This window comes from Lycorma delicatula, chromosome 4 (assembly GCF_047948215.1).
Source record: "Lycorma delicatula isolate Av1 chromosome 4, ASM4794821v1, whole genome shotgun sequence".
NCBI lineage: Eukaryota > Metazoa > Arthropoda > Insecta > Hemiptera > Fulgoridae > Lycorma > Lycorma delicatula.
The window spans coordinates 141,224,745-141,332,272 of record NC_134458.1 but is presented as its reverse complement, the minus strand read 5'-3'; the positions used below and the strand labels follow the sequence as shown (position 1 = coordinate 141,332,272).

The 107,528-nt window shown below is 31.9% G+C and overlaps 2 protein-coding genes across 2 annotated transcripts; one reads left to right on the top strand and one right to left on the bottom strand.

Annotated features, from left to right (window-relative positions):
• Positions 1–19,159: 19,159 nt before the first annotated feature.
• LOC142322947 (UDP-glycosyltransferase UGT5-like) lies at positions 19,160–64,405 on the top strand. The gene is made up of 7 exons (XM_075362040.1): positions 19,160–19,289; positions 21,474–21,650; positions 29,075–29,265; positions 29,965–30,424; positions 43,909–44,137; positions 49,046–49,265; positions 64,045–64,405. The coding sequence occupies exons 1-7, from the start codon at positions 19,287–19,289 to the stop codon at positions 64,301–64,303; spliced, it is 1,539 nt and encodes a 512-aa protein (XP_075218155.1). The 5' UTR covers positions 19,160–19,286; the 3' UTR covers positions 64,304–64,405.
• A 9,698-nt stretch (positions 64,406–74,103) lies between these two features.
• On the bottom strand, positions 74,104–74,694 carry LOC142322727 (uncharacterized). The gene has a single exon (XM_075361803.1). The coding sequence runs from the start codon at positions 74,692–74,694 to the stop codon at positions 74,104–74,106; it is 591 nt and encodes a 196-aa protein (XP_075217918.1).
• Between the last annotated feature and the right edge of the window lie 32,834 nt (positions 74,695–107,528).

Below are 107,528 nucleotides of genomic sequence, written 5' to 3'. Positions count from 1 at the left end.
TTGCTGCTGAATGCTAGCTATATGTCACCAAAATCTTCAGTATGTTTTAACCGAATGTAAAAAGGTTTAAATCTTATCAAATGTCAGACAGAGAATTTCTCGTATGTACTTAATTGTGTTTAATCAGAATTAATTATGGGATTGCTATCTATTCTTTGGAATGGAAAATTATACTAAGACCGCTTGATGTAATCCACAACATGAGATTAGATAGTTTTGTGCTGAAAGGTAATATGGTAAATTTAATTATCTTTTTTTGTATTTATTTTTAGAATTACAAAAAATTTTACATGTATATTTGTAAAACTGTTAATGTATACATTTCTTAGAACGATAATTAACTTGAAACTAATAAATTTTTACCCACTAACCTCTTTTGGATTGAAAAAAGTTAATTTAGATGTGTGTTTGTCGCATTGCGCCTTATAGCTTAATACAATGTTGAAAGAGCGATTATGTATAAGCATAATAAATTAATTTAATATGACATTTTTATTTCATTTATTTTGTTGAACTCATAAATTAAATATATCAATTTCTTAAAATTGTTGTTAAGATGATAGTTATTATTATCTTTTCTGTTAAGATCACTATAGTTTTTATGTTTTGTACTACTTACCTTTCTTAGTTTCATTCTTTTATCTCTTGCTGATGCATTTCAGAAGCACTATTGTCAAAACTTATTGTACTCCAGTACAAATAATTTTAAGAATAAGGTTAATCAATAAGTTTAACATAGAATCTCAATTTCTTACTTAAATAATTTACATGGTTGACCATTTAACATGCTAATTTTGTAATTTCTTTTAATATTACATTTAGAGAATAGATTGCAAGAAGCTGAATAAATTGTTAGAGTATATAAGTAAGAAGGCTGAACTCTTGTTACCAGAAGAAAGGATAAATATTTGATTTAAAAAATAATTGTATGCTGTACTTCTTGTGAGATGATTGTGTTTTTATTTTTTTACTAAGAATCACCTTCAAGATAATTATCTTGGTAAAAGAAATAATAATGCAATTAGCATTATTTATTCAAAACAAGTCATTAACTATAATTAATATAGAATGAGAGAAAACATCCCTGGGTAAAAAATAATTAATCTTAATCATTTGACACTTAGATCAAGAATTTTGTTCTCTATCAAGCAAATAGCTATTGCATAATTTTAATGGGGTATCTACTAATAATTGAGTTTACAGTACTTGTTGGTCAGCATTCCACCTAATTTATTTTGTCAGTTATGTGGACGCTCCCTATTCTCTTCTTTTTTTCAAGATTTTTTTGTCAATTATAAACTTACTTTTTTGCTCATTATAAACTTATATAACCTTAATAAACCTCGATTTATTAAATTATTTAATGTTAATTAGATGAGGTTATCAAGCCAAGCGAGGGTTAGATTATGTTGACCACCAGGCTCCGTGGCGTGAGTGGTAGCGTCTCGGCCTTTCATCCGGAGGTCCCGGGTTCGAGTCCTGGTCAGGTACGGCATTTTTACACACGCGACAAATCATTCATCTCATCATCTGAAGTAATACCTAACGGTGGTCCCGGAGGTTAAAAAAAAAAAAAAAAAAAAAAAAATTTTTTTGACCACACATCTCAGAAATGGTCGACCAGAAACTGTACAAGACTACACTTAAATTTACATTAACACATATTATCTTCATTCATTCTCTGAAGTAATAACTTACGGTGGTTCCGTAGGCTAAACAGAAAAAGAAAGAATGTTATGTTGATAACCCACCAGGTTGGCCTAGTGAAACCCACCGGGTTGGTCTAGTGGTGAACGCGTCTTCTCAAATCAGCTGATTTGGAAGTCGAGAGTTCCAGCGTTCAAGTCCTAGTAAAGCCCAGCAATTTTACACGGACTTGAATACTAGATCGTGGATACCGGTGTTCTTTGGTGGTTGGGTTTCAATTAACCACACAACTCAGGTATGGTTGAACTGAGAATGTACAAGACTACACTTCATGCACACTCATACATATCATCCTCTGAAGTATTATCTAAACGGTAGTTACCGGAGGCTAAACAGAAAAATAAGGAAAAAAAGAAAAAAGAAAGGTTAGCCTAGTGGTGAACTCGTCACCGCAAATCAGCTGATTTCGAAGTCGAGAGTTCTAAGGTTCAAATTCTAGTAAGTTACTTTTATACAAATTTGAATGCAGGGTGGCCGATAAGTCACCGCACCACTAAATTTAACGAAAAATATGAGTTAGAATATGTGTTTAGAACATCGGTTGGCAACAGTTTTTTACATCACACACTCTGAGTAAAAGGCAGTTGTGCTAAAATGGTTGACACAAGTATTTACAGCATCAAGGAGCGGTTAGTAACAACTGTATGGGTTCATGAACGACAACATATGAATCAAACAATGAAGCTAATTTGTTATATTTTCGGCAACGCTTTAATAAGCCGCTACCACGATAAGCAACAATGTTGGCTTGGGAAAAACGTGCGTTTGAATTAGGCAGTATTAAAGATAGGCTGCAGAAACAAAAACGAAAGTTAACGCGGTTAGAAACATGTCGCGTTGCATCCTGCCGGGCTTTATTAGAAAAATTCCCCCCCTGCAGTGCAATGTGGAAAGTTGCTTTTTACTGAAGAATGTGCAATCTATCGCAGTTCATGTGCCAGAAATGTGTTATTTTGGGTGGATTTTTTTGACGAGCCAGTGAATGCATAAAGGCATGGTCAATACTACAGGTTCAAGAGAAGGATCTCATGGAACAAGGAACGAGTATGGTTGTAGCAGGATGAAGCAGCTGCACATTTTGCTCTATCAGTCCGCGCGTTTCTGAATGAAAAATTTCCAGGACGTTGGATTGGTCATACTCTAACTCCGTTATCACGGCCATCACGATGTCCTGATCTCAACATACCAGGCAATTCATTATGGGCTAATTATGCACACGTATCTGCACGTTGCTACACCATAAATGAAGAGTTGCGTGACGCTGTAAGGGACGCCTTCCGTAATGTAACACCAGAAGTGCTCCGTCGCATGTCGCAGAGGACGAGGCGACGTATAGAATTGTGCGTGTAACACGAGGGCGAACACACAGACCCACTGGACTATTAAAATTCATACTATGTATCAAGTGAGTAAATAAAATAATTCATTATTTTATTACATATTTGATTTATAACTCATTAGACATTTTTAGTTCTAACTTTAGGGGGTACGGTATTTCCCGGCCACTCTGTGCTAGATCGTGGGTACTGGTCTTCTTTGATGATTGGGTTACAATTAACCACACATCTTAGGAATGGTCGACCTGAACTCTACAAGACTACACTTCATTTGCATTCGTACACATCACCTTATGAAGTAATACTTTGGTGGTTCCGGAGGCTAAACAAAAAAAGTGAGGTTATGTTAACATACAAGTTCAGTACACAGAATCGTTAGGTTTCTTCCATTATGTTATATGCCGCGTCTGTTTGGAAGGATGCAGTTGGTATACAGAGGAACCGAGTCAAACTAGAGAGAATTCATCGAAGACCCTTGTTAGGTGTGGTGGCGCATATCGGACGGCTTCTTTTGACGCTGTATGTGTATTGGCCGGGACTCCTCCCATAGACCTTTTGGTTCTAGAACGTGCCCGTAAATATGAAGGCGGTGACAGTGCTGAAAGTAGAAATGAAACACTAAGAGTGTGGCAAGACAGATGGAACTTGGGTGTCAAGGCTGGATGAACGAGGAGATTAATTCCCGATTTAAGAATATGGTATAATAGAAGGTTTGGTGAGACGAGTTTTTACCTGACGCAGATGTTATCTGGTCACGGTAATTTTGAAGTGTATTTGTATGGAATTGGGAGGAGAGAGTCGCCTGACTGTATGTATTGTGCTGAACGGGACTCGGTTGAGCACACCCTCTTAAAGTGTGAGGAGTGGATTGAACAACGTATTCGGGCTGGTATTGCAAATCTGGAGCCGGAGGATATAGTTCCGTATATGCTGAAGTCGCAGAGTAACTGGAGGAAAGTGGAGGAATACTCGAGGGAGGTGCTTCGATGCAAAGATACAGAAGGCAGAAGAAGAGCTAAAACCCTCTTCTTAGTAGGGTTGGTGGACAGCCCCAATCGGGAGAGCCGGCATGCCGAGGTTGCCGATTCCGATGATCGATTAAGGACTCCAAGGGAGACTAGGTTAGGGGATACAAACGAAAAGACCCGATACCGGTGGGGGGAATCCAGTAATAGTACCCCCATTAGAGTGGCCAATAAATAAAGAATTAAAAGATCCAACTGGGGTGCAGACCTACCATGCAGGTAGCTGGGGAAGCCCCTTAGAGTAAAGGACACTCCCCTGGGCTGAGTTTTCCTTAACTGTATGTCCGGCCCGGGGATGTGGGGGGGATCAAAAAAAAAGAATCGTTAGGTTATGAACATAACCTAATGCTCGTTAATGTCTTCTAACTGACATTAAAATATACAAAATTGTATACAGTACTTGGAGGGAATAATAAAATATATTAGGTGGGACGCTAACCAACAAGTACTAAATTCACTTAATTTGTTTTATGGAACAATGTCGAATGGTTTTCAGAGGTTATTGATGACTGGTAAAAGATTCATTATTATTTGAAGGGTCCACCACTTTAATTAATTATCGTTATAAATGACATCTGACATAGTACAAATTGTTAATAAAATTATAATAATGATGTTAAACTGCTGGGGAAGAGTTATCTCTTGCCTTGAATTTTTTACCCTTTAAAACAATGTAGATAAGATGGCCATTTGATAATATAATACCTCTGAATTTTGATAAGACAGTTGATATGATCTATACCAAAAAGATGCTATCAGTTAGATTTTTATACAGAATTGCTAGCCACAAAATAAGTCGTGTGGAAAAAATTTGTGACTAAAGAGTTTCCATTCTAATTTTTTGTTTTGACAACAATTAGGCAATACATCTAATGCTTAAAGGAAACATAGGCTGCTTTTACAGAAAACTCGGTACTTTCAGCTAGTCACTTTTACAAAATCACTGTTAGGCCATTACTAGAATATTATTCGGTGATTTGAAGTTATAATAGAGGATGTATTTAATTGAAAACTGAAGCTATACTAAACACATCATCTAAAATTTACGGCAGCGATGCATTACTACTTTCCTACATTTGTGTGTAGGAGAATGTTATCAAGCTGGCATCGACCTTGGAATCAAGAAGTATACATGATGTAATGTTTGTTTATAAGGCAATTAATTCATGAATATTTCTATAATTGGTTTTCTTTAAGAGTTTGTTAATTTTTCATTTAGTTCTCCCTTGGTACATTTCTCACATATTATTTCCAACTGACCTTTGTTATCGCTGTGGATTTTGGTGAAAAGATAATTCAATTTCTAATTTTTCAGCTGTATTTCTTTACATACAAGTAAGTATGTGAACACCTAAATAAAGGTATTTCCTACTTCCATATTTAGATATTAGGTATATTTGTGATGGCTGGGATGACTATAAAGAGTGGGAGAAAGCCAGCCAATAAATAAATAAATAAAAAATATTGTAAAAATTTTCATTATCTATGAATTACCTCAAGAATAAAATCTTTTGTATATAACTCAATTGGAATCAAAATTAGTTAGAGTAAAATAAAAAGTCCAAATCAAAAAAAGTTTTAACAGCCTAACTTAAATTATTTCTCTACGATTTTTAAAAGCATTTAAAATGCCTGTATTCTATTAGTTTATACTTTTCAAATTTTAATTTTTTAATCATATTTATATAATATTTTGACATTTTAAATTATACATAACATAATGAACATGATAATATCGCAATATATTAGTTGGTTATATTATGATCATCATTGATCACATTAAGTATAATATTTTTATTAAATGAACAGTGGTGCCAAATTAAAAATGATTTAAGTATTGTTACTTATTAATTGCAGGAATATTATAAAAATGACATCTGACCATAATTGTTTCTTGTTCACAGCAGAATTAATGGAGCAAGAAAGTTAACTGAAAAAGTTGTTGGTACGTTAACATTTTAATTAGCAGGTTCCATATGTTCAAAATCCTATTCCTTACAATGTTTCTGTATCTGTCTGTTAAGGCATCTTATATCATGAATAACTGGTTCAGAATGACACCAATGAATGATTATACCACCTAAGAGAGACCTTAACGTAAGAGATCTTTCAATAAGGAGAATGTTGTTAATGGTACATATGTAGTTCTGGATCTTGGAAACAAGAGATAAATATCACAATAGAATCTTTAATTGTATCATGGGTGGTGGAAGGTAATCATTTGTCAAGGTATGTAAGAGAAGAACAGATAACATTCTGTATTTTCTGTTTTACATTATTGTTCCACAGGCATTCACATGCCCTACATTGTTATGAAATAGTAAACATATGATAGTCAGATCATCTAGTGCTCAAACATTTAGAATAAATCAATAAAACTAATGAAAGAAGAAACACACCAAATCTTTATCACACAATTCAACTGTATTAAAAAAGAACACACATTTTGTACCTGTTTATTTGTGTTAGGAGCTGGAGGGTGTCGAAGAAGCTACTAAAGTGAATTAACAGAAGTGCTTTCTAATCCCTCCTGCTAAACAAATCATCTAGTTGTAATACAACACAATTTTTATGTTCATTTACTGTGGGTAACTACACTAACTTACTAAATTAGTAACTTTTGGATGATTCTAAGCAGATATATATTTTTAAACACGTTTGTATTTTATTTAACGCTACAGTTATATGAATTCTTTCAGATTCATTTGATAAAATTTTTTCTTTGATATTTAACAATTAAAATAAAAGCAATAAAATCTGCTCTACAGGATGGATACCTGGTGTCTAAAAAAGGGCAAATATAAGGGTTGGAGATAGGAATATACCAGTATTATGATGGTTGTACAAATGCAAAGAATAATTCCTGAAAGAAGGCAGCAGCCCTTTCAGTCAACTAACTGACCATTGATGTTGCCTAAATAAACTTACTTCAGGATATAAATTTGCACAGCTCTAAGCAGTAGAAAACTATACATTATTTTAGTCAGGAAAGAATCAAAGCCGAAGCCTACAATGATAATTCTGCTTTATATGCCAACCTCTTCTGCAGAAGATGAGGCAATAGAAATAAGTGCTTGATCTAATTAAATATGTATAAAGCAATGGTAATTTGATAGAAGTAAGACTGGAATGTTTTAGTAGGAAAAGTACAAGAAGAGAAAATGCTTGGAAAGTATGACTAGATCAGAGAAATAAATGAGGAACTGGACTTTCAAAATTTTGTATTAAAATAAGTGAGTGTTTGTGAATAGCCGTTTTAAAAATCATAAAGAAGAAACACTTTTGAAACCAAGAGGTATAGCAAGAGTCAGGCAGAGATTTTAAAATTAAATTATGTGGATTGTAAAGTGTACGCAAGAGTTAATATTGATCCTGACCATAATCTAGTTATAAGATAATGTATGCTGCAATTTATGATAATAAAGAAAAAGTGACCGTAAGTAGTGGGATACAAACTTACTGAAAGAGAATAATGTAAAGTGAAAATTCAAACAAGTTGTGCATACAGGACTAAATACAAATTTAGATTTAACTGAAAATTAATTGATTTATTAAAAAAAAGAAGAAAAAAATTAGAAATGTAACATTTCAACAATGTAATATAGGTAGAAATGTAACAACTTGTAGAAAACCATGGATAATAAAAGATACAGAATATTATAAAAGTGGAGAAAGTATAAAAATTCTTAAGATGGAGGTAGGAAACTGTATCAGCTATTTAGAAATAAAATAACTAATAAAATGAACATAACAAAAAAGAAAAACTGGTTGATGTTGAGATGTACTAAAGGAGAGAATGTATGATTATTATGAAGGCACCTTGTAGGAAAATGAAAGAAAACTTGGAGAAGATTTTTTGAAACATTCACAAATACTCATGGCCTACAAAACCACAGAGAAAAGTAAATATAATAAAGAATATAAAATCAAAGTCAAGCACACAATCCTTAGATAAAAGGGAGAGGTATGAGAAGTAACATAACCACATTTCAAGAGAAACCGTTAACAGGTGTTCATGATCATGTTTGGAGTTTCCGTAAATATCAGTCTCACTATAGAAGGCTCTAATAACACTACTGTGTGTGTTTAGAAGGTAAAATAAAGATAACAATTTTTTTTAAGTGCTTGGAGTTTGCTGCAGGAAAACTTCCAGCTGTGTCAGACGATAAAATACAAAAAAACTCTTTTAAAAAAAGGGTATAATAATATAGTAATATACTTGTAGTTTCTAGTTTCCTTTTTCTGACGTGTATAAGATCTATGATTTTTTCATGTGAAAATAGAAAATGGCTCAGAAAAAGAAAATAATCCGTCAAAAAAAGAGAGAATTTCATCTGTGATATACAGATTCAGTTAAATAAAAATTTTTTGGGTATTGTGACTTAATAACAACAGGATGCTTCAATTCAAGTAATTTCTTTTGATTAACAGCAAACCTTGCCAACACCTAAACTTACATATTCACTAACTTTTTATTTGTACAAATTGTAGAATCCATAAATATGCTTTCTTACTTTGATGAGCGATGTGCCTTTAAAATTATTAAATGGATTGCTTTCAAATTAATAGATCATTTCTAAAGTTCTCTGGAAACTAATTAGCAGCACTTTCAATACTTTCAGTCTTTGGTCTGAAAGGAAGTACTGTTTCAATAGTGCTTAAAAAAAAAAAAATTTTAAGTAAAATGTATACTATTATATTTAATCACATCCACAGAATAATACACAATATTCATGTATCATAAGTTTTATGAATGGCAGAAATAATAAAAAATGAGTTAATAGTGAGTGCTAATAAAATGAGTGCTAAACATACATGTAATGGAATGAAATAATCTATTTGAAACACTGAACAATATAAAGCAGAAGATAATATATCACTACTTTTAAGTAAATGTTGTACTTATAATCAAAATAGTAGAAGTATTTTATTCCAAAGATTCATTCTTTCAGTGAAAAATAAAACTTTACCATTGTCAAATTTTGAATCAATAACCAAGTAACTATTCATTATTGTTTGTCATTGTTTTGGAGATCCATCAGGTGTTGGGTTTATTAAAAGAAAAGAAAAATATTTCTTTAGCCAATTTAAAATAAAAATTAAGTGAAGTATAAAGAAAAAGTATCAACAGAATTGCAACTAAATCCTACCTATAGTAGAATAGAAGCAACTCGCCCTTTCATCCAGATGGTACTGGTTTTGAACCGGTTGTAGGGCTTGGTATTTTTCATACGCTACAAATTTCTTCATTATATTAGCATATTGGAACTGCATATTACATCATGTTCAGCCTCCAGGAATCTTAAAACGTCAACTGCATGTTAGTTGAATCAGGACATAACCAACTACATCCTTCACTTTTTACACTTCATCATTGTATTTTTGAGTGATTGCATATTAATACTGATTAATAGTAATTACAGCTCAACAACAAATGGGAAAAGGAGACATTATTAAAACTTAGTGGCACTGTAAAATAACTGGTTTTAGTTTGTTGACATTTCCTGGAAACGGAGTAACAAACACTGTCTTTAACATAACCCTATACAGAGAAACCTACTGGAGTTGAATCAGGCGATTGTGATGGTCAGGAAATTGTTCCACTACATCCAATCCAAGTCAACACTTTGCTATTGAGATAAGTGACAACTGCATGATGATAATGCGGTGGAGTGCTATCTTGTTGGAAAATGAATTCTGTTCCCATATCCTGTTGTAATTGTGGCAGAAGATAATGTTCAAGCATGTCCAGGTATGATATGCCAGTTACAATTGATTGTAAAAAAGAAAAGACCATAAATTTTATGACAGCTTACAGCACAAAAAATATTTACATTAGGAGTCCCATACATATTAGATTGTGTGACATGGATTCCGCTCACCTCGTATTTGAACATTATGTCGATTCACTTTACTACTGGTATGGAAGGTTGCTTCATCACTGAACACCATTTTATTAAGAAAATTATCTTCAATCTCAGTTTTGTTTAACACAAAACTAAGTTTGTTTTTCTTTATCACCTTCACTCGGAGCTGTATCGGTTATAATTTGTAGGGTTAAATGAAAGTCGATATGCAATACCCTCCATACTACAACCCTAGGAACATTCAATTTGAAGCTGGCATGTCCAGTTGATTTACCTGGACTATGAATGAATGTCTGCTGCACTTGTTTGATTGCTGCTTCAGAAACTGAAGGTCTTCCCTGACCTGGCGTCCTTTGTGATTCACAACTTGTTTCAAAGAAATGATTGTACCATGCAATAACAGACTTTCTTTGAGGTGAGTGCTGGCGATATCTAGTCATGAATTTCTCCAAATGGTGATTTACAATTTGAATGAACTGCTTTGGATTAATGAAACCATAAACAACACTGAGCATGCTCTGCACCAGTATAAGACTCCATGACTGATGGAATTACTCATTCGCGTATGTCACCTAGTGAGAACGTCTGGAATTGATGGTGTTAAGTGGGAATGAAGCTTGAAGATATACTGTATTTAGTGATGTATCAAACAATTATTTATTTACTTTTCTCATTATTAAAGGTTTCTTTTGTGTAACTAATTTTGAAATACCTATATATAAATATGAGTGATTTTTTTATTTCTCATTTCATGGATTAATAATTTTAAAATTATACATATGTAAAGTGACTCGTTTCTTTTAAAAAGAAGTTAAGTCTTTTTTTATATCTAACAATTGGATTTAAAAAAGAATGGACAATGTTTATGAATACATTAAAATAAAACTGAAAATTTATGTAACAAATAATATATAGATGTTAAATACCTTTTAACTTTGGCACCTGTAGGTCAAAAAAGTAGATTAAAGCTGTAAAACTAACGATTGAGTTCAGTTACTGGTAATCAGCATGTAGCAAGAAAACTTTTCCATAATGAGTTCTAAAATCTCCCAAATTATTCACAGACACATCAGAAACAATTAATTACATTCATTCTAACATTCTTCCTTCCCCTATGCAAATCAGCTGAAAGACTTATCCTATAACATCTTCTTTACTTCATTCCTTCACTCTGCAAGGTAACAATTTTTAACTTTAATTGTATCTTTCACTAACCAAAAGTTACTTCTTGAGTCATTCCACGTGTAATAGAAACATCAGGTTTATAAGAAGATTAGAGTATTCTTTAATGTTCAAATATTCAAGTGCAGATCAGTTTAAAAACAATTCCTTACATGCTAATAAAGTTTATGTTACATTTTAATTAATTATTTTAATATTTAACATACCCTGAGAGTAATATTATTTGTAAATGAAAACATTTTATGATCATCCAGCATAGATATTAAAGAAATTCCGAAATGATTTAGAGACATCTTAAGATATATGAAAAACATCAGAAAAGCTTACACTTTTTATTCTAGCCAGCATTTTGATTCTGACAAATAATTCGGTGTAAAAACAAGTACAAAAAGAAAACATTTAAATTCAGAAATATGTGTCAGCCAGAGAAAAATGAAAAAAATAAAATTTTTTGATGACTACCTAATTTCAAAACTGAAGGATAATTCCAAAATAGTAAAAATTGAACTGCATAAAAATTATTTAAAAAACAGTAATAATAAATGAATGCTCTAAATAGAATTAATTATTTAAACGTGTTTATTTTGCAATGGAAGAGGCATACGATAAGTTACTTAGTAAGAATTAACTAAAACAATTTAAAAAATTTTCTATATAATTTCCAGTTACCTAGAAGTATTATTAATATCCAAGCAATATCACAGTCATAATCATATGAAGAAACACTCGGTTAAATTCTTCAAAATATATTTTAAAAAAATAAACTTACCAATTGTTTGATTAATTATTTGATCTCTCATCTGGCTGTGATGTTCATTGTAACTTAAAAGTAAACTGGTTTACCATTAACTTAGTAACTAGCTGCAGGGCGAGTTTCCCTGGTGGGCCTAGCCAGGGCAACCCGACGGAGGGCTTTAGGATTATTAGGTGTCCAAAATTGATTACCTCTTGTGTAAATTTTAATTCTAGAAATTGAGACTAACGAATCGGGTTTATCCGCTAGTGATTAGTACAATATAGTGCCTGCTTTTTGGTTATAGTTGATTTTTTTATGAGGAAAAACAATCACGTAAATAAAAAATATCTAAAAAATTGTTTAAAACACCACTCTTAAATTAAATGTACCAAAAGGTAAAAAATAATTTTATGATGGTATCTCAGGATGGATTTGACTAGAAGCTTTGAAGGTGATATGTAAGATTAAATGAAAGTCATAGTTCAAATTAAAAATTGGATGATTTTGCCAATTGTTTCTTATGCGTATTTGCACCCCACTGTTTAAGCAATTCATCACGCGTAAGAAAAATTTGGGAAAAACATCAAATTTTTAATTTGAAGCTATGACTTTCACATAATATCACATATCACCATCAAAGTTTGTTGTCAAATCCATTCTGAGATGCCGTCCTGAAATTATTTTTTACCTTTTGGTGCTTTTAATCTAAGAGCGGTGTTTTAAAAGTTTTTTTATATATATTTTTTACTTTTTAGTCTTCATAAGTTTATACTTTACAGTTGCACTAGCGCACAGGTTTGAACATATTTAGCGAAAGATCGGATCAGTACGTTTTACGGTGGGTGAGTGCAATCAAAACATAGGGTTAAAGATTTAATTTCCGGATAACCAAGATCCGGTTGATTAAGAATGTACCTGATGCGTTAAACAGTTAGCGCTCGACCTGATGATACGAATGCTGTTTGAATCGTGAAAAATCAGACGAGCGGTTGCCGAGATATTATGGTGACCCCCACCCAATTTTCAAACGGCGCCCCGGGGGCACTTAAAAATATTATCATCCGACGGGTAACACTGGAAGCGGATAGGATACCGTCTCGGGGGTTGAAAAAATTTTTCAGCGCGTTAAGACCGACCATTTTCGAGATATCTGCAATTGTTTCAGATTATATTGCAGGTGTTTCAGATTACATCACACACAACCATTTGCTTTTAGTTTTTATCAAATATATAACAATTAACATTACTCTTTATTTGCTACCCATAAACGCATAAAAATATTAAAGGTAAAGAAGTAAGTTAGAAGTAAGTTTCAGACAGAAATGTTTGTAAAATAGTTCATAAGGTTGTCTTAAAAGATTTTTTTATGGTACTATCTACATGCAACAATTAGATGAAGTGTAAATACATGTTTAATTGATGCAAAGCGAGAAGTTCTGTATTCACTATTCAATTTTAATGATTTTTAAATCATTTTATTTCATATTTATAACAATTTAAAAAAGAAACAGTTTAATATACTTGCAACTCCTAAAAACGAGTTAAAAAACCTAAACTGAATAAACTCGACTTTACTAAAATAGAATTAAATATTTATTTGTTAAGAACCAGAATTTCAAAAGGTAAAGGAAATAAGAAAGTATCAAAAGCAGACTTTTGCCAGCAAGCAGTTTCTTTGCAAAATAAGAGGGCTAGTATCAAATGTTAATTTTGGAGTAGGAAAGAAATTTTTGAATTTTTATCTTGATCAGGATTGGAATTTTTCATACATTTCAGATTCATCTTTCATTTTTAACTGCAGGTGGGAGACATCCTATAGTAACTTAAAGATATAAATGTTTGGTTGTATGTCAAATAGTATCACTTAACAAAATTTAGAAAGCTCAGTTGAGTAAGGTAGGTAAGTGGATTGTGACTGGCTTCTTGCTACCTATGGTGTCCTGTCATGGTACTCTATCTCCTTCATTGTTCTATTACCAGTGTTAACAATACATCAGAAACCCCATATAGAACCACTGTACATTATATAAATTTTTTTAAACTTTGACGAGTAATAAATTATAAAAGAGGAAGTAACAAGATAACCAGAAAAATACAAGTGATGTTTTTGAAAAGTGATTTAAGACAGAAAGTTGAAAAAAAGTAGATGAAATTGGGCTGAAGAAATTTGAACTAAAATGATTTTGATCAACTGATGAAATGAGCTGATTGTGAAAAAAATGACATGATGATTGAGATGACATGAAAAAGAATAATTTTATGCCCTTAACATAAGTTATTTTGACTTTAATTAATTTGGTGGAAAAGGACTAGTGAGGATAACTTAAACCTTAACTTACTTTTAGGTCATCACACACAGACCAATTAACCAGGGAGTAAATTTGGTGAACATAAGGAGAGGTCGATGTCAGACAAAATACCAGTTGATGACGACATAAATGTGTATGATGCATCATTCAGCAGACAGAGGTCCAAGTCCTGCCTCACTCTGTTTGTGATATTCCTTGAGGGAAACAGATTACTGAGCCCCATGATATATATAGTGGGCATTAAAGTTCCCTACCATTAACAATGGATACAGAATCTAGACGAGGAGGTTTTGTATATCTAGTGCATTAACTTGGAGTTCAGTGAGAGATATAGATTCCAGATCTGAATTTGAAAGGGACAGAGATTTTTATGGAAACTGCAGGGATGAAGGTAGTTAGTGGTATCCTTGTAGCTAACACCCTGTTATGCATGAAGATAGCAATCCCACCACTTTCTCTACTGTCTACGAAACAGTCGTATCTCTCAGATAAATAGACTCAGAGTGTAACTGTATTTTGCTGGAGGAGCTGTGTTTCTTGGAAACACATTATTAAAGGTTTTTGTGTGTGCATGAATACTTATATATCATATGAATACTGAATAATATCTTCAATGCGGGAAAGGAGATCTCAAACGTTCCACTGAATAATGTTCATAAATTCCTTATCAGATACTATGCAGTTTTTCTTTTTTTGATTTTATAATCTTTAGTAAGTTCTTTGCTTCTTTGTACACGTCTGCCACCATATCCTTATTGAGACCTAGAGATGGTGGTGGGGATTTAAAAAAAGCCTGGGAAGGACGGAGATGCCGTACCAGGCGATGATGTTTTAACAGATACCTTCACAGGGAACTTGGTAGTTTGCTGCATAATTGGTGTAGCAAGAACCTTATGTGGAGGTGTACTGACTGAAGTGGTTTTAGGTAAACCACTATCGATCTTTCTAGCAGAAGTATCTTCTTGCCAGTGCTTAATGCTGTAACTGCAGCCGTGAGGGTCTTCACTTGGTGTGATAAAGCTTCTATCAATTTGGTTAGTTCTTTACAAGATCTGTATTCATTCTCTTTTTGTATATTAAAAGTGGGAGCCTGAACAAAATTTACACCAGGTTGTACAGGATTCCTCGTGCTGAGGGATTTTTCCGTATTCCCGACGAGCTACAGAAAAGGGAATTTTCTGTTCAATACAGATTTTCAATATAGCTTTCTCTTCTTTGTAAATGGGGCATTCTTGAGACCTTGCAGAGTGTGGACCTTTACAATTTGCACCTTTTTTTATATCAGCGCATGTGATGTCATCCTGTCCTATATAGTCGCAACGTACAAACCTGTTCCTTTGTGCAACCATCTTTGTTGTGACAAAACCCTGATACTGGAAGCAGTATCTGGGGTTAGGTATATAAGGTCATAGATGGATAGAAAGGTAACCTACCTTTATTCTATCAGGGACAGTCGGACTTGAAAAAGTTAGAACTAACGAAAATGTCAGTACATCAACATCATCTTCCTTTCTCATAATTCTCTGCACTGTCATGACTGACTGTGGTGACAACTATTCTGTTATTTCAGGTAACTCTACATCAGCTAAGTCATGGCAAAAGATCGTCACTTGCTGAGATCATCACTTCAGCGTCTTATGGGGTTCCACTACCATTCCATCCTTCCCTATATACTTAAGGATTAGCAATTTCTGACACTGTTCTTCATTAAAATTGTTGTTATTATGATAATAATTACTATTATATTTTCTGCTAAGATCACTATAGTTTCTATGTTGAAAGTTTCATCTTCAGTTTCTATGTTTCATTCTTTTATCAAGTGATAAAACAATGAAGCTAAGAAAGGTAAGCGTACACAACATAGAACTGTTCTTCATTGTTCGCTTCAGTAAGCACGGCACCACTTCTTAGCTTTTTAATAGATTTTGGAGAATTGCAAGCTGTTATGACACTTATTTATCAGGAAGGGAGAAACTTTACCAAACAATTTATCTTCCTCGCTGTATCTCACCACAAAAAACCTTACACAGGAAAATTTCTCCCTTTCTGAAACATTTTTGTTTCCTCACCATTAGCTAAATCTTTGGCTGACAAAGTCAGTCAAAGTCTATTATAACTACTGGGTTTGTTGGTTTTTCAAGAGGACCAATAACCACTGAAGGATATTTTTTTTTAATTCACCTGCACTTATGGTTACTTACATATCCCATTGCATTCAAGTGATATTAGCCAGTCATGGCTCGCTTCGCTCACCCATCTAGACCAGAGGGTTCTGCCCCTTGGATGCCACTGTGTTCATTAAACTCATCTTGTGAGAATAATAATGATAAATAAAAATTAAAGCCTGATCAATTTATAAAAAATATCAGTGTATTGTAATTTCTTCAGAGCAACAGTTTTATCAGTACAGGACCCGAAACATTAAGTGATCTAAGTATGCGGGTTTCGAAACATTCGGCCACCATCTTAAAAATGTTAGTTATAACTGATTACCCGTCATTTTATGTGTAAAAATGTATTTTGCCCGGTTCTTAGCGTTACTCAACAAACACCACTGACCGTACTTCCTTCTCATTTTTCTTTAATTACTTTTACTCTATACTTTCTAGTCAAGTAATCGGAAGCAGGTGCAGCCAGTTGCATCGCACATAAATAACAGTGGCTGTTTTGGTTGAGCCAGTGCGCCGTATACGATTTCACCAATTAAAATTCTGAAATTTAAAAAAAACCCAAAAATGGTTTTTATATATTTATCTGAAGAGTATTTGCAGGCCCCAATATAGTGAATATCTCATTTAATACAGTCAGAAATGGAAGAAATTTGAAATCATTGTTCAAATTTTTTTACCTTTCTTCAGGTATTTCAAGGTCAATTTAGAAGAATCTAGAAAGTGGTTTTTAAATATTTACATGGAAATTACACACACCAAAAATCAAGTTGATCATATCCACATCAAATCAAGTTCTCGTATCTCAATTAAAACGTGATCAGACAATTCTGATAAGGGTATCATCCTGTATCAAAAGGAAACTGAATGATAATCATGCAAGGTAAAGGCAAGATGAGATTCATAAGCAATGCTCTGCTGATATGAAAAAGTAGCACATCAAGTGGGGATTATCACATGAACTCTGAAAATTTTATGAAATGGATGGAAAACAAACTCTGTCCAAAATCTACCCCTGCGATCGGTTATAGTGCTGGATAATGCTGCATACCATAATTATCAATACAATAAGACACCTACCACAAATCTAAGAAATTGGAAATGGTATCTTGGTTACTGGAGAAGCAATTACTGTTTCATCCTAAAATGCTTTTATTGGAACTTTACAAACTAGCTATGCTGCGCAAACCAAGGCATAAGACATATATTTTGATCTCCTTCTGGAAACTCATGATCACACAACCATTTGTCTACCACCATCCCAACTGGATCTAGACCCCATAAAAATGACATGGGCAAACATAAAAGGATATGTGGCCCAAAGAAACATAATTTTCAAGTTAAATGCTGCGATTATGCTATGTGATGAAAGAATTTCTAATATAATACAGAAAGACTGGTCACTGACTTGTGAGGATGTAAAAAGATTAGATTATGAATATTTGGGTAAAGAACATTTTAGTTGATTATGTTGAAGAAGTATTTATTGTTAATTTACGAGAAAGCAGTGATGAATGCAGTGATTATTCATCTACAAGCGAAGACAATTTTGGTGACAAAGATTTAGTAACACCATCAGAGTAACAGTTTCTCCATTACGGTAAGTCAAAATAAATATTTTTATGCTATTAGCATTTATTTGTAGTTAAACTAAGATAAGTGAAATAAAAACAAGAACAAAAATAAAATACATATAAATTTATAATAATAATAAATTTATATGTTATCATGCATAATAACATATAAAAAATTGGAAATAAAACGAAATAAATATGAACAGGCGATGCATGTTTTTTGCATGACTATTACACTAGACACAGCAGTTGACAAGGGATATACTTCAGCTCACGCATTGTAGCTATGTGTGCTGGCATGTTTGAAGCTTAATAACTTTTGACTACTGTAATTATTCAGTATAGTATAATTTACTGGGGTCGTCATATATTATATGGAAACTGAACCTGCACTCAAGCAATTAAACTGTTAGATAAAAACAGTAATTAAGACTAGATTATTTTTGCTCATTTAATCTTTGTTAAAATATTTTTATGATGACTACAAGAATTAAAAACACAGGAAAAATTTAATGGTATTGGTAATTTAGTACAGTAGCCTTACCTTCATTTCCATTTCCTCATACAATAATTATAATGGCTACCTCATTACAGGTTTGCCTACTGAGATGCTTAATTTCCATATTTTAAAATTTCTCTCATATTATTGTATCCTGTGTAATTAAACTTATGTATATTTTTAATTATAATTCTACAACAAACTATAAATCCAGTTTATTGAGATACAAGATACAAATGGAGTCAAAATTTTATCGAGCTAATTAGTCATTAGTTCATTTGTTCAATTGATATTATAAAAAATTATTCTGTAGTTATTTTTAGAAACTATAAGGAAGATATTTGTTACTCCTGAACTTATGAATTATAATTATAGTATTTGTTTCAATCATCAACTTCAATTTTTTATGTAGTGTCCTTCAACTACATTTTTTAAAGGTTAATTTAGGAAATTATGACTTAATTTTATAGTATGAGTACCATCTCAAATTATAATAAGCATACTTTGAAATATAATTATATCCTACCATTTCTACGTATTTTTAAAAATCTATTTATCTATTTTTTATTGAGGTAAATATTATTTATTAAAATACATTAAATGAGTTTTTATTTAATGATGATGTTCTAAATAATGGTGTATAGCAGTTATTATATGTCTGTACATGTTATTATTTTATTTTTAATGATGTAATACTTTGTAAAATTTTCTGACTTTCTGCATATTATAATTTAGTTATGGTTTGTTGTATTCATAAACTTCACAAAAGCTGATGTACATTCATTGTTTTAATACAAAACAAATAGTTCATTTATATCTTTAAGTTATGTCTTTTTAATATTTATTCTCTGTATTAGTGCTATATTATTTATTTTTGTAATAATGGTATGTATTTTAATTAATTTATTACAATTTTTTTTTTATAGAATGTATGTATTGAATGTGTGTATATGTGTGTAAGTATGTGCAAACACATGTGTGTAGGTGTTTTATTTTTATCCATTCTTGTCTTCTTTGGTTCAGTTAATGAATCAAAGTGTAATGAAACTTTAAAACAATAATGTTAAAGAATATTTTACCAAATTTAATATTTAGTAGTAATAAAATATGGTTGCAAAAAGTTTGGAAGAATTATATGCAATTAAAAATGTTTTTTCATTATGTCTCTGAGGTATGGAATAACATTTCACAAAAATTGTTAAGGTTGTTTTGGAAAACATTATGGCACACAATGCAAGAAACTGGAAACACCAGGTCTATTTATTGAAATGAAAAACAAGTATTTCATTTTACAAATTTAAGAAACATGTCAACTTTTATATGGGACTGAAAACATGCCTTATAATCAAAGATTCTCATTCATAGAATGGGTAAGAGAAGGTGATATGCTGGTTACAAAAGTATATCCGAAAAAAAATTGTCAGTTACATTCAAAATAAAGCACTATATATTGTTGAAAAATTGTAAGGAAGAGTGTGAGTTTTGTACAGGAAATGATTTAATGTTGAGGGAAGAAGATGAATTTAATATTAATGAAATATTTCATTGGCAGGAAAAGGAAGTTGGACTAAGTTAAAAGTATTGTGATAAGTTCATCAACTTGCGATAGAAAAAACTCTTTAATACAAAAGAAATTAACTTGGTCTTCTTAAAAAATTGTTTGATTAATTACAAAGAAAAAGTAATGAAAAGCAAAACATTATCAAATCAGTGGGTAATGTTTTAAGTAAAGAAATGATAAATTATGAGAAAGATTTTTTTTTGTTACGATGTTTGTGTTCTTATATTTTTAGTTTTATGTGTATTTTGTTAACAATACATACTTAATATAATACATATTTTTGTTGATATATTGTTTACATTTTTTAAGTTTTCATGTACAAAAGAATACTTCTATTTTGAGTTCTGCATTTGACAAAAATCATGTAACACACCAATTTCCTTTGACATTAACATAAATATAATTATAATATTATTGTATATTTTCTGTTATTTTAAGCATAATTAGTAAAATTTGCATTTTTAAAAATGTGTTACAAGTATGTTACATTAATTCATTTATTGACCATGGATTCCCAGTGTGATGAATTATGGAGATTTGCTTATTTTCTAGGAAAAAAAAGGATTAGACATTTATTGCAAAATTGTTAGCTTACTATCTCACAAGTGTTATCTAAGCTTTCTATAGCAGCTAATATTATTAGTGAGGATCATCAAACCAGTTTTTACATAGATACATAATTTGTACATGAATTTTTTTTATAAATTTGTACTCAAAATTTCACTGAAACTACAAGAAAACATCATAAAAATGATGAACCAAAAATTAATTTAATAAGAAAGAACTTATCTTTTCTAATTTATGAAAGAATGATAAATTAACTAAACTGGTTGTGTGTGGGCATCAGAGTTAGTTTTGTGAGAAGAAATGCTGTTATTACTTTGCCAACCTCTGGGGAAGAGTAATGATATCATCTCAGCCAGAATGTCCTGAGTTCAAATCCTGGTCAGGCATGATGTTTTTCATGTACTAAGAAATTTCCATTCCATACTCCATGCTCCCATCATCCACAAGTCTATGCGGTGAATTAATGATCTTAAATAAAAAATTTAGAAAAATGTTTGTAATCAATGTATAGAGAACACAACAGAATCTCTTAAAGGGCTGAATGACAATTATTGTAATGGGGTAGTCTTTATGTTAGTGAAGAAGACCCTACCCTCCTTCAAACTAGTAGGAGATTTTCTACCCTCTATACTTTCTTTAGTATGACTGGTAGAGAAAGTGTTATTTTTAAAAATTGCTGTGCCATTTTTAAGATACATCTTAAGGTATGTTAGGTATAATGAAGATGGTTATAGTACTGTATATAAAAGAAAGATTTATTTCTTCTGTTAGTTCTGTCAGAAAAACATGTTCTGCAACATGATTATATCCTCTACCCTTTTACAAATTTCAGAAGTTCTTTTATTAACATTAAATTTAGTCTAGCTTAATATAAAGTAGTTGAAAACATACCTAAACATAGTACATTATTAACTAATTAATCTGAAACATTCTATTTTCAGAATTCAATAAGAGAAATTTTTGTTTTAATAATTACAATAATGTATTGCAGTGCAGCCAACATATTGTGTATTTTTCCAACACCATCATATAGTCACCAAAAACCATTGTTGACACTTAGTACCGCATTAGCAAAAAAAGGACATAATCTTACTGTTATAACACCAAATCCAAGTAAGGTAATTTATTTTGATGTGAGAATGAATGTATATGCAGGATGTGTCTGACAATAATGAATCATGACTTGCAAGGTAATCTCCTGTTATGATCTATGACAGGGGTGGCCAACAAGTCGATCGCAAGGGCAATTTTGGTCGATTGTCGATTGCTTGCAATTTTGGGGTGGAATTCCGTGTACTATGGACTTTGAAGCGATTGTAAAAGACAAAACTTTCTAGGAATAGTTTAATCCATTCTGGGAATTTGCCAAGTTCATAAATTCCTAGAATTCTGACAGCCTAACACTGTGATCTCCGCCCATCCAGCACAATACATCTTGACTTATGTGTTACACTTGTCACTGGACGCAACGCGTGAACGCAACAGTTACGACTCCACTCATCCAAGAACACAGTCAGTTAGCTTGAATATTTGGTAGTGTCAAACGGTAGCTTCTTTTCTTTTATAATAACAGTATTATTATTAATCAATATTATTTATCCTCGGTGACTACGTTGCGTTTCAATTTTTCTTCTATTTAAAAAGTACCTTTTCTTTGTTTTAAATTAAGTTGCTTTTCTTACCAATCTATTTACTTGATAAGTGAGCATTCTCGGAACAGATCTCTAAACTGCGGTCATTACACTGAGAGTATTACAAATACGAGTATATTAGGAATAACAATAATTCTATTTAAATTAAGAAGTCAGTATTATAAACCGTAATAAATATATTGTAACTTTAACATACTTCTTGTAAATTTGAATATATCTATATTAGATTTTAATATACTTGTATTGCTGTCCCCGATCGTAATATGCAGTATTGTTATTATTTCTCTCAATGTAACGGAGATAATTGCCGCAGTTCATGAGTTTTTGAATTTTCTAGGAAAATATTTAATTCAATATCTATTCTTTAAATTGTCATATTTCTTTGCATTCTAGTACACCCATGGACATGAATAGTAAACCAAAAAAATCGAAAACTTATCACTTCAATGAAGAATGGGAACTCGATTACTTTTTTACAATGGTGAATGATAAATGTTGTTTAATATGCCTTTCCTCGGTAGCCATTGCTAAAAAGGGCAATCTGGACAGACATTTTTTAGCTTTACATAACAAGTATCAAACAGATTATCAACCAAATTCTGAACTGAGAAAACATAAAGTTAGGGATCTTAAAACTCAATTAACATATCAACAAAGCGTTTTTAAAAAGCCAAGGTTGAAGTCACAAGCAGTAACTACTGCATCATTCAAAGTAAGCTATCTCTTAGCAAAAAAATGTAAGCCATTTTCCGACGGTGAATTTGTGAAGGTAATTGTTTTGGAAATGTCAGATTTACTTTTTAACGATTTTAAGAACAAGAGTGAAATTGTTTCTGCATTTCAAGATCTACAGTTCAGACAGTACAAGATCTAAACACAGTGATGCGACGAATTGAAAGGATGAGTGGGAATGTAAAAGAGCAGTTATATAATGATATTAATAGATGTTCTTGTTTTCCCTTTAGTGTGATGAGTCGACAGATATAAGTGATACAGCACAATTACTTGTTTTCGTTTGTATGGTTTTTAAGGATTTTACATCTAAAGAAGAATTGTTGGGTATGATTTCTTTGAAGGAAAGGACTAGAGATGTAGACATATTCAAAGCCTTTAAAACCTTGCTCAATGATTTGAAAGTACCACTTTTTAAATTAGTCTCAATAACAACGGATGGCGTAGCTGCAATGATAGGTTGCAAAAATGAAATGGTTGCAGGATTTATAGTATAGCCCTATGTCAAAATGAAGATGAATTCACAGCCTTATTGATCTATCACTGCATAATTCACCAGCAAGTGTTAGCTAGCAAGAGACTAAACACAAAAGAGGTAATGGACATGCATTTAAAATCGTTAATTCAATTCGGGGAAGTTCCCTCAAACGGCGTCTCTTCCAACTGCAGCTCGATGAAGGCTAACCTAAATTATTACTACATACCGATGTCAGATGGCTAAGCAGAGGTACATTTCTGCAGCGATTTCGTGATTTATTGTCTGAAATTATAGATTTTCTTCACGAACAAGATGGAAACGGTGAAAATTTAAATGATGAAACATATGGATCAAAGGGTATTAGAAAATGAAATTATAATTTTACAAACTGACTTAATCTTACAAGCCAGAAAATTTGAAGTAGATTTTTGGAAATATGTCAACCGAAGTATCCCAGTATCACCAAATGTAGAGAATATATCTATTCTTGTTTCGGATCTACATACCTATGCGAATCGGCATTTTCATACTTGAAGCTAACGAAGACTAAACAACGTTCTGTCCTGACTGTTCCCACACTGAAGGCTCACTATTATTATCTTTGTCAGGATATACACCTAATTATGATTCCTTGGTTAGAGACATGCAAACTCAGTCTTCCCATTAATGTTAAGGCAACAAAGTAAATTCTAAATCTGTCTTTATCTGTAGCTACTTTGAATTAATAATTATCCATGTTCTCTTAATTCCCCTGGACGTGAGTTTTTTGGCCCTTTAAATAATTATTGTTGTTCTTTTTTACGCAGTTAGATAAGCCGTATATCTATATTTCAGTACAAGGTTTACTCAGCGAGCTATTGATAGATCAGCAAAAAGTAAGTCATATTATTCTTTCATTATAAATTTTCCTGGCCCAAAAAAACGTGAAAGTGAAATATTGAAATCAAATTATCAGCCATACTGTGCATTTTTAATAACTTTTTCACATTTACGAACAAATAGTACAATTTACACATTGCAGTTGACAAAAAAATTAAATTGAATTTTAAGTTAGTAAAAATCTATCTTGATAAAGTGTCGGAAAATCGAATTTTTTATGTACCGCATGTACGGAATGCTGCTATCAAAAGTTGGGTCTGGAAATTTATTTTCTTCATGAACCTACATCTCGAAAACTTAATAAGTGATTTAAAAAATAATATATTTTACTTATCTACCCATACCTCGCTGGAATGCACCTTATACTGAAACATAGTATGCATTTCACACCCCTTTTTCCCCCTTACACTACGCCTAAGTAGTTTGACAACAAGTTGATCGCGACACACTTTTAAGATAAAAAGTCGATCTTATATACAGAAAAGTTGGCCACCCCTGATCTATGAGATCCACTGTTATGTTTTGATAACAACAAAATGTTTATTCATTTATTTATTAACTGCAAGAAAAGTAAAGTCTTCTTTAGAGATAAAATTAAGAGGTTATTAAAAGATATTCACAATATTTAATATTTTTGCTAGGATTATCATAATAGTTGATTTGAATGTTATTTTCTGCCCTTCCTAGCGTTGTCACTCTAGTATTCTTGGTTGATGTAGCAATAATAAAAAAACACCTATTCTGTTCTACTTAGGGTGGGAAAGACAAAGCCGAAGAAGCCATGACATTAGTGATTGGGAGAAGCTTATTATCACTATTTATTTGATGATCTCAACTTGGGAAGATTCAGTGTTAAAAATAGTTTAGAAAGTGGAGGTACTCTGAAATGTGTCAACTACAAATGTTAGTGTCAATGAAACAGCAGAAAATAACACACAAATCAATTATTAAAAAATAATTGTTTAAAATTCTTTAAATAAGTTTTTATACATAATTTAAAGTTGGATTTGTATTTACATTATTCACAGTGGTAACATTTAACATGTTTTTTTGTTACAAAAAAATTATACTTCTTAAACAATAATTATTTGTATTGAATCCTTTTATTGACATGTTACAGTATTATTATCCTTCCATTTAGAAGGAATATGGATGGTTTTTCCTATAGCCCAGCCTCAACCATAAGAAATCACTCAATGCAGTAGAAATACTTTCTCCATTATTGCAATTTATAACCACAATATTTTTCATAATTAAACTGTCATATTTATTATCAGTTTTTTAATTTTTATTCTTTGCCAACGCCTCTTCTTCTGCAATCCCTGCAAAGTCCTAACCATTGCAACCTTTTATCTTATATATATACTGGGTGAGTGAAATATAAGTTACAACCCCCTCTAACTTTTTTTATAATTGAGATTACTGGATGCAGTTTGTGCGTACTTTCTTGTACCAAGAGGCTATTTCAATGAATGTTTGTTTTACTCTTTTTGGATTTTTGGGGAGTGTGGGGTTAGTGTAACTCAAAAATTTCAAATGGAACCAATGATCATTTGATATTTTAAAGAGCTCGATCAGATGAGAAAAATTATACAATTAAAACTAAATTCTGATCGTACAATCCAAAATGGAGACTAACAGTGTCTTTGTTTCAGATAGTTAGAACTATAGTTGTATGCTTCCCTTTAGTTTTTCTTGTATTTGAGGTATCCCGATTTTCTCTTTGGAAATCTTCTCCAATAAAAGAGGCTAACTCAGTAAGCCCCAATTTAGAATATTTGGCCATCAGAGGGTGCGGGGGCAGGGGCAGCTCAAAAATTTTAAATGAAATATATGGTTATATGATAGATTGTTTTAAAGGTCTTTGTGAGACAAGCAAAATGGTATCAAAAAATTAAATTCTGACTATTTAAACCAAAAATACCCGCAACTATCATTATGTTAATTAAAAATTGAAAAATAAATAAATTAAAAATAAAAATCACATACTTTTTGGCTTTTTTCTAGAAATTATTAAATATCAAAATGGTTTCTTGATAAAGCTGCCAACATTTCTTCAAAGCAGTCGCTCAATGTGGCCCATTCTGTTCAACGCATAGTTCAGCTTGGCAAACCCTTGATGCTATTATGACTAATAGCATCATTATTATTTCTAATAGTAAGTTCCGCTTCTATTATACGATGTCTCAATTCTTCTAGTGTGCCAATACAAGTGGAATAAACTAATGATTTCATCCAACCCTAAAGGAAAAAGTTCGTTGGTGTGAGATTGGGAGATTGAGGTGGCCATTTTATTGTTCCATTTTGACCAATCCATTGCTTACTAAATATGTTATTTAAATAATTCATCACATCAAGACAGTAATGAGCAGGTGCGCCATCATTGAAAAACCAAAATATGCACTCTTTCTACAAGTGGAATATCTTCCAAGAGTTCCATCAGATTTGTTTGCAAAAAATGCAAGTACCACTCTCCACTGAGTCTTGGCGATAAGAAAAAAGGACCTATGAGATTATCACCAAGTAAACCACATCACACATTGAGTGAAAAAGTACATTGGAAATGACTTGTAGCAGTCTGATTGGGATATTCTTCTGCCCAAGTGAGTGTTTTGAAAATTTACAATGATATTTCTTGTGAAACAGGGTTCATCAGTAATTAGAATATTACTTAAGAAATCTGGATGGTGTTCATGTTTTCTAATTAACCATCGTAGAATTTCATCCGTTTATCAAAATAAGGTGGTAATAACTACTGTACACGTATTGTATTGAATGGGTATAATTGTTGTTCTTGTATGTTTGCCACACACTTGATTGCGAAACATGACATCAGTGGGACAGCCTTCTGGTGCTTGGAGTGGTAGATAATTGCACCGGATTCAATATTGCTTCTTCATTGTTGGCATTTCTCACAAAACTTTTACAACCAGCATCAAATCATTGTTAAATACACACACAAACACACACACAGCGATAGAGAGAAGGGGGAGAGGGAGAGAGAGAGACAGACAGACAGACACAAGTATACATACACATACAGACACATAAACAGTGGGGGAGGGAGAAACAAATTTATGATTCACATTGTATTATTTGCGTTTTCCGCTGTAAAAACATATCCTCCTGAATAATAAAGAATACATTATGAAGCCAGTAGCAGTATATATATTTAAGAAGAATGATTCTGGGCTTCAAGAATCATACATTTGAAAATAAAAAATTTGACTCCAAGTCATACATTTTTGTGCATTACCATTAACACAACATATTTAGCCATCAGGGTATGTCAACTAACTTGATACTGTATGAGGTTTTCTTAAAAAATACATGTTATAATGTAATTTATTGTATCTAAACAGTAATTTTAGGTAATGTGATGAATGCTTACTAATGTATATTTTCCATAATATGCATTATTTTGAAAGCAAACAACCATAAACTGAGAACAAGTTTAATTTTACAGTATCATTTCAAGCATAGGAGAATTTTAAGCCATTTAATAAATCAAGCTTGGTCACAAATAACTATGTAATTTTTTTAGCATTTCATATTTATGTACTGTATACTTAGTTCTTGATTCTGTTTAGATTGTTTTTATTTAATTTTCGCTTCTCCTTACAAAATTATTGCAAAGAAATCTTTTTCACTTAGAAGTACTGTTTATTTCAATTTGTTGTAACTGGTTAATGTTTATTGGTTTCATTCATCTTACCATTTATTGTTGTTGGGCCATAATTAGTTTTGTATATTCACATAAGTTTGCTGTTATAAATCAACAAACTTTCTATGTGTTAAAATCAATTAATGCATGATTTTTAAAAAAATGAATCTAACATATATTGTAACTGCTTATTTACTCAAAGATATTTTTAATACATAGCCAACATTAATTTTGAACTAAATATAAATACAAACACATTTTAACAAAAAGATTTTTCAAAACTTAATCGAAACACCGCACCGTAGCATTAATTTTGATAACCCACATCTTAGCATTCCCAATGGCAGTCTCTGATTAAGCTTAGTAGAGTGAAAAAACTTGCTTAGATAGAGGAATAACTTATATGTAACATAAAGAGCATTATTGTTGATTTAAATAAATATTTTTTTTAATCCTTTTGGTAACATATAAACTTTAATTTTTCATTTTTTACAGCCAGGCTTTCTTTATTCTTGCTACTTGCATATTTTGATTGAAAATTTATTACTATTTAAAAAGAACTTTCTTAGTGGTTTTAATTATTATTAAAGAAAAAAGTTTTACTGCAGTTAATACAATATAGAAGATGCAAAGAATTATTTTATGTAAAAAATAAAATTTCTAAATTATTTCATGTATGTTTATTTTTTAGAATTATTTGTTTATTTGAAAGTAAACTACATGTAATTCAATAAACAGAAAAATAAAAAGCTAGAAAAGGAAAAATGTTTATAATTACAAGTACTATATTAATTATAATAAAATGTAAGAATTTACAAACAAATTAAAAATAGATGTTGATTATTACAAAAGTTGTTATTGTTTTATGGAGTTGAAATTGAATTTTAATTTATTTTTCATATAAATGAGAACACTCAGGTTTAACTTTTGTTACTTAGTCTCAACAGCTAACTAGATCAGAACATAATTTTACATTCAAAATGGAACACATTCTATATTGATAGATTACATTTTATTCAATTAAGTTTGTGTTAAATATTCCATTAATTAAAAAATGGTATTAAATTTTAAACTATAATGCATGTAACTAAATTTAATTTTATTAATATTATTCATTGGGTTTTTGATATCTTTAAGGAGCCAATAATAAATCATCGTGAAGTTGATGTAAGTTTTTTGTATATTGAATGGAAAAAAGTTGCAGAAGTAAAGAAAATTTCATTACAAGGTCGTATTAGTCCTAAACAAATAACTGGTGATTTGTATAATTTTTTAAATTTTATAACTTCTCTTTTGTTTGGTTCTCCAAAAATTACTGAATTAATAAGGTGTGTATAATATAATTATTAAATAAATATTAAAAAAATAGTAATTAATAATTAGCTTAACATTAGTATTTTATTTTTTAATTGATACTAGATTTGGATTGTAATCTTGAAAAAACAAATTTTATTCAGTAAGTTCAGATAAACAACTGTTAATTTATTACTGTCTTTTATTGATTTAACAACTCATCTATTTTTGACATAATCCCCAGCTACAATCCTACACTGCTGACATTCCTGTACTAGTTTTGGCAACTGTATTACCATAAAGCAGAAGCATTCCATTTCTGAGTAAATTACATTTTTTTTCAGCATGGAGATTTTATTTTATTTGCAAGGGTACTTCTGTAATACTACCTACTGATAATTTACAATCCAATCAGTAAAATTAGAGAAAATTTCCAAAAGGGAACTAAAACAAAATTCTAATTTTTACATGTTAGAAAGTAGTATTTTTGTAACACTATATACATCATAATTGGCCACAGTTGTAAACTCTAGCTGATGATGCGGGGATTTCATTATGAAATTCTTACAAACTAGAAAATGTCAATAATAACAAAAATATTGTTTACATTAGTTGATTAATTTGATCCACTTTTCCAATTTATAACCGTAGACTATAATTAAAAGTAATCAATTGCTTTGTATAAATGTTTTTCTTTTCTTTTTTTTTAATGTAATTTTGTTTTCTTTTTTCAGAGAATTAAATAATACAAAATATGATTTAATACTGTATGAATCATTTTATTATTCAAGTCTATTAGGGTTTGCTGACATCACTGGTAATCCACCAATTATAGGTTTAACAACCTTGAATTCATTAATGATCAGTGATTCACCTCAAGGAAATCCAGTGTTACCTTCGTACATACCATTTCCATTTTTACCATACAGAGATAAAATGACATTTTGGGAACGCTCCTATAATTTATATTTAACCATTTATTGTCATTATATTTTAGAATATAATTTAAAACCAATGCATGAAAATCATATACAACATTTTGGAAATATTAAGCATACAGCTGAAGAACTGGAATATAGCAAGAGCTTGTTAATTGTTAGCTCAGATTTAGCAATTGGTTATCCAAAACCGGTACAACCAAATACAATTTATGTTGGACCAATGCATATCACAAAATCGGAGTCATTACCCCAAGTAAGTAGTAAATAAATAAAAATTATTATTTTTAATAATATCTGTACGTAGGGTTTATGTGTAATTTAGAATTTACTGTGTGGTAGTGGTTGCAGAGGTTGATAGGTTGTAGTAATATTATCTTAATTGGCAAGTTGTGGGTGCTGTTATCATTTGGAAAATCTCCAGACTATCAATGAATTTCATTGATCAATACGTACTTCTAATACCATGTCAAGATATACTGAGTGAGGAATGCTTAGTGACTTTCAGCATGTTATGCATCAAATAAAGTGTTTAAAGTGTCATCCTTCTGCTATATAAATTTGTGAAAGAGTTTAATAACTGAATTACATCCAATAAAGTTTAGCCTTAGATTAAAGAAAGCCGTTAAAGAGTCGCATTACTTTCCTGACTTCACTGAGAAAGTTGTGGTTACCAAGGGCTTTTTCCTTCATGACATAATTTTCCTACTTAAGCAGAAAATTAAGAGGAATTTTATGTAGGTATGCAAGTAAAGAATTATCTAAAAAAGAGTTGATATTTAGGAGCTCTTTTCATGTTGTGGAGTCTTCATAATGAGTTTGGCCATAAAAAATAAAAATAATGAATTATATTCTTATTAAATGAATATTTATGGCTTTCAAGCCTAAAACTCGAATGTTTTTCATATAAAATACATTATAATCTGATATATAAAGTCTTGACATTACTAAAGAGTACTAGATGTAATCCCCAGTTATTTAGTACTTAGTCAATTTCATAATCTAATAAGCATATACTGACTAAAATGAGAGTAGTAATTCTAAGGTATAAATTTATTGGTCACCTTTACCACATCGTAATCTTTAACAAGCTTACTTGACTTTTATATTATATTTTCAATGTAATCTGAGTCATTATTCAACCAAGTTCTTGCCTGGAAGGGCAATACCCTTTTTTTAGTGTTGCAGTAGAAGGTTCTGTTTATGCATCATGCAATGTTATCTGAACTAATTTCTAAATGTATGAGATAATTTTAAATCAAACCTTACCTAAAAACCTTATCCTAAAAAAAATTTGATGACCTGGAACTACTGGTGTTATAAAAATTTATGGAAAAAAATGGAAATCAATATTTTGTTGATTTTAAAAGAATTGAAAAAGTGTCATATTTACAGTTATTTTTATTTTACAGTTACATTTTAGTTATATTTTTGCATAAGTGAATATACTTTTGTTTATCTAAAGCTTTCCAATTAATTTTCTAGAATTTTCTTGTGAAAATACTTTAAATATTAGAAGTACATGAGATTTTGTATCATTGCTTATATTAATTTAATATTAAGCAATACAATGAAAATTGAAAAATGTTTTGGACAGTCTACAAAGATGAGATTTTTTTTTAAATCTTCCCCATTTAATTTATCTGGAATATATTTATAACAGGAATACCTCATGAATTTCCTCTTCAGAATAAAATAATCATTATAATGAGTGAATTTGTTGAATTACTGTTTGAATAATAAAAGAAAAAAAGTACAAGTTGTCAAACTAAGAAATTTCTCCTTCTTTTGAAGTCTGTCAAAAATGTTTTAATTTATTTTTAAAAAGTCATATTTTCAGGTTATTTTTTCTTGAAGAGCCCATAAACAAACACATCAAATATATACTATATATAAATATATGTATATACTATTACTTGATATCATTGTTAAATATTTATTTTGTTTACATATATTACCATCTGCAGTATAATATCATCTCTTGGTGCTCCCTCAAAAAATCAGAACAAATTTTCAAGATATAAATGTAGGCTGTCAGATTACTGTTTGGCCCTTATAAGTATTTTATAAGTAATTTTTTAATTATTTTGATTTATAAATCTTCCAATGTTTGGGTACATTGAAATGTTCAGGTTTGAGCAATTTAAAGAGTTTGAACTGCATTAACAGATGAAAAAATACAATCACACATATTCCTATGATCAATTTTAATATTTAGGCTAGACATGAAGTTGAGAAATAGAGTATAAATCATTATCTTTATTGAGAGGAAAAGATAGAAACTTATCTCATAAATTAAAAAATAGAAAAAAATTAAAATTATTAAAAACATTCCTATTACTAAACAAATTGTTTTTTTGTTTTTTTTAATTAAAATAGAATTTCTGATTCTAAAACTATCCTAGCTGATTAGTGAAAGGTATATCTGACTTACTTAAATTACTTTAAATTAAAGTAATGATGATATGATATGATGTGAATCGCAGAATATAATTTTTAACTCAAAAAAATAATTTTGTCTTTTAAATATATACATTTTTTTGAATAGGTCATTTTAATTAACTTTCATTTAGATTACTCATTTTTGCACATAAATTGGAGGGGTGAAAAAAGACACTGGTAAAGAAATTGATGTTAGTGTTGGCACTTCGTTTTTTTAATCGTTCTTCTCTGTAAAGACAACATAAGTTTTGTTAAATAAACATGAGTTTCTAACAATAAAAAAGTAATAATATTAAACTGATATTTATTAATAGCTAATAAAACATTTATTTCTTTTATTTTGAAATCACCAAGATTTGAACAAAATAGTACAATTAATTATCTATTTTAATTGAATTAATTCGAAAATTAAATCTAAATAAAGGACTGAGGTAAATTATTTTAATCATATGATTAAATTTCTAACAAGAAAAAAAAAATTGAAAAAAAAATTAGTAAACTGGGTTAGGGTGAAGTTTATTCTGGTTAAATAGTATTAGTATTCTGTATTTCAAACGCCTGTACCTTGCTACAAAATTAATATCGACTACTATTCTTTCGTTCGTCAATTGACGCATGCTCATAAAGAAATTAGTCCTAATAATGATGTCATTCCATATAACATTAAAGCATCTGTTCAATTAGGAGATGCCGGAATTTACCGATTGTACGCGGAAAATTGCGATTACTCCCAGTTCGTAATTGAGACGGACAGGAACGTACTTGTTTACCAGTTTCTTTGTGTTAAATTAATGAATTTGAATGCTACATAACACGTTCAGGAAATATCAGCTTTGTAAAAGGTAATACTTACGTATTCCACTGATTTATATAATATTAATAATATATAATTGTTTTGTTTATAATTACCATAAATAATAGTATTTTTCATAAAATTGTAACTTCAACAGTAAGCAATACATATATAAATGTGTTTTCAAGCCTTATACTTTTCTTGTAATATGGTACAAATGGATCGAATCTGATGTATTTTTTATCTTGTAACGTTATTTTCCCTTAGTAAAGTTGCAATTTTTTCCAGATAACTTATGTGAAAGATTTTTTAACGAAAAACTAGATGTGTCTGTATAAACGATTTGAAGTAATTTTTAATTAATCTTTTTTGCCGTTATTACTGTTTAGTGCTAACATAGTTGACTACAATAATATCGTTTATGATACATAGCCTGATATTATTCTGATAAAATATATTCCATGAAAATTCAAGAAAATTTGATACGAAACTTAATATTAAAAAAATAACTAATATTCCCGCATTCCGAAATTTATTTAGGTTACGCATATTAACAAATATTTTATATCATATCTACTGTATTCTATTTCATATTTACATCAAGACGGAAGTTTCTCCTTTCTTGCAATTTGTGTGAACGAAGGTTTACATACGAGTAACATTTTTATTGTTAGTCTTTCCATCATTTTTAATAAACATAAAAAAGACATGTTTAAACAAAACATTAATAGTACGTAAAAAAACTATTATTATTTTTTCTTCAAATTTTGACTTTCTGGAGTCGGCAACAAATTAAATAGCTATTAACCACTTACTAAGTTTTAATTAATATAAAGACATTTCAAAAAGGATTTAAAAAAGTCTATTTTAAATTGTTTAGGTTACTTATTTTCTTTATTTAATTTTATTTTATATAAATTCATTTTTTTTAAATTTAAAATATGGGTAGGCCTATAAAACACGCTGCTAAAATGGAAAAAATTATTGACAAGAAATTTGAGTGATGATTATTATAATAATATAATATTAGTGTAAATAATAATAATAATACTATTATAATAAATATAATATAATATAATATATAATAATTATAATATTATTATTATCATAAAAGTTTTAGATTTATTTTCTGGAATTTTCGTAGAAAAATTACTCTAAATAGTATCAAGACACATATCATTAAGGTGATAATACAGTACAGTACTAAGCAGCGACGAGGAAGTTTGTTTAATAATCACCGAACGAAATTCTTTCGTATGATAAGAGGTTCTGAAATAAAAAAAAAACAGTTGTAATTCAACTTCTTTTTTGGTCGATTTAGATGATTCTTTATAATTTTGAAAAGCCTTCATTATGGGCTTTCGTTATAAGTGTTTTTCAGATAAGTTAAAGATTTTTAAATGTAATAATATCGTGTGCAAATTAAAAGATAATTTTTATTAATTTTTTTTTTATCATTGTTTCTTAATACTGGATTGTTATAAGTAAGTAATACGCTGGAATATTATTCTTAATCTCAAATTATTTCCCCTAAAATTCAAGAAAATTATTTCGAAAACTTACGGTTAAAAATATTAAAAATTCTCACATTTCGATTGGTCTTAGTTTATGCGTTCTAGTAGTTACGTATTAAATAAAGATTAAAATAAGAAAAATAAAAAAAATTAATTTTGACTTTTTGAAGAGTGCATCAGTTTAAAGGTTATTACGTTTGTCTTTGATACCGATTAGAATCTAGATTTAAAGAATTAAAAATATCTGATGTGAACACCACACGACTTCCTTGTACGCCTATTAAATTATATACACATTTTTTTCTGCACTTCATTTAAACTTATTCCATCTGAAAGTGAGATACGATCCTCCAATTCTTTAATAAAATGGGCAGTTATACAATTGCATTGTGGTTGTCATCACATTGCATCAAATTTTTTTGTGGTGTCCGTACCAGAATTTTATATTAATTTATATATTAATTTTGTTTCACGTCGCTCAAGTAGTTACGTGGTGTGAGAACGTGTCTGATCCGTAACCATATACACATCGGTTCGAATCCGACTTGATGTACGTATATTTTTTTAAACATTTGTTTTAAATATATTGATTTATTAATAATTATTAACCTCTGTATAATAATTATAATAACTGTAACCTCTGTAAACTTTGAATTAAAATGGAAAGTATCGGATAACATATGAATTAGTTTTCAACAATAAATTTGAACTTATTTACTGAAAACTGTTTCGGAAGGTAATTTAAAATTATTGCCGAAAAAAAATTAAAATCAATTTGATAAAAATTTAATTAGTAATGTATATTTATTAAACTAAATGATTTTTTTTAATTAGCACATTTTTAATTAAAAACAAAGAAAAAGTCACGACATCATGGGCAATTAAATTTCGAATATTTTTTAACAATACTTAAAAAAATTATTTTCCTGCGTAATGTAGTGAAATCTGTTTACTACGTCGTGCGAGTTGAAGTGGATGTAGATATTAAGATGTATAAAATGGTGATTTAAAAATATTACTTAGTACTCGTGAAAACATAATTTAAATAACGGAAACTTATACAGATAAAAAGTAAAGGTAGTTAGGCATACATTTGGAAAAAGAAGAGGTAAACTTTAAATACAGATAGATGATACTTGGAAGGGAGTCGGTAGTATAATTATGCAACAAAACACCACAGTTCAAAAACCAGCCTGAATTTACGAAATTAAGTTGAGTTGTAAACAAATAGAAAAATTCCGGTTTTCAGATTTCAACGGAAATATCCATTTCGACCATCCCTGAATCCATTTAGACTAGTTTCGGCGTCTGAACGTACGTACGTAGGTAAGTATAACTAAAAAACGATTAGCCGTAGAATGTTGAAATTTTGAATTTAGGACTGTTTTAATAGCTAATTGTGCACCTCCTCTTTTGATTGCAATCGACTGTACCAAAAAGCCAAAAGTCCAAAAAATTGGATTTTTGACTTTTTCTTAACTGCAGTAATAAGCCCTCATCGAGAACTTTTTAACGATGTGTCATAAGTGGCACTTATTTTCATTGGTTCAAGAGTTATAGCCAAATAAAAATTATTTTAAATGAAATATTTGGTCTTACAAGGGGAAGACACATTGGTTCGAATCTAACTTTCCTTTTTTTTAATTTAAATATATTGATTTATTAATAATTATTAACTTCCGATTGTAAAAAAAGTTTTACAATAAATAATTCAATAATAACAATAATAAAAAAAAAATTGAAAGAAATCAGAAATAAAATTTTATGTTCTTTTCATTTTAATTCAAAAATGTTTACAGAGGTTAATAATTATTAATAAATCAATATATTTAAAACAAAAAGTTAAAAAAACATATTTGTATGTGAAGTCGGATTCGAACCGATGTGTACATGGTTACGGATCCGACACGTTCTCACTTACACCACGTAACTACTTGAGCATTGATAAATATTTATACGAAACTACATTGAATTACGAATACAAAATCGTAATACAGAGCGTTCAGAAAGTTGCTGTGCACTGGAATTATGGAAGTGTAATGATGACATTTTCGTAATTATTACTTTGTGTTTTTATTTCATTTTTTATAGAAACCGATATTACAATAACTGGAATAGTTTATAAAAGGTGTTGAAAATTTATAAAATGCAGTACAACACTGCACACGTTTCAATTTGTTTTCAAACACTTTAATCAGCTGAACTGGAATGTCTCGTACGTATGCTGTTATTGCAGTTTTTAGTTTGCCAATCATGCGTGGTCTGATGCGATACAGTGCTTGTTCGTGCCCCCCCCCCTCTTAGAAATAATCTAGGGAAGTCAGATCGGGCGACGTGTAGGCCACAAATCCCTCGAAATGATTCGTTCACGAAAGGCATTTCATAAAAAAGTCACCGTTAATTAGCTATGTGCGCTGTGGCGCCATCTTGTTGGAACCAACCGTGATCGATTTCCATTTCTGTTAACCAACTAATGAAGTTTGTTCAAACAACACAATAACGATCACTATTAACTGTATTTTCAAAAAAAAAACTGGATCCACATGCGCATTCTACTCACACTGACCCAGATTCCGATTTTCATTTCGTGTAAAGATTGTTCGTGTAATGCATGGGGGTTAGTTGTCGACCACAGTTATGTATTTTTTGAATTAATACATCCTCTCAGATGAATTCACGCTTCAACTGCAAAAATCATAATGTCGAGGATACCATCGGAGGTTTGATCAATAAAAAGTTTAAACCGTTGACAATAATTTAGCCTTTTGGCATGATCTGTATGTAGGTTTCAGTTCCTGAACACACATACTTTGTAGGAGAAAAGTTTCAGTTCTTTCCTTACAGTTTTTGTGTGTGGTAGCAAATTCGATATCTTGCGTTATGCTAACTTAGGCGTTGACTTTGATGGACTTTCGGCCATAGCATCGAAATATCAAGCAAATTCTGCTCGTTTAGTTTAGATGGTCTTCCACTTCGATCAGCGTCTTCAACAGAGCCTATTGCCCGAAATCTTTCGATAACAGTTCGAGCCGCATTGCGGTGAGGAAAAGGAGTATTTGGAAACTTTTCAGAAAACTTGTGCTTCACTAAATCAGTATACTTGTCACCTTCCCGAAAGACGTGTTCAACGAGAAAAATGCGTTCCTCTACCGAAAGAACCAGTACATTTCTGGCAGTTATTGATTCCTTTAAATGAAACTACACGAAACGAAGCACATTCAATCGCTACTCAACAACTGACGTCTTGGTTTATTACTGAACAACTCTCAACGAACCCATAGGGCAACCAACCTAACGCCGAAAGAACAGAATGCACCACGTAATTCTAAAGCATACTGCCAACGACTTTCCAAACTCAATGTATAACTTTTAATGGATACCATCTTACTTTATATTATGGATAAACAAAATTTGGCAAAACATTAATTTATCTGCAAAACCAAGCGTATATAATTAATATTTAAACCTTACTTAAAATCTAGCAGGGTATTTATTATATTTTCCTTCTGTAAAATAAAACTAATAAATATATGGATAAGTATAGTCGGAATGTTGGATTTAAACTAAACTTTAGTTTATTTACTAACTATACAAACAGTTTGCTGGACAGTAATAAATTAATTTAAATTTAGAAGTGTTTTAAAAAGTATGAAATTTAAAAATATAACAGTTTAATAAAAAAAATAAACTTTTTTTTGACCCAATCTCTTTAGTGGTGTTTGAATAAGATTAAACGTTATTAGAAATTATCTTAGCTGCCTAAGGGGGAATTAAATTATATAAAAGAATTTATCTACTCTTTGAATAACATTTTGAGATACGGAATTCATAAGATTCGTATATCCCTCCTTGATCAGCAAGAAAAAAAAAAGGCCAATAAACTTACATAAATAAATCTTTCCAAAATTTTTCAGTGCTAAATTTTTTTTTCTGTTGAAGGGATTATGAAAAACGTCAAGATCTTCAAATCCTTACATGTAAAATTTAACCCGATGAGCAAGCTTTCCCGTATAATGGTATAATGTGTAGCTAGCTATATAGTAAACTAAACAGGTGGGAAAGTAAAAATCGAAACACTGAAAAAGTGAAAAGATCGTTACAGTACATGAATATAAACAACAATCTTATTTTCTCGCTTGACGTCGTCGTATATATTTAGTTTTTACAACTGTAACCAATAGCTTGTCATAAAGTAGAGCGGAAGCTCATTTGAGTAACTATTTATTGAAATTCTATAAACATAACTAAACAGAAGTTCCTTGTTTTGATATCACTGAAAAAAAGACGTCAGATGTCTTTAAAAAACCTTTTGTAAATTAATGTGTGTAAGCAATAGAAACTTTTCACACACACACACACACACACACACACACACACACACACACACACACACACACACACACACTTTCAAAAGAAAAGGATGAAATTTATTAATTAAAATGAGTTAACTGTACAACTTAAAAAAAATTGTTTTTAAAGAAAAACCAAACAATTACATTTTACATCACTGAAGATAAAAGTAATAACATTCTTGTGAACTTTGGAAATTATCATTTCTTTTGAAAGTGTAGTACATACATCTGTTACATGAACTATAGTGATCAAATTCAAACTTATTCCAATAATAATTTTACAAATAGATATACAAAGTTCAATTCTCTGGAATACCTAGAGCAATGTAAAAGCTTCAGTGCCGAAGGTAATATTACATAAATGAGTCTTAAGTATAGACTAATTTTAAATATAATTAATCTAAAGTTTGTCACAATGAGTTTAGTTCATATTACTAATCATTACATATAAGGTGTGGCTCGATTCACAACAGTAGTACAAAACCTTGATCATATTGTAAATTTTGAACACTATTTTAATTTTATTTGTTCTATGTTAATTTTATTCATTCTGATTTAGAAAACAAAACACTAGTGTCCTGAATACTTTCTTCCTTTTTCTGTTTAGCCTCTGGAACCACTGTAGTGTATTACTTCAGAGGATGACATGTATAATTGTAAACGAAGTGTAGTCTTGTACAGTCTTAGGTCGACCATTCCTGAGATGTGGGGTTAATTGAAACCTGACCACCAAAGAACACCGGTATCCATGATCTTGTATTCAAATCTGTATAATAGTAACTGCCTTTATTAGGATTTGAACCCTGCTCTCTACTTTGAAATCAGCTTATTTGTGATGACAAGTTAACCACTTGGGTTAGTGTCCTGAATACTGGAACCCATTTATTCACCTTATTTAATGAAGATATTTTCAAGTTATACACTTTATATTATTGCCTGACATGTTATAAATTTTAGGTCCTAAATAGACAAATGATTTTCAAAACTATTCTTTAAATACAGCCAGGATTTGCATATTTTCTGCATCCATACTTCTTGCATTATACACATTATTTATTTTATGATCTTTATAACTATTGAAAAATACTCTTTAATATTTTGTATATGTATAGATTCTTTATGGGTAAAGTATTCACTTTTTTGAAAACCTCAGGAGATTGAAACTGCTTTTGAAATCCATAATTCTAATTATTCTTTTTGTGTTATATCCATTCTTGTTAAGTGAAATTTATAAGTGCCTGCCCAACATTCAATTCCAAATTCAAGTCTAGATTTAGTAAGTGCATTACATACACAAACCAACCATTTTTGATCGCAATAATGTTATAACTTATAAAATTTATATGAGTACAATAATAATTCTTTCCATAATTTCAATATGTGTGGCTTCCAACTAAACTCAGAATTTATAAGTAGTCCTGAATATTTAGTGGAATTAGTTTTCCTTATACATTCACATACACAAATAGTTAAACGAGTGTTTATAATACTTTACAGAGAAGGTTGCTTCCGCCCTATCCAGGAAATTAACGAAATTAGATTTACTTTTGGTAAGAACTAATTTATTATTGCATAACTGACTGATAATAATAAGATATTCTTCCATCTTTATTTTTATATCTTTCCACTTATTGCAGCTATATTCTATGGCAGTATCACCTACAAAGAAGAGACATTTCCCTCTGATATTTTCATTACATAAGTCATTAATGAATGTTAAAAACAGAACAATGAAGAGGACAGTGACCTGTGGAATGCCACATGATACTACAGTCCAATCACTTAAATTGTCATCCATTCTGACACATTATAGACGATTTAACAGATAAGATCTAAACCAGGTTAATGTGACACTAATTCCTGCTCTCTCCATTTCAGCTAGGAGAATTTTGTGATTAACTGTATCAAATGGTTTTTGTGTCTAAAAGAAAAACTGAGTGATTTTTTGCCTATATTTATGCTGTTGTATACGTCTTTAAATAGTTCAGTTAGTATGACTTCAGTACTTTTATTCTTTATGATTCCAAATTGATTCTTACTAAAAAAAATTGCTTTTAGAGAGAAAATTGATTAATATTTCTTTCATAACTTATTCTATTATTTCGGATAGGACAGGGACCAAAGATATTGGTTGGTAGCTTTCCACCTCTCTTGAATCACTTTTTTAAAAGCTGGGGTGACTAATAGACTTTTGAGCACTTGCGGGACAATACTAGTTTTAAAGTTTTAGTGATAGATTTCAATATATGTATAATATTTTTAACACCTTTATTTATAGAATTCGATGGATGTATTATCATGTCCCCTTGATTTTTTTTTATTTGTCAAGGATTGAATAATCCTTTCAATCTCCTCTTTAATGGTCGGAGATATAAAAAAAGATCCACAGACCGGTTTTATCCTATCACCAACTATATAGTAATGACTTACATTGCTGTAAGTTTTAGATATTAATTTACCTGGTATTCCTGCAAAATATTCACTAAATACATTGATTGGCTGTTTTTGCTTTATCTGTAATTTCCCCTCTGTCCTTGTTAAAGTTCATTGAATTTGCTGTTTTTTGTCTTTGCCTATAATATTGTTTATGGCTTTCAGTGTGCCTTTAATATTATCTCTGTTTGCATCCAAAATGTTCTTATAATAACCATTAATTCAATGACTTATTGTGGTATTAAGGTTCACAGTTAATTTACTATAGTGATAAATTACTGATACATTTCTAATCTGATGATGTTTATTAAATTTCAACTAGCGTAAATCGCACGAAAATCATCTCATATCGATATGAAACTACGATATAATACTTTTGGTTTTATAAAAAAAATCTAGAGGGGAAATTACTACATGTAAATTGCATTCTGATTTTAAGTAGACCCCAGATATAATTGTCACTAATCTCATTACATTATTCGCCATCTAAAAGATAAGGTTAAACTATCTTGCAACGATCAAGCAATCACCATTTCATATAACATTTTTTTTGTTGACAAAATTAAACATTACAATTTTTCCCATCGGAATAATAAGTACGAGTAGATGTGTTGAACGTCTATAATTGGCTTGAAGAAGATAAAGCCCAACAGCAATTAACTCTTCCATATTCTATTTTATTCTGACACTTTATAAGAACTGCCAATGGATGATAATGGAATTAATTTTTTTTTCCGTGTGAAAAAGTGCATTGTTTGACCAGGACTCGAACCCAGAACCTTCAAATGAAAGGCAGATATGTTACTGCCTGCCATGGAGATCAGCTCATATAAAATAAACTAATTAATTTGTTATCTACCAATATTTCTGTTAAAAATTTGTTTTTAATTTACATTAAGAATTTTCATGTATTGATACAACTATTGAAACTTTTATGTAATCAATCAGTAAGGTACAATAAAGTTCTTGTTATCAGTGGAGATGATAATATAACTGATTTTGAGGAGAATATTAATAAAATTTATTACTGTTCATTATTTATTGATGATTTTTAACTTTTAGAAAGTGTTTATGTTAAGGATGTATTTGCATTATCAATATGTGGAAAAAGCAAACAAGGTGGCTATTTCAGAGATTGAATATAAAATTAAACTAAAATAATTTTTTTGTTTATGTTATTTGATTAACATACATGGAAAGGTATGAAATAACAAAATTTCTTTCATTTTATAAACATAAACAATCGACAGACTGAAAAAGAAATGTTAGAGGACATATGCTTAAACTATGTTTAATATTATTTGATTACTTGGATAAGTTAATATTCATGAAGTTTAGTCGAATGTAATGTTATATCTTGTTTATATAAAAGAGAATTTTTTAATACAGAATAAAAGAGAATATTTTTTAAGAGAGACAAGTTAATATATTAGACTAAAAAAAAAAAAAAAACACGTAAATTATTTTTTTTTTTTAATTCACCCTGAGCAAGGGTAATTGGCAAGATTATATTCTCCGTCAATTGGGGCAGTTCTAACGAATACTTCATGTAATGAAGTAACAAATCAGATTCCTGTTAAATTGTTTTTTATATCTAGTGTTAATGGATAAAGTCAAGTCATTTTAACAATAAGAGAATTCTATTGATTAAGCAAAAGTAAATGACAAACCTCATTTTTTTGTCAAGATGGACGGCCAACTGGTAATAACTTCAAGTAAAGGATTAGTTGAAAAAAATACATATATTATTGATACCTTTTTTTAGATATTTTATATTAACTTGCTTGTTAATCTCACTTAATTAGTTTTAAACAGTTTGGCATTTTGGATTAGAAGGAATAGTGTACAATATCGGTCATTTTGGTTGTTCAAATCATCATGTGGCTAGTGTCACCCCCACAATTAACATAAATTATGTGATCCTGTCATTATAAATCATAATAGTATAATTATAATATCCTGGAGTTGAAAGTTAGATTTATATGCCTTCTTCTTGGTTTATCTGGATAAAAGTTTATCATCATAATGACTATATTTATAATAATAAATAATAGTAATATTAATTAATGTAATAATAATTATAATATATAATAATAATAATTATGTAGTAGTAATAATAATAATTAATAATTTTCATATTAATAATTAATGTACTCAATAAGTAATTAGTTTATTCAATAATATTAGGTTCTGTACATTTTTACAGGATCTTCTGAAATGGATGGATAATGCTGAAGATGGAATTATATATTTTAGTCTCGGTAGCAATATGAAAGGTACTTCAGTGCCTGAAGAGAAACGAGCAGCATTTATAGAAGCATTTAAAAAATTTCCGAAGATAAGGGTGTTATGGAAGTGGGAGGCAGACATCGATTTACCTGGTAGACCTAATAATGTTCTTGCAAGAAAATGGTTACCGCAGCAATCAATTTTAGGTTTGTGATAAATTTTTCTTCCCTTTAATTCGCCATATACTTTTATCATATAGTACAGGGTTATTAAACTTTATATTGGTCAGTGAAACCTTCTAACATAGCATATTGAACTGCTCCGGAATCTACATCTAAGTTGTATGAAATCAATGTTTTTATTTCACAAGTTAATAAACTTAGCACTTGTGTAACACCGCATCAAATTCATTTTTGATGCATATAACCCATAGTAACATAATTGATTAATTAACGTATGTTGTTTATAAAAAATAATGGACAAACATAACAAATTAGAAACTATTTTCTTGGTAAAAATATTTACATTATACTGCAATAACACATATCAAAGCTCCTAATTTTTTATTGTAAGGATAAGGTAATAGAACAATAAATGTACTAGCATCGATTTGTGCTAGTATAATAATAAATTGTTATTAGCTTTAACAAATGATATTTAGTTTACAATATTTTCATTTTTATGGTTATGTACATATATATATTTTTTTAATATGGGGCCTAACTTGTTGTTTCTTTGCAATGTAACTACTCAACACCGTAACAGAGCAAAAATTCTGCTTATAATACAAAAAAAAATGTTTTCATAAAGAAATGATACTTTTTCTGGGAAGAATGTCTGTTTATTTTTAAAATTATTAACCATAAGTGCTTTAATTTATCTATTAGGACACTGTTTAAGTGATTATGATTTTAGAAGTTCAAGAATTTTGTTTTTCAGGTGATAAAATTTATCAAAATGTGTGGTTGAGTTGTTGACATCAGAAGCAAACAGATGTTTTATGATGCTGAACAACTCTGGTTTAAATATAATTTGAAGTATAGTTAATTTAACGATACAGTGATCCTGGTTAGGCATTGCATCTTTCCATATGCTACCAATTTCCACTGGGCTAATGACCGTAGTTGATGACCACTTTCATAGAAAAAAAATTAACGAGGGTGAAAATATTTATGTTTCTTGTGTATTGATAGATAGAATTCAATTAATTCTACTTTGTGCAGTTGACTTTGAGCTGGATGTAACTAATTACCAGGCTGGAATTAGGTGACAACTGGTTATTATTTAGTTAAAAATATAACTATTGAAAAATTAGTATCAAGGAGGAATCTCATAAATAAAATTTACAAATTGCAGGATTTAATAATTATAAAGATTTTATTAAATATATTTTTATGGAATGTAGAGTTTCATTGCAATTAAATGTGGAATGCTGGAAAGCCAAAGAATCTTTGAAAGAGTCTTTTGAAATATAGTAGTATGAAATAATGGTGATAATTAGATGGTTTGATAAAGTTCCAAATGAGTAGTAAGACAAATTGGTAAACAAAGAAGTTTAAGGCAGAATATAAAACAAGTAAATTATTAAACTCCAGGCAAAATTTTAGAAGATAGAAATAATAAATTTGTCTATAGAAGAAAGCGCAGTGGTTAAAAATAATACAAAATGCAAAAATTAAAATATGGAAATTATATGATGGCAGGTTCTGGGCAAAGAAATTCTTTATTTAATTATTTTCCCAAGTAACTGGCTGTCATCCAATTACAGTTTTGTACGAGGTTACAGATTAAGATGAGATTTGTCGTATTTATAGAATGCCAAGCAAGACCAGGATTCAAACTCAGATCCATATGAAGGAAAGATAAAAATGCCACTACCCTGCCACAAATTTAGCAGGATGGGCAATCTTCAAATTAAAGTTTAAAATAGAATAGAAACTAAATAAAAATTAAATCAACTTATCAATTTTGTAAAAAAATTGAATCAACTTGCACATCAATCAAAATGATGTGCATCAAATTAAATAAATCTTTTCTAATAAAAAATAAACCAATTTTTATGAATAAAATTTCATATCAACTATACAAGTTGTCTGAAACTTGTACAGTATTACAATAATGTTTACAGTTCAGTGCAAATTAATTCAAATGCAATTGAAGGATAAAGGGGAAAAGAGGGTAATGTTCATTTTTGATGCAATTTTAAATAATAACATAATTCCAATGTAGTTTTTTTTTTCATTAGCTTACATATGAAAGCAATAATGGGAAAAATCATCCAATAATTTTTATATGGCCTATCACTTTTGATACTGACAGAAAACAGAGATTGTTCTAATGGTTGCATGAAAAAGGGGGATTGTTCAATTTATTTTGATGGCTGCTGTTTGAAATGAGGGTTATGTAGCATTCTGTTTTCAGTTTTTTTTTTTTAACTTATGGTATGAATATAGTATTTCTAATAAAGTAACAATGTGCAGTTTATTAAGTAATCAATTTACAACTGGAATCATTAAAAAATAGCTACAAACAATGCTAAAAATAAACATTCTCGAGGTAATTTAAGCAAAGGAAAAAATCTCAATATCTCAATACATTGGCTGCAGTAATTTTTGAATGTATGTCATTTTCATGCATTACAAGTCCCCTTTGTCTGGTATTCAAGTTTTAACTGTGTGTTACAGGACAACCACATTTTGTAAGCTTTTGCCTTAAATGGTATCTCTCAGTCAATGATAGAACTATTTGTTACTCAGCAGTCTTATGATCTGTACAAATGTCTGTCTTGTTTATACTTCAAACCATATCAATCCTGTGTGTTCGTCATTGCAGCAAAGTGATAAACGTTTTTGTACAAACTACCTAGGCCTTCACACAGAAGAGAAGTCAAAGGAGAATAAGATGACTCACTGTAAATGCTTTTACAAGACATATCCAACCAGTACCACAAACATCTTAAAATAGAATAAAATGAAGATTCCTCCTTTGTCCCTCTACCCACAAGTTGTTATTTCTTAATACAATATCATTTTAATAAAATAGATTTTATACCTTTGCAAATTATTAATATAAAGATGCTAATTTGTCCATTATTCTTAATTAGTTCACTTAACAACAGTTTGCCATAGACTCAACAAGTCTGATACATAGTTTTTTTTATTCCTTCATCACAAAACAATGACTGTGTTACTGGTTTAATAAGAGCAGTTTTTGTGATGCAGTTTTTTTAAAAACTGCTTTTTTAAAAAAGCACTTATTTTAAGCACTTTTTTAAAAAAATTGCTCATAAATGTTGTATTAGATTATTATCACAGTTGTTGCATGGATTTTTTCAGGCCCATTAGTAGTATGGCACACTTTTTCAGCAGGGTACCATGCAATTAAATCATCTTTGAAAACTCCATTTCCTGGTAGAACTACTTTTAAAGTTTTATAAAAATCTTCACATGCAAAATCCAAATACATTCATAATTTTTTCATCTACTATATACTGCCACTAATGACTTATAACTGTTATCCTATAACTGTTTTTTTTATTGGATTCTACAAATAGTATGCATTTATAGGACCTAACCACAAAAACATTTTTATTTAAATTATTGGTGGATTTGATCTGATAATATTCATTCATTTGATTTTGTTTTTTCACAAATCAAACTCCATCCTTCAACAAAAAATTGTGCTCAATTGCAAAACTTTTCAAATCTTCTTTAACAAGGTTTGTATACTTCATTCTATGTAAGCCTTTCTTACATATTATTTTCAATAAAAGCTACTTTATTGGCTGGCTGACAATCTGTAAGCAGTAATTCAGCTGTAAGCAGTTTGTATCACATAACTCTTATATATACATTTATTTCTTGAATATACTACTCATGTGTTTGACAAGAAAGATGAGATAACAGGTGAAAGAAATTCAAAACTTTTCCAAGAACCAAATCTGATATCAGATCTAGAAGCCTCTTAGTTGGTATAGTAATGATCAGTATCCTAACCTCTACACAACTGTCTGAAAGTTATGTAGTATTACACAAAACACTCTTTAAGTTATGTAAATTTAGTAAATGTTGTTTTACGTCATACCAAATGTAAGTAGAAAAGACAATGTTCTATGCAAGCCTACTAAGAGAGAAATTTTTAACACTCATATTTGTTTTACAACTCATTTTCCAGTTTAGGGTGAATTTGAGACTGCCATCCTTTTACCCTGATCTGAACTGATACTTATTTTATTGATAGAAGTAAAAGGTTGATTACCTGAAAGGAATACAATGGAAGTGACAGTAGAGTGAAGATTAATATTGTCTGAAGAACAGTGGTGTAAAAGCTTGTAATCGTAGGTATTAAAAGAAAATAAGGATATTAAATATGTATTCAAAGAACACATTTTGGATATTTAAATGATAAATGTATGATACACAAAAAAAAAATTAGCATGAAATTTTCTTAATTATACACTTATTTCAATACTGGTAATATTGCCATCAATGATATTTAACCAAATTATTAATCTGAATATGAGCAATTAATCAATTTTCAACTAAAAATTAACCTGAAGTAAAAAACGAAAGTATTATAAGTTAAAATGAATAAGTAAAGCACATACATTAAGATTCATCGCAGATTAATCTTTTAGAGTGAACTTTAAATCACTCAAATTCTATGAAATGCCAAACTTTTGTGTTTTTTTGAAAATATAGCAACTCCATGAATGAGCAGGAAATGCTTACTTATGGCATGTTTAGGGTATGTATAGTTGTATCCTGCAAAAAATGAATATTGATTGACTGATTTATATAATATTCTAGAAGTCTCCAGAAATCCTACACATCTCCTGATTTGGGATCTGTAGGTTAGTTGTGCACTTTTTTTTACCTGTAGCTTGTTACATTCATGTTTTGCTACTCCAGAATATGTCAGTATTAAAATATAATTTGTTCAGTAGGGGTCTAACTTTCTACTATTTGTAGTCTGAAACCATCTGCACCTAAGGAAAGTCAATCCACACCACTTTTAACAAACATGGTTATTAAATACAGTAATTTAAAATATTTATTATTCTCATGATATTTTTGGACTTTCTTACAGTTTTGTTTGCTTGTTTTTTGTTGCAGCCCATCCTAAACTGCAGTTATTTATAAGTCAAGTTGGTCTTCAGAGTTTCCAAGAGGCAACATATTATGGTGTTCCAATACTTGGAATTCCAATGTTTGCTGATCAAGATTTCAATGCTAGAAAAGTAGTAGAAACTGGTGCTGGTCTTAGTTTAGAATTTAATGACATTACATATGAACATGTTTATGAAAAATTAAAAGAACTTCTCACAAATTCAAGGTTTGTATATATATTTTATTTTACAAGTAATTTTCTTTTCATATTGCTTCTTTTTTGTACAAGAAGATTGTAGAGGTTTTAACCAATTATCACAGATTTTTTTTTTTTTAATTTGAAATAAATGAGATTTATAGAATCATAAATAATAAAGATAGATTTTCATAATGTAGGTTTGTTTGTCTGTGACAGATTACTTCCATCAATCTTTTTTTAATAAATAAATTATTTATTCAAATAGGTGAATACATTATAGTGATCACATCAGGAACGTTCCAGCATTTGGTTTTAGTAGTTATTTATGAAAAATACAGGAAATCTTGTTCAGAATACCATTACAAATTAGCATTAATAAATAAAAAATAAAGTGGTTTTAACTCATATGAATTAAATAATTTATTTTATATTGGAGCCAATATGAAAAGACAATATAAGAGAATAGGTAAAATACAATTATAATTTTGAAAAAGTTAACTGAAACATACTTCAGTGCAAGTGTAATTACAAATTAAATGAAAGAACAGGAAAAATATCAGTTTTATTTGGTAAGTATAATTTAAAAATTCATAGAGTTAGTTGCAAGTATAATTTTACAACGGAAAGTACATTATATTAATAATTTTATACAGATTGGTCAAAAGTTCTTTTTAATGCTTACTTAGGTAATCCATTCAAAATGGGAACAGAAACATAATTCTGTACAGTACATTAAGTCCTTGGGATGTTTAAAAACTTTCAGAGTCCTGTATGAATCCTGGGTTTAGCAAAAAATACAGGGATATTCTGAAATATCAGATAATTTAAAGTTACTTGAATATCCTGAAATAAACAGAGACCCAATGAAAACTTAAATTCTTCTAAGATAACTGGAATTTCCAAGAGACAGCCTCTAAATTCAAGGGAATTTTTTAATAAATTCCTAACAAATTTTTTAATCTTTTATATAAAACAATAAAAAGAATAAGATTAACCTTTAATAATATACTACAGTGCTTAGGCAGTTTATAGACCTATACTTTATATCAGTTTAAATAAGTCGCTAAACCTACGAACCTCCTAGGTTCGTAACATTTTTCAAATGTTTAGGTTTTCTTTTTCTTAGTTGAATGGGTATATAATTTAAAATTAAAAAAAAAGAAATTTAAATTTTCAATTGCAACTCAATTGTCAGACTGATATTATTGAAGAAGCGATTCTAATCATTTCTGCTGAACCCAGTCTATTGAAGGCAGTTATCGCCATAGTTTTACATTGAGTCAGTTTAATTTTTGTTTTATATGAAATTATATTTCTTTTTCTGGTTTTATGGTGGATATAAAATTCCACCAGTCAATAACAACCTATCAAACATACCAATCTTATGTTCATATTTCATCATAGTTTCCATTTGAAGGTTGTTTTATAGAGTCTATGTGTCTTAGCCTAAGAATGTATCAGGGTTATCCTGATAATAAATGTGATGATATCATCAGGATGTTCTGGGGACTGTGAATACCACCAGATTCCTAAAATGTCCATGGGATAAGCTAAACATAACCTGTAAGTATATTTCGGGAATATCATCAGAACAAGATATTTTTATATTATAAGGATATCTTCATAATTCCATAGGAAATGTCAGAAAACATTTCAAGATATTATGAACATCCTGCTAGGGTATCCATTAATCAGTCACCTGATAAGGCCATTTTTCAAAGACCAAAATATTGAGTTGTTAATGAAAAAAACTAATTCTGGGCTGGTTTTCTAGAAATGGATATAATATTTTTTATTAAAAAAAAAAACAAAAAACAAATAACTACATTTTTATTAAAGGTAGAATATTCATTAAAAACATTTTTAATGTGGAAATTTGACCACTGTTGCTTTATAAAATATTGGTTAATACATTTTAAATTTTCTTGTACTGCCTTTGAATCCCTAGTCACATTTTTAAAAATTTCCTCAAGAAACAATAATATATTTTAGATGAAAATATATAAGGAATAATAAATATGTAGTAATTATGATCATTTTAATCATTTACAGTTTCAAAGTAAAATATAGGAAAATGTTTACTCGTGTAAATAAAATAAATTTGTTCATCCTAAGAGCGGAATGGAATGGAATGGAATGCAAAGTTGGCGGGAGTTTATAGATTCTCCCTACGGATCGCAGAACCTGGACAGTGTCCCTTGCTGCTGGATGATTCTATCGGGCGTGTTTTTAAAGGTTTATTTTAGGTGACGGGTCTAATTTTTCAGTTTTTGTCTTATTTAATATTTTGTGTTTTTAAGGACGGATTCAATTGCATTCCAATCCGTTGTTAAACCAGCGTTATCAAACCCATTTTATGAGCCGACCGCGGAAGGCTAGGCTTATGAAACCTGTCCTCCCGACGTAATTCCCCTTCAGACCGTCCACTGAAGTCCTTTCAGTGCTAACGCTTCATAGGCTAGCAGGAATACGCCACAACGAGGCACTAACTGTATGGAGGAAGCAATGCGCCCCCTTCTCCGGAGGAGTCGCAATTGCTGATTTCAGTTAATTTAAATGTAAGTTTTAAAAGGAGAGGTTGAGTAGAAGCTCTTCATCCACTTCTGTGATGGCTACCTTTCGGGACGCATCTCTGCTCGGCTCTTTTCCGGACTCCTGTCCGTGATGTTGGGTCGAGTAGAGGGTCTTCCTTCTTCTTCATCTTCTTCCTCTTCTTCTTCCGATGACCTCTTCATTCTTCTTTGGCCTACACCTTCCGAGAATTGGCAGTAACCGAAGTTACATACCATTAACTTTAGTGTTCCCGTGGTCCCGAAGGGCTGAACGGGGGAAAGTGCAGGTTTCTTCTCTCTTCCATGCTGTCAGTGGCTGCTGGGCAGGTGACTGCTGGGCTCGTTCCCTCATTCCCCTTTCTTGAAAGGAAAGGGAATAGGGAACTTACAAATTTAGTGATACCTATTCGCGATCGCGGTTTTGGGCGGCGATCGCCTTTTCAGAAGAAGTAAATAGAAGTTCTTTACGCTACATAATATTAATCTCCAGACACACGTGTGTCCTGGTAGGGTTTGGGGGACCGCGTGGCCGCAGTGAAGAAACCATGTTTGTTTGTTGTGGTGGCTGCTGTGAGTATCTGTTAACAAAAGAAACAGAACACACACACACGAAAAAAAAATAAAAAAAAGGAATTTACATTTTCTTTCTATTTTGGGATGACGGGATTAAAGGAAGGGCGTTTCCCTCTCTATTTCGGCGAGTGCTTAGCCAAAGACCAAGACGGCACGACGAGTCGCTCCACACCCATGCCTCTCACGTTTCTTTTTTCAAGCAAGAGAAACAAAACACACACACACGGAAAAAAAAATGGCGTTTTTGCTCTTACCCTCAATATTGTTGTGGCAGAGTTCCACGTTTGCAGAGGGGAAGTTGTGTCTGAAAAAAAAAACACAACTTACCGCATTTTGTTCTGAGTGAGCGAGTTGATAACTCGCTGACTTGTACAGTTTACACTTGAAAACCATTCACTCGCGACCCCGGAAACGTTTATTGACGCGTTTTTCCGTTTGTGGCTCATGCGATATGGAGGCCCCTAAGCCTGGTTTGTCGATTCTCGGCTCCCGCACCGCACCATCACGGTGGTTCGTCCAGTACGGCGTGAGGCCCATCCTGAGCCATTGATCAATTAACTGGCAACAAAAATACATTTACTGACACTAATTCTTCATATGGTTAACGAGAGTAAAACTATTGAAAAGTAGAATAAGACAGATTTATTATTATTAAAGTAGAATTAAAATAGTTACAATCCATCCACTGAATGATTTTTCATTGCTGATGTAAAATTTTCTAAAGTTCACATCATTGTAATCATAACCCATCGGGTTGGTCTGGTGGTAAAACACATCGTCATAAATCAGCTGATTACAAAGTCAAGAGTTCTCAGGTTCAAATCCTAATAAAGGTAGTTGTTTTTATTGGGATTTGAATTCTAGATTATGGATACAGGTGTTCTTTGGTGGTTGGATTTCAACTAACCACATGTCTTGGGTATGATTGGCCTGAATTTGACTAGACTAATTCTCATTCACACATCACAAACAAGGAACACAGCTGCCTATGGGCCCCGAATCCAGAAAGCTGCATGTAACATGTGGAGACTTCCAGAATATTCGTAAGAAAATAAAATAAATGTAATTATTATCAGTTACTGATGCAGTGGTATTTTCTCTAAAACAGGTAACAATGAATATATCTAATTCTGTTTACTATTTAAGGAGTAAATGTCCATAGTATTACTACTGAGAACATTCTGGGTTTGTTTATTAGTTATAGATCTTGCATAATTTGTCTCAATCATTATCAATTATTATAATATTTCTATTTCTATAATTATGTATGTTCGCATTATTGATTGCGACGTCACCGTAGCGGATGTCAGAAAATGTGCAGCTGAAGAAAGACACATGGCTCAAAAGATAAAACTAGACTATTCCACTGTATTTCTGTTCGAAATGACAGGTATTACTTTTTATGAGTGGGAGTTGAACATTTCACATACAGCGGTGGTGGACTGGAATAACGTTTTACGAGAGACGTGCACGGCGAAGTTACTTAGGAATCCAACTAAAATTGGTAGTCCTAATATGAATTTGAAATAGATGAATCGCTTTTTAAAAAAAGGAAATATAACCGCGGGCGACAACACTTCAGTCAATGGGTTTTCGGTGGCGTATGTCACAAAACATTTTTACAAATTAATAACATTTTTCTGTTAGTTTTTGTTCTCTTTTGTTTTTAATAATAAAAGTTGACTTTTATATTTTTCTTAAGATTTTAATACATAATTTTTGTCAGAAATAAATTCTCCACAAGTTTTGATAATAAAATTTACGCATTTATCAATCATTTAATAAAGTTATTGTTCTTCAAAACTAAAAAAAAAAAAAACGTGTTGTTTGTCACCAAATTTTTCTGTTTTACGTTGAATATCATACAAACTACAAGAATTACAGGTCTGGGACTTGTTTTAATATATTTTTCAGGTCAAAAATTATAAGAAACGATCAAGTTTACCCCTTATATAAAGCCTTAAAAATTTTAGTATTACCTCATTTCATCGGGGAACTGAAATTCGGGAGAAATATTTCGTTATGCAACTCGATAACAAAGCGTTTTCTGATACACGGTTATGCAAACTTTTTTCCTTATTTCAAGTTCTATATTCAGTTTCCAAATTATTTCCCGTTTCTCCTTTTTTTTTTTTTTTTTTTTTATATTCCCACCTACTCCTCTGGAACGGATCTACAATCAAGTTTGACTCGCGCCAGAGGAGTGTCCTTTACTCTAGCTCGCCTCCCCGCCCGCCGGCTGTATGTCCGGCACGGCAGGTCAGTTCACCGGTTAGCTCTTTTATTTCGTAGGTGGAAATTCCACCTACGACAAGCCGTCATCAGCGAGCGGTTTCTTCTTGACAAGCTTCCTCATCTTTCTTCTTTATAACTGCGGTTATAAACGACGAAATCACATTAAAGTTATCCTCGTTAAGTAGCATTTTATCCACCACATTCTCCGTAGATAATGGCCCTATACGTCTTACACAGGATTGCCTGCTTTCAGTCCAACGGTTACATTCAAATACTACATGTTCAGGGGAATCATATGCCCCACAGTAAGGACAGTTGTTGTTATCTACCCTTAGTCTTGCACATAAATAGGACCTGAACGACCCATGCCCTGTAAAAAATTGCATTATCCAGTAATTTATGTCCCCGAACTTCCTTTCTATCCATGATCGGATCAAAGGTATCAAACGATGTGTCCATCGTTCCGTGTTGGCTACATCCCAACGATGTTGCCAATTACGCAGCATCTCTTCATATGCTTCTTTAGAAGGTTGTCCACATGCTATACTCACTCGCATCTCCGCCAGTTGTTTAAGCGGAGGAACTCCTGCAAATACGAGTACTGCCTCGGTGGAGACTGAAGAATATGCGCATATCACTCTTAAGCCCATGCGCCGTTGAATTCCTTCTAGGGCTCTTCTGTTCTTGTCGGCACGCAGAGCTCTTTCCCAGACTTGTATACCGTAAAGTAAGATGGAATTAACTACGTGAGCGTAAATCTTACGCTTCGCAGTTCTGGATCCTGTCATATTACCGAGTAATCTGCTAAGATTTTTGACCGTGCATTCAGCTCGTTTTCGTATTTCATTCACGTGTGCCGTAAAACTCCTCCTCTTGTCACGCCAGATCCCTAAATATTTGGCTGAAGTCTGTTGCTGGACAAGATTACCCCCTACTCGAATTAGGATGTCAGATATTCTCCTACGACCTGTTATGACTACGTATTTTGTTTTACCATGCGAAAGTTTTAAGCCTTTAGTGGACATCTAGACTTCTGCCATTCGTATTGCTACGTTTGCCTTCTCAGATACCTCTACTTCTGTTTTTCCAGTAACAACCAAGGCCAGGTCGTCAGCAAAAGCCACTGGGAAAACACCCAGAGGATAACTCAGCCCGAGAATTCCGTCATAGACCAGATTCCAAAGGAGTGGCCCCAAGACAGAGCCTTGAGGCACTCCACACGTCACTTTGAAGCGGAAGCAGGATCTACCCTGGTGACAAACAACAAACCTATCCTGCAGGTAATTCTGGATAATTCTTCTTAGGTATCCAGGAATATCCTTATCTCTCAACGCTTGTAGGATTGCATCCCATTTCAGCGAATTAAAAGCATTGCTCACATCAAGTAATATCACAATTGGTATCTTCCTGGTGCGCCAAGTACCCGATGCCGCTTCGTCCACCAGACGCATAACTGTCTTAAAAGCACCCACCGTAGAACGCCCCTTACGGAAACCAAATTGTGCGTTAGAAAGGCCACCATGTTCTTCAATCGCATTTTTCACCCGCAATTCCAACAATCTCTCTAGGAGTTTGCAGATGTTATTGATCATGCGTATAGGTCTATATGCTACTTGTAAGTCATCGGTCCCCGGTTTCTTGATAAGGGCCAACCTGGACTCTTTCCATTGCATTGGAATAAAACCATCTCTCAGGATCTTATTCATGATATTAAGAAGCTCTGCAGGCATCCTCTCTGCCAATATTCTGATTATCTCGGCTGGAATGCCATCTGGCCCGAGTCCCTTATGTAGCTTCAGTCTTTTCACCACCATTAATAGCTCACTAGCGTCAAGAAGTTCAAAGTTATTATCCACAATCTCTTCCCGAATAGGATCCGCTTGCTGAGGAAATAATTCCTTAACAACACGATGGATCTTATCGTCTGTTAAGGCAGGTAATCTCTTCCCTAACTTGTTGGTAACAATTTTAAAACCCCTGCCCCATGGATCAGCATCTATATCTTGACACAGTCGCTTCCAGCAACTGGCTTTAGCCCTTTTAATTGATGCATTATATGCATTCCTTGCTTCCACGTATACCTCACGCGCAGCATCCCTTAATCTAGCATTCTGCCTACCCGATCTTTGGTAGGCTCTTCTTGCTTTCCATGCTGCCTTCCGTAGTTGTTCCAAATCAGGCGACCACCAGTAAGCATGTTGCTGCCTCCGGGGATAAACTAAGACCCCCGCTTTTCCGCATTCCTCTTGAACTTGTTCCACAAAGTCTTCGGGGGACATATCGCCAGCAAGTCTTAGGATTATTCTGTCCCTAAACCGTAAGCATCCTTTTTTGGAGACGATCAGCCTTCCCGACATTACACGAATTTCCCTGGATCGGGACTCAAATGCTACAAATAGATGGTCCGATAAACTCTCTTTATTAATAATCCTCCAATCAAAGAAGTCGTTAATATCAGTACTCGTTGTAAAGGCTAAATCTATTGCCGAACACGACATTCGTCTACGGAACGTCATATCTTCACCGTTTATACACGTCAGCCCTAGTGTATTGACATACTCACTCAGGTGACGCCCTCTTAGACTGTTTACAGTTCCCGCAAATTCGGGACTTTTGGCGTTAAAGTCTCCAGCGATTAAGACTTTACGACCTCTATGCCTCATAACCTCTCCTGCAAGATTTTCTAAGAATACTACAAAATTATCTATTCCCGCATTTGGAGAATTGTAGCAAGAAAATACCACGATTTCACCGAGGTCGGCCCATATAAAACCGTCACTGCTGCCACTGCTAATTATAGGGATCCCAGACACCGGAAAACCAATAGCTGTTGTCGTTGTCGTATCCACTAGCCATCCTGTTCCAGAAGTAAGATCATAAGGAGGTTCCGACACAAAAATGACGTCTGAGCGCTCCGTCAAAGCGGTGTCCCACGATAAAGCTAATGACTGTCGGCTCCTATTGCAATTGATTTGTAGAAATCTTAATTTGCAACAGTACACCGACCGGTCCTGTGGCCCTCCTTACCACATAGCATGCACGTTGTCAGGTCTTTACATTGTGCTCTGTGATGACCCGCTTTTCCACACCCGAAGCACAGTTGCGAACGGTCCACACCCTTGCAGGTCGCAGAGACGTGGCCGAAAGACCAACATCTAAAACATCTTTCTTCCGGTTCTCTTATGTACGCTCCACAATGAACCCAGCCGATGCGAACCCGTCTTTCCGTTAATTTTTTTGCGGCCCGGAAGTTCGTGATTACGGTGACGTTTTTAGTTTCACCGTAAGCTTGTCTTATTGACGATAATTTAAAGTCTTCGTCCTCACCGAGTACTCGCGATAACGCAGTGGTTATTTCTTCTTCTGTTGTATCCATGGCTATGTCCTTAACATGTACCACCGTCCGCCTGCTTTCACGTGACCTGAGATCAATTTTAAGATCAGCCGCCTTGGTTTTCAATAACGTTTTCAGCTCGGCAGCTTTCTTTGAACCTTGGACCCGAATATATAAATCATCATTTACACCTTTCTTTAGTGACAAAATATCACCCACTTCTTCTTGTGACACCGAAGACTTGACAGTCCGTAATAAATCCGCGTAGGATCTTCCCTGCGCTTTAACAATAACAGTACCGCTATCAGTTACCGCGGGTGTAGTTCTTAAGACCTGTTTTACTTCTTGATGTCCTTCTCCTGGTCGGACATAAATCTTAATGTTTCCCTCCTGTTGACGAAGCAAGTACAATATAATCTTGCGTAAGCTTGTCCCGAATTTGCCTCCAGGAAGAACGAAAGTCGGCACTGCAGAACTACTTACAACTCTTTTCAAGGCAGCTAATATCGTCTTGAGTAATGGCTCCTCATGCTACGATGAGTCATAAAATATTGTATATCGCGTAAATTGAATCGTAGAAGCATCACTACACATTATAGTAGAGATATCTTGCTTTATTTCACCTGGTTTCGCTTGGTACCTCCAAGATTCTTGAACGCTTTTATTTTTCACAATGTCATGAAAATGACACGTGTCACCCTCCTGTGGATATTCCTCTAGTTGTACAAGATGCTGCAATAAATCAATAGGCCATTTCCTATGTAGGAGGCGTATCAGATCATCGTCCGATGTTATATCCGCCATTATGTCCACTACTTGACTTTGGTGTGACAATTCAGTCTGAGTCGGAATCTCATTACATTGCTTCGGATGTGAGAGCTCATAAAGAGCCCTCACCGAGGTTCCTAAGTCTTTAGCTAATTCAAGAATCTTAAAAGCGCATTCTTTAATTTCTTTCTTAGTATTAGTGCTTTCATGCACTAATTTCACTAAATTTCCAACTTCTTTCATCAACTGATCAAAGTCTGTGCCCTCGATAGAATCACTATCTGTGCTAGCTTCAATCTCCTCTAGTTTACGTTTTTGAGGCTTATCACCAGGGGCCTCCCTTCTCTTGTCTCTTTGTGGAAGTGGGACCGTCCGTACACTAGGTGTAGTCTGCGGAGACACGCTCTCCAATTGGCTCACAGACTGTTCCTGCTGCGATACCTTTTCTCCTTTTTTCTTTAATTAATTCCTTATCCCTTTTCTCCTTAATTACGCTGTATATCACACAGTCTGGATCTCTTATGGTACGATTAACACAAATTACTTTGCCACAATAATGTAACTTTTTGTTATTGTCCAGAAGCAAAATGAAGCAAAATAAAATATCTTTTTTGTTCCAATTATTTTTCAGTTATCTGTATTGGCCAGTAGATTCTTCTTTTTCTCGACCCAAACCTTTTTTTCATAAAAGATATCTTGTATTTTATTCTCTATTAGAATTTAGGTGAGTAAGTTCTTTCTACCAATGTTCATAAAATTGGTGAACATTAACCATAAGTTGTTGGTGAATATTTTAATTTAATCTTCGCAAAACTGCCACATTTTGTTGAGTATATTAACAAATATATGCAGGGGTTCCGGGTTCGAATCCCAGTCAGGCGTGGCATTTTGCATACACTACAAATTCCATTTCCATATTCCCATATACAAGTTTTTCTTAAAGCTTCTGCGGTGAATTAATTCATCAAGCTAAGAAAGAAAAAAAAATCCAAGTATCATCCATAAGTGACATTATATTTACATGAAAAAATCTATACAGTATTTCCTAGTGTGCTCATCAACAACAGATTTAAAAAAGTAGTTTATTATTGATACATTTGGGAGACTTGTAGAAACTGTTTTTATTTCGGGTGACACACTGGTAATGTAGAAAAAGTTATATGTATTACATTAAACAAAACTTATATTGTAACCTGTATTATAAGTGATAAAAAAAATTATACAGCAACAACCACGTATTAATGTCGGTCACTTACAGTATTGCTTCAGTGATTCTCTGCCTGAACCACTACTGGACAAAGAGATCAAACTGAGCAGACTTAAACCAGTTAGTAATTCTAAATATCTCATCAGTACACACAGCTATTGGTTCAGAGTTAAAATAAAAAATAAACTGTTTGTGAAAAATAGTCATGCTTAAATGATAACATAAAGTGTTACCATTTTTTTATTATTATTGTTTTGCAAGCCCTACTTACAAAGTTTGGTTTGCATTCTTTTTTGTCTATCTCATTAAACTTTTTATGTAAATTTACATAAAAATTATTTATCAGTAATTGATACATGCAGTAGTGTTTTGCTGGATGTGATTTTCAGGTTAAAATAACCCTTCTAATGGTTTGCCAAAAAAAAAAACATCATTGTTTGGAGCTCTTAATATAGTGTTACTTATATCTTTTCGTTGAGTAAATGTTGTTTGGTAGTCTAGGATACCTAACGTCAGTTTTAACCAATAAGAGCTGTGACTTTCTGGTTATATCTACCAATCAGGGTATTTTTGTTTTTAGTATTTGATCATTGTTTTTTAGCATTAATCCACTGTTAAGTTTTAATAATTAGTGGTTCAACCAGTTATCCATCTTTTAAAGCATTCTTGGGATTTGAGTTAAGCTTTTAACAGAATATGAGACAGTTCTTCAATAATGAAAAATCACAGATGTCTATTCATCTAGCTACAGAGTGCCAAATAAAAGCTGTCCCAGGAAATAAACATTTTAAAATGAAAAGGAAAAATGAATATTAAATTACTTACATATATATTGATTCTCGATTACAGTTCTTTTGTAAAAAAAATAAATGTTTACAATCTGGCATGTAGTTTTAAACTCTCTGTTCAAAGTGCAATTTCCAAATGGCTGCCCGAACTTTCACCACTAAATCGACTGGGTGAGCCTTTCCCAATACGGTGGTAGCCTCGTAGGAGGTTATTTTAAAAACACCAGTGCATATAATTAAGGCTCTGCGCTGGGCACTCCTTAATTTTGAACAAGTGCTCTATTCATATCCAACCTATGCGCCGAAACGGGCGCTGCGTAAGAGGTCATGTTTTCGAAGACACCTCAGTACACATGTACATTTGACGGCCAGACAACCCATAGTCCTTCCTAAGTTTTCCTAAGTTTTCGCAATCTTCCTAAGTTTTTGCATCACTGAGACGGCGTCCGCCGCTACTTGCCTAATGTGGTTGCTAAACAGCAACTTCTCATCAAACAAAACACCTAGGTTCTTATGAACTCTTACTCGGCTGATTACACAGCCTTTATACTTAATGTGTGGGTTTCGACTGTACGATAATTTGTCTGCACCCTTGAGAAGCATAAAGTTCGTCTTGGACACAGAAATCTTTAAATTTTGAATGCACATCCAGCCCTCCGCGGTTGACAAGGCCGCTTGTGCTCGATCTTCAAGCTGTGTTCGTGAATTGCTACGAACTAAAAGGAGACAGTCATCGGCGCAAGACTGGGCCGTGACCCCTTCTGGAAATATCAATCCCAGAAACCCGTCAAATACCAGGTTCCACAGCAGGGGACCGAGAAGGGAACCCTGCGGCCTTCCCCTGGTAACGGAGTTTTCCACAGCTAGGTGCGTATCTTTAAACAGAGCCGTACGATTGGACAAATAGTCACGCACTACGGCCTGCAGGGCTACGGGAACATTGCGACGTTCCAACTCATAGAGGACAGAACTCCAACACACGGAAGGAGATGCTTCCTCTATGTCTATAAAAATTGACAATATTTACAGTCGGCGCTTTCCATCTCGGCAAGAGCATTTAAGATGCAATCTTCGGTGCCAGCCTCTTTCGTGAAGCCATACTGGCCTCGATTTAGAAAGAAGTTCAAATCGATGCTTTCCCAGAGCCGTTCCACAATCAGCCTTTCAAGCAACTTGTCGATAACCGGAAAGATGCTGATGGCTCGATAATTGTCAACCTCACTAGGAGAGCCTGCCAAGCGGCTCTCTTATGACAGGCAGCAGATGGTAGAATATATCCGGGTCAAGTTGGTCAATCCCCGGTGCCTTTTCAGTGCCATTCGAGAAACCGCTTGGTCTATATCTACGGGATCTACAGCCCGTACGCCAGGGAAGGGCGTAGCCACCGCCCTAACGCTGACTTCTGCTTCACCCTCCGGAGTCTGTCACAAACGGCTACTGAGCCTCGAATCAGTTTAACGACCAGTGTCCTAACTAGCTCCTAGAGCTAATCTAATTGCGTGAGTTAACTAAGTATGGTGCCACACACCACTTGCTTCGTGTCCCACCGCTCACTTGTCATATATTCTTAAATGGGTAGGCGCACGCCATCAATTACCAAAATATATATGACAGTCATTAAATTAAATTTATTATGTCAATACAGGAATTCGTTGCCACGCCTAGGTCGCTGAATGCCAGCAAGTACCTGTCCACCAATATTAAAGCGCTTGGAGCTTTAATTGGCTGATGGCCAGCCATAACTCTCGGGTAGCTTCCCACAGCAGTGAGGTAGGAATCTTTCCCTTAAAATAAACTACTGATGCCGGTTGAACAAAGCAACGGTATCAAGGAACACCCACACGGTCCGACAATGCGGCTCACGCCACATTGACTCGCCGCTTTTGAGTGGCCAATTTTCCCCTTAACCTCTAAGTTCCAGGGTGGCCTGAGTTCTGGCCTCCTCAACAGCTGGATAGTCGAACATCATATGTTCGTTCGACTGGACCTCCCCGCAGACGCACAGCTCATCAGCTGTCAGACGGAACCGAAACAAATATTGGTTCAAGTTCTCGTGATTGGAGAGCACCTGGGCACCCGTTGCCCTTAAAAACGAAGGAGAGGCATACCATCCCCCGAAGTCCTGTATAAATCTATACAAGGAACTTCCCTTAGTCGTGGTGTACCTTTCTTGCAGCCCTGCATCCATCGCGAGACGGTAAAGCCTCCTCCCCAGGCGGGAGATGGGCAACTGAACGAAATTTAGAACCGGTGCATTGTGATCTCCGTTCCGCTCCTCACAGGCCCGACTCGTAACCGCATCCCAAATACCTCGGTCTCCCTGCCTCTTCGCAACTTCCACATGGCCACCGGAACTTTCACCACTAAATTGATTGGGAGAGCTTTTCCCAATAAGGTGGTAGCCTCGTAGGAGGTTGTTTTAAAACACTATTGCATACTATTAATGCTCTGCGCTGGGCACTTCTTAAATTCTGAATAAATGTTCTATTTTGTCCAACCTATGCTTCCAAACGGACGCAGCATAAGAGGCCATACTTTCGAAGACACCTCGGTACACCATGTACAAATGACGGCCCGGCAGCCCGTAATCCTTTCGAGCAATCTTCCTAAGCTTGTGCATTACAGAGACGGCACCCGCCGCCATTTGCCTAATGTGGTTGCTAAACAGCAACTTCTCATCAAACAAAACATCCTGTAATCTCTAGTCGTATGTTGTCTTTCAACTCTTCCAATGCCTGTGGGTTGTTCTTATAGAGTATAACTTTCAGGTAGGCCCAGAGGTAAAAATCGCAAGGCGATAAGTCTGGAGATCGAGTTGGCAACAAGTCTTTACTGGTTGTTCTATTGTTCATGAAATCTTGGTGGATTCGAGTGCCAATCGGTAATGTGGCAAGTCGCTCCGTCTTGTTGGAAGTATCTAAAAGAAAGTTCATGTGGATTCAAGTTATGCGTAAATTCTTTGTGCAGTCATAAATAGACGTCAGTAGTAACAGTCTTCTTAAAAAATATTGGTCCGATGTTACGGCTTCCAGAAATTGCACATTTAACACAAATTTTTAAATCATAGAGTGGTTTCTGATGTGTTTCATTTTGGTTTTGTGTAGCCCAATGCCTTGTATTCTGAGACTTAATGTAACCACCCTTCAACTAATATGCAAGCGCGACAAACATACCGTCTTCTGACACAGTATGTGTCATAAGATACTGTGTCAGACAACTGAGACCAGTTATATGTGGCCCACCCGGTAGCCAGCAGATCAAGGTGAAAAATTCGGAAGATTATAAAAAATTAATTCTAAAATTAGCTTTCTTTATATAGAGATGATGTAATTGTATCTATTTTTTTCAGTTATAAAGAAAAAATGGCATGTTTATCAAATTTAATGAAGGATAGACAAAATTCTCCACTTGATACCGCAGTCTGGTGGGTGGAATATGTACTAAGACATAATGGCGCTCCTCATCTGAGACCTGCATCGCTTGATTTAACATTTTATGAATACTACATGCTGGATATTCTAATTGTTGGTTTAATTTTTGTAATTATTTCATTATATATAATATATTTTATTCATAACAGATTCTTTACATACATTAATTTTAAATAAATATAGAATTAAATAAAGTAAGATTATTTTGTGTATTTAGCATATTGGTAAGTAATTTTATCAGATCTTGGTATATTTTATGTTTTTATCCTATAATAATGTTGTTTAAAATAAAAATAGAAAGTATTCAGTGTGCGTTTCAAAATCACAGTGGAGTAGTTGCTAAATGTTGTTTACTTAATGTTTATTCCTAGTTTTTGTGAGTATTTAGTTATATTAATAAATATCTTATGTGTAATCACTATAGAAAATGTTGTGTTAAGAGTCTTTGATTTCGAGCATTATTGAAATGTGTAAATAATTTTATTATTGTAAGGACTGCTGAACTATTCATAGTTTGGTTGGATATTTTCACACACCACACATTTCTGAGAGCAGATTCATTTTCCGTGAAAAATCTTGAGCCTGTTCTCTGAGAGATGGCTCTTTCATTTCTTTAGAAAAAAACACTTCGTTAAAGCATATTTTAGAGCCAGTCAATGAAGAACTACTGATTAGCAATGTCCTAGTACCGTCCTATATTAATATACCCTGATCATTCAAAGAATTGTTGTCAAAGTGGATAAACACTTTCCGGAAAAACGTTAAGATTTTATTTGGATGAGGTAATCTGTCTTAGCTTGTAGTCCATCTGGACACATCATCACTACATTCCCATTTATTTTCACTATCTATCCTTAATATCGTCATGCTAGGATATTTTATGGGTTTGGTTAGATACCAACTGGACTTAAGGAAGTAGGGATCAATTGTTGGTAATTGAATGGCTTGGTAGGAGGGTCTGCTGTGGATGTTTGGAACACTGTTTTACATTCTGTGGTTAAAGTTTTTGTTGTCTAACATATTTGCTAATTTAATTTCTTCTAATAATTCTTGATCTAAAATAAGTCCTGGCTGTAAGTTCTCATGGAAGATGATAAATTGAAAACTCTATAAGCTGATAGAGAGTAGCCAGATCAAGAGAGGCGGAAAACGTATAGGTGCGGTCTACGAGACTACACACGGTGGAAGGTATTTAATATAAATCAATAAATCAGTTTATGAGAAACACATTTATAATCGCGGAAACGAGCAGTAGGGGATGTAATTCCGACTTAGGCTTATTAGTTTGGGCTTCTTTTTATGGAAGGTCACATACGAATATTACGCTACTTTATTACGAGACTTAAATAAGGCCTGTATGTTATGATTCATTTTGATTAATATTTTGTCGACCTACAATTTCCGAATCGTCTACATAAAAAGATTAAATAAAATTAATATAATAGTCACGACCATATGTAGTAGCAAATGCGTACTCTGTGCAGTCTAGCCACATTATCTGTATTTATTACATAAGAATTCTATTACTGAAACTCAAATCTCGCATATCTAAGTCGTATGGCGATGTTAAATTTATTATTTTGCACAATTTCGGGATCATTAACCTGGGAAAATTAAACTATTAAACCTAATTTTTCTACAGAAAAATATTTTTAAATTTATTATCTACAAAACAATTTTTTTATACCTTAATGTGATGATGGTCTTAACTATTTTTCTTGGAACCGGCCCAAAACTTAATTTTATAATCATTCATATGATATTTATTTTTAAAAATCGATTTATTAAACTGAGATAAATTCATATTATTCGAAAGATTGTACATATTTTGTAGAATTTCTAAACTTAATACTACATTTTCAGAATCTACTTTCAAATTTAGATTATAACAAAGGCTAAATTTATATAAATCTCCCTATTTGTAATAGTAAATTTTCATCTAGAATTCTCCACTGCAAGGAAAGGAGATTTACGGTTTGAATTTAATAAACTAAATAAAATAATTAATTACTTAAAAAATTAGAACGGTATTTATCATCAAACAATTATTTTATATTACTAAAACATACTAAGGTACAAAACTGAAAGTATTCAAGCAATCCTAACGTTAGGTAAAATATTTGCAGATTTGTTTTAAATCTTTTATACCATACAGATCTATTATACTAGATCGTGATACCGGTGTTCTACCGGTGTTCATTGGGTTTCAACTAACCACACATCTCACGAGTGTTCGACCTGAGACTGCACAAGACCACACTTCATTTACATTCATATATTTGTATCATCCTCTAAGTAATACCTTACGGTGGTTCCGGAGGCTAAACAGAAAAAGGAGAAAGAGAAAAAAAAACAGAGATCTATTTAAAAACATTTTTTTTTTAATATGGTAATTTGTCATTGAAAATTATAAGCCGATTATTATTTTGATCAGCAATACAAAAAATTAATAATAATCTGTAATGAAAACTGTACTAATTATCTACAAAACCGATAGGAAGCGTGCTAAACTTAACCGATTAAAACTAACATTAGTTAAATAGAGTCACGATAGATGGCAGTTATGTAGTTGGTATTACAAAGTAATCTGTTGCCTACTACAAATTTGTTTGGAGGTTATATACTTAATAGTATTCTAAATACAGTTATTACTATGTGCATTAATCTAGGCTAATACACCTAAATTAATCTAGGTAACTAAATAATTTACAGGTGGCCTCGTCCCCCTCTTGACGAATTGGGTCCTGTTGATGAATTGTTTTGTACTTGTCTGTTATAGCCTCGCTAGTATAAAAACACAATTTATTATACTATGGACAAAAAACAATTGTTGGAAAACAAAAATAAATTTAAACAAAATAATACATAAATATTGAAAGAAAAAACACAACTTATATGAACATTACCTATGTAAGCTCCAGTAATGTCACCAACCAAACAAAATGTTAATTCATAAACCGTTATTACAAAATTACTATTTGAACACATTAAATTTATATGTCCTTATTAAAAAAAAAAAAAAAAAAAAAATTGAAGAAACAAAACTCAATAAAAGTATGAATCAGGTTCGTAATTACTTTGAAAACTTTTCATCTCTAATGGGAGAGAACATAAATAAATTACACAATTATTTAAAAAAAAGTAATAAAATAGAAAACTTAACAAATAATAATAAAAAAAGAATAACAGTCGACATTGTAAGTAATTAGACTTGATCTACGACTACTTCAATATTTAGATTTAATTTACTAAGCATTTGGCACCGTTGGTATTAATACAATTGTATAAATTAAATTTCCACTTACCAACAATTTAAAAAGTGTAAATCCTAGTACTTTCGGAGCTGTTACTCCATCTTCAGGGATTTTCAGGGATGTTAATTTAAATTCAAATCAATAATCGTTTTAAAAATTAAACCGTTATGTTTACGAGGGTTATTTTTTTTCAAGGTCCGATCGGTCGCGAAATAAAAACCCGCGCAAAAATTGGATGAATCTTTGCGCATATGTGTTGCGCAGCGTTTTTAGTATGGCCTTCAATCACGTCGCGTCACTTCGTTTAGTTCTGAACACGCAGCTAGCACGTAAACATGTCTACAACAATAGCATCTCCCGCCAAGTGTGAAGTGCGTGCGGTAATTCGATTTCTTCAGGTTGAGGGGTGTAATGCAGTTGAAATTCATTGACGAATAAGTAATGTGTACGGTGAAACTTCAATGAGTGACAGCAAAGTACGACAATGGTGCAGGAACTTTAAAGCAGGGCGTGCAGATGTTCATGATGCAGGCGGTCAGGGAAGGAAGCGAGTGTCAACCGATGATCTCGTTGAGCGAGTGGATGAGGCAATTCGAGAAAATCGTCGGTTCACAATTTCTGTATTGAGTGATTCGTTTCCTGAAATTTCAAGGTCAGCTCTCTACACCATTGTGAGTGAGAGACTTCAGTACCGCAAACTGTGTGCGAGATAGGTTCCCAAGATGCTATCCGAACATCACAAAACAATGAGAATGGACGCCTCCCCAACGTTTCTCCGGCGCTACCACAATGAAAGAGAAGATTTTTTGAACAAAATTGTCACAGGGGACGAGACATGGGTCCATTTCGAAACCGAAGAAACAAAAGAACAATCCAAACAGTCGATGCATTCTCATTCTCCCAGTAAACAAAAGAAGTTCAAGCGAACCTTCTCAACAGAAAGTGTATGGTTACTGTGTTCTGGGACCTGAATGGAGTTCTCTTGGTGGAATATATGGAACATTGTACGACCATCACTGGAGTCTCATACTGCGTAACTCTTCAACGTCTACGAAGGGCAATTCAGAATAAGCGGAGAGGAATGTTGTCATCAGGCATTGTCTTTCTCCATGACAATGCTTGACCGCACACTGCAGCAGTAACAAAGAAGCTCCTGCAGCGTTTTCATTGGGAACTGTTTGATCACCCACCATACAACCCGGACTTGGCTCCATCCGATTTTCACCTCTTTGCTCACATGAAACGCTGGCTAGGAGGACAACATTTTGGCACAGACATCGCGCTGCAGACCAGCGTAGAAACATTGCTGAAAACACAGGCGGCTCCGTTCTATGATGAGGGTATTGGAAAGTTGATACCACGCTACGACAAATGTCTAAATCGGAGTGGCGACTATGTAGAGAAATAGCATAACTATGTAAATACTTGTTAAAAAAAATATATATTTTCACTGTGGTTTTAATTTCGTGACCGATCGGACCTTGAAAAAAAATAACCCTTGTACAATAGTCGGTCGTCAAGAATAAAATTAATTCGTACGTCAATAAGACAGTAACGTCATGTTTGTAAGATTATTGATTACTAACTGACGTGACCTTTAATAATCACACTAAAGTATACGATTTTTACAGACTATTCGAAGAAAAGAACGGTATTACTTTCGTCGCTTGATGGGAGTGAGGGATGAAAATGAATCTTCTTTACGGTTTGGGGTATGAGGAATGCGAAAATAACATTCGTTTAAATTGGTGTTACCTTATATATTTTATAGAACTATGTTTTAACATTTTGTAGATCAAAAACAGATTAGTAACTTAATATGATAAATTTTTCGTCAGTGGCAGATATCGTTGAGTTCTAATAATATTGTTCATTCTATTAGTTTTCTTAGTGTAAAATGAGATTTTTCTTGTTATATAATAACTGTTTAATTAGTTGATATCTTTTTGTTTACTTTTAATTAGCTTTTTTATTTTATTTCTCTTTTTTTATTTTATTTCATTAATGAAATTTTCCCAACTGAAAAACATAAAAAAATATGAAGGAAAAAACTAATGTTCTTTCTTTTTTTTTAACCTCCGGGACCACCGTTAGATATTGCTTCAGAGGATGAAATGAATGATTTGTAGCGTGTGTGAAAATGCCATGCCTGACAGGGATTCGAACCCGGGACTTCCGGATGAAAGGCCGAGACGTACCACTCGCGCCACGGAGGCCGGCACAAAACTACTGTTACTATAATTTTTTGTTACTTGACTCTGATTTACGCTTTTGTGAGGCACAAAAAAACTTTAAGCGTAGGGTTTGTTAGCGGCCTAATCACAAATCTCTTCTTATGATCCTCATCCAATTTGGACTTTTATGAATCAAACAATTATCAGCATTTTTTTCTTCTAATAATAACTTTTTAATTATTCCGGTCAGAAGTGTTTATAAAGAAAAAGAGTGGTAAACTTATTTTATATGCTTATATGCTTTTGCTAGCTTTATATACTTATTTTGATAAACTCTGTTCGAAAGTATTGTAATTAAAAACAATTAATACGACGATAAAAAAAAAAAATAATTTAAACAACGACGTAGATAAATTGACATTTATAAATAAAAATTTGATTAAATAATTCGTGTCAGCGCAGAAAATGTACTGAACTTTCAGAAGCGACGCATAATAATAATGAATCATGTTGTAACGTTCAGTTTACGATGCAGCACCTAAAAAGGCTATTTTTAAAATGGTTGTTACTGACTTTTTCTTCTGAGAAGGAGGTTTTAATTTGTTATAGTATCTTTTGAATGAGATGTACAGTGTAGATTTAATTCTTCAGTCAAAGAGAAAAATGGGAGTTATAATTTTGTGCATGACTGTACATTGATTTCTTATTTTTCCGCTTTACAGAACCACTAGCAAAGACGGCGACTCGTGTACAGATAGCCTTCTTTATTTTGCTATTTGCTAAATTTGAATCTGTAGTTACAGTTCAACGTGAGTTCTTTAGACAGTTTAATTGCGATCCTCCAAGTGACAATAACATTCATCGATGGTATAATCGATTTTTAACGATTGGATGTCTGTATAAAGGAAAGAGTTCGGGATGACCAAAGGCGTTTGAAGAAAGTGTTGAACGTGTCAAGAAGTCTTTTCCGCATAGTCCTAAAAAATATGTTAGGACGATCAGCCGGGAACTAGCGTTTCCGGTAATGATAGTGTGGAATGTTTTAAGAAAAGTTTTACATATCCGTCCATTCCGTTTATAGCTGTTATGGGCTCTGAAGCTTACTGTCTACGCTGTGCGTGCCGAATTCGCATTTGTAATGTTGCAGCATGAAGCAATTACGATTTTCTTGACCGTTTTAATTTTAGTGATGAATCAACATTTCATCTCAGAGAAATATTTAACATATATAACGTCCACATCTGAAGGTTAGAAAATCCGGGGATTTTCTAAACTCCAGAGAGTTGACTGGGGTCAACTCTTTCAGTGCGAAAGGGGCTCCATAAAATTAAATGTTTTTTACGAAATATTCCAACAGCAAGTTTACGGGCCGTTTTTTTTTTCACTGAAGCAAACAGGAGTTGATTGTTTAATATTGCTTATTTGGCTGTGCTCTTTCGTCAACTGCAAAATGGTCCAGTGAATTTTATTTTTCAACAAGATGGTTCTCCTCCTGCTAGCATAACTCTGTAAGGGATCGATTGAATGGCGTTTTCCCCAACCGCTGGATTAATCGCATGGACCCGATGACAGAACTTGTTTGTGGTGGACTCTAAGGTCACCCGATCCGATCCAATGTGATCTTTTTCCTTTAAGGTTTTATAAAGGATCGTGGGATCCGCTACCTAGTGATCTATCCAGTTTAAGGCAGCTGTCGCTTCCATTAATCCAGACATGTTGGTTAAAATATGGGACAAAGTCTCCTATCGGTTGGATGTGTGCCGAGTGACGAAAGATACTCACGTTGAACGCTTGCAGGCAAAACGCAAGTAGCAGTTAATCTTTCATGATTCATAACTGTAAGTCAAGAGATATTAAATAGCTTTAAAAACCCGTTGTTCTTCTTTTTATACCTATACATTTTTTTTTCCTCTACTCCCCTGGACCAGACCGACTTGATGGTATTACGCTACCCAGGGGAGTGTCCGTTACTCTAATTAGCCCTCCCCACCTACCGGCATGGCAGGTCGGGCTAACCGGTGGCTCTTTTGAGGTTTCTTTCATTTTTGTCCTTTATGGCACCACACCATACCTCAATGCCGTGGTGTGGCCCATGGATCTTTTGTTATTTTTTATTCCTACCAAACACACCCAAGGAGTCCTCAGCAGATCATTGAAACCAGCACACCTCAGCATGCTGGCTCTCACTGCTGAGGCTGTCCACCCCACCTAACAAACTAGTACCCCATATTTCTTTCGTCTATGCTCTTTTGCTTTAAAACTGTTCTTATGTAATCGGCAACCTTTTTCCATTTTACCTCACTGTCAAGCATATAATGAACTGTTTCCTTCTGCGTTTTCCCTCTATTACCTGCATACTGCCTTAACTCCTGCCATTTGTGGCACCTCAAAATGGTATGCTCAACATCATCTTGTTCTACACAGTACATACACATAGGCTGATCTCTTTTGGCAATTTTATGAAGATATGCATTGAAACAACCATGCCCTGTTAAAATTGTGTAACATAATAATCCATTTCACCGTGATGCCTACTTGTCCATATTAATATGTCAGGTATTAATAATCTAGCCCAATTAGCTACCCCTGCATCCAGTCATCTTTGCTGCCATAAGTTATATATCTCTTCTTTTACTTCATTATCTGTTTTGCCTAAATATTTCTCAACTCTGTATTTAGCGATAAGATCTATAGGGAAAACCCCAGAAAGGACACAGAGGGCCTCATAAGAAACCATTCTGTAGGCCGATACAACTCCTAAGAGTACCACTCTGTGTATCTTCTTCATTCTATCTCTATTCCTTCCAATATTGAATGCTGACCACCATGCCAGAACGGCATACAACATTGCAGAAGTCACTGTCGATGCAAGAAGTCTTCTCTTCGAAGCCCTTGGTGCTCTCTTCTTTGACATTAACGCATTCAAATTTCTCATCATTCTTTCTGCACTATCACATATTTTTAAAACATGTTCTGTAAAACGACAGTTCTTCTGCAATGTGACTCCCAAATATTTTCGCATCTGTACTTCCTCTATTCTGTGACCATCGATGTGTATATCAACCGATTCCAGTACCCTACGTCCGGTGAACTTGACATATTTACACTTATTCACAGATAATTGTAACCCTCTTGTAAGCAACCATCTAGCTACTATTTCTAGTGACAGGTTTGTCTTATCTTTAACTTCTTCCATTGTTTTAGCTTGTACGAGCACAGCTAAATCATCAGCATAAGCAAATAAGCTGTACCCCTTCTGGATACCTTAAACTAAGTATGCCATCAAAGACCAGGACCCATAGTAATGGGCCCAGAACTGAACCTTGCGGCACACCGCCCGACATATTGAAGTCTACTTCATCTTCTTGTGTACTAATCTTACACCTTCTTTCATTGAGATATTCCTCAATTTGTCTCCGCAGGTATGAGCTGATTCTCTTCTCTTCCATGGCCATATTTATGTGTCTCCATGCTATTGTGCTGAATGCATTCTTCACATCAAGTGATACCATTAATGGAATCTGTCTAGTTCGCCAAGTACCTCTTCTAGACTCCTCGGCCCAATTAATCACCTTACTGATGACCTGAACGGTGGATCTCCCCTTCCAGAAGCCATATTGATTTGGGCTTATGCCTATGCCTTCCTCAACCTCGCTGACTATGCGGCCAGCCAGCATCTTTTCTACAAGCTTTCCCGTTGTGTTCAGGAGGCTCAATGGTCTATATGTCATATTTCCTCTTTCATCTGTGCTCTTCAGTAATAACACAACTCTCACCTCCTTCCAACACTCCGGGAAAGTCTTGTTTACTAGTCCATGACTGACCACCTCTAGCATCTGCCATGGAGCTTGATTGATAAGTTTCTTGATAATTGCCGCTGGGATATAATCCGGTCCAGGACTTTTCTTTATAGCTAACATACGTCCAGCGCATAAGAGCTCACTCATTGCAAAACGTCTGCTCTCACATTCAGTGTGTCTTCTCTCATCGGGCGTGAAATGCGGGAATAGGCTGGGGATTATCCTTTCTGTTTCTTCCTTTGTAATTACAGGGAGACACCTACCGAACCTTTTGGTAATTATTCAGTAAGCCATGCCCCAGGGATCTTTATCGAGTTCTTCACATAGCCTTGCCCAATGGTCTCTCTTTTCTTTTCTTATTGTTCTATTTAGTATTCTTCTTGCCTCTATGTATCTCATGTTGGCCTCTTCATATCTCAGTCCGCCTGCTATTCTGAGCCTCTGCTTAATTCGTCTTTTATTTTGCAGAATCTGCCGATTTCTCCAGTCCACCAATACACCATTCGTTTTCTAACTCCATTGTGCATCTCCCTATCCATCTCTTGTTTTATTATATTAGCAAGGGTTTCTGGCGTGAGTTGTTCAGTAGCCGCTAATCTGATGGCAAACTTGCCTGTAATAGCCTCTATCTGTTCTGCAATGAATCAAGGAACAGTTTCTCCATCATAACTATTAAAACTAATGTCTTTCAGTGTAACCATTGTTGCGTAATGATCACTGGCTATATCCTGTTGTATCACTTGCCAGCTCTACTCCTGTCTTCTCCATCTGTCATCCAGGATAGTGAGATCTAAGACTGAGGTATGACCTCTAGTCTCGAATGTTGGAGTGTCATTATTTATACATTGACATCCTACTGTCTCCATTAATTCCATCAACATTTCTCCTCTCCTATTGGTACTGCGGCCCCCGGCTGCCACCAGCCTACTATTGAAGTCACCTAGCATTATGATCTTTTTGTCTGTGTTAGTAATCACATTTTGAATTACATCAAGTGTCCTATCAAATTCTACATTATCTACATTCCATGATATATAAACTCCAACGATTGTTGCTGACAGTGTTTCTGCAGCCACAACACCTTTACCTCTAAAAATAAGTTTCCAAGCATTCTTATGACTGACATCTTTAATTGCCACATTTTCTACAGTGTCAGTATGCCATCCTGTTCTTGCTGCCTCATAAATATTTGGCTCAGTTGCAATTAAAATATCAACATTTTTTTCCACTATCAGCCTAGACACAAGATCGTGCGACAGCCTACTCCTGTTTACATAAGCCTGTAGCACTCTAAGCATCCTGGTGTTTTCCACATTGCCATGCCCCAGTCCTATGTTCATTACTATCACATTTGAGACATTTTTTGGGCTCCTGACAATTAGCTATTGTGTGTCCTCTACCCCCACAGTTAAAGCACAGGTCGCTTCTATCAGGGCCTTTACATTCGTGGCGTCTGTGCCCAGTTCCCCAGCACCTGTAGCATTTCTCAGTGTCTTCTCTTATGAATGCTCTACAGTTAACCCAGCCTATTCTTATTCGCTGCTCTACTATTTTGCTCGCCGCCCTGTATGATGTGACAATAGTCACATTTTTAGTTTCAGCAAATCCTGGTCTAATTGAGGAGATTTTCACATCCTCCGCTTCACCAATCCTCATATTTAATGCGGCTAGGATCTCTTCTTCCGTAGTATCACTTTCTACATCTCTTATATGTACTATCGTTCTTCTTCCACCTCTTGTTCTGAGATCGACTTTTAAATTCGCTACCTTATCTTTGAGGATATTTGAGAATTCTGTTGCCCGTTCTGGTCCTTGTATCCTTACTAAGACTTCTTCATTTCTCCCTTTTTTTACTGATATAACATCCTTAGTATCATCTCTATTTACTGCTGTTTTCATTGCCCCCAAAAGTTCAGCATAGGTCTTACCCTCTGATTTTACCACTATGGTTCTACTATTCTCCACAGGCCTTCTCCACAGGGGTGGCCTTCATAATGCACGGTTGTTCTGGTTGAAGCTACATCGGTGTGTAACATCAAGACTTTAGTGGTTTCCTCATTACTTCTGTTCACATAAGACACTATCTTCTTCATGTAATTACCTACATAGTTATTAGGCCCTATGTAGGACAGATTAGTGGTATTGTTCATAATTCTCCTCAAAGCTTTCAGAATTATCATCATTGTATTCTTTACCTTCATGTTTGAGTCATAAAAAATTTTATACTTATTTCTTTTAACCTCTGTATGTTCACTCAGTATCGTTTGCTCATCCCTTAGTATGTCACCTGCCTTATATTTTAATCTACCAGATTCATCATCACTATTTCCACGAATTTTACTGATATCACTCAAACTACAAGTATCGCCCACTTCAGTGGGGAGCTCTGTAACCAAACTCAATTTAGACCTCAATGCATTCTGCCATCTCCTATTTAACATCCCTATTAATTCTTCATCAGATAATTCCTTATTAGGTATTTGCTCCTCGTAATCATCTCCAACCAGAAAATCTGTTTGTGTTGCCTGCGTTATCTGAACTGCTGGCGAAGTAGGCATCTCAGTCAGAGCTATATAGCTTACGCTCAGCTATATAATAGCTTATCTATATAAGGTACTAATAGTCTCTATAATAATAGTCTGTTATCAAATAGATAACCAACTGCTTCTCGTTATCACTAAAATTAAAATTAATGTATTTCTAAAAGTGTTAAATGTAACCAACGTAGATAACAGTCAACAATATTTAAATGATATGCTATCTGTTATCAGCTGGAGATAACCGATTAATCACGTACAGCGAAGAGACGCTCCACTATAATCCTTATTGCCTGTGACAATAAGGTTGAAACGACAAAAATCACAATAAAAAATCCGTCCGTTAACCAAAAATCGTAAAAATTTCAAAACACATCAAGTAAACACCCACCTAACAATACCTATTGTCCGTCTCCAAGAAAAAGCCGGAAAAACCAGTCCAAAAATATTATAATCGCGGAGCAGCACAACAACACGTCCGTACGGTACGAGTACACTTACTCAACTTTATACCTATACATTAGTTATAAGGAAGTTAACACGATAGATTTTTAGAATCTATTTTTGCACCTTTCACACGAACGTTAAGTATACTTAGGTTTTAAAAAAAAAGAGTTTTTGAAGACAGATTGTGTTATATGAGTAACATAAATATAAATGGAGAGTAAAACACGACACCCTTAATTTTTTACCATTACTATAATGTAAATTATTAAGCTTCAGAATCCAAAGATATAACTATAGTAATAATAATAAATATTAATATAGGGTATTTACGAATAGTGCAGTTTGTGATGCGTTTGTTTTAATATTATACGGGTTTTGCTATTATAAGGGGCAACATCGCTTTGTAATATGAAGTGACCGAAATCAGTGTTCGACGAGGTTGTAAGATTTACAGAAGTTTCTATTCCTATGGCCGGTGCAGTCGAGCAACTACTACGATTTTTTCGTTACCACCCATCCATTATTATAGTGCTAAATTTTTCAAAGGTTAATGATTTTTTAATTCTAATTAACTATATTACAGTTCTACGTACTCTATGCAATATTACTGAGAATCTGTTTTTCTTCTTCCATTAATATATTTCTAGCATCAAAAATAATATCCTTAATCTTTTTAAAAATTAGAGAACTTACAAAATTTTCGAATACTTCAACAATTCCAGCTTATTATTTCCAATAACATTAGAATTATAAGTGGAGCACGTTTCTCATTGATGGAAAATATTTTTTTTTTGAAATACCGATTCGAATACCGTTTCTCTTTTGACTAAACAATAAAATAATATTTTATAATTTATTCTGTTAACAAAAAAAAAAAAATAATTGTTAAATTTTGACTCGGGTTCTTGTGGTTTATTAGAAAATAATAGAATCATATTATGTTATACTATATTATAACAGATGACCAAAAAGAACCCACCGGGTTGTTTTAGTGATGAACGCGCCTTCCCAAATCAGCTGATTTGGAAGTCGAGAGTTCCAGCGTCAAGTCCTAGTAAAGGCAGTTACTTTTATACGGATTTGAATACTAGATCGTGGATACCGGTGTTCTTTGGTGGTTGAGTTTCAATTAACCACACATCTCAGGAATGATCGAACTGAGACTGTACAAGACTACACTTCATTTACACATATATGAATGATGATGATATATATATATATATATATTTTCATTATCCTCTGAAGAAATATCTGAACGGTAATTCCCGGAGGCTAAACAGAAAAAGAAAAAATGTGACTAAAAACGGTATCGGCATTTTGTTTGACTATTTACTGCGAAATGCGGCAACAGTGGCAGTCGTGGTGGGGGTCGAATTATAAAGCGGTGTTGCGGGCAGCGTATAGCAGTGTATATTGCGTGCGAGAGAGATAGACTAATAGGATAGGTGGAATAGTTAGTCATTCTTTTACGAAATCTTCTCGTGTGGTTCCGTATACTTACGGAATACATACATAGTATGCCATAGTATGTCAGAGTTGTTCAGGATAGTTAATAGCGCGGTAAGCCAACCGTCAGCCTAAGTGCACAGCAATATGCCGCCCTCTAAACAATGAATTGTAGTTGAAATGGAGCCATTTACCGGAGAGTAACGCGCTTTTTGCGTACGGGCAATTTACCGAAACAATAATTCTCTCATGACAGCACGCCGTCAGTGTCACGCGTATTACCAGTTGCGAGACATTAGCTTATCACCTTGCCCTGATGTTATTAGAAAATAAATCCGAATGTTTGAAGCTACTGGTTCTAGAATGGTTCTTCCACTGCACAGCCCCAATGTGGTCGTATCGGCTACTATCTCTTCTAATGGCATCATCGGACTGAGGATCAAAATGAACGAGCACGTACCTTTAATACTCAGCGATATTGTACAATGTTGCGAGATTTTCATGCGCCATCTCTACAACAGTTTCAAGGCTTTAATTTAGAAACTTGGGATCAGCAAGATGGTGCCAAATGTCAGACGTCAAATCAGGCAATCGAAGCTGTTCAGCAATTATTTTCCAATAAAGTGATTTCAAGAAGAGGCAATATTAATTGGCCCCCTAGAAGCTCCGACTTATCACCTTTTGATTATTTCCTCTGGGGTTACCCTAAAAGTAAGGTTTATGAAAATAATTCGGCTGATACAAATCAATTAAAGGCAAATATCGAGGGGCAAATAAGATTGATCTCGAGGAAAATGTGTGGACACGTTACCAATAAAATCAGTGATCTCGATTTGAAGAGTGCATACAATGCAGCCAACATCATTTAAACAATATTGTTTTCGGCTCATAAATTTCCATTGTTTGTACATAACTTTTTCATAAATAAATGGTCACAGAAATTTTAGGTTTTTTATTTATACACAAATCATAGTGACGATACTCTTATTGGTCATCCTATAATATAATCATAAAAAAATTTTTTACGTATATAATATTTACTGACTCATTGAGAAATTGTGATAAATTATTAATAAAATAAACAAAGTTTTACTACTAAGATAGTCCGATTTAGAAACAAAATTTAAAAAGTTTATATTGTTAGTGACATAGTAGACTACCCGAGTGAAGCCTAATATTACAAATAGTTATACAGAACCGGAAAAAAGGTAGTATTATAACCGGATAGTGAACGTATAACTTAAAAAGTACATATGAATTATAAAAAAAAAATCTTTTTAATAATAATTCATTTCAGAGTCGCTTAAGTATAACATTACAAATTTAATTTTTATAAAATTAACCTGTAATTTGACGCTAATTCTATCTGATCAGAATAACGAAGATGATTACATATTTTTGTAATTCAGTTTTAAAAAAATAATAGTCGTCGTAATTAAGCAAAATTTTATGATACAAGTTTAACCGGTTTCCGTCCTTCAAATAAATTCATCTTTCAACATAACTAATTTATTAATACAAATATTTATTTTATTTTTAAATTATCTCGTTGTTTCTATCCAATTTGTGAGCGCGAGTATATGTGTGTATATTTCCCAATTTAAAAATTCACTCTATACTAAATGAAAATAAAAACGGTATAGATTCAACTGTAAATATTGATTTTTAGATTCCTAAATAAGAAAAATATTAATCGAAAGTAAAATTACGATTTTTTGACAATTTTTTTTCCCAAATAGTAGATCGTATAAATTTTATAAATAAAATTTTAATATTTTTTCTTTTACAGAATATAAGCACTTACAGATAGTTTTAATAAAATTCCCTTTTTCATTTTAAAGCGGTTTAAATTATTAGTTTCCAGGCTAGAAATACTGGTCGTAGGTATTCCATATTAATGAAATATCGAACGAATTCTTGGAATTAATTCTCATACTATTAGAACGGCCCACTTAGCAACAAAATTTAAAAAATCTATTAATTTTTTTCTAACGGTTTGAATGAACACGTACTTACTTTACTTTCTTTTATTTGTTTATTTTTTGTTAATTTATTCTCATACTAGATGGTCAGAGCTCATTTCACTCACCCAACCGTCTAGGCAAGGGGCTGTACCTTCTGGACCACCGACGCGTCCGTTAACTTTTTGAAATGAAAACTACATGGAAGGAAGAAGAAGAAAAATAAATAATGAAAGGGAACTTTATTTATAAAAAAAAGGAGAAGACGAAATGACGAAGAAGGAAGTATACAGACTTAACAAATACTTGAAAAAAAATTAAATTACAAAAAAACCAGAATATTAGTAATTATAGTAGTTTGAATATTAAATATCTTACAGGTATTCATTAAATATCAAAGAATTAGCCATTTATGGTGACAGAAATATAATGAAGTAAAAGGATTAATTTTTATTTCTTTAATGAATATCTTTAATTCATAATTTTTCCGCCAACGGAACTAGATGCCAACTGGATCTGCGTCTTAAAATCTTCCTTGGAATAACACGAATGTATTCTGAAAATTTGAAAGCAATCTTCGGTTGGTTCTCGCGTGATGCTGTTGCAAAAAACAGATAAACTTTCGCATTAATAAAGGGATACCTTTATTAATGGAAAAATATTAAATGGACGGAAATGGAGATGCCATTACCGTCAATGGAGTTCGATATCGTGAAATGATTTCAAACTTTTTATGGCCTAAAATTAATGATATGGATGTGGAAGACATGTGGTTTCAACAAGACGATGTAACATGCCACACTGCCAGTGAAACCGTGCAGTTATTGCAAGAAAAATTTAATGGTCTTGTTATTTCGCAACAAGGTGATGTGAATTCCCGCCAAGATCATGTGACTTGACATTGTTGGACTTTTTTCTTTGAGTTATCTCAAAGATAAAGTGTACATCAGTAAATCATAAACAATTGAGCACCTCAAAGAAGAAATTCGACACACAGTTGTCATCATTTACCAGCAATTATGTCAACGTTTTTTGGGAAATTTTGCCAAAAAAGTGAACATGTGCAGCCAAGGCCGAGGCGCCCATTTGCCAGATTTTTTGTATCGCACATAACTTTCATGTTACTACTTTCTAATAAAGCAGAAATATTATCAATTATCAAATCAAAATTAAAATGTCAGCTCATTTTTGGATACCCTTCGTATTAGATTAGATGTGACTAAAATATAACTTTTTCCCCAATATTAAAACATTCTTCTCCTTCCCAGGAAGAGAACAACTAAAGTAAGTAAAGTTACATCTGTTTACCGCAGTAAATCTAAGGCTTCACTGTCTGAGATTGGACCCACCGATTACGATATTGTTTTCGATAAAATTATGAAACGAATACTTTCAAATATCTTCTCAGTTACGTACAGCATTTTAGGGCTGAGTAGAAATATTTATATTTAATTTCTGATCTCAAAAAATATGAAAAAAACAGAAATGTTCAATATTAAAATTTTCCAGTATTACTGCCATTTCTTAATATCTGTAATTCTTTCAATTTTGTTTAGAAAATGTTTTTAAAATTTGTTTACATTTATTAATCATTCTATAAAACTAGATGTAATTGTAGTAAAACATAAAAGTTCCAAATATGTATTTTAATAAAAGATAATTCAAAGAAACTTTTTTATCGTCTTTGTATTTACATATCTAAAGGTGCTTATCTTCCAATGAAAACGTTTAACTGAAATTTTTTTAAGGTCCTGTTGGATATTTTCTTTTAAGTCAGCAATCAATTGATTGACTGGTTTTATTGGTATTCTTCATTACTTTTTGTTCTAAGCAGGGGTGCACTGGTGTCGGATCGCGCCGTTCCGGTACTACATTTTGGGAGTAATAAAATATTTTCGGTAATTGTGAGCCTGAATGTTCTCAACCTTAATCTTTTTCAAATTGAAGTATGTTGAAAGATATGTTATATAATTAATAAATATACAAATTTCAAAGGTCGAAAGAGTGAAATTACCTTAGTATTCTTCATCAGAATCTGTAATGGCAGTAGCGTTGTTATCAGCTGTTTTGGGCAACTCCATCGTATAGTCAGTATACAGTGAAGCAAGACTGGACCATAAATGATGCACTCGGGTCTTGCAGTCCCTGTATTTTCTTTTGAAAAATAACTATGCGAGATGCCCGTGCAAGTGGTGCTTACAATTTCTTACCGAGGAACGTTTGGATGCACTTCTCGCCACGCACGCTCGATTGTCTGTGTATGAGCTCCCGTGTCCAGATGTATAAAATTATATTTGTGGTTCATCGCTAAACGTTGATAGCCCTCGTGTTACAAACAATTATATGTCTTCCAGCAATCGCTAACAATTATTGTACCGGGAAGAATATACTTTTGTATGATAGTCAATAAGGTGCCGCGTGTGATAGCTGGTTTAGCTAACTCTACAAGGTATTATATTGTTAAAATTGATTTGGGAAAATAGATCTCAAACAGTAATATGGATTTATAAAAAAAGAATATCGGCACTTGTCGGTTATACGGGACCCCTACTGAAATCCAGTTGTTTGCGTGCATAAAAATAAAATTCACTTATACGTATAACATATTGTATATAATTTTTATTTTTAACGTTAATCAGACGAGGTTAGCGAGCGAAGTAAGCGTATGTTTGATTAGATTATGTTGATTCCGTGTAATGTCGTATCGCGCACTATATCAATATAACCTAACCAAACATAACCTACGCTCGCTAACTTCGTCTAATTAACGTTAAATATACAAATTATATATATTCTGAGGAAGAATAGTAAGGTAATTTCACTCTTCCGACTTTTGAAATTTGTATTTTTATTAATTATATAACATATTTTTCAACATACTTCAGTTTAAAAAACATTAAGGTTGAGGACGTTCAGGCTCACAGTTACCAAATTTTCCTTTCACATAAAATTTATTTTAACTTAAAATATGGCCTACGTTTTAACATAAAAAATATAACCAAAATAACGAAAATCAGTCCACATGAAAACGGACCTTGCTTTTGGATATGCGTAGGCAAACGGCGAAGAAGCGCTAAAAATCTAATTCTACGAAAAAAATGTTATACATTTGACTGAAAAAGATAAGTTTTACTTCATATTAATGTAAACTTCGAAGTGAATGTGCATATTTCATAACATTGTCATGCAGCTACTGCCTGTAGCTGTGGACCATATTCTTGCCGTCTGCTAGAATACAAAATCAAATGTTCCGGTACTGGAAAATCTACGAGTGCATTCCTCATTTTTAATCTCAACATGTTTATTACCGTCTATATCCTATATCCTGAATTATTTGTTTTATATGCTTTAATTTTTATTTTTCCTACAACTTTTATTTTCAACACATCTCCTATATTAACGCGCATGTATTTTTTTAAACATTTTCTCACAAATTTTTTTATCTCCTATTCATCTTCATATAGAATTTTATTAATAAATTTAATTTTCAAAGTATTTGTGTAACACCACATATCAAAGGCCTCGTTTTTTCCTGTTGTCATAATTTCATACACTCCAAAGCTGGATAGTTTCATATGTCCCACCCACCGGATTGGTCTAGTGGTGAACTCGTCATCCCAAATCAACTAATTTCAAAGTCGAGAGTTCTAAGGTTCAAATCCTAGTAAAGGCAGTTACTTTTATTCGGATTTGAATTCTAGATCAGAGATACCAGTGTTCTTTGGTGGTTGGGTTTCAATTAACCACACATCTCAGGATTGGTCAACCTGAGACTGAACAAGACTATACTTCACATTTATCATTCATCCACATTCATCCTCTGAAGAATACCTTACGGTGGTTCCGGAGGCCAAGAGGTGGGTGAGAAATCTATTCTTTGGAAAGCACATCTCTGTAATTCCAACAAAAAAAAAAATTTATTACGTATATTTAAAAATTTCTATACAAAAACATTTATTAATAATGTTCTGGTACCATCTTCCTATTTAAGTATGTCGAAATCATTGGAGGGATAGTGGAAGTGAATTTGACTTCCCTTTATATGGAGAACGTAGCCTTGAAGAGGTTCCTCTATTGATGCGATTTCAGGTTAAATCTTTAAGCTTTTTTTATAGTTCATCTCTTTTTTCTATTATAGACCCCTTTTCCCTCGTTTTAATGGTATAAACTAATAAATCCACGCTAAGCGTATTGGAACCAGAAAATATTTTCCTAATTATTCTTCTTTGACTGTACGATAAACCTGAAGTACCATTACTTGTAGGGTAAAGCTGAGCCTTAAAATAAAATTACGGACTGTAGGCCGAAATTACTCAGCAACTCTAAAAAGAAATCTTTTTAAACTATTTTGATATAGATAAGTTTTTTATGATCTGTTGGGGTATTATAATAATGATAAAACTGTTGAGTTTATTCTTTTTTGGCCAAAATCTAACATAAAAATAATTTTACATTCTATTTTATTTGTCAGCAGTTTTTTTATTTTTAATTTGTGCTTTTTAAGGTTAAAAATATACTAATACCATGTTATTATTACGTGGAGTAGTCTTATACGCAATACCGCAGAGGAATTAACTTGTTCAGTACGATGACGCGAACATACGGGCGGAATGCCGTTACGTATAATTTAAGAACACCATGCATGAAAACTTGCGATATCTTTAAAGAAAATAAGGTTACGCGCCGTGATTCTAATAAATAGCTAATAGAGTTGTAATAACAGTAGTAGTAGGTTATCTTTTGAGTGTCAAAAGAAAGTGAAAGTAATAAACTTCTTCACTCCCTCCTCCATCGCAGAATAGCTACTCTCAATCAGTCAGTCCTTCGGCGGTACTCCTTTCTATTTTCATAGATTGCTGCCGCTGTTAAGCTTTCTTTTGACGTCACATCATCACTTTCTGTTTTTAAATATACCCTTCCTGTTACAAATATAATAACGAAATTGTTACAACTGAGTTGTCGTATGTTATTCAAGGTCGGCTATATTCATGGCTAGTTTTTTTTTTTAATTATTTTTATGCTTCGGTTCAATAACAATAATGATAGTAAGTTCATGGTTTTTAATTTTTGCAATACATAAATGAAAATATTAAAAAAAAAAATTAATGCGTGTGTATAAAATAAGTTAGAAAAACTATTCGCTTAGTTTAAATATTTTTCATTTATTAATATAATTATTATAATAACAGTAAAATATTTATTATTTTAACGTAGACTGTACACCAGATTGGATCAAAACTATATAGTTTACAAACCACCAAAAAATGAGTTCTTGGACCGATATAATATGATGTAAATGTTTTTTTTTATAACATTATTCCCAAATAAGTGTTGTTATTATTAGTATCAACATTTTTTTCTGCAGATAATTGCAAGTTTTTTTTAGTGTGTGTGTGTATATACATATGTATGTATGTATATAAACAAAATTAAAGAGAATTATCTTATTTCTCGATCTCTATCTGTTGTCTGAATGTTTTAAGGCATCATAAAAGAAAAACCGAACTAATTTGAATGAAACAAGTAGTATTAACATATTTTTTAATCTTATGTGATATCTTTGCTATAAATTAACATATAGAATTGGCTCATGAATAGAGAGACCTCCTGTTCTGACAAAAAACAGTTTTTTTGTTTTCTCATTTAAATTCTCAGGTTGTAGTTAAAAAATTGAAATGAATCTCAATGAATTAGCTAGAAATTTTAGGAAAACTTCTTTTTTTTCTGTAAATTTTTTAATCTATATGACGTTGACTTTTTTTAATATGTAGTACGACACTGTTCATTCTTCATCATAATTCATAGGCACTCTTTCGGAATTTTACCCCCAAAACTGTTCTGTTTTTTTAACGATATATACTTCTAATATTATGTAATATTCATTAATGTAATTTTAATAATTAGATAAAATTATTTTGGAAAAACGAGAGAGTATAAGTAAAAATTCGTATAATTATTTTTAAATATAACATTTATTATAAATCATAATTACAATTACTTTTATAATACAATACAATACTTATTTTACTAAACAATAATTGAATCGGTCATTTTGAAAAGGCCATATCTCCATTATTATATGAATGGTGTTACGTACTGTGTATGAAAAAGCTTCTAACTGTTAGTTAAACCCGACAACCAATCATACTGTTTTTAGCATTGCATTCGAAAAAGCCATTTCTCCGGAGAAATGCCCATTTCGAACGAATTAAACTGTAGTTGCTCAAACTGCCACTAGGAGCGTTATGATTGTTATAGATAACAATAATTATACTACAGGATGAAAATTATATGTTGAAGTACCAAATTGAACAAATTCTTCTCACCCTTATGTTGGTGATGTCATAGAAATTCACATAAAAAAGAATCTAACAACTCTATTAGTCATCATTAAAGATTGCATCATTGTTGTATATAATTTGTATATTTAACATTACCTAGACAAGGTTAGCGAGCGAAGCGAGTGTTAGGTTATTTTTGGTTAGATTATGTTGATATTAATTTAGTATATTATTAATTAAAATTTCTCACATTTTGCTCATTTCTTAAATCTAGTACCATAGATAATTTTTGTTATGACATCAATATTTCTGATGATTATTTTCTATTAAGTGTTTTTTTTTAAGAAATTATCCAAAAATTTATAATCGACTTAGATCTGGGATTTAACTGATAAGATAATATGATATATATTACTTTCTCAGAGGAAATTTAAAAAACTAATCTAGGTTTGTGATAAGGCGTTCATGGTTCACTAGGGAACAATATTTTCAGATGCAGGAAAAATTAGATGTAAAGAACTTTATGTGCTATTCTTGTGCAGAAAGGGCTTAATCAAGCATTTTTACCAGCTTATAGAAAACGCTAATTTTCCTAACGTTAAAATTTTTAACATTATGATTGGACTAATGGTTTAAACTGCATTAAAAATAATGACTACTTCTCTATAGTAGAAGTGTTAACATCTTTCCTAATTTTAACTGGTATTTCCTTGATCGCTGGGCGATTGGAGAATATAAAAAATCAATATTTATCCGTAAACCTCGATAGAGCCCCCCAGCCACAACAGCTGGACTGATTTCACCAATTCTTTTAAAATGAAAGCTTATGAATGTAATTATAAGCTAATGCTTATAAATGAAATCGCATGTCATCAATAGTCGCCTCCTCCTTTCTATCCCCACCATGAACTAGCCACCACCCCATGAACGAAAAAGGCGACGAAAAATCTCGCGAAGCGAATCTAGTTCTGTCACTAGTTTTAAATTTAAAAAAAAAAATTAAATTGAATGTAAACTTTTGACAAAAAAAAAGGAATTGGAACGTGGTTCCAATTGGCTGGCTTCCTGAGATTCTTAGTCCAGCGGAGGATGGCTGAGGGTGTCTGATGCTGTTATGGATGTATAGATAGAATAGTAACCGCGGTGTTTAGGGGCCCGCCTGGATGCTTACTTCGCCAAGATAGGTGTTTTGGCATCGTATCCCAGTTAGCTGAGATATTCGCTATTAGGATGAGAATGGATGTGCGGAGAACTCTGTGATGGAACTGCGGTGTGCGAGGGTGCAGGCATTGACCTCGCTTCCGAAAGCGGACTAGAGCAGAGAGAGATAGGGTACGTTTTCATTAGACGTTTATTAAATTTGTGAATTTGTTTCTTGATTTTTAAGTAAATCAAGAGGACTTTGAAAAATAAATGAAATTTAATTTCATTGAAATGAGATTTAAAAATTAGATTTTGAAATCTCTTTTTTTTAATGAAATTTTATTTCTTCGTAAATTTAATTGCATAAAATCGTCGTCGTTGCGATCAACACTTGTTTTATTGATATGAGAATAATATTTTTGATGTTTAAAAACTGAATCAAGTAATGATTCGAGTGCATAGTCTAATTTAAATAAGATACAGAAGGGGTTTTGTGTAAAACCTTCGGTGTTAGTGGAGGGCGCGGGGACCGCGCTTCTGCGAATCGGTTAATTTAATAGTTCAGAGTTGTAAGTTATGGAAGGTGGTCGTGGTTGGAAGGAATCACACGAAGATGTTACTAAGGTGTGTAAATACGCTGATGGAAATGTCTACCGAGGTATTTGCCTAGATGGTAACTGACGGCTAAACTGATGACTGTGATGTGTTATCAATTTAGGGTGTGTTAAAGACGACGTTCAGCAAAACTCATCAGGACTATGAATGGAGGGAGTAGTATGGCGACTGTTATCGTTAAAAGGCTGGTGCCTTCCCTTAAGGGGCTAGGATGTTGAAAAGGGGCTGTATCATTTATAAGATATATTATTAAAAAAGGAAGAAAAACTGTGACTCGTAGTATACGTGAATCGTGGTTTTATAATTAACACTTACATCGTTTACCCCTCTTGAAGAAGTTGCAAGTAAATGATTTCAAAAATTACTTTAGAATGAACTAAATTAATTTATCAAAAATTGTTGGGAATAGTAAAGGGTCTGATACAGATTCCACTCAAAAAAAAAACAAAAAAAAACAGCAAATTACAAACAATTACAGTTAATCAAATTACGTTTCTTACTTGAGCAGTTTTTCTTATAGAACATTTTTCAAATCTTTACTAATATAATCATTATGAGTAACTTGCCACAAAATAATGAAGCCGAGTAGATCTTAAACAGTCGGTAGTTAATTATTTCAACGTAATACAAAGTAATGGTAGAACAAAATAATAAATAGTGATTATAATAACACAAAATCCAAGGCAGCTAATAAATAATACAACAATCAACCATTTTTAACCTAACTAAACCTGCCACTAAAACGTACTAGATTAGACAAATAAAAAAATATGTATATCTATTCTGATTTATTTTAGTAACTAAACTGGTAGTTAGAGACACATGAAAGATTTCTCGGTGTATTATTTCAATCATCTTTTTTGATTACGTGGTAAATTAGTGAAATCGGCTCAGAAATAATATCGTTTATTACCCCTAGTCTGTAGCTTGTGTTGCTCGAGCGATAATAAACCCTCTAGTTGTTCGTTCTTTCATAACTTTATTAATTGCAGGAATCAGGAAAAGTTTATCCATATGGGTAAAACAAAATAATAGATAAAAATTAAAAATATATCAATTAGTTAAATACATTTTAAACTTTAAACTGTTTCGAAACGAAATTGTTTAATATCGAGTATATTGTAATTTAAACACCACATCAATCTCAGTAATTATATTACTAATTAAAAGTAAGTAAATAAAGTTTCACAATACCTCAAAAAAAACAGTTCCTATGATGATAATGATTTCATCATAGAAGTATTCACTATTGTTTGCTCTTGTTAGTTTTTATCTATTCCCCATTTCATAACCTCTTTTTTATCTATATCTATTTAAAATTTCATAAACTCGTAAAAAGATATTTCTTTACAAAATTTAATATGTAGACATTTAAATAGTATTTTCAAAAATCTATAGTAAACATTTTGATAAAAAAAAACATATATTTGGTAGAATAAATGGATTAATAAATACCACAAAAATTATGTGCATATGTATAATAAACAGGCGTGCACTTATATATTTTCCATTACCAGAATGTTTGATTTTGTATTATAACAGTTCTCAAGAATATGGTCCATAGCCATAGGCGGCTGGTTGTATGAAAATATGAAAAATTCACATTCATTTCGATGTTTACATTGATAAGAAACAAAACTTATATTTTTCATGTCAATTTTTAAAATATTTTTCGCAAATTAGATTTTTAATGACTTATTTTATCACCGCTTGCCAACGGATATCCAAAAGCAAGAACCATTTTCGTACGATCTGATTTTTATAATTTATAGCAGTGCTCTTTGTAACACACTATTTAAGGAAGTGAAAGTATCTTTCATTAAGAAATAGGATAACAATGAACATTAATGTTACAATAAAATGTAGGCAAGACATCAATAAATTAAAACACATTTTATATGAAAGAACAATTTTTTATTTCTCCCAAAAAGAAGGACCGGAACGGCGTTCAGGCACCAGGGTATCCTTGATAAAAAAAAAAAATCAGCAATAAAAGTGTTGACATCAGGGTTAGTACAGCAGCACTAGTCACTAAATATGATCTGAAGAACGTCTAAACTCGTAATAATACGTATTTTGAAAACGTTAATTTAAAAAAATAAAATTATTTGTTATAAAATTTGATAATTTAAAAATAATATTATTAATATATCCAGAGTGTCCCAGGAAGAATCGGAGAAACATTAAGGACATGATCTACTGGTGAAAGTAATGAAAAGTCCATATAAAATAAAATAGTAAATAAAATAATGGAAAAGTCCATATAGCTTAGGTCTGGACGCTTTGTTTTCGAGTTTCGGCTAGTGAAAGATTTTGCCCGGATTTCAGCTGTTCTAATAAAAGAAGCTATACTGTAATCTTTGAGACCAAAATTAAACAGGAAATTTGGTGGTTTCTTATATAATTTGAGCTAGGAAGTAGGATAAAACATGCCCCAGAACTATAACTCCAGTAGTTTTTTTTAAAATATCCGACGTAAAACACAAAATTCGGTGTCGAAAAACAAGTTTTTTTAGGCTTTTAGTACAATAGCTTTGTTAAATAACTAATAAATGCGGAAGATTTAACTTGTAGAAAATTTAATTATGACAAAATGAATGTTATTATGGCTAATAAAAAGTAAATAGAAACGTTTAAAAATTGGTTTTTTATTGATGTAAAACAGACGAAAAGTAGACCGAAAATCGTATTATTCTTTCTATACGTAATAAACATTCTTTTTAAAAACAACAACGCTAATTACTAAAAATAATTTTAGAAGAAATACAAAATTTATAAAATATTTTATCTGTGTATTTTCAATAGTATACTTCGGTAAAACAAAATAATTACCTAAAAAACTAAATTGAAATGTATGTTACTTTAGAAATATTTAAAAAAAATTCCATTATATAGATTGACAATACTAACAACTGGTCAACAACGAAAATTTTGCACTTCGTTTAAATCTGAAATTATCAAAGAGATAAAAGAAGTGTCATATCGTGTAAAAATCCCGTTTCATTTTCTAACTAGGAATATACCGATATAATTTTTGTATGGATTTTGTAACGGAAATTCTGAAGCTGCTCGACGTGAATATCAGGCGAGATTTCCTGGAAGACAGATACCAAATACGAAAACATTTTCTTCGGTGTATCAGCATTTACGAATGAAAGGGTCATTTTCAACGTGTTCGTTTTCTGTTAAACGCCAAGTAAATCACCGTGTTAATGATGAAAATCGTGGGATTCAGCATATTCAACTTAGCCCAGGCACTAGTACAAGAGGAATTTCATGTCGTTTGTCATAAAACAAATTGTGGCGCATCCTACAGAAAAAAAATCTTTATCCTCTCTGCCTGTAAAAGGTTAAAAATTTGCGGTTAACAGATTACCCCCAGCGATTAAACTTCTGTCATTGGCTTCTAGACAACGCTGATAAGATAAATTTAATTCTATTTCCCGATGAAGCCACTTTTACGAGAAACGGAGTCTTCAATTCTAAAAATAGTCATTTATGGAGCGAATAAAATCTACATGGTACTATGGAAACTAGTTTTAACACAAATTTCACATTAATGTTTGGTGTGGCATTATTTATGAAAAAATTCTGAGACCATTTGTTTTCAATGAAAACCTTACGGGAGATGCATACCGTTCATTTCTTGAAAAATAATTTGCCGGCTCTTTAGCAGGATGTATCTTTACAAAATAGATTGCAAATGATTTTCCAGCACGAAGGTGCAGCGCCAAATTTTTCTTTAGTAGCTAGAAATCACGTGAATTCTAATTTCTTAAACTGGTTTGAACGTAGTGGACCAATCGATTGGCCGATCACCTTACTTAACGCCACTAGATTACTTCGTTTGAGGCCATATGAAAACGACAGTATACAAATAAAAAGTTAATACTAAAGAAGAGTTACTCATAAAAATACGAAATGGTATTGAATTTATACGAAATTTATCCTGAAATTGTTAAGAGAGTCACAGGAAGTATTTTACGTCAGGCAGAGTGCTGTGTACATTGTGAAGGAGGGAATTTCGAACAATTGCTGTAACTGAGGTTTGTTATTCTGTTACCATTTATCATTTCATGTGTTTTATTTTTTGTTTTGATATATTAAGAATAATGCTTATTAGGTAATATAGAAAGAATAACGATTTTCTGTCTATTTTTCATCTGTTTTGTTTCAATAAAAAACCGATTTTTAAAAGTTATTTACTTTTATTGGCTGTATTTACATTAATTTCTCAGAATTAAATTCTCTTCGTATTTTGTTGCTAAATCTTTCGCATTTAACAAAATTATTGTACTACAAATCTAAAACAAACTTGTTCGACACCGAATTTTGTGTTTTACGTCGGAATCTTAAAAACTACTTAAGTTACAGTTTTGGGACCTATGTTTTATCCTATTTCCCATCTCAACTTACATAAAAACCACCAACTTTACTCCTTAATTTGGAACCCAAAAGTTACAGTAGGGCATCTTTTTATTAGAAAAGCTGAAATCCGGGCGAAATCTTTCGCTAGTCGTAATTCGAAAAAAAAGTACATTTATTTCCAGACCTATGTTTATATGAACCTTTTTCATTATTTTCACCAATAGAACATGTCCTGAAAGTTCTCCGTATCTTCGTGGGATATCCTGTTAGAAAGTTTATATTAATCTTTTACTTTACAATTATCTATTCCAGTATTTTACAGCGATTATAATGCTTGTAAAGCAGTTTATGTACAAGCGGCACTAATTAGTATTCCTCATACTGAGAGTAATGATGTTCATTATAAAATTTATGTTGAATAGAGTAAAGATAACAGTTGGAAGTAATTAATAATGTATATATTCTCCTAGTTTGGCTACAGAAATCACTTCACTTCCCATACGTAGTGTATCTGGCACGGGATGTTTGTTTTCTTAAAAGTGAATAACTGTATTTACCCGGTATTCTTCATTTTTAAACTTTATTAATAACAATGATTCTGTATTATTAAACGTAAATAACTGTTTTAGCTGTTCCACGTTGAGAACGTTTCAACACATCATTTTACAAAAATAAATTTAACAAAAACGAGTGTAAACGTATATTATTACCAGAGGTTATTGATATGTAATAATTCAGTTTAGCGAGATAGATACCACTGGAAGGATATATAATCTGGCAACAATGGCATGTATTTGGACTGTGAATAGGCAGTAGGAAAGAATCATGAAAAGAAGAATCCTACAACAACCTTTTTCAGTTTACCAAAAAACAACTGATTTAAAAACTCATATACCAATTTAACTGACCCAACGCAGTAAAACATTTAGGTCGTAGTGTTCGAAGACGGATGCTCGTCTGCAATCAATACCAACACATGTAATACACGTATTAACATAAGCAACGTTGATAATTAAAATTAAAACGACAAAGAGCTTTAATGTTATAAATAAATTAAAACAAAAACCTGTATGATTTGTACATGTGTATGCACGAACGCGTACGTGATTAAAGTAGTAGTTAGTCCTACCTAAAGCTTATAAGCACGTGTTAAGGTCAACAATACACGATGGCCTCGACTGGTGGTAATGTTTATTTTTAGTTGTACTGAGCACATAGTCAACTCATATCTTATATTAATCTTGGTAATATATTTAGCAGACGTATTTTCATGTTTAATTTTAGCTAACAATTTTTGCCTATAAGTGCATTGTTAATACATCGTAAACATTTATTTACTTATTCAAGTAATTAGTGAATACGTATATAATTAACAGAACACAAAAAAAGTATGTATATAAATAATAATAAATATTATAAATTCTATACATCCTCATTTTCTAAAGACAGTCTCGGAATTTTTACCTTATACTTGGCTTTGTTCTGAAATCACAAAAAAATAAATTATTGTACGATACTAAAATGACTTAGTTTCAAAATTAAAAACAAGTTCTGTGTATTCTGATATACGGTTTTATTATAATTTCTCAATGAACTGTTTACTAACCTGTCTAAAGCTCCTATTGAAATCGACTAAATTGTTAAGAGCGCTGGTCTGAGCATGTTACTAAATGTTTCCATATCTCTTCGGATGTATAATCTTTAATACATTCCGTGTAACATTAAAGGTAGACCTGAAAAACATATAAAGTAATATATTGTTGCAGAAACACGTACAGTAAAATAAAAAAAAAAAAGATATATTTTTATTAAGTAAACTTGTACTCATAATAAAAACAGCATTTGTTTGAGTGAAATTCTAAGCAGAAGTAATAGAAAGTTTTTTTTTGCCGAATTGTTTAATTTACAATTAGTTCCAATTTACCGGAACCATAAGTAAATTTGAGTACAAAAAATGACATGCAGAGAGCGGTTTCCATTGAAATCCCTCAAAGAACTGTATACGTAAATATATACTAAACATAAATAAGTACATACAAAGATGAGTCCAAAGAACATTGTTCAAAGCTCAAAATTCAAAACTAGTAGAATATTAAATTTTTATTTTAAATTTAGTATTTAGTTTAATTTTGCTGATTTATTTATTTATTATATTCTTAACAACACTGTTTAGATTATTATTTGCATAGTAAAACAAAAATAATAATCATAAATGTCCCATCTTCTTATACTAAGTTTAAGCTTTTTTTACGTGTTCGCAACATGGTTTCCAATCATCCTCATTCATTTCATTCATTCTTTTCTTAGCTAAGTTTTTAATATCTGACATAAAAAATGTATATGGTTTATTACTCCCAACATATCTTTTCAGAGCCAAACACACCGTCTCGATCGCATTTAAATCGGGACGGTAAGATGGAAGTCGCATAAGCTGATGCCCGTGTTTTTTTAATAGTTCATCATTCAAATTTTTATGTGATTAAATTATGTCATACAATTGTGGTTTTAACACTACTTCATTACACGGAATATTGTTCTTTTCTAACCAGTTAATCGTGCCAGTTTTCCTATCATTTGAATTCGAAGGCTTCTCTAGAAGTGAATTGTGGTATGGCGCATTATCGGGGGAAGACCAGGAATTAATTTTTCAGATGCCCACTTCATGAAATTTTTGTTGCAGACGTCGTCGTGATAAACATCGCTTTTTGAATTCCTTTTCCAAGTTAACATCGCGTTTGTAATGGATCCTATTTCTCCTGATTAACAGATTATCGGCACATTTACTTCTGTACCACTGTCATCCTACCACGATTTAGTAGTCGAATAGGACGTTAAAATATACGATTTGTCCAAATAAACAATCGAACAATGTTATTTTTTGCAATCGGTCACTTTTCTTAAATATTCTATCCACTTGCACCGGAGGTCTTAATTTTCAGTTTCCTATTAGTATCATTTTTACACCACAAAGCCTAATTCTTTCAGGGTAGATCCTAGTGCAATTCTAGAATATTTAAATTGAACACTCTTTTGAAGTTCTTTGTGTTATTTATTTAGTGTAGGCAGTTCATTATGTTTTGCGTGGAAATCATTAACTGTTCGTCTTACAATGTTTGATCAAAACTGTCTTATCCAAATTTTATGACTGAGTGCCATATTTTCCTACTTGCAGCATAGCTCTAGAGTTATGATGTCAGGAAATTAAAAATCGGTAGTATTTTGTTTTAACCAAAATTACTCCTAAACCAACCAATAAAAAAACTGTGACATTTCGATTGCACATTTTAACTCAGGATAACAAAATTATCGAATATAAATTTTATTTACGTATTTGAAATAACGTTTTTACGTGTTTGAAAAATGACTTTTTTATAAAATGAAAGTATTTCATCCATCTTCGTAGTTATTATAGCAATTATTTTAAAATAATTTATTTTATTTGAAATACCGATTCTTTCCTTCATTTAGTTTTATTAACCCGCTGTTTTTTTTTTATTAAATCAATTTTTACCAAATAATGATTTTTTATATTAAATAACCATAACTAACTGAAATAGTTATTTCTTGAAATATGATCATAATCTGGAAAATCGTTGGTTCAAAAACTCTTAAATTTGCCGAATTTAAAGAGAATACATTGGTTATTGGTTAATCAATAGAGCATATTTAAACATTTTTTTACACGTTTTAGTCCAGCTTTAAGTAGAGTTAATTTATAAAGTAATTAAAAAGGTATTTTTAAAATGTTTACTTCAGTTTTCTCAAAAAACTTATATAACGAAATGAAATTACAAATTTTAACAGAATAATGATTAGGGGGAAGGGGAAATATTCATGCACTGTAAAATAGATAAGGAAACATTAATAACTTAAGATTCAGAAGATCATTTTAAAAACTATGACGAAAAATACTTCAAATTTTTAAAAAGTCTAGTAAGGATTTTTTGGGTTATAATCATCTTGAAAAATAAAGTTCTTCGATATCAGATCTTTAAATACCGGTTTTTTTTTTTAATTTATCAAAATAAAATATTCTTAAATAATTTTATTGTATTATGTCTGAATGTTTTTTGTTTTTTTTTAAAGGCAACTAAATACATAAAAGACAATAGGATAAAACTAAAAGACTATATTTATTTACATACGTTAATATACGATAATTAATTTCTTATATATTCATCTTCAAAATCGACAGCCACAAATGATGATGCTATTTTTTTAATCGGGTCGTATTAAAATGTGTAGAAGATTCTTTCATACAACCGGAATTAAGTCATCCAGTAAAACGTTACAAGAAATGTGTAGAAATCTGATTGGAATGTGTAGAAGTTTTTTCAGGTGTTAAAATATTATTCATTTATTTTCTTAATTATGTTGGAAACCACAAACAAAACTTAGGCCATGCGCGGATACACACATACACACACTACACTCGTACAAAACCAGACATAAACATCATCGTAGCGCTCCACGTGATGTTCAAATAAAGTATGTCATACTTTATCAGATACAAATATTTTAGGTTAACTTTGTTTATGTTACACAATTTTAAAATATGTGACACAATGTCAAAGCAACATAACTTGTCGTTTTGACCGTTTTAGAGGACATGTTCTCATTAAGGGCGCATCTGTTAAATATTCATATAATAGCTCCAACACTCGGTCTTTAAAAGAATAAACATTTTAAACATCTTTAACGTAGTTACTTACATTATAGTTATTTGTATTTATTTATCGTTTGTTATCTTATTTTACTTAAAAATTGTAGAGGAAATAGATTTTTAATAGATGGATATTTCAAAGTTAAAAGTTTAATAAAAATGAAACTTGTACCTATAAAATACTAAGTCTTTCTTTTAGGATGATTATGTCTGGATTTTAAAGATATTTGTATTTATTATTCTTTTTCATCGTATAATAAACATGAAAAACGTTCAATATTCTGTTATTTCAAAAAAAATAATACAACCATGTTAATTATACAAACCACGAGACAAAAGTAATTCCCGAAAATAACGTAACTATTTTCAAGGATAACATTAACAACCTTACCTTAAGGAAAAGTAAAACGTTAAGTGGTTAACCGTTCGTTTTCTTCTATATTAAGTGAAGTATATTATTACAAATTAGCGTGTTAATTCCATAAAAAAAAAAACAAAAAAAAACAAAAAATGATATTATTTATTACACTCATTCTGCTTCTCTATTTGTGGTTCACATACCAATCAAACCATACCAAATATGGTTCACGAAGTCCGGACTTCGGGAACCTTGTTTTCTGATGAAATAACTATTACTATGGTTACAATTTATTTCATATCTAAGTCTATTTAAAATACTAGTATTATAAGCTATTTTATAAAAGAAGTATCGTTGGTCAATTCAGTTTCTCTTTAAAAGCACATAAATTCGGATCATCAGATCTTATACAAACCAAGAAAACATTAGACAAAATTTTCAACTAAGAATTATAGGATAATGGGCGGATTATTTTTACCCCTCCACAGAAATATAAACGATCCCTTTATCTATTTGTTTCTCATGAAAAAAAGGTTCTTATAAATTTTATATTCATAAAACTTTGGAATGTAATTTTATCGTTCTAAACTGGGGATTACTACTAAATTTTATAGTAATACGGAATACACAAAAATGTTTTTTGATTCAATAAATGAGAAAATTAAATATTTAACTTTTAAAAATTGTTTAATTTTCGAGGTGAAGTAAAAAAAATTGATGTGGACACCACATGACTACCTTGTACGCCTATTAAATTACATATACATATTTTTTTACAACCAGAGGTTAATACGTAATTAATAAATCGATATATTTAAATAATAAAGGTTAAAAAAATTAGTTAAAAAAGTTTAAAAAAAATTGTTTACAATCAAAGGTTAATAAAAATTAATCAAAAATTAATAGATCAATATATTTAAATTAAAAAAAAGGTAAAAAAGAAAATATGAAATGAAGCCTTCCCCTTTTACGATCCAAATATTTCATTAATTAAAGTTTTATTTGACTAACTCTGGAACCACTGAAAATAAACACCACTTATGATATATCGTTGAAAAGCTGTCAATGAGGGCTGATTACTGCATTTGAGAAAAAGTCCAAAATCCAAATTTTGTTGGATTTTGGTCTTTTTTGGTCCAGTGGGTTGCAATAAAAAAGGGTGTTCCACAACTAGATGTTACAACAGTCCTAAATCCAAAATTTCAACATCCTACGGCTAATCGTTTTTGAATATATTTTTTAAAGCTTCATGAGCTTTTAGTGATCCGTTTTGGAAATATCTACAAAAAAAAAAAAAAACTAAAACAATTAATTTAATTATATCCCCACCCTTAAAAGTTCAATAGATTTAAAATTTTATTACTGTAAATAATTTATATAATATTACTACTGTACTGAACTTCGAGGTCCTATGATGCCCCCCGGAAAGAGTTGAGTTTTAAAATAGCGGTAAATACCTCACTCCCTTGTCTGATTAAGTTAAAAATATAATAGTATTGATGCCCATATATAGAAATATATGAGCCGAATTTAGTTTTAATATTGTGGCAGTTCCGAGATATTTATTCAAATACAGGCCAATACACATACATAAGTCCTGGAGTTTCTATTTTTTTTTGTGTTTTTCGATCATAAAACATAATGGGGAGCAAAAAACTCCCTATATATATATAAAATCTTATTTTAAATATGTAATAAGATAAACTTATGCAAAGATAATTATGTCTACTTTTCAATTTGCAAGGTCAACAGATCGAGGCTTACCAATTAAAATTTGATTTTTATCTTTTTTTTTGTAATTTATAGCAAATATACCCTAGTCTAGCGAACATAGTATGTAAACATGCATCTTAGATTTACATGAACATGTCATGCAACTATCTACAGATCCTGATTACATAAAGCTACACAAGATATTTTGAGAACTTCAAATTAATGTACAACACGCCTACGAGAAAACTATCAGTATACTTTTCACATTTTAACGTCTAACAGCCAATATTTGTTATAAAATAGCCAAAAAAAAAAACAAAAAAAAACAATTATTAATACGTTACAGAATGATATAAAATATGATGCTAATAAAAGTAAATGAATGCCGTGTGTTCATTAACCTTATTATATGAGATTAAGCAACAAACAATTAAGAATAATTTTATAAAAGTATTAATATATAAAACGTTGAAAATAAAAAATGTTTTATTTATTATTTTTAATCTTTTTTATTTTTCAATCCGGTTGGCTAAAAGCCTAAAATCATTATTTTATTAATGTTAATGATTTCTATAATTAAATTCAATATCTGTTGTCAATTATTTTTAAAGTTTTAATTATTAATTAATTAAAAAGTTATAGTATTATTTTGATATGTTATAATGTTAATGAAATAAATGCTATGAGCTACCTATAAAATTTCTATAGGGAAAGCAAACACAACATAAAATGTTAATTAAAAATATTTTTAGAACTTGAATCTAACATGTGTGTAGCTAAACATACTTATTAAAGGTGTTTTTACTTAATAATAATTTTTAAACGGAATATCATTATTTACTTAGTAGTATTACAGGTAATTTATTTTTAAATCTGCTCGATATACCTATTAAACGATAAAGTTTATTATAATTACTAGATTTTGGGATAAAGTAATGAATAACAGTTACGACAATATGAGAAAATGAATTCATTATTGTAAAATCTTGTCATAATAAATTATTATTTCATAGGAAGTATCGTTTATATTGATTTTAAACTTCAATCGTTAACGTAGATTAAAGTTTAATATTTTTTCTTTTAATTTTATCACAACTAACCAAGGATTGTACTGGTAAATAACTGTTATAATAGTATTATTATAATATTAAAAGGTTTCTAAAATTGATTCCAGAAATGGATGAAGCAATAATTTAATTTAAATCTATTTTTAAGTTCTTTACATACATCACCGCAAAATCTTAAAGAAAGGATTTTTTTGTTATTATCTGGATTCACATATAATAATTTGTGCGAAAGTGTTTATAATTGATTTAAGTAGACCCTATTAGAATCTCATAATTACCAAAAACAAAAAATACAAAACAAAACATTTCATGTTAAAAATACTTTCTTATTAAAAAAAAAGAGAAAGTAAAAACCATAAAAAATCAAAAATACGATACTAAATTACTATAATAAATTATATAACTCAAATTTAATATATATTTTCTTTTTCCGACTTGAGAATTAACTTATTCTATTTAAAAAATTAATTGTCCAAATAATGATTATCATTTATCATTCTTAATTGATTAAACAATGTTATCATCCATCCATCTTTATCATCCCTTTCTCTTTTCGTAAATAATTTTTTCTTTTTTGTTTTACTTTCTCATCCATAAACTACTAAGATTAAATAAGAGAAAGTATTGCAATCGAGTAAGAAAAAAATTGATCAACTTATTTCGATGTTCCTGAATTAAAAAAAAAAACACTAGAGCTTAACATTGGTATTTATTTGCCTTCTCGTACGAGTATTGACAAATCAAGGTTAATTCGAGTAAGATCATTTTAACATTATTGATATTGTCTTCCAACCTTTAATTCATTATTAGGTTTATAATTAACAACATTTCCTGGTTTGTTGATCCAGGGACAAGCTAAACTATGTATACTCGATACACTAACAAAATATGAAGCTTCTTACGAGCTCCGATTCAAAAAAATTGCATTAGAGATAACCGAAGACATAAAATATTATAAAAATAAATCATTAAAATATCTTTATCATTATTATTTATTTTATTTAATAAAAAAGAATCTGATGTGGACACACATGACTTCCTTGTACGCCTATTACATATACACATTTTTTTTTTTTAATGAAAAATACGTAACATTTTATTTCATTAATAACTTCTGATATTTTGTTATATATTTTTATTGTTATTATTGAATTATTATTTATTGTAAATTTTTTTTTACTATCAAAGGTTAATAATTATTAATAAATCAATATATTTAAATATATTCCCCTTGTAAGATCCAAATACTTCATTAATTACAATTTTATTTGGCTATAACTATGGAACCAATAAAACTAATTAATTACCACTTATGATATATCGTTGAAAAGCTTTCAATGAGGACTTATCTTATTACTGCAGTTAAGAAAAAGTCGAAAGTCCAAATTTTATTAAATTTTGAGCTTTTTCTGACACTTTTGGTTCAGTCGATTGCAATCAAAAGGGGACATGCACAACTGGACGTTACAACAGTCCTAAATCTAAAGTTTCAACATCCTACGGCTAATCGTTTTTGAGTTATGCGAGATACATACGTACGTATTTACGTACAGACGTGTTGCCGAAACTAGTCAAAATGGATTCAGGGTTGGTCAAAATGGATATTTCCGTTGAAATCTGAATACCGAAATTTTTCGGGATTACAATACCTCTTTTACATCGTACAAGGAAGCAAAAATAATACATAAATAATAATATTAATAATATTCTAATATAATTTCTTAAACAATTTAAATTGTAACAAAATTCGCTCAACTTCAAACATATCATGGATAAATTTTGAAAAAAAAATTATTGTTTATTGCTTATTGTTTACTACTTGAACCGATTGAAACGTATACATAAGGAAAATGAAATGAACAAAGAAATAAAATAAATGAATATAAAATAGTATATTAGCGTCACAATTTCGAAAAATATGTTTTTGAATTTTTGAAAATTTGGGGCTTACGTATAAAGGTTTTTTTTTTTAATGAATGTTTAACAAAATATATTGTTTCACAAAATTTAAGCATTAAAAATTTGAAATCGTGATTTATTTTTATTTTGGGGACTCCCATACTAAAGGGAAAGCATTCGGGTAAAATTAATTTTTTGGACAATAACCTCCAAGTGGTGATAATAAATATAAAAAGAGAACTTTTTAAAATTATTAAAATATTACAAAGATACAGCCATAATCCTAAATAAACAAAATTGTAATTTCCTGGAAAAGGAGCGACAACTTTTGGCTAATTTTTTCTCAAGATATATTAAAAAGTAAGGGCTAGAAAAAAAGAAAGTTTTTACCTTTTTAATACAGTGGGTAATTTTTGATATGGATTTTAATTTAAAAAAAATATTTTTGTTACCATAGATCGTTGGAGCGGGACGAACAAATTATTTTTATAGGGGTTTGAAGGCCTATTGATATAGCAAATATAGATGCAAAAAACTCCCATTAACTCCATTTCTGAAACAGGATATAACTTAGAAAAGAAAAATATATAAAGTCATTTTTTTGAGAATGAATATAAATAAAACGTTTTGGTAATTTAAGATATTGATAAAAAAAAAAACTTCAATTGTTATAAGAAAGGTTTTGTGCTAAAGTACGCCCGCAAAGATTTTAAATTTTATTTCGGCCAAAACATCCACACTTTTTAAATTTTTGCAAAATTTTAGTCATTTTGCAAAAATTGCAAAATAAGATACTACCATATTATCTTTCTACCAAGTTTGAAGAAAATCATCAAGGGGTCCAAAGTTACTAGAACAAATACAGGCCAACATACATATTTATTATGTATTTACAGATGTATACATTATTTGTATACATCTGTACGTACATGCATAATTATACTTGTGTGGACGTACATACGTATGTACATATGCAGAAACTTTCGTCTGACAAAAATAAAATTTTTGATCTTGGGAACATTGAAATAAAACACCTTTTTAGCAGATTATATACAATTTATTTAATTTATTTTTATGTTTAAAAGATTCTTTAAAATATGTCTTCTTAAGGGACAAAACTAAAAAAAAACTACGTTTTAGATTTTTTTTTACCGATCTATATATATTTTCCCCTGATAGCTATAGCCGCTTTACCAGCATATATCGCTATAACCGAGAAAGAAAATTACACTTAAATAGAAATATAATTCATGTACTATATACTAGTTCCACCTTTCTGCTCCGCAACGTTATTACAAAGTAATATATATATTTTTAAAAAAAACTGGCTAAAATGTTAGTGGACCCCTGTTGCTGCTCCACAGCGTTATTATTAAAAAGTAATGTTATACGAGTATATTTTTAAAAAATCTGCTAAAAACCCTTTCCATTTACAACACATTTCACCCCTAACCCCTTGTTTTTCTCTTTCCTTTCCTACCACAGGTAAAATGGGTGTTCAAAACATATTTCCAGTCCGTCCAGACATTCTACTGGACGGATCGGGTTGATTGTTTGTTTATTCTGTTCGGAATGGTTTGCAGATATGTCATCAAGCATCGACGGACCTCCAAAGTGATTTTCTCGAGATTAATAACCTCGGAAAGTTCCTCAGTTAAGGAATAAATTAAAGTTTTTTGAAAATTTCTCAGTGGAGACTAAGTTTGGGATCCCACGACGCTTAATGATACATATATGTGAGGGTCATTCCGAGCACAATAAAAACAAAAAAATCAGCTCGAACCGTCCAGTTTAACGCCCATACGAAATTGGCTTTCAGCTCAATTTTGTTAATATATAAGATACCCTTCTATAAAATAATTTTAAATTACGTCCACCATGATAATGACCCATTTATAGACAAATAAAAAAAACCCATTTAAGTCGAATAGATTAGTAAAATATTACAAAGTTAGTTTATACAAAAATTTACAAAACTACCTTTTTAATTAATTAAAAACTTAGAAAGATTAGTTTAATCTTTTAATTTTAGTTGGAACCCTTCTATATTATTTGAGAAAACCTCGTAATGGCTTTCAGGGGCGTTTGTTTCTTCCTAAAGGCCGCCTAATTAATTCTTATAGGATTAATTCCTTAAATTTCATCATAGAAAAGTTAAAAAATTGATTAAGTGAATGTTAATTCAAATGTAATTAAAATAAAAACCAAAAAAAGTTTTACTATGATAGAGTCGAGATTTGAGGGTTATTGATGCTGCAACATATCCATTCAATTTGCAGTCTTATTGATTTAGAAAACGGGGAATGATTGAAACATGGTTTTAGTATTGCAAGACATTTAAACTTCTAATCCCTGATAACTAAGGTACGGATAGCATTTTCCCACCATTACAAACATATTTGATATTACTTCTAACATTCTGATTTAGAAAACTAAAGGATCAGTTTACTTATAAATAATAATATTTATCCTTGTAATATAAAAATACTGTTATTATTTCATTAAGTACTGTAATTATGAAAAGTAAAGTTTCTGTTTGTTTTAAATTGTCTAAAGAATAAATAATACCTTTCAATTGTTCTTTAAATTCACACTTTTTGAATCAGCATCAAATTAAAGGTTAGCTGTTGGTTTATATGTAATTTGATGCCGACATCTAAAAGTCAAAATTTAAAGGATTTTAGTGCAAATTTTTTTAAATTTAATTGCTTTTACTTTTCCGGCTATAGCTGTAAAGGAAAGTAAGTATATAGATCGGTTCATAATTACTATGTAGGAATTTTTGGGAATGTCTACCTTTCACAACTATCTGAATCCAAACATAAGAAAAAAAACCATTGAAATTTCCGCAAGATGTATGTAACACACTATGTACGTGTGTTGGCCTGCATTTTAGCTAATATCTTTGGACTGGCTCATTATTACTTCTTCGAATGTGGTTCAAAATATTTTTACATATTGATGGAATTAAATTTTGGACAAAGTTTAAAAAGATAGTTGTTTTAGCCATTTCTAATTTTTAACTTGATCGTGGAATGATCGTGGAAACTTGAGCCCCCCAACAGCAGGGCAGTCAAGCCTCCAGAACATATGTCATTAGATTAAGAGAGCTCAGTGTCTGATGGAAGTAGGAAAGAAAAAGAAACAGATTCTGATGATACAACTTTTGAACAAAGCAGTTCATCTGAGCCTCATTTACTGACTCAAGAAACGATCTCATACGAGATTTAAAGTTGTCTAAAATCAGTCTGAAATGCTTGCTTCCCGGCTAAAAGGATCGAATCTTCTCCAAAAGAATACAATGATACGAGTATGTACCTATCGTAATCGTCATTCTGAATTTAAAGACTATTTCTCTGAAGAAAATTGCTTAGTGTTTTGTAATGACATTTCTTTTCTTATGGTGACACTTTGTGTAATGAACATAATCCAACAGAATGACGCTTGTTCATTGATTCTCTGAAGTTAGTTTAAAAGTTGTGCTTCTGCATAATGGCAATAAATTCCCATGTGTACCTGTTGCTCACTTCCTAGTATGAAAGAAACATATGAAAACTTTAAATTTATGTTGGAAAAGCTTCAATATGCAGCGGTATAAATGGAATATTTGTGGTGATTTGAAGGCAATTCCTCTTATTCTCGGTCTGCAGCTTGGTTACACAATGTACTACTGTTTTTTGTGTGAATGGAATAGTAGGGACAGAAAAAATAATTTGATTAGAAAAGAATGGCCTAAACGCGAATCACTCATTCCTGAAGAGAAAAATGTGAAACATGACTCATTTTGTAATCGTAAAAAAATATGTGTCTACCTCCGTTACATAACTAACTAGGATCAATGAAGAATTTCGTCAAGGCCATGGACAATACTCTTGGTTTCATGTACTTAAAATAGACGTTTCCTAAAATTATTGATGCAATAATTAAAGAAGGAATATTTGTGGGTCCAGAAATACGATCACTAATGCATGATGAAAAGTTTGAGGAACTATTGAATCCACTGGAGAAAACAGCTTGGCATGCATTCTAACATGTTACTCAGAGTTTTTTGGGAAGTCGAAAGGCGGAAAATTACCTTGATATTGTCAACGATCTTATAGCATGTTATAAAAATTTGGGTTGTAGTATGTCCTTAAAAGTAAACTTCCTGCCCTCGCACTTCTTCCTGGAAAATCTTGGCGCAGTGAGCGATTAGCATGGGGAACACTTTCATCACGAGATTTCAGCTATGGAAGAGAGGTATCAAGGCAAATGGAATCCTAATATGCTGGCCGATTATTGTTGGACCATCAAGAGAGATACTCCACAGGCGAAATATAGCAGAAAATCGTCATTTTTTATTTTCTAGGTGAATCAGATGTTTGAATATTGTGTAGTTAAGAATGCAGAAAGTATTAAAATGTTTGAAATTATAAATGCATGTCTCTCAGAAACCTTGCATATGGGGAAAAACCGATACCATATTTGAATTCAGGAGAAAAAATATTATCAGAATCGCATATTTATCTTCCTCAGACAAAATAAAAAAATGCTTTTTTGTTCCCCAGTGATATCTTTTAATTCTCCAAAAACAAGAAAGCTAAATGGACCCGAACTTAAAATATCAACTTTTTAAACGTCGTTTTAATTTTAATTTTCCAACCTTAGTTAGTTTTAATGTAGACGATATGGAAACTTTTTAAAAAAGGAGATCCCATGGGAATCACTTAGGAATTTAAAATTTTTTTGTAACTTCTGTTACTTTAACTTTGTTTTCTATTTGTGGCTGTAATTAAAAATGTTACGTAAGGTTAGGTAAGGGGATCAACTGGAACTTAAATTTTTGTACTAATTTTGATTTTTTTCTCAGTTATACACAATAATATTCCAGTTTCTTTTTTACTTAACGTTTTAATTTTTTTCTCAATTGTATATAAATATTATATAATTATGTTATAAATGTTTAAAACCTTCAATGGCGTATTTGAAATAAAAATCTGTCGAGAAGAAACCTTATTTTTTAACTGCTGAAACATTTGAATCCTTAGCAGTGAGACATGCTGAGACACGTGAGATCTCAGATAGCTGAGAAACGAATAACTGACTTATCCAAAGAATATGCAACAATATTTTTTGTAAAGGTAATTTTTATGTTGAAAATAATACGAAGTTCAACATTCCAATATTATTTTCATAAAAAGCAGATAGAAAAATGAGATGCTCTTTTCCTTATTTCTTAAGTTTTCAACAATTAAAATTAAAAAAAACCAAAAAAAAAACAAACAAATTGTACACGATTTTATTTAGAAAAGCTAAAAAAATACGTCATAAATTTATTGTAATAAGAAACCTGATTAAAAATTTACGGTTCATCTTTCACCGTTCGCAGTATACTTCGTTGTAGGTCTTTAATAACTAGTTCTTTATATTTATTGTATTTTCTTTTTTACTACATTTTTCATGCTTCAGTTAACGCACTTTGATATTCTACCTTTACAGTTCCTATAATCGTTTGGTACACTGATCTATAAGGGAGAAGTAAATTGATCTGACAGGTTAATATACATTTATTTTTGGCCATATCATTCAAAAAGTTAATTTTTTTATTTATTTTTCAATAGTAGACGTAATAAATAAAGTTCTATAAATTAGAAAATAATTGGACTAAATCGATTCAAAGTTAAGTTTTAAATTTAC

Excerpts from the sequence above, each read along its gene's own strand:
- LOC142322727 (XM_075361803.1), bottom strand. The coding sequence starts at position 74,694 with ATGAACATAGGACTGGGGCATGGCAATGTGGAAAACACCAGGATGCTT.
- LOC142322947 (XM_075362040.1), top strand. Across the intron at positions 30,425-43,908 it reads AATCGGAGTCATTACCCCAA|GATCTTCTGAAATGGATGGA; the intron begins GTAAGTAGTAAA and ends ACATTTTTACAG. Across the intron at positions 44,138-49,045 it reads ACCGCAGCAATCAATTTTAG|CCCATCCTAAACTGCAGTTA; the intron begins GTTTGTGATAAA and ends TTTTTGTTGCAG.